Source organism: Ursus arctos, unplaced genomic scaffold (assembly GCF_023065955.2).
Source record: "Ursus arctos isolate Adak ecotype North America unplaced genomic scaffold, UrsArc2.0 scaffold_9, whole genome shotgun sequence".
Classification (NCBI taxonomy): domain Eukaryota; kingdom Metazoa; phylum Chordata; class Mammalia; order Carnivora; family Ursidae; genus Ursus; species Ursus arctos.
Window position 1 is genome coordinate 31,274,479 of NW_026623111.1, and position 121,599 is coordinate 31,396,077.

The 121,599-nt window shown below is 40.0% G+C and overlaps 4 protein-coding genes and 1 pseudogene across 9 annotated transcripts; 3 read left to right on the forward strand and 2 right to left on the reverse strand.

The window, feature by feature from the left end:
• Positions 1-16,939: 16,939 nt before the first annotated feature.
• LOC113262422 (40S ribosomal protein S24-like) lies at positions 16,940-17,386 on the forward strand (annotated as a pseudogene).
• A 1,340-nt stretch (positions 17,387-18,726) lies between these two features.
• On the forward strand, positions 18,727-53,067 carry KLB (klotho beta). Of its 2 annotated transcripts, XM_044387674.3 has the most exons (6): positions 18,759-19,723; positions 37,611-38,121; positions 40,803-41,071; positions 46,206-47,349; positions 48,772-48,849; positions 50,034-50,089. In XM_044387674.3, the coding sequence occupies exons 1-5, from the start codon at positions 18,932-18,934 to the stop codon at positions 48,813-48,815; spliced, it is 2,760 nt and encodes a 919-aa protein (XP_044243609.1). In that variant the 5' UTR covers positions 18,759-18,931; the 3' UTR covers positions 48,816-48,849; positions 50,034-50,089. The 2 variants fall into 2 exon arrangements, with proteins under 2 accessions (XP_026364537.1, XP_044243609.1); XM_026508752.4 differs by lacking the exon at positions 48,772-48,849 and having other exon boundaries at positions 18,727-19,723; positions 50,034-53,067.
• Positions 53,068-55,706: 2,639 nt separating this feature from the next.
• RPL9 (ribosomal protein L9) lies at positions 55,707-59,689 on the reverse strand. Its single transcript, XM_026508755.4, has 8 exons — positions 59,619-59,689; positions 59,135-59,181; positions 58,930-59,045; positions 58,233-58,328; positions 57,083-57,215; positions 56,386-56,466; positions 56,054-56,168; positions 55,707-55,798 (listed from the first exon to the last, which is right to left on the reverse strand). The coding sequence occupies exons 2-7, from the start codon at positions 59,178-59,180 to the stop codon at positions 56,062-56,064; spliced, it is 579 nt and encodes a 192-aa protein (XP_026364540.1). The 5' UTR covers position 59,181; positions 59,619-59,689; the 3' UTR covers positions 55,707-55,798; positions 56,054-56,061.
• Positions 59,690-59,715: 26 nt separating this feature from the next.
• Positions 59,716-74,675, forward strand: LIAS (lipoic acid synthetase). 3 transcript variants are annotated; one of them, XM_026508753.4, is made up of 11 exons: positions 59,716-59,911; positions 61,010-61,182; positions 62,112-62,205; positions 63,341-63,421; positions 65,263-65,419; positions 65,506-65,563; positions 67,048-67,176; positions 68,802-68,947; positions 70,422-70,492; positions 71,254-71,365; positions 74,344-74,675. In XM_026508753.4, the coding sequence occupies exons 1-11, from the start codon at positions 59,867-59,869 to the stop codon at positions 74,397-74,399; spliced, it is 1,122 nt and encodes a 373-aa protein (XP_026364538.2). In that variant the 5' UTR covers positions 59,716-59,866; the 3' UTR covers positions 74,400-74,675. The 3 variants fall into 3 exon arrangements, with proteins under 3 accessions (XP_026364538.2, XP_057165760.1, XP_026364539.2); XM_057309777.1 differs by having other exon boundaries at positions 59,737-59,911; positions 71,254-74,675; XM_026508754.4 differs by lacking the exons at positions 62,112-62,205; positions 65,263-65,419; positions 65,506-65,563 and having other exon boundaries at positions 59,737-59,911.
• Positions 74,676-82,321: 7,646 nt separating this feature from the next.
• UGDH (UDP-glucose 6-dehydrogenase) lies at positions 82,322-112,611 on the reverse strand. Of its 3 annotated transcripts, none has more exons than XM_057309858.1 (12): positions 111,481-112,611; positions 104,159-104,327; positions 95,896-95,997; positions 95,017-95,217; positions 94,468-94,669; positions 93,679-93,822; positions 90,691-90,785; positions 88,060-88,190; positions 87,692-87,825; positions 86,457-86,548; positions 86,232-86,342; positions 82,322-83,691 (listed from the first exon to the last, which is right to left on the reverse strand). In XM_057309858.1, the coding sequence occupies exons 2-12, from the start codon at positions 104,318-104,320 to the stop codon at positions 83,581-83,583; spliced, it is 1,485 nt and encodes a 494-aa protein (XP_057165841.1). In that variant the 5' UTR covers positions 104,321-104,327; positions 111,481-112,611; the 3' UTR covers positions 82,322-83,580. The 3 variants fall into 3 exon arrangements, with proteins under 3 accessions (XP_057165841.1, XP_026364541.1, XP_057165840.1); XM_026508756.4 differs by having other exon boundaries at positions 93,679-93,826; positions 94,472-94,669; positions 111,481-111,771; XM_057309857.1 differs by lacking the exon at positions 82,322-83,691 and having other exon boundaries at positions 85,941-86,342; positions 111,481-111,775.
• Positions 112,612-121,599: the final 8,988 nt, after the last annotated feature.

A 121,599-nucleotide genomic window follows, 5' to 3' on the forward strand; every position in this document is an offset into this window, starting at 1 on the left:
AAAATAACTGACCAGGATACATCAACAGTGTCAAGGTCATGAAAGACAAGGGAAGATTGAGGAGCTGTCACAGATTAGAGAGGACTAAAAATACCTATTAACTAAATGCACCGTGAGATCCTGGACAGAAAAAAGACATTAGAAGGAAAATGAGTAAAACTTGAATAAGGTCCATACTTCAGTAAATAGTAGCATAGCATAGTACCCCGGTTTTGATCATTGTAAATGATTGTGTAAGCTAACATGAAGCAAAACGGAAGGATATGTGTGAACTCTCTGTACTACTTTTACAACTTTTCTATAACTTCTTTTAAGTTAAAAAAAAAAAAAAGATGACCCCAAGGTATATGGTTGTGGTTGAACAAACAGGATTGAAGGTAGAAAGCAAGAATTTGTTTGAGGGCATGTTAACTCTGACTTGTCCGTTAGACTTGAGATGAGTCATGAGCAAAAAAATCGGAAAATTTATATTCATGTCTAAATAATATATAAGATGGCTGTGAAGCGTAATGAAATTGTAAGAAGGACCCTTTGTTTAAAAAAATTGAATATATAATTAATAAATTATAATAACCTGGAACTTACATTTCTATGATTTCAACAAAACATTTATCTAGAAGTATTTCCTTTTTTTTTTTAAGATTTTATTTATTTATTTGACAGAGATAGAGACAGGGAACACAAGCAGCGGGAGTGGGAGAGGAAGAAGCAGGCTCATAGTGGGGGAGCCTGATGTGGGGCTCCATCCCATAATGCCAGGATCATGCCCTGAGCCAAAGGCAGACGCTTAATAACTGCGCCACCCAGGCGCCCCTTTTTAAGATTTATTTATTTACCCTAGGACCCAGCAATTGCACTACTGGGTATTTACCCCAAGGATACAAATGTAGTGATCTGGAGGGGCACCTGCACCCCCATGTTTATAGCAGGAATGTCCACAATAGCCAAACTATGGAAAGAGCCCAGAAGAGCCCAAATGTCCATTGACAGATGAATGGATAAAGATGTGGTAAGTATGTGTATATATGTATAATGGAATACTATCAGCCATCAAAAAAATGAAATCTTGCCATTTGCAACGATGTAGATGGAACTAGAGGGTATTATGCTAAGCAAAATAAGTCAACCAGAGAAAGACAATTATCATATGATTTCACTCATATGTGTAAGTTAAGAAACAAAACAGAGGATCATAGGGGAAGAGAGGAAAAAAATAAAACAAGACAAAATCAGAGAGGGAGACAAACCATAAGAGACTCTTAATCATAGGAAACAAACTGAGGGTTGCTAGAGGGGAGGGGGGTGGGGGGATGGGGTAACTGGGTGATGGACATTAAGAAGGGCACTTGATGTAATGAGCACTGGGTATTATATAAGACTGATGAATCACTGACCTCTACCTCTGAAACCAATAATATATTATATGTTAATTAATTGAATTTAAATAAAAGAAGAAAAGAAAATATTTATTTATTTATTTATTTTGGAGAGAGAGAGAGAGAGAGAGAGTGTGCAGAGGGGAGGAGCACAGGGAGAGAGAGAGAGAGAGTCTCAAACAGACTCCCCACCAAGTGCAGAGCTGATGTGGGGCTCTATCTCATGACCCGGAGGTCAGGACCTCAGCCAAAATCAGTTGAGTGGGACACTCAACTGACTAAGCCACCCAGATGCCCCTCTCTAGAAGTATTTGTTGATGGAATAGTTTCTTCGCTTGGTTTCAAGGACATCTGTAGTATCCCAGTTTTCTTCCTTCTTCAACAGCCACCCCTAGGACTGTTATGTTCATTGCTCCTGATTTTCTTGTCTTCTTTTTTTTTTTTTAAAGATTTTATTTATTTATTCGACAGAGATAGAGACAGCCAGCGAGAGAGGGAACACAAGCAGGGGGAGTGGGAGAGGAAGAAGCAGGCTCATAGCGGAGGAGCCTGATGTGGGGCTCGATCCCAGAACGCCGGGATCACACCCTGAGCCGAAGGCAGACGCTTAACCGCTGTGCCACCCAGGCGCCCCCTGATTTTCTTGTCTTCTTAATACTTGGTTGTCCTAGAGCCCATTTCTCTACTTACTGCCTGGTGACTTCGTCCAATCTCATAGCTTTATATACTATTTGAATACTGGCACTTCCAAATTTCTATCAACTGTTGATTTTCCCTGTAACCTCCGAGTTGTGTATTCATTTCCCAACTTCACATCTCCACTTGGCTGTCTGATACATATATGAAAGTTAGTATGTCCAAAACTAAATTCCTCACCCTCCCTCACAAACCTGCATCTCAATTGATAGCACCTCCATCCTTCTATTTGCTCAGGCCAAAAATTTCAAGTAATCTTCGACTTTCTCTTGTTCTCTCTCTTTCTCTTTCTATCTCTCTTCCCCCACAAGTCCCCCCACCACTGCACACACATTCAAAACCATTAGCAAATTCTGTTGTCTCTACCTTCAAAATCCAACCAGAACCCAACAAATCTCATTACCTCTACCACTACCATGCAGGTCTAAGCTACCATCATGTCTCCCCTGGTTATCTTCTCTTGACTGATCGCCCTGATTCTGCTTTTGTTCCACCTACAGGACAGTCTGTACACGGCATCCAGAGTGATTCTTTTCAAATGTGGTTAGATCATGCACTCTCAGCTGAAAACTTTGCAGTGCTCCTCTTCTTGGTAAGAGTTTAAAACAAATTCCTCCCCATTCCCCTGCACCATCTGGTCCCATTCCCTCTGTAATTACTGCCTCCTACTCTCAATCATTTCACTCCAGCCACAGCTCTTCGTTATTTCTGGAAGGTACCAGACATGATTTTGTTTCAAGGACTTTTCTCTCACTACTCATTATGTACCTAGAGTGCTCTACCCCCTGATAGCTGTATGGATCATCCCTCACCACTACGAAGTCTCTACTCACAATCAAAGATGACTAAGCACCAGCACCATGAGTGAGAGTCAGGTCAGCAGAAACAACATAAAGCAGATTTAAATTTGAGATAATTAGCAATTCAAAATAGAGAAGAGCTGTGTATGGAGTATTTACCGACATAATCACAACAAGTAACATTGTATGTGTTAGATTTCAGTGTAGGAGACAGAAATCATTCTGGATATTTCTTTCAGAAAAGGGTTTTGTTGTTGTTTTAACAGGAAATTAATTTGGTACTTAATATGTTGGAGGGACAGGAGCTGAAGAAATGAAGCCAGACACCATAACTCGACTTTTGGCTTTAAGGTCACACTTGGAAACTGCTGGCGCTGCTGTTTCTATCACTGCCAACGCCACAGCCTCCCACACTTATGAACTTGGAGCCAGTCCAGGGAACACGGAGCTGGCTGCGACAAACACCTGTGGTGCTGAAGGGGGTGCATCAGCTTCTACCACTTCTGTCCCCCTTCAACACTTCACGTGAAAATAATCCCCAACCTAGAATTCTAAACCCAACCAAGCCACCAAACAAATGTGTGGTGGAAAAGACCTGTAATTCCCCCTCCCTCCAAAACGTATTCCCTATGTAAGATTTTTCAGGAAATTGCTGGAAAATGTTTACCCAAAAGCGAGAGAACATAATCATAGTATACTACAATACTCAGCTATGAATAATCTTTATGTAAAGATAATATAAACTCTAAATATCAATTTAACCAAAAAGGTAAATTATTTTTACCAACATGAAATGATAAAATAAGAAACCTAAATCTTTATCTACCATAATAACTAATCAATAGATAGTCTAAAATTAATGAATTGAGACACACCTGGGTGGCTCTGTCGATTAAGCATCTGCCTTCAGCTTAGGTCATGATCCCAGGGTCCTGGGATCCAGTCCTGCATTGGGCTCCTTGCTCAGCAGGGAGCCTGCTTCTCCTTCTGCCTGCTGCTCACCTTGCTTGTGCTCTCTCTCTCTCTCAATCTGGCAAATAAATAAAATCTATTAAAAAAATAAAAAATAAAAATAAAATAAAATCAACGAATTGAAAGATAGCAGTACCTGAATATTAAGTGAAGTATAAATGTGGAGATGTACAAATTCTAGAAGAAGAACTAAAAAGTTGAAAGATGGGAAGGGGACTTGGGGGGAATAAACACCTTAAAAATTAATTTTAAAAAGACCAGACATGGAAAACAAAACTAAAGTCCTAAAAAGAAAATATAAGAGAATATCTTTATAATTTTAGTGTGGGGACTGTGTTCCTAGCCCAGAAACCCTAAAGGAAATGAATAATAAATTTGCACAAAAATGAAAAACTTTTTCACTTGTAAGTACGTTAAAATCGTATTAAATTATGTTCTGAAATTGACGGTATTTTTGGTTGTACAACCCTGACATACTGAAAACCATTGAATTGTATACTTTTAGTGGATTAGTTTTATGGTATGGGAATGTATCTCAATGAAACTGTTTTAAAAGAGTTAAAAGAGGGGGCGCCTGGGTGGCACAGCGGTTAAGCGTCTGCCTTCGGCTCAGGGCGTGATCCCGGTGTTCTGGGATCGAGCCCCACATCAGGCTCTTCCGCTATGAGCCTGACTCTTCCTCTCCCACTCCCCCTGCTTGTGTTCCCTCTCTCGCTGGTTGTCTCTATCTCTGTCGAATAAATAAATAAAATCTTAAAAAAAAAGAGAGAGGAAAGAAAAAAAGAGTTAAAAGACAAAATGTAGAAAGAAAACATTTGCGATGTATATATCAGACAAGAGATTTAATGCTTTATATATAATTAACTCCTCCTAATTCATTAGAAAAAGGCAAAAAATAGGAAAGTTTAAAAAGGAGATGAAAATGCAACCCACAGGAGAGGAAGTACAAAGGACCAATAAGAATATGATAAGATTAGTAATCAGAAAAACCCAAATGAATACAAGAATGAAATGTCTTCTTTACCCTATGGACAAACAAGAGAAGTACTGGTAACAATATTGAGGAGAGTAGGGGAAACTGGCTCTCATGCACTAATGTAGGAGCTCACAAGTATCAACTGACTTTCCAAAGGGCAGTCAGGTAATATCCAGAAACATAAAAAATGTACATACCCCTGGTTCAACAATTCCAGTTTTAGCAATTTCTTGTATCTCTCATATATGCAAAATTATTAATTCCAGGTTGGTAATTGCTGAATTGTTTGTAATAGAAAAAAATGGAAAAACTTAAGTGTTTGGCAGTAGGTAAAGCGTTAAGTAAATAATATACAGTGCACCGATACTATGGAATATTGCACATCTACTCCGAAAGATTGATCTAGATACATGTGTACTGACAGTGAAAGATCTTCACAACAAATTAGTAAGAGGATAAAGCATGTTGTGGAACACTGTGTGTGGTGTGTGATCATGTTTACATTTTTTTAAAGTATGAAAAATGTGTGTGGCATGTGAGGGTAGTATGCGTGTAAGGATACACTCTAAATGTTAACTGGGGGGACCTCAACATTTTGTTCCATAGTCTCTGATTTTTACTCTTTTAAAACCACCTCTTAATAACATCCAAAATATATAAAGAACTTATATTACTCATCACCAAAAAACCCCAAATAATCCAATTAAAATGGACACAAGACATGAAAGACATTTTCCAAAGAAGGCATATAGATGGCCAACAGACATATGAAAAGACGTTCAACAACATTCATCATCAGAGAAATGTAATTAAAAACCACAGTAGGATATCACTTCACACCTGTCAGAATAACTAAAATCAGGGGCGCCTGGGTGGCTCAGTCATTAAGCATCTGCCTTCAGCTCAGGGCGTGATCCCGGAGTCCTGGGATCGAGCCCCACATCAGGCTCCTCTGCTGGGAGTCTGCTTCTTCCTCTCCCACTCCCCCTGCTTGTGTTCCCTCTCTCACTGTCTCTCTCTCTCTGTCAAATAAATAAATAAATAATCTTAAAAAAAAGTGACTAAAATCAAAACCACAAAAAACAACAAGTGTTCATGAGGATGTGGAGAAAAGGGAAAACTCATGCACTGTTGGTGGGAATGCACACTGATGCAGTCACTGTGGAAAACAGCATGAAGCTTCCTCAAAAAGTTAAAAACAGAATCGCTACATGATCCAGTAATTCCACTACTGTGTGTTTACCCAAAGAATACAAAAACACTAATTCAAAAAAATACATGCACCCCTACGTGTATTGCAGCGTTATTTATAATAGCCAAGTGTCCTTGGAATATGGAAGCAGGCCAAGTGTCCTCCGATAGGTGAATGAATAAAGAAGATGTGAGATATATATCTATATCTGTATCTATCTATGTCTATCTATACATCCACACACACACAACAGAATATTGCTCAGTCATAAAAAAAAGAATTGCTTAAAAAATTAAAAATTTTTTAAAAAGAATGAAATCTTGGGGCGCCTGGGTGGCACAGCGGTTAAGCGTCTGCCTTCGGCTCAGGGCGTGATCCCGGCGTTATGGGATCGAGCCCTACATCAGGCTCTTCCGCTATGAGCCTGCTTCTTCCTCTCCCACTCCCCCTGCTTGTGTTCCCTCTCTCGCTGGCTGTCTCTATCTCTGTCGAATAAATAAATAAAATCTTTAAAAAAAAAAAAAAAGAATGAAATCTTGCCATTTGCAGCAACATGAATGAATCTAGAAGGCATAATGCTAAGTGAAAGAAGTCAGAGAAAGACGAATACCATATGATTTCACTCATATGTGGAATTTAAGAAGCAAAATGAATGAACAAAAGAAAAAAGAGACAAATTAAAAAACAGACTCTTAAATATAGAGAACAAACTGGTGGTTGCCAGAGGGGAAGTGGGTGGGAGAATGGGTGAAATAAGTGAAGGGGTTTAAAGGACAATTGTCATAACGAGCACTGAGTAATGTATAGAATTTTGTTTTTGTTTTGTTTTGTTTTGTTTGTAAATTTTATTTTAAGTTATCTCTAAACCCAATGTGGGACTCAAAACTCACAACCCTGAGATCAAGAGTCACATGCTCTACCAACTGAACCAACCAGGTGCCCCTAGAATTGTTGAATCATTATATTGTACACCTGAAACTAATACAACACTGTGCTAATTGTACTTGAATTTTTAAAGTAAATAAAGACATTTTTTTAAAAACCACCTCTTAATAATTTGTTTCTAGTATTTTTAAAATATGAATTCTATAAAGAAACAGAAGTCAGGTTTCTATTTAGATCTACTAATCAGTAGACAATTAAGTAGGCTCCATGCCCAAAGTGGAGCCCAAGTGGGGCCTGAACTCATGACCCTGAGATCAAGACTTGAGCTGAGATCAAAAGTCGGGTGCTTAGCCAACTGAGACACCCAGGCGCCCCTACCATCTTCTTTTCAAAGTCTATTGTGTTCTCGATTTCACCCAGTTGCCCAAGTCAGTGATCTGGGTCATCATTGATTCTTTCCTCTTTAAACTCAATCTCAACATTCAATTGGTCATTGAGGCCAGGTGATAACTTCTTCCAACGAGGTCCTGAACTTTTCTCTTTCTATCTACAATCTACTACCTTTGTTCAAACCACATCATTTTTCACTCAGACTAACGGAAGAGCCACTTAACCACGCTCCTCACCTCCAATAGTACCCACTCCCTGCACTCATTGCCAGAGTGATTCCCCTAAAATGCAGATCTAATCACGTCACTGTCTTGTGGCAGAGAACACCAGCTAAACACTAACCTGTATGCTCCCCTTCCCATAGCATTAACTATAGAATATAGAGTGACTGCCCAGGCAGGGATTCATGTTGCAGCCCACCTGGCATCTAGAGGTGGCCTCATGACTAATGTTCTCCAGTGGCATAGAATTAGAAATTATGTACATCACATCCAGACCAAGGCTTTTCAGAAGATTTCCACTTCTACCTGCTGAGTGCAGGGGGTAAGACTCCTGTGAGGCCTTCGAGGGTAGCAGAACTACAGCCATAAGCACCCTGGGTCTCTGACTCACCGTGGAGATGAGCCATCTGAAAACTAGGAAATCCTTCTTCAGACAAATGTGTGACAAATGACATTATATTTGGGCCTCGACTTCGTATTTTGGAGTCTGTTTGTACAAGAGTACCCTAACTCATGTACTTGCTTAAAATATTTTCAAAGGCTGCCTAACCGTTTCAAGATACAGCCTAAATTCCAGTAACATGGTTCATGAAGTCCTTTATGATCTGGTTTCTGCAAATCTCTGCAGATCATTTCTTGCCATTACCCACTAACTCTTAAGACTTAGGTGTCCTGAACCACTTGTCAACATTTTTTATCTCTGGGACTTCCAATATGCTACTCCATCTGCACGGGATAGCCTCCCTCCCTCTTTCTCCCTTTCTTCTGGCTAACATCTCATCATTCTTCATTTTTTTAGGGCTTAGAGTTTTCAGGCATCTCTACTCCATCTTCCACCTACACACATACGTGCGTGCACACGTGCACACATCCCACTGGATTTATATCCCTCCTATGTTTTTCTATAAAATTTGTGAATATTGTAACATATTCAATTTATTTGTTTATTTATCTGTTTCTATTTTTTAATTGAGGTATAGTTGACACAGAGTAGTTAGAGTAGTTTCAGGTGTACAACCTAGCGATTCAACAAATTTATACATTCTGCTCTGCCCACCACAAGTGTAGCTACCATCTGTCACCACACAACACTATTACACTGACTATATTCTCTATGCTGTACTTTTATCCCCATGACTTATTCATTCCATAACTGAAAGCCAGTATCTCCTACTTCCCTTCACTCATTTTCCCTAGTCCCCACCCTCCTACTCTCTAGCAACCTTTGGTTTGTTCTCTGTATTTATGGGACTATTTCTGTTTTTTGTTTGTTTATTCATTTGTTTTGTCTTTTAGATTCCACTTATAAGTGATGTCATGTGATATTTGTCTTTCTCTGCCTGACATCTTTCACTTAGCATAATACCCTCTAGGTCTGTTCCTGTTGTCACAAATGGCAAGATCTCATCCTTTGTCATACCTGAGTAATATTCCATTGCATATTTTGTGTGTGTGTGTGTGTAGACACATACATATATCTCTCACATCGTTATATATATATACATGTATACATATGTATGCACATATACACACACACACACACACACACACACACACACACATATATATATCACATCTTTAGCCACTCACCTATTGATGGATACCTCGGTTGCATTCATATCTTGGCTATTGTAAATAATGTTGCAATAAACACAGAGGAACATATATCTTTTCAAATTAGCGTTTTTGTTTTCTTTGGGTAAATATCCAATAGTGAAATTACTGGATCATATGGTATTTATACTTTTAATTTTTTGAGGAATCTTCATACTGTTTTCCACAGTGGCTGCACCACTGTACATTCCCAACAGTGCAGGAGGGTTCCCTCTTCTTCACTTTCTCACCAACATCTTCAATTTTAAATCCCAACCTCCAACAAAGTGCTTGACCCATAGGAGATACTCAATAAAGATTTGTGAAATGAATAAATGAATGATGAATTCTGGCCTCTACTATATAGTCTCGAAATTGTTGTCTGTAAAATAAAATGCTAAACTAGATGATTCTAAGGACCCTTCCTGCTGTAAACTTCTGTCATCTGTATGAAGTGTTATGAAGAGATGTTTTGGACACAGAATTCCTAGAGTGCATATGTCTGTTCCACTCACTTGGTACCTGGGAGATACTTTTTTTTTCTTAGACATTTTATGGTTTTTATTATGTTTCTTCTTGGCTCAGCTGTAAACTCTTTTTGGAGGCAGGAACATAGCTATTCTCTCCTAGGACTTAATATGGGCCCTTTTATAGGTAAAATATTCAATAAATATTTGATCATTTTTCAGGAAAAATGAAGCCCCTATTCTGATTCATTAAGTCATGATAAATGTTTCATAAACTCATGACCTATTTTCATAAATATTTGAGAATTCTTTAAGCTTCAGTATTAAGTCATTATCATAAAGGTTTCTTCATATTTTTCCTCATTCATTCTTTCAAAAACAATGTTTTATTGGGGTAAAATATACATACATGAAATTCACCACTGAGCCATTGTTAGGTGTAGACTTCAGTGGCATTAAGTACATTCACATTGTTGTGCAACCAACAACATCCGTCCCCAGAAGTTCCATCTTCCTGAACTGAAACTCCGTATCCATTAAATGATAACTTCTCATTCACCCCACTCCCCAGCCCCTGGCAACCACCATTCTATTTTCTGCGTCTGTATGAATTTGACTATTCCAGGTATCTCAAAGAAGTATAATCGTGTAACACTAGCCTTTTATGTCTGGATTATTTCATACTGTCTTCAAAGTTTCTCCAAATGTTATAACAAATGTTATAGCATTTGTCAGGATTTGATTCCTTTTTAAGACTGAGTAATATTCCACTGTGTATATATACCACATTTTGTTTATCCATTTATCTGTTGATGACCTTTTATATTGTTTGTACCTTTTGGCTATTATGAATAATGCTACCATGAACAGGGATGGGTGTACAAATATCTGTTGGAGTCCCTGCTTTCAATTCTTTGGAGTATACACCCAGAAGTGGAATTGCTGGATCATATGGTAATTCTATTTTTTAATTTTTTGAGGAATTGCCATACTATCTTCCACAATATCTGCACCATTTTACATTCTGTCCAATACACAAAGGCTCCAATTTCTCTACATATTCTCCAATACTTGTTATTTTCTAGTGTCTTTCTTTTTTTCACAGTAGCCATCCTAATGGGTGTGAAGTTATGTTTTTTTATCTAAATGTGTTCTGATTTAACCAGTTTAATGAACTTGCCCTGACAATGATCCAATTCCTTTGTTTTCTCACATGAAATCTGAAATAGTTTAATGATAAATCATTAGCCACTAGCAAACAAATATTCAGTATACATTTCAAAACTTAGCCTTTCTCAAGGCTACTGGGTAACTCAGTCGGTTAAGCCTCCAACTCTTGGTCTCAGCTCAGGTCTTTTTTTTTTTTTTTTAAAGATTTATTTATTTATTTATTTGACAGAGATAGAGACAGCCAGTGAGAGAGGAAGCACAAACAGGGGGAGTGGGAGAGGAAGAAGCAGGCTCATAGCAGAGGAGCCTGATGTGGGGCTCGATCCCATAACGCTGGGATTACGCCCTGAGCCGAAGGCAGACACTTAACCGCTGTGCCACCCAGGCGCCCCTCAGCTCAGGTCTTAATCTCAGGATTATGAGTTCAAGTCCTGCATTGGGCTCCACGCTAGGTGTGGAGCATACTTCAGAAAAAAATTTAGCCTTGAAGCACTTAGCTGGCTCAGTCGGTTGAGTGTTTGACTCCTGATTTCAGCTCAGCTCATGATCTCAGGGTCCTGGGATACAGCCCTGAGTTGGGCTCCACACTCAGCGGGGAGTCTGCTTAAGGATTCTCTCTCCCCCTCTCCCTCTGCCCCTCCTCCCACTTGCTATCTCTCTCTAAAGAAAATAAATAAATCTTAGGAGAAGAAGGAGGAGGAGGAGGAGGAAGAAGGAGGAGGAGAAGGGAGGAGGAGGAGAGCCTGGGTGACTCAGTCGGTTAAGCGTCTGGCTCTTGGTTTCGGCTCAGGTCATGTTCTCATGGTCATGAGATCGAGCTCTACATCTGGCTCCACACTTGGGGGAATCTGCTTGAGATTCTCTCTCCCTCCTTTCTGCCTCTCCCCTTGTTCACTCTCTTTCTCTCTCTTTTTCTCAAATAAATAAATAAAATAATTTTTTAAAAAAAGAAAAAACAGTCTTTGTCAGTAACATTTTTTAAATTAATGGACTTTTTCTTGAGAAATTATAGTTACAGGTATGCCTGGGTGGCTCAGTCTGTTAAGCATCTGCCTTCAGCTTGGGTCATGATCCTGGGGTCCTAGTATCAAGTCCCCCATCTGGCTCCTTGCTCAGCAGGGAGTCTGCTTCTCCCTCTGCCTGCTGCTCCCTCCCCCTGCTTGTGCTCTCTCTCTCTCTGACAAATAAATAAATAAAATCTTAAAAAAAAAAAAAGAAATTATGGTTACAGGCTTCCCATATACCTCTTTACTCCTTCTCCTCAGCCCCAGCTTCCCCTATTTTTAACATCTTGGATCAGTGTGGTACATTTGTTACAATTAATAAGCCAATATTATTAACTAAAGCTCACAGTGTACATTAGGGTTCACTCTTTGTGTTGTACATTCTAAGGGTTTTGATAAATGGATCCACCATTACAGTATCCTACAGAATAATAGTTTCATTGCCCTAAAAATGCCCTGTGTTCCACCTGTTCATTCTTCCCTCAACCCATTCCCAGGCAACCACTGATCTTTTTATAGTTTCCCTTTTACTGTTTACAGATTACCATATAATTGAAATCGTGCAGTATGTAGCCTTCACAGATTGGCCTCTTTCGTTTAATAATATGCATTTAAGTCTTCTCCATGTCTTTTCCTGGCTTGATAGATCATTTCTTTTTATTACTAAATAATATTTCATTGTATGGATGTATCACATTGTTGTTTATCCATTCACCTATTAAAGGACATGTTGGTTGTTTCCAAGTTTTGGCAATTATGAATAAAGGTGCTATAAACATTCATGTTCAAATTTTTGTAAGGACACGGTTTTTAACTCATTTGGGAAAACACCAAAGATTGTAATTGCTGAATGATGTGATAAGAGTATGCTTTGTAAGAAACTTATAAGCAGTTTTGTACAAAACTTCCAACCTGTCTTCCAAAGTGTGTGTAGCAGTTTGCATTCCCACCAACAATAAATAAGAGTTCTTCTTGCTTTACGTTCATGACAGCATTTGGTGTTAAGGCTGAGATTTTTATTGGGATTGCATTGAATTTATAGATCCAATTACAGAGAATTCACACCTTAATAATATTTAATTTTCCTATCCATGTACTTGGAATATCTCTCCATTTATTTAGATTTTCTTTGATGTCTTCCATTAGAATTTTATAGTTTTCCTCATATAGATCTTGTACATATTTTGTTAGATTTATACCTAAGTATTTATTTTTTTTTTTGGTGCTAATGTAAATGGTATTGTCTTTTTAATTTCAAATTCCAGTTGTTCATTTCTGGTAAATAAGAAAACAATTGGCTTTTATATATTAACCTCTACTCAATTATAGAGAACAATCTGGTGGTTACCAGAAGGGAGGTGGTTGGGGGGGATGGGTTAAATAGCTGATAGGGATTAAGGAGTGCATTGTGGGGCATCTGAGTGGCTCAGTCTGTTGGGCATCCAACTCTTGATTTTGGCTCAGGTCATGATCTCAGGGTTGTGGGATCGAGCCCTGTATTGGGCTCCACACTTAGTGCGAGTCTGCTTGTCCCTCTCCCTCTGCTCCTCTCTCCTGACTCTCTCTCAGATAAATAAATAAATAAAATCTTTTATTTTTTTTTTAAAAGACTGCATCTGTGAGGAGCTTAAGGTGATGTATGGAATTGTTGAATCACTGTATTGTACACCTGAAACTAATATAACACTGTATGTTAACTAACTGGATTTAAATAAAAACTTTAAAAAAATAATAGAGTAAAATTTTACATGTATATATTATGTATATATTAATGTATATCCTGCAACCTTGCTATGGTTGGTTCTTATTTCCAGGATTTCTTTTATGGAGGCTTTGGGATTTTCTATATAGACAATCGTTATCATCTATGAACAGACTTTTATTTTTTACTCCCCAATTTTTACACTTTTTATTTCCCTTTCCTGTCTTATTGCATTAGCTAGGATTTCTAGTATGATGTTGAGTAGAAGTGGTAAGAGTAGACTTCCTTGCCTTGTTCCTAATCTTTGCAGAAAAGTATAGTTCTTCATCAATAAACTTTTACTACTAATATTGACTAATTTTTCCTTCTAATTTCTTTTTTTTATTAAAAATAAAAAATTGGGTCACTTGGGTGGCTCAGTCAGTTAAGCATTCGACTCTTGGTTTCACCTCAGGTCATGATCTCATGGGTCATGAAATTGAGCCCTGTATCAGGCTCCATGCTCAGTGTGGAATCTGCTTGAAGATTCTCTTCCTCTCCCTTCCCCCCACTCACATGATCTCTCTCCTTCTTTCCCTCTCTCCCTCTCTTTCTCTCTCTCTCTCAAATAAATAAATAAATCTTTGAGAAAAATTTAAAAATAAAAATAAATAAATAAATAGTTAGAGGCACCTGTCTGGGTTAGTTGGTAGATCATGTGACTCTTAATCTTGGGGTCATGAGTTCAAGCCCCACATTGGGCACAGAGCTTACTTTAAAAAAAGAATTGTTGAGTTAAAAAAAATGTTTTAATTGAAAATTAAAATTGAATATATAAAAGAAGGAGAATAACTATAATTTATTGTTCACCATCCAAACACAATACAGCAAAATGTGGGTATTTTCTTAGAATTCTATATAATGGTTATTGCTTTTATTATATCATTATAATCATACTGATTATCAATTTGTCATCTGGATTTTTTTCCGTTAGTTTTTTCTTTTTTAAAGAATTTATTTAATTCTTTCTTTCTTTCTTTCTTTCTTTCTTTCTTTTAGAGAGAGAGAGATAGAGACAGAGAGAGCATGCATGCATGTGCAGTGGGGCAGAGGGGGACAAGCAGACTCTGGGCTGAGCCTGGAGCTGGACACAGGGCACCACACCAACTGAGCTACCCAGGTGCCCCAGTTAGTTTTTTATCCTAAACATTTTTTAAAGATTTATTTATTTATTTGAGAGAGAGAGAAAGAGCACGAATGGGGGGCAGGAAGAGGAAGAGAGAGGGAGAGAGAAGCAGACCCATGCTGAGTGTGGAGCCCAACACAGGGCTTGATCTCACAATCCTGAGATCATGACCTGAGCCAAAAATCAAGAGTCAGACATTAAATCAACTGAGCCACCCAGCGCCCCTACATTTTCAAAGAATATGTGGTGACATTAAAATGTTTAGGGTAGGGGCACCTGGATGGCTCAGTCAGTTAAGCATCTGACTCAGGTCATGATCTCAAGGACCTGGGATCGAGTCCCCCATTGGGCTCTACTCTCAGCGGGGAGTCTGCCTGATGATTTCTCTCCCTCTCCCTCTGTCTGCTCATGCTGTCTCTCTCTCTATCTCTCAAATAAATAAATAGATAAATCTTTAAAAAGAAAAGAAAATGTTGGGGCGCCTGGGTGGCACAGAGGTTAAGCGACTGCCTTCGGCTCAGGGCGTGATCCCGGCGTTCTGGGATCGAGCCCCACATCAGGCTCCTCCGCTATGAGCCTGCTTCTTCCTCTCCCACTCCCCCTGCTTGTGTTCCCTCTCTTGCTGGCTGTCTCTATCTCTGTCAAATAAATAAATAAAATCTTTAAAAAAAAAAAAAAAGAAAAGAAAATGTTAATGAGTCTATGATGTTTTAGCAAATGGATATTCCATGCCTTAGGTAATTATTCCCCTATGAATGAGTCTTTAAATCGTTTCAAATTTGGGGGCATCTGGGTGGCTCAGTCGGTTAAGCATCTGCCTTTGGCTCAGGTCATGATCCCAGGGTCCTGGGATCGAGCCCTCTGTCAGGCTCTCTGCTCAGCAGGGAGCCTGCTTCTCCCTCTCCCTCTGCCTGTGGCTCCCCCTACGTGTGCTGCACTCTGTCAAATACATAAATAAAATCTAATAAATAAACAAATGATTTCAAATTTTTACTCCGTCATAAATAATACTGCTATAAAATATTTGCACCTACAGCATTTTATGTATTTAGAAGAATTTATTATGATAAATTTCTGATATTATTGCATTAAGACATGAAAAAAATCTAAGGTTAATTATATATTGGAAAATTGCTTGCCTTTAGTATTGTACAGATTCATGTACTAATCAGCAGTGTCTTACAATCTCATTAACAGTAGTTTTCATCACTTATTTTTATTCTTGCTAAATCAATATGAGAAAATATTTGGAGTTTGGGGTTTTTTTTAAGATTTTATTTTTAAGTAATCTCTACACCCAAAGTGGGGCTCAAACCTACAAGTCTCAAATCAAGAGTTGCATACTCTACCAACTGAGCCAGCCAGGCGCTCCCAGGGTTATTTTTACATGTGTTTTTAATTTCTGGTTATTTAAATTTTTTTCTTTAGCTAGCCAGTTGCACTTCCTCTTTTGCATATTTTTTATTCATGTTGTTTGGCCATTTCTCTAATTTAGAGTGTTTTTCTTATTGATTTGCCTGAATTACTTCTATAATAAAAAGTCGGCCATTTGCCTTCTAGATTTGCTCTAATATTTTCCAAGTTTGTTATTTGCCTTTCAATTTTTACATATATTTTAATTCTAGCTAAATTACTTATATAAGCTCATACATAAGTATATAAATATCATTATATAAACTATGTATTTATGTAATTTAATATTTGCTTTCACTTTCTCCTAGCTTTCTGTAGCTACATATTTTTAAATTAAATATATTTGTGAGGGTGTAAATTATCACATTTAAAAATTTTATTTTTAGAAATCGGTTCACAATATATACATATATCAAATCATTATGCTGTACATCTAAACTAATACAATGTTACAGGTCAATTATAGCTCAACGAATCTGGAAAAAATATTTTATAAATAGTGAATTAATTGCATCAACTCCATTCATTCATTTAATGATTAAGCATTTACTCAGATAAGTGATGATAAAAATTTAGATAAAAGACATTCTTACAGGCTGGTGGAGGAGATAAACAATTCCAGGATTATGTGATAAATGCAGTGATAGAGGTCTGCATACTATAGGCACATCCATTCAACTTTAGTGACTGCTTGGCCCCAGATATCCTATAGGGACCGGTCATGGCCCTTGTTTTTGGAAAAGAGAGACCCAGAGAGAAATTTAAGTCGAACAGGGATTATAGATAAATATATTATATGATAAGTGTCATTAACAGAGAAAGTGTGGGCTGCCACGGGAACATGGAACAAGGAGATACATCTATATCAATCAAACTCTCTTATTTCCTCTCTGGCTGCCCGAGGATCAACCACCATCATGAGCGACATGGTTACTATCCAGACCGGGAAGTTCATGACCAACTAACTACTTCATCCAGGGAATACAACAGGACCTAAGACAGGAATTCGGGGAAAAACTAGCTAAAACGTACGAGACTACACCAGATGTCATCTTTGTGTTTGGATCCAGAGCCTATTTTGGTGATGGGAAGACAACTGGCTTTAGCATGATTCACGATTTCTTGGATTACACCTCCAAAAATGAACCCAGATATAGACTGGCCGGTAGAAGAAGAAACAGATGTCAAGGAAACAGTGAAAGGAATGCAAGAACAGAATGAGGAAAGTCAGGGGGACTGCAAAGGCCAATGTCGGTGCTGGTAAAAGTGAGCTGGGGATCAGACGCAGAAGGAGAAAAGATTCTGCCGTGAGTTCATCTATAGTGATTGTGCAGATGTTTCACGAGAGGATTAATAAACTGTAAATGTTTGTAATTTAAATAAATAATTCCAATCAAGTTAGGAAGGCAGAGAGTCTTTCTTGAGGAGGTCCTGCCCTTTTGAAGAACACATGGACGAGAGCTTGATGAAGGGGGGAGCACATCCTACGCAGAGAACACGCACACCAAGACAGAGGGTGTGAGCACTCCACGTGTGTCCAACTTACTCAGCGTGGTTTGTTATGGCTGAAGGGATGCGTTCTACATGTAGTTAACTGAAGAGGGATGAAGTTGAAAATGTGGGCAGGAGCCAGAATATAGCATCTTTTATGCTAAATCTTAGCATCACTTTCTGAATAACCCTTCCTTTTCACATAGAAATAAGAATGTTTATTGAGCACTTATTATGTGGCAGTGTCTCTTCTAAGTGTTTTGCATGTATTAACTCACTTAATTCTCACAATCACCCACGTAGTAGACACCAGGATTGCGCCTTTTCTTACCTAATAGGAAACTGGGGTGCAGAAAGGTTAAATAACTTGTCCCCAGTCACACAGCTATACTTAAACCCATGCAGTCTGATTCCAGAGGCCCAACTATTAACCACTCTGCCTTTCATTAGTGTGGGATACTTCAAATGTGTTCAAGATTACATTTTTAGGAAATTATCTGTAGGTTATGGATTCTGTATAGTATTTTCTTTCTATTTATTCTTATTCCAGAATCATGCTGTTTAAGCTGTGTGTTTTTTGTTTTGGGTTTTTTTTTTTAATGTTTTCATATCAAAAGGTAGTCTGTGCCTTCACTATTTTCTTTTTCAGGGTTTTCTCTTTCCTTTTTTTTTTTTTTTGTAATTATTCCCTATTTATGTGTCAAGTGAACTCTCACAATAATTTCATATTTGGGATTAGAGGATTTAAGTTGAAAGTGCATTTAAATTTACAAATTAAATCGGAAAGTATTTAGTATTTCCACCCAGAAAGTACTATCTAGTTCTTCATCCATTTCTCTCAAATTTATCAATACATTTTTATAATTTTCTTAATGTATGTAGCACTTGATATGATTATTCTTAGATGTGTTATAATTTCTGTGGAAGTATAATACCTTATTGTATTTTCTAATTCTGGATTATTGGCACATAGGAATGCTACTTAATTGTATTGCTTCTCCTGAAACGTGAAATAATAAAATTACCACTCAAAAAACTATGAGCATAGCAAAGGTATATACTTTATGCAGTAATGTTCAAAACATTCAGGGAAGATTTGGGTCCGTAGGAAAGGCTACAAAGAGAATATGGCATTTTTATTCATTGTTCACCTACGTTTTAGTTACACGTTCAAACTACTGTCAGTGATGCATTTTCATATCGTTTTTCCCATAGTGAGAGGGAAGGAAGCGGGGTGGTGAGGATAGTAGAGCCACCTCCCTCAAATTACGTTGCTCTCCATGACCCATCCTAAGCCTCACAGTTCAGGCTAATCATTGACCGGGCTTTACAATCACAAGCTTTTACTGAAGCGTTGATAAGACAGGCGAGCAGTTAGTAGCAAACGCAGCCAGGCTGTGCGGCTGGATCTCCAGGGAATGAATGGATTTTTCCTCAGCACCGATGAAAGAAACATACACTATAGGAAAACAATGTGCAACCGCGGGCTGCAAAGATCTGTCATCCTGTCGGCACTTATTCTCCTACGAGCTGTTACTGGATTGTCTGGAGACGGAAGAGCTGTATGGTCTAAAACGCCTCATTTTAGTCCTGTAAATGAAAGTCAGCTGTTTCTCTATGACACTTTTCCTAAAAACTTTTTTTGGGGCGTTGGGACTGGAGCATTTCAAGTGGAAGGGAATTGGAAGACAGATGGAAAAGGACCCTCTATATGGGATCATTTCATCCAGACACACCTTAAAAATGTCAACAGCACGAATAGTTCCAGTGACAGTTACATTTTTCTGGAAAAAGACTTATCAGCCCTGGATTTTATCGGAGTTTCTTTTTATCAGTTTTCCATTTCCTGGCCAAGGCTTTTTCCCGATGGAATAGCAGCAGTTGCCAATGCAAAAGGTCTCCGGTACTACAACACTCTTCTCGATGCGTTAGTACTTAGAAACATTGAACCTGTAGTTACTTTATACCATTGGGATTTGCCTCTGGCTCTACAAGAAAAATATGGGGGGTGGAAAAATGAAACCATAACAGATATCTTCAATGACTATGCCACCTACTGTTTCCAGAAGTTTGGGGACCGCGTCAAATATTGGATTACAATTCACAATCCATATCTAGTTGCTTGGCATGGGTATGGGACAGGTATGCATGCGCCTGGAGAGAAGGGAAACTTAGCAGCTGTCTACACTGTGGGACACAACCTGATCAAGGTACTGTACGGCTGCCTTCGTGTTCTAGCTTCCAAATGTAAGGAGCAGGAGTTAAAAAGGAAACACTAAGAAATGTATCTTATGCTTAAATGATTCTTTTTATTGACATCACCTCAAGGAATTGCAGTCTCACTCACAAGTTCTATCCTCCGATTTCACATTTAAGGTCCTGTTTTATTTATCTAAGCTCTGAGTAATGTATTAAGCCCATTATTTTCCTTAAATGTTGCACTTTTAAAATGTTTTCACTCTCAAAATCTACAAGTGTACATTAGAGTGTGAGAATATGAGTTTACTTTCATTCTGTGAAAAAACCAGTCCTTTAGAAATCTAATTGCTGAAACCCTTTTCTGACAACGTGCCACCATTTCAGAATTTTTTTGCAACATGACCTTTTCCAATCAGTATTTGTCGTTAGTATTACTATTCTTAGTGATACTTAGCAATAATAAGCTAAATACCTGTTAGCTAACTGATACATATTAAATACAGGAATTGAGATAAATGTACTTCACACTTGGTTTTATCTGTGTTACATAGCAGAAAAGATGAGGCTAACTGTTCTGGGAGTTAAAATTAAACTAGTAATATAAAAACTCAGGAGAATATGCTGTACTCAGTATGTTTTAAGAGCTAGAGTTTATGTTGGGAGATGTTAAAATCACTAAAGCAATGGTGAAAATGTAAGCAAAATAATAGCAAATACTGGTTGGATGCCTACTATGTACCAGAGACTATATTAAGCATTCTGCAGGCATTATCACATTGAACCCTCATGATTAACTTTATGAACTAGGTCCTATTCGTATCCCCGTTTTAAAGATAAGGAAACTGAAGCTTAGTGGGATTAAATGAATTAATTTATAAATGACAGCATAATTACACAGCAAAGGTCTTTATTAAGAATGTTTTTAAAAAGAGCAATCTTTCAGGGATTTTGAAGAGACTTTGCCTCACATTGAGGCTAATATCTAGAATCAGGTTAAACTTTTTGAGTCAAATAGTTTCCTTGGGGAAAATAAATGACTCTGGACACCTGTTACATTTTGAAAATGAAGACACTTTATTGGTAGTGCTTCATAATGTGCTAGGAGGAGTAATCTGATTTTTGATAGTCAAATGTGACATGCGTAGAAGTAGAAAAAATGTATAGGAACATAAAATTACTCCATGTCTAAATTGGCATATACAAAAATGTCTACCCACCCTTCTTCTCTTTTTGAACTTTCTGGGTTATTCTACATGTGTGTCGTGCTATGGTTCAGTCACAGCTGCCTTTGCAGTAAACAGATTGCATTCTGATTTCATGGTCATTTACATATCTTTGATTAGCGTTGTCTATAGAGCATATGATTAATAAGATTAATATAGAGCACCTTAATTAATTGAGGGTGCACTGTGATTTGGCAAGTAGGACCTTAAAGGGGAGAAAACGTATAGCTATTAACTATGAAAATTATGCATATGTAAGTTAGAAAAATATTCCTTTTATCTAGTTCTTTAAATTATTAAAATGTATGCATTCATATATACTGCATGCTTGTGTAGATTGAAAAACATCAGATTGTACCAGAGGGTAAAAAATGAAAAAGTTAAATTCCTCTCTCCCTCTCCACCTATTTCAACCTCGAAGAAGCTACTGTTGGTGGTCTTTTATATAGTCTTTTAAAAGTTAAATAGGCAAATACATGCACATATATGTTTATTTAACCTTCTTATAAAGAAAAACGTTCTCAATCGTTGAAGTTTTCAGTTACCTGGAAAAATGTTAACAACTGGAATTTTCATGAACAATATGTTTTAGTAGTTAAAGCCTTAAATGGCTATCTGATAAAAAAAAATACACAGGAAAAAGTTGTAACTAACAAATAGGCATTGCTTTCAAACTTATAAAATGCTGCATTTTCAGATGTTTTTCACTTTCCCCTAATTCTAGATAAACTGCCTTTTACACAAAATTAGCACTCTCCGATAGTGAAATAAATTTTATTGTTTTAAATTGAGGGATTACATTTTTTAATTATTGCCTTTTCCAAATAATTTCTTCCATCTCTTTGATTTCTGAATCACTAACCTAAATAAGGAGCGTAGGGGTCCCGCGAAATCAGTCAGAAGGTGAAACATGCTTCACAGCCCAGTGACATATAGCTCCAGAGAGAGTTCTTGCAATGGTTTGGTAGCCCGAGGTGAACTCACTTTTCCCACTTGTTCCTTCTCCGTTCTTCCTTTAACATGGAAAAGATTAATTTGATAGTTTATGTTGCAATGATGTATTTCTTCCTTATTCTGCCGCCTGTGACCCAGAAGCAACATTCTTGAGGACGTGTTTTTAGTCCAAGTTCACACATTTTACTGAGTTTAAAAAGCCTAATATAAAACTCACTTCACTTTTCCCTCACTCCTCAGACACCGAGAAGATTTTACAGTGGCTATTGGGTCTTTCTACTTCCAGGATAACTTGAAAAGTCCATTTCGGTCTGCAGTGTCCTGGTTTGGAGGAAACCTGAATGGCCTAGCCAGTCCTGAGACTGACCTAGGACTTAAATCCCAGCTTTATTGCAGACTTGGTGAGTGCCTTAAAGTGAGTCCAAGCCTCAGGTGAAAAAACAAAAAACAAAAACCACCCGCCATAATCATCCTTACTAATGGATGCTCCACTCGGAGTTTTGAACAGTATTTGGAACAGAAAGAGAGTACATTTTTTGACTTGACCATCTCTAAGCATGGTAATCATGGCTTTAAATATTATCTGCAGTTTTGACAACAACCTTGCCAGGTACCTTTTATTATCATTCCTGTGTTACCACAGAGTGATTATTTCTCACATGCATCACGTTCCTGCCCTGCGTAAAATCCATTAAGTGGCTCTCCAAAGCTTTTGGGACTAAAGTCCTGATTTTTTTTCGCCAAGATACTGAACCCACAACCCCTGACCTCCATTCCAGCCTCCTCCTGGCCACTCTCCCGTGTGCATCACTAATGCCAACCCCTTGCACCCCATGGTCTATAATGCACGACCGGCAGTATCTTGGCTTTACCTCACTCTTCCTCCCCACTCAGCCTTTACTAGCATTCTATGCAGTGAGCATGCCCTTTGTACTCCCCACTTTACCCATCTGATGTCCTTCAAGACTCGTTTAGGCGGTCACCACCTCTAGGTTATTCTTGAACTGTTAGGATTAGTGTCGCCCTAAGGGGTCCCATAATAAGATGTGCTTACTTCCACCATAGCACTCACACCATATGGAACTCTTCTGTCCCGCCAAGTAGCCTGAGGCCTCCTTCGAAGGAGAGACTATTCTTTGTCTTTGTGTTTCCAGCACCAACCACAGAATATTAGTTCCATGCTAGGTGGCAATGTTTGTTGAGTGAGTAGTTGAGGATTTCTATCTTAAATCTTGTGATCAAAGAACCAATCTCAAGTTTAAAATTCGTAGTTCATTGCATTATTGCTGATTCTTGAAATAGTGCCTTGTGAATCCACTGGTATATTAGTTAGGACTTTTTGGTTGTGAGTGACAGAAACTTAATTCAAGTTGGCTTAAGCAAAAATGAACGATTTCCTGGCTCAGTAACAGAATCACAAGGGATTTGGACTCAGGGATGAGGACACTGTCGGAAGCCCTTTATCTCCATCTCCCATGTTCTTTTCTTCTTGGGAGTTTGGATCATTCTCTCTTTTGTAGAGGAAAGATTTCTCTCTTTCAAGTTCAGTTTTTAAAATCCCAGAGACAGATTCCAGCCTGTGTGGCCTATTGCTCTCAGCCCCTCAGATCAGCACAGCCCCAAGGTTTCACATTAGTAAAAGCGGTTAAGGTGTCTGTTTTCTTTCTATTTTTAAGTCAATAAATATGCATGATAATTTAAATTTTAGGTCCCCCTCCCCCTTAAAAGGGAACATCTGGGAGCCTCTGAGTAAACACGCACAGAGGTTGGGGAAGATGAGTTTGCTCATAAGAGGGTAAGTCACTCCACAAAACAGCTTCCATGATGGTTTTGACTTCACTGCTTTAAATTTGTATCTTTCGTAGATACGTACTGTTTACATAGTATAAGGATTTCTCAACCTCAGTACTATTGACACTTTGGGCCAAATAATTCTTTTTTGTGGTGGGGTGTCCTGTGCCTTGGAGAATGTTTATCCGTATCCCTGGCCTCTCCCCACTAGATGACAGTAACACCCTGGCCCCCAGGGTTATGACACAAAAACTGTCTCCAGACATTGCCAAATGTCCCCAGCAAGTGGGAAGCAAAATTCCTCTCCTTCCCCTCTCCTGAAAACCGCTGGTGTAAACCTGTAATAGACAACTGGCCGAAGACAGAAGGCATAAAGATTAAGGATGTTGAAATATAATTAGTATGAAGGACATAAAGTTGCCTCAATTTTAGAAAATTGCCTCGAGATTTCCACCAGAACTGTAAGTTGCGTAGATAAACTCGAAATTAGTTCATGTCTGGTTTGTCTTTTCACACACTGAGAATAAAGACTGCCCCTAGGAGCTCGGCATTATTTGGAAATACTTGTAAGAGCTGCCCCAAATCGTTTCTCTCTTAGAGCTATTTGCGAGCAAAATGCTAACCATACTTTTTGAAAGCTGGTACTTTTTAAACAGCAAAATTCAAGGATTCAAACAAATGTAAGCAATTTTTCTCCATTTTTGATGCCACTACATTGTATTTCACCAAGTTGGGTTTTTTTGTGCATCACTTCATGTTGGGTTTTTTTGCTGGGGTTTGTTTTGGTTTTTTTTTTTTTGGTTTGTTTGCATATCCAAGTGCCACGTGTACCATTATTTACTAAAATGTTTTTCTTCAAAATGTTTATTTTGAAAGGAAATTGTATTCCTACAATACATGAGACCAGTATTTTCAAATACCCTTAAAATAAATATGTAACATTTAAAACAAAAAATTTCATCTTTTTACACCTAATGGCATGTCCCATACAAAAAGAGGTGGGTGTATCAGACTTGGAAAACACCACAGTAATACATTTGGTCCTAAAACCAAACACAGTGTGCCATTTTAAAAGGTGTCAAGAAAAATGCTTTTTCTTATGTAATTAAAATAATTTGAATAATGTAAGACTATTAAATGGGAAAACGCCAATATTTATGTATATATATATATGAGTATCTTAATTATTCATAATTTATTTTCTGAATATTTTCAACTTATTTGAACTAAATTTTCAATACAATTTAAAAAAAAACAGGTTTATGTCAAATAAAATATATGTCAACAGTTTTTTGTATATCACACACAAATGATGAAATTATTTTTCAAATTCCTCAGGGGTTCAAGAGATTGCTTAATACCGTGAAAGAGGCTTTCAGGACAAGAAATGTTGGGAAACTCTGCTCGAGGTCGAGGCTTCACCAGCTTGTTCCTGAGCCTGGGATAGGGCTTGATTGATTTCCTATTTTTCTACTTCTTTGAGGAGCAGTGTCTTAACATTTCTTGGCATTGTTCCCTCCGAGAAGTTCACACCAGGCTGGGTACATGTTAAGTATTCAATAAATAATTCAATTGATTATTTTCTATTTAAAGAAGATCTACCTTGTCCTAGAAAGGATTTAAAACTGCAATTGAATAAAATTGGATTTCAGACATACACACACACACACACACACACACACACCAGCCCAGATTCTGGCATAAACACATAGTCTTTTCAAAACATGCAAATCAACTATGTATCCCTGTTTCTATTAAAAATTTTTCTGTAAAAGCCCATCTTGAAACAAGCTGCAGAATATTGATCACACTTCAAGCTGAGTGATGTGTTCATGAGGGTTCACTATATTATTCTTTCAATTTTTGTATGTTAATGGAAATTTTCACAATTAAAAGTAAAAGATTAAGTAAGTAAAGAGATTATTTTATATTTTTAAAAGAAAACAATTGTCTTTATGTAGTGCACTTCTTAAAGGCACCCTTGCAAGTCTTAATCAAAGTTTAGTGTTAAAACTCACCACACAGCTATGATGTGAAAAAACCACCATTCACATGATTAATAGCCAAGCTTTCTTTGCCAACAGGATGCTGCAACTGCTTTCTTGAACAAGAGGGCTGCAGGGTTTCACAGGCACATTTAAGTAGATTAAATGTCATTTCTAAACCTCTTCTGCCCAAACCCCCACTAATAGCTTGAAGACTAAGCGTAATATTTTGAAATGGAAATACTAGCAGGAGCCTTCTTTAGCTTGTGTTGATCAGACAGAGACAAAATCTCCAACGATCATCTGAAATGATTTTTTTTCCCATGAGAAAAATAAAGAAATGTGTTTTTTTTTTTTTAAACTCCCTTGTTAAAGTTGGGTTATAAGACAACAACATACCAAAATTAATTTTTGCTAAATCTGTGGTTAAAAAAACTAGCCCAAGCTTTTTTGCCCATGAAGGACAGAAAAGGGGTTAAAAAGAAAAAAGCCTTATTACTTGCTATCTTCCACCACTTTCCTCTCCCACACAAAACAAACCAAAAAAGGACACAGAAAGGGGAGTGGGGTGGGGAGAAAGGACAGAAGTTGGTCTTCATTCTTACAATAAAATGGAGGATGAGGCAATTATTGTAAATAATTTTTTAACATTCTATCATACTATTCTTAGTAATTATTATTATGAGAAGAATATTGCATACCCACTGTAGTGCCCAAGATGGTACTAGGTACTTTTTCTATATTATCTCATTTAATTTGCACGTTGACTCTGCCAGGCAGGGTACTCTCATAGCCATTTCACACTGACGACGCTGAAGCCCAGAGAAATTTCCCTGAGGTTATGCAGCTGTATGTGTTTGCTTATTTTACTCCATAATCATGTCAGAGCCAAAATTCAAATCTTATCCATCCAAATCCAAGCTAACAAGGTTTAATGACATGAATCAGCTACCCAGCTTCAGTGAAAAAGAGCAATTTACGGTCTTGAAGCCCATGGCAGCCACTCGCTGATGCTGACTCACAGATACTTAACTTCACGTTGCCTGTTTAAAGACCAGAACCAACCATCGACGTGTTTTATTTGTCCACAAAATCTATGAACAATTCATCCCTGACTCATACATTAACCATGAGGTTTCCCATGTGTCCCCAGGATTCAAATGTTTTATTTGCTCACAACTTTAGTGTCCCATTAAAGTAAGGTTCGATCATATGTGTGTGCCCTTGGCAAAACCATCTGAAGTTTAAATAAATGTTAACACAATTATTCACTGAATTAGCCAATCCGTGATACCTATTTTATAATCCCAACTCATCTCCCTTAGGATCTAAGACACCTCTAACAAAATATAGGAAATAATGATCCAACAAGTTAAGACTAGCGTCCTTAGAGGCGTTTCTAATCAAATTTGAATAAAAAGATAAAAACTGCTTGTGGGTAAGAATTGCCAAAGACAGTTTCTATAGCCAAAATACCATTGTTATGGGATGCCTGGGTGGCTCCGTCGTTGAGCGTCTGCCTTCGTCTCAGGTCATGATCCCGGCGTTCTGGGATCGAGCCCCACATCAGGGCTCCCTGCTCAGGGGGAGGCCTGCTTCTCCCTCTCCCACTCCCCCTGCTGATGTTCCCTCTCTCACTGCCTCTCTCTCTATCAAATAAATAAATAAAATCTTTAAAACAAAACAAAACAAAATACCATTGTTAGTTATGAGTCCTGTTAAAAACAACAACAAAAACAAACAAAAAACAACAACCCTATTCATAGAAGACAATTGGTATTCTAAAACCTTCAAGAGAGCAATATTTACTTTTTCTTATCGTTAAGTAGAAAAAGTTATACTTCGGTGAATGATTAACAAGAGCTTAAATACATGTAATTATAAATGTTCAGAGAACAACATTTTGATCATATTTAAACAGCTTGATTTGATACGGACACTCTCATACATGGAAAATTCGGCCCAACTAGAGATCAGAAAATACTGTAGGCCGTGGAAGCAGTGCTAGATATGCTGCAAAAAACAAACTGAGGAAAACTTTACATTTGCTTATAGAGTAAAATAAGCCATTTAATTGTACATAAAAATTGTATATAAAAAATTGCATATGAAAAATCTTACTGCGAAAATTCAAAACTCATTTAGTCTATGCTCAAAGAAGAGGGAGTCATTAAACCATTGAACACGAATGAAGGATTCTGTGGCTGAAAAGTAGCAGGAAGGCCAAGAAAAGATCTGAACCTTCTAACTTACCAGGAAAGAGTGAATCACTGAAGTAATTAAAGTGGTTCCTGGGTATTCTACCTGAAAATGTTTGGGGGACGTCTTGCGGCTGGAGGAAACCAATCTTTTAGTATTGGGGGCAGTATATGGATGGGTCCTATCTTGACCAGAGATTATGTGACTGAGTCTTAAAAAAGGGGTTGGGGTTTATCGCCGTCATTCTTCTTTCATGTTAATCACGTGTGTATTTTATGTCTCCTGCTCTTCCCTTTGAATAACAACATTTATTATGGAGTAAAAAGGCATTTTTTTAAAAGATTTTATTTATGGGGCGCCAGGGTGGCTCAGTTGGTTAAGCATCTGCTTTTGGCTCAGGTCATGATCCCAGGGTCCTGGGATCAAGCCCTGTGTCAGGCTCCTTGCTCAGTGGGGAGTCTGCTTCTCCCTCTGCCTGCTGCCCCCCCCCACTTGTGCTCTCTCTCTCTCTCTCTCTGTCAAATAAATAAATAAAATATTTTTCTAAATAAATAAATAAACAAAACAATGCATTTTTACTGCAAAACATTCAAACAATACAGAAAGTCATAAAGTCCTTTTTCCTTACTCTCTAACCCCATACCCCGGAAGTAACAACTGCTAGCAGCTTATTCAATGTCCAAATACTTTTTTATGTGTATATGAGCACATACATATCGTCACTTTTTTTTTTTTTACAAAATTTGCATCATATTATTAAGTTTCGATTATCATCTCTGATGGACTGAAATGCAAAAGTATTCTGCTTTTATCTACTTATATCTGTACTTCTCTTTCCTATTAGAGGTTATAGTGCGTTGGAAGGCAGGAGCTATCTTGTTAATGTTTTTCTTTCTGAACGCCTACCAAGGTGCCCTGTATTTGTTAAATAAGTATTTGTAGACTTGAATGTAAGCAGTCAATGCGAATGAATGAGAAGTGAAGAAAAGGACGTCATAATAGCTGTGGGTTGAAGGAAAGAGATAAAAATGACTTGTTGAAACTTGCTTTTGCTGATGTGTATATTTTCTATAAGGGAAAAAAAATCAAACAGAAGTAAATGCTGGTAAATTCTCAGTTTGATTGGGAACTGATGTGCTGCCCCCGCTGGTGAGGCTGCGTGAAGGTGTAATCAAAGCCAGGACTCCCAGCTCACCTCTTTCCTGAGAGTGTCGCTGGCACCCAAAAACTGTCACATGGCTTTCACCGCGTGCTGGCCCTTGCTTCTGGGCCTTGTCTGCTACATACCCCTCCTTGTCTCCGCCTGTTCAGTCGCCTCTGGGTCCATGGCATAAAAGCATGTTCAAAGGCATATAAATGAATTAATTAATATAAATTAATGTGCGTAATGTCCTGGAATTGACAGTGACTGAGAAAGCTGAAAGACTTAGTTCTAATTCTAGCTTTGCCACTGAGACCTTGGGCCTCAGCAGCTCATCTATAAATAGAAGATTTTTGAAGACTGGATCAGGTCCATCCTCTACCCCCACTTAGCAGGCGAGAGCACAGAACCTGGAGCGATATAGCACGGGCTTGACTTAGTTTGTGAAACTAGACAAGTTATTTAACCTTTCTACCCCTTGGTCTCCTCTCCTCTAAAGTGGGAATCTAAGAGTACCTACCTTAATTCTCTTAGATGAGGATTAAATGAGCTAGTACATGGGAAGCACTTTAGAACAGTGCCCAGCACTTCTGGCACTAGGTACATGTTAGCTCTTATTACTATTTATATTATTAATTTTCTATGGTTCTGTAATTTAATCACTGTTCTGTTCTATTTGATCATGAAAGGCACTCATCTTTAAGGACCATTTAATCGTGATTTGTTTGAAAATTGTGCGGTGAGGAATGCTATCCAAACACAGCAGATCCTTTCCATCTTGGTTTTTAACATTCACAATGGTGTAAAGATCTGGGTCCTCAGTCAAGACGGTCAAGTGTGGAAGTGGTCTCTAAGGATTCATTTAGCCTCTGACACCAATGGGGACAATATCCAATGCCAACTTTGCTGGTTCTAGGAAAGACGCCCAGGGAATTACACACAAGTGTTCCATGCTGTGTTGGGTACTTGGACAAAGACATGGTTTTCTGAAAACCCCAAATTTCCTGGCAAGTCCTCCTTGACCTTTCTAGGTGATCCTGAATTTCAGACATACATAGATATTTTCTCCTCAGCATGCAAGAGCCGGCTACAATACCCTCATTCTATCACTGTTTAGCTCTTTTAATCGATTATAATCCAGTACAGCAGAAATCAATTTAACATATAACTTTAAAACAGTATGTTGTGGTTCATGTCAAATGGTCTCCAACTGCTTCAAAATTTAGAATTGATGGGACAGGGGGCGCCTGGGTGGCTCAGTCACTTAAGCGTCTGCCTTCGGCTCAGGTCATGATCCCGGGGTGCTGGGATGGAGCCCCGCATCAGGCTCTCTGTTCACTCTCCCTCTGCTCCTCCCCACTGCTCGTTGCTCGCTCTCTCTCTCTCTCTCTCATGCTCTCTCTCACTCTTAGTAAGTACACACAAAAAAAATCTAAAACAAAAACAAAAACTGATCGGACATACAGAAAGGAGGATAGTTTGGTAAAGTGATCAGAGAGGCCTGGGTTCAAATTCTAGCTTTACCAGGTGTTCAGCCTCTGTGAACTTCAGTTGCTTTTCTAAAACGGGGGAAAAAAAAAAGACATCTGTTTTGCAGGGGCTGCTACCCACAGCGTCTGTCAGGTGACCCGCTAACTAGTCCATCCGTAGTGAGCATTCATTCAGCAGGCATTCTACGCCGGGCTCTTCTCCGGGCTTCTGTACATGCAGTTGGGAACAAAATAGATACAGTCTCTGCGCTCGAGAAGCTCGTCGGCCAGGCCTGGTTCTACAAGGCATGAGCCTGAGACATACAGTCTGGGGGGTGCTCTGTGAGAAAAATACCCCCGAAGTCATGGACACAAAAGTTGGTACAAAAGTGAACATTTATTTAGAATGAGAAAAATATTACAACAGGTGACTGCAGCCTTAGAGATTCAGAATCCTTCTTTTCTGGGGTGTCTTTAGGGAATTCATCAGGATTACTTATCTAGCAATGCTTCTAATGGCTCCCAACCCACCTAGAACGTTTTCTAGGGACCCACGCAGGTGAGGGGTCCTGAGTCTTCAGCTTCCTTCGGTTCATGGGAAAGCTGCCTTTCTTGCCTCGCCTAAAACTAATAGGTTTTATTGTTATTGTAATCATTGTATTATGTGTCATTTCCTGTTTCTACATTGACTGTCTTTAACTCTTTATCCCTAAATCCTGAGGAAAGCCTTCAAGTCACTCTCCCAGGCCTTTGTGGCTTCAATTATACTCTGAAATATGGTCTTTTTGCATGGAAAAATTACCAACAGGATCCCAGTGGTTAATGTAATAATAACAGGAAGCTTAAAATATCACTCCAGGCCCTGCACAGTTGGCATGTAAGGGTTCTCCTTGGGCAAGGAGATTGAACTTCAGTTCAGCATCAAGTTGCTACTATTGATTTCTTCTAAGCTCCCTTCCAATATCTGGGGAAGCCCACAGATGCTTTGCTTAATTAATTATGAGCTTTATTCTAGACCCTTTTTCCCCTCTGTGTTGCCAGGTTTAGACTCTGACTCAGGCATTAGTTGAATTTAGTAATATTATCATTGAAATTAGAATTCTATAACAATGTTAAAACTATGTTTTTGAAGGAATAAATATATTAGAGTTTAGTTTTTACATGATTCCTATGGGGAAATCTGGAAACTATACAAACTGATAATAAGCAAAGATTTGGTAGAATCATTTGTAAATATGATGATTGGAAAGAAAATAGGAGGAAGATTCATCAAAACGAATTTTAAGATGATCATTACTGAGCTATTCCAACTATAGAGAACATGAATTTGAGGGGTGGCTCAGTTAAGCATCTGCCTTTGGCTCAGGTCATGATCCTGGGGTCCTGGGACTGAGCCCTGAGAGTCGAGAGTCCCTGCTCAGTGGGGAGCCTGCTTCTCCATCTCCCTCTCCCCCTACCCTCCCCGTCTCCCTTCCCCTCCCCCTGTTCTACTGGCTCACATATGCGCTCACTCTCGCTCTCTCTCAAATAAATAAATAAAATCTTTAAAAAAAAAAAAAGAAAAAGAAAACATGAATTTGAACCATTAAAAATAGCATGGGTAAACATTTTCTTTATGAAAAGTGGGAACTTTTGTTAATATTTAAGATCTCTCCTAAGAATAATGAGGGTAAGATATTGCTTCTGAGAGTTTCAAGATTCAAAAAAAAAAAAATTTAAAGAAATAACAGTCACGTAATTTATTTTATTTTTTTAAAGATTTTATTTTTAAGTAATCTCTACAACCAACGTGGGGCTCAAACTCACAACCCCAACATTAAGAGTCACACGCTCCACCAACTGAGCCAGCCAGGTGCCCCCACATCATATATTTGTAATGAAATAACAAGTCACATATTTTTTAGCAATGAACAGTAAAGTTTGCATACGTTAAGCCCCCAATAAATATTTGTAGAATGCAGAATGAATGTTAAATAATCTGGAAGGGCAGCGATTGCAAATAGCAGAAAACTTGAAACTAATATAAAGAAGTGCTGAATAGATACAACAAATGAATCAATGAATCACACTGGAATTATTATTGTTATTATTTCTGGTTTCAGGTATAAAATTTAGTGATTCCTCACTTCCATAAAACAGCCAGTGCTCATCATAACAAGTGCCCTCCGTAACACCCATCACCCATCTAGCCCATTCCCCCCCACCCCCTCCAACAACCCACAGTTTGTTCTCTTTACTGAAGAGTTTCTTATGGTTTGCGTCTCTCTCTCTTCTTTTCCCCTTCCTGTATGTTCATCTGTTTTGTTTCTTAAATTCTACATATCAGTGAAATCATATGGTATTTGTCTTTCTCTGACTGACTGACTTCGCCCAGCATATTACACAATAGCTCTATCCAATCAAACTGAAATTAATCCCAATTCAAATGGACAATGACTAAAACTCAATCAGCTGCAAAAAATAAATGAGAACACACATATCTAGCCATGAAATTCAAGAGGTAGCAAGAGTTAGCTGCAGAACACTCTTCCTGCCCACACCAACTTCCCACAAGTTAAATTATTTCCAGCTTCGTCTTCTGGGGGACTTCAGTTTTGTACTTGTGTAGTCTTCACAGGATCTTCCCATGTATTACCTCATTCAACCTTCACAACAATTCTCTAGTGTGGGTTTTTTTTTTAGCTAGAATAACAAGAGGGAGAACTGAGGCTACGGGGAGGGGATGATTTATCCAAGATGCTAAAGCCAGTTAGCAACAGGGCCAGTACTAGAGCTTGGGTCTCTTGCTTTCAAGACCCGGGCCCTTTCCCCTATAGTTCCATGGAGTAAGTAGCAGCTTCCTGTCATTCTTGATAAACGTGTGTCCCCAATAGAGCAATCAATGTTTTTGAAGCAGATGGTCAAAGAACACTCACACCGATGGACAAAATGGGTGGAAAGCAATTTAGAAATACATAAAACAATTTTGAAAATAGGTAACCTATTCCTGGGATTAACAGAAGGAAATAATTCAAACAAATTAAAAGCTATATGCCCAAAGTTAGTTATTACAACATTACTTATGATAGGAAAAAAAGAGAGGAAGGAGGAAGGAAGGAAGGAAGGAAGGAAGGAAGGAAGGAAGGAAGGAAGGAAGGAAGGAAGGAAAAATAAGCTAGTTCCTACCAAAAGAGAGAGATGACTAAGTAAACCATATTTCATCAAATTGATGGTTATGAAGACAAGTAAGATGGGAAACGTTTGAAGTGATTTCAGCTGGGAAACATATTTGGAAAAGCTGGAAGGGAACACAGAAATATGAAAACAGTTTGCTGTGGCTGTGGAATTTTAAAATAAATTTTCTTTAACCATTTTTATTTAATATTTTATGAAATAATTTTAACAATAAACAAGTTTAGAGTTCACATGAAGATATTTCCACCACAATGTGACTAAAATCATGCAGATTTGGAAATTGAGCTTTTGACAAACGATGGGGGGTTCCTTAAATACGGAGACGTGTGATGTGCTAGGTTTGCTCAACTGTCTTCAACCCATGTCTTCCACCAGCGTCCCCCCGTGTCTTCCTGACCTCTGACCCCATCTTCATCTTGTTTCTAAAGTTGTGCCCGCTATCTTATTTGCTTCCTATCATTCATAGAACTTATCTGAGTCTGGTCTTCTAGGGGCATCAAAGAAAGCGGCTGCGTTAGACTAGAGGAGGGAACAGAGATATCCAGCCCCTGGCTGTCTCTCAATGACATCAGGCCCTGATAGCTGGTTCGGAAAGAAAAAGCTGCTGACTTCCCCTTTAAGCTACTGAATCTAAAGAACAAAGGTTGAAGCTCCCTTAAATCAATCATTCCAAAGGTAGATGGCCTTGTACAAGATAGAGGGTAACCTTGAAATCGCACAAGGACTGTTGTGCAAGGTTGCAGGGCCCAGCCTGAACTCCCGCGCCCCATTTTAGTTTTCCCATAGACCTCGTTTATGAGTGTCAGACCAAAGGACGCACCTAGATATCTCTGTTTCATCAAGATTTATGTCAAACTCACTATCTTGGAGCAATACTTTTTACCTTTTTACTTGGCAAACAGGATCAAGTTATAACGGTGTCACACAGAGCGCCTCCCCCACATTCCCCACATGAGAGTGGAGGGCAGTCTTCAGTCCAGAGCAAAGATAACCCTAGATGCCTTGATAGCTTATGCAAACAGCAGCAAAGGTGAAAGAGACTCTGTGGAACACCAAGGTCACCTTGGGGCATGACCACATAGATATATGCATCTATATACACATATCCCCGGAAAACTTGCTTGGAAGGGAATTGCAAATGTACGTGTCTGTTGTCTTCTAAGCTGTCCTATTTCTCATTAAAATGCTGATGCAACCAAGATTTTATCAGAGCTTACATCACCTTTCGCGCAGTCCCTGAACTAGGCACAGAACATCTACCTTAAAGAAATTCCCCTCTCCTTTTTTTGTTCCTATGAGGACTGATTTAATAAACACATCCTGATTCCACCTGTCTCTTCGGTGTCTGATGACATCGTATCTGCGAGGCAGCTAGTTTGTGACTTAGGATCCCGCGTGTTCCGTGCTCTACCGCGCACACATCCGAGTGCCCAACAGCCCTGAAGAGACGTACTGATCACTGCGGTTTTTGTGAATGAAATTACTGAGGCTAGCAAGGGATTAAGGGACAGATCAGAATAGAGCAAAGAATGCCGCCTTTGAATTCTAGTCACGCGTGATTGCTTTTGTAACAAATCAGAAAAAAAAAAAGAAGCAGTTTTCAAGTCTTTCTATTGTGATTCCAGCCCCAGAAAAGCCCAGAAAGAGCAACTAAGACCACTTCAGGTGAAGTCTGTCCCAGGCTCCCCTGTGATTCCTTCCAGAAGCTGGAACTCAGGCTCTGGGCTGGGGGGGAGGCCACGGCCTGAATACTTCCCTAGAAGGAGAGCATTTTTAAGTATCCTCGGGAATGTTTGGGTGCTAAATGATTTCGGGATCTTCCAGTGAAAATTGAGCAAGGACAGGTGGAACAGAGGTAACACTTCAAGGCATCAGCTCCTTCAGAAAATCTTTCAGGGAATGATTTAAATGAGCTATTCTTGCATAAAGCAAGGAGGCATCAGTCCTGGAATCCTTACCTCCTAGGTTAACACCTATCTCTCCCCAGACTAACACAATTCATGGCACATTTTCAGTGTCCTCAGGATCTATTAGCTTTGTTAGTTTTTTTTTAAAGATTTTATTTATTTATTTGACAGAGAGAGAGAGAGCACAAGCAGGGTGAGCGGCAGAGGGAGAGGGTTCCCTGCTGAGCAGGGAGCCCAATGCGGGGGGCTCAATCCCAGGACCCCAAGATAATGACCTGAGCTGAAGACAGGTGCTTAACCTACTAAGCCACCCAGGCGCCCCCAAGTTGTTTTCTTTTTTTTTTTTTTAAGATTTATTTGTTTATTAGAGAGAGAGAGAGCACGAGCAGGGCGAGGGGCAGAGGGAGAGGGAGACAAGCAGACTCCTGGAGCGGGAAGCTGGTCGGTCATGGCGCTCAATCCCAGGAGCCCGAGATCACGACCTGAGCCGCAACCAAGCTTCGGACGCTCAAGCAACTGAGCCACCCAGGCGCCCCAGGATCTATTAGGTTTGAACCATTGCTCAGATCTGATTGTTGCTGGCCTACAAAAAGGCATTTCAGATCATTCAACCCAATGTAAAATACCTCTAATGAGCGAGAGACAAGCTAAGGAACAGAACAGAAAGCATGTATTGTGGGTTAAAAATACTAAGGGTTTGTGCGCTTGCTTCAGAAACACCCAAACAGAGGAGAAACTGGGACACCCGGAAAGAGACATCAGGAGGCAAGCAAGTCTGAGGAGAAGAGATGCCGTCACACAGATAAAGGACAATTCTAAGGCTGCCTAGGTCACAAAGTGACCTTGAGCATTACCTGGCCTAGAGTCCTTAATTGTAGGCCTTGATATTTGCTCGCCCTGACACAGCTCATGGCTCTTAGCAAAATTTAATTATTTTTATGCCATTTCATATGTTTTCTTTCAACATTCAATCTTATTTTCGCCATAAGATGATGGGCTTCTGAGGGCACAGTCCCATGCCATTTATTTCAGCCTCTCGGGGCAAGGCAAACCAAGCATTAAGTAAGCACTCAGTGAGTACCTATTGAACAGACTGGAAACCTATCATGAGGCTCTGTAATCAGAAAGCTCAACTGGAAATGTAAATTCTGGGAGTATCAATAGTAATAACGTGAATCTTCGAGCGGTCCCTGCTACATGCCTTACTGTATGCTGCGTATTTAATATATATGTTAGCACCACATCTAACAGCTTTACGAAGGGCGTTATTATTAACTTCATTTTACAACTGAAGATACCAAGAGATTTCAGAAAGGTTAAGTGTAAGTACCTGAACGTCAAGCCCGAGAGTGCTGAACCCAAAACCCACACTCTTTCCTGCTTTGTGTAGTCCCTGCTACCCTTTTATAATGACAGTAATAATAACTGTTATATTAATAATAATCTGGTTATAAAAAATGGTTATAAAAATTAAACTGTTATCTTAATAATAATAATGTTATAAAAATAGTACCAATAGTAGTAATAATAATGGCTTATATAGGGGTTACTCTGTGCCAGGCACTCTTCTAAAGGCCTTTACATATATTAATTCATTCATTCTTCACAAGCCTAGGAGATGGGCTCTGTTATCCATTTATAGGATTTTGAGAGTGCATTATCTTGGACTTCTAAGTTAGGGCTAAAAGGAGATTCTCTAGAACAATGAAAGATCACTGCTCTTTGTCTTTTTATGTAGAGGAAGAAACTCAACAATCCACATAATATCTCACCTGCACCCAGTCCCTAGAGGGTCCATGAAGGGAACCAGGGAGAGGAGAAGTAAGATGGAGCTTGGACCAGGGTTCTCTGCCTGTCCCTTGGCAATCCTATAGGAGAGGCTTTAGGTTGGAGGCACAGGAGAAGCAGACAGAGAACAGACTTTGAGATATCAGGGTTCCCTGACAGCTCTCCCCAGTGCGTCACTAATTTGTCCATGAAAACACCTTCTACCAGTCAAATTACAATCCTTGTGAGTAAGGACAAGAAAGATGAACAATATTTTCTTCTTACTAGGCTCATTCGAAAGTTTGGCATAACTACAACACAAACTTCCGCCCACATCAGAAGGGTTTGGTATCAATCACGTTGGGATCCCATTGGATTGAGCCAAACAGATCAGAAGACATGATGGATATACTCAAGTGTCAACAGTCCATGGTCTCAGTGCTCGGGTGGTTTGCCAACCCTATCCACGGGGACGGAGACTATCCCGAGGTGATGAAAAAGAAGCTGCGCTCCATTCTACCCCTTTTCTCTGAAGCAGAGAAGAAGGAAGTGAGGGGCACCGCTGACTTCTTTGCCTTTTCCTTTGGACCCAACAATTTCAAGCCCCAGAACACCATGGCTAAAATGGGACAAAATGTGTCCCTCAATTTAAGAGAAGTGCTGAATTGGATTAAACTGGAATATGGCAACCCCCGGATCTTGATTGCCGAGAATGGCTGGTTCACAGACAGTCACGTGAAAACAGAAGATACCACAGCCATCTACATGATGAAGAATTTCCTCAACCAGGTTCTTCAAGGTTGGTTGCATATTAGCTCAATTTTTTAAACCTTTGAATACTTATCTTATAGGACACTTAAAGTCATCTTCAAACATATGATTATTGTTGTTGGGCTTTCCCACTGACCAATGCTGATAGAGTTTTTGTGGTACTCTCATGTCCTTTTTTAATAAAAGTTTGAGAACAAAATAATACTAGACTGTAGATACACATCCTTAATTGGCAACAAGGTGCCGTATCATTCTTTTTCTTTTTTTGAAGATCTTTGAAGTTTATTTATTTGACACAGAGAGAGAGAGAGTGGTGGGAGGGGCAGAGGGAGAGGGAGAGACTCTCAAGCAGATTCCGTGCTGAGCACCAAGCCCCATGTGGAGCTCCATCTCACAGCCCTGAGATCACCACCTGAGCCAAAACCAAGAGTCAGGCGCTTAACTGACTGAGCCACCCAGCAGCCCTCATGCTGTATCATTCTTTTTTAAAAGAACACATGCTACAAGAGATATGTCCCAAAGTTTTCTAACAGTAGTCTAAGAAGCTGAAAGCTTTTCTTGAAATTGTGCTCTTTTTAGGGGCACCTGGGTGACTCAGTTGGCTAAGCATCCCACTCTTGATTTCGGCTCAGGTTGTGATCTCAGGGTTGTGGGTTCGAGCCCCGTGTGGGGCTCCGTACTTGGCAGGGAGTCTGGTTCTCTCCTCCTCCCTTCCCCTCTGTCCCTCCCCCACTTGATCTCTCTCTACCTCAAATAAATAAATAAATAAATAAATAAATAAATAAATAAATCTTTTTTTAAAAAAGGAAAAAAGAAATTGTGCTCTTTTTATTCTATTACATGACTAAATGCTGAAAAGCTCTGAAGACAAAGATAATGAGCCATGAATGGCAAAGTTGAGTCATTTCTATTGCTCCTGGATATTTCTCTGACTCGTATTTCTCCCCTCATTCCTTTTGCACTACTCAAGCAGTGACATCTACAGGTGGTTGATTGAAATAATGGAGCAGAAGACAAGCCCAAATTATGGTGGGTCTGTCCCCTACAGAACTGGGCTCCATTTCACCAAATATAAAGAAATTCTCAGCAGATCTTTCTAAAAGTTTGTAGCTCTCTTTAGAAGTCACAAGCCTAGGGGCGACCGGCTGGCTCAGTCAACAGAGCATGCAACTGTTTCTCTTTTTTTAAGAATTTTTTTATGAGAGAGAGAGCAAGAGTGAGACTAAGGTCAGAGCAGAGGGAGAGGAACAAGCAGATTCTGCACTGAGCACACAGTCTGTCTCGGGGCTCGATCTCAGGACCCCGAGCTCATGACCTGGGCCAAAACCAAGAGTTGGACGCTTAACCCTCTGAACCACCCAGGTGCCCCTGAGCATGCAACTCTTGATCTTGGGGTGGTGAGTTCCAGTCCCACATTGGGGAGAGAGTTTACTTAAAAATAAATAAATAAATAAATAAATAAATAAATAAATAAATAAACTAATTAATTAAAATTTAGAAGTCACAAGCCTAGAGGAAAATGTGGGTTCTGTAGGAGAGCTTTCAGGGAGGGTCTTCAGAGAGCAAGATCTTGTTGCCCCACACTGTGCAGCATGGAAAGAGCCACTCCCAGCCACGGCCATGTGCACTTGGGGGCCTCCAGAGCAAAGGACTCTGCTTACAGAGCCTGAACCAAATATGGTGCAGTCGGGCAGAAGGGGTATCCATTCCCTAGATGGTACTTAGAACCAGGGCCTACAGAAACATATTTATCTCACTAGAATCTCTGGGGTGGATTTTCCACCTTTTGGGAAAAGAACATCAGTGACAAAAACCCAAAAATGCAGAAAGGAGGCATTTCTGTGAGAGAAATGAAAGCTTTTAAGAAAAGAAAAATAGTTCGTGGTTGATTTGGGTATTTGTTGCTTCTATTGCTGCCATTGATTTCCAGATTTCATTTTTACCCAATTCCTCAAAGTTACTGAATCAGGGGCGCCTGGCTGGCTCTGTCAGTAGAGCACGAGACTCTTAATCTTGGGGTTGTGAGTTCGAGCCTTATATTGGGTATAGAGGTTACTTGAAAAAAAAAAACAATCTTAAGAAAAAAAAAGTTATCAAATCAGAGTTTTTAATGCTAGAAAGGTCCTGAGAGATCTTTCCCAACCTTTTCTGTTAAGAAACTTGCCCAGTAGCAGCCTCCCAGGAGCATAGCGGCCTCCCGCCTCCTGCCCCTCAGCGGGCTGGTTCCCCCACAGCACTGTACTTGTTTCTCATCCTTATATGTCCATTCACTCATGTTCATTATCAAAGCGGATTTTTCAGTCCTTACAGGGTTGTTTTGTAGAAGAGAGTTTGTCCACAAATGGGACCTAACCCAAGCTTGAGACACTCTTGGTCACGAGCAGATGTCTGCCTTTGGTCCCAAAGGATTCTGAAGATTTCTATGCCTTCCGGCACAGATTTGCCCACTAATATTCTCGGGAATATTTTAAATTTGATCCTTTAATTGTGTCTTTCCCTTGTTGTGGGGAAGGGGAAGGACCATTCCGGATGAAAATAACTACCACTTTTCAAGTATCAACATGAATTTTCTATTGTATAAAATGAGCCTGCAAATGAGGAAAAAAGTTGGTTTCACAATCGGCTCCTGGCAACACGTCCCCCGGCAGATTGTTCACGAATCAGAAACACGAACCAGAGTAACATCTCTGCTTTTCTTCCTCTGTGCAGCAATAAGGTTTGATGGGATACCAGTGTTTGGCTACACCGCCTGGTCCCTCCTGGATGGCTTTGAATGGCAGGATGCTTACAGCACTCGCCGAGGATTATTTTATGTGGATTTGAATAGCAAACAAAAAGAAAGAAAGCCCAAGTCTTCGGCACATTACTATAAACAGATCATCCAAGAAAATGGTTTTACTTTCAAAGAGTCCACCCCAGATGTGCGGGGTCAGTTTCCCTGCGGCTTCTCGTGGGGCGTCACTGAATCCGTCCTGAAGGTGAGTTACAAAGTCACTATACCCAGGTGGACATAGAACACAGTATTTCATATCGTGTGCTCAGTGACAGCTGTCAGACAATACCAAATATGGTTACTTGGAGGTTCTGGAGGGGAGGTGGGCAAAGAGGAAGGAAGATGAGAATTAATGCTTACCGTGAGCCTTTCATGTGCCCGACTTTATTCTTGGCAATGCAGAGGAGAGGCTGCCCTCAGGAAGTATACAGTCTAGAGGGAACAAGACGTATACAGTCATTTTTGAAAGAGGCATTTGGTCAATAGTGTCAAAATTATAAAAAAGTGGCCCTTGGTTTAAATGGTTCCTGTTACTTGATAGATTTGAATAATTTGCCTTAGGAGGTCTCTGTATCCTCATGGAGCCTCCCATGCCCCTTCGTCACCTTCATCACATGACTTCCCGAAGGCCACCTTCTCATTAGGGCTTCCCTCCACTCCAAAAAAACCCACAATCCTCTCATTCCCCTTTCTTCCTTGTTCCCCCATATACCCTATTCATCACTAGCTAACGTACTACTATGTACCGTGCACATTTTCTTTTTTCTCTAGCTTTATTGAGATATAATGGACATACAACATTGTGTAAGTTTAACGTGGACAACATGGTGGCTTGATACAGTTATGTATTGCAAAACGATTACCGCCATAACAAAATTCCCATTTCTCTGCGGTGAGAAAATTTAAGCTTTATTCTCTTAGCGACATTGAAGTATGTAATACAGTAGCATTAGCTATAATCACCATGCTGTACGTCCGATCCTCAGAACTTCATTTTACCACTGGAAGTTTGTACCCTTTGACCAATATCTCCCCATTTGCCCCACCCCCCAGCCCCCGGTCACTGCTTTATGGATTTTTCTTATTTATCGTGTTTTCCCCTGCTAGAATGCAAACTTAGTCTGCATAAGGGTGGAGATGTTCGAGGCTTTTCTCCCTGCTGTGTGCCTTACTAGGGCCGGGTCAGCTCTGTGGCCGGCTGTGCACCGGCCACGTACCATGCAAAGTGAAGTTGTTAAGGTCAACTTTTTAGAGGCAGATGAGCCCTTAGAGACCTCCTATACCAAAACCTTCGTTTTACAGATTAGGAAAGTGAGACCCATCAGTTCATAACTGAGACCTAAGTGACTTGCCCAAGGTAACATAAATAGTGGCATAAATAGCGGTTGTAACAGGCAACCCTCAGGCCCCCATATTTACAGTGCTCCTTTCAAAATAATAGCAACTATTTTTAAGCCCTTATTATGTGCCAAGCATATAACTGTTGTATATATGCACATTCTCTCTCCTCAATCTTAAAACCCTCATTTTACAAGCAAGGAAATTCAGGCTTAAGGAGGTTGCATAACTTGTTCAGGGTACGCAGATCTGTCCGTTTCCTGACACCGTGCTAGAAGACCTCATAAGACCACACTATGGCCTGTATTCCAGAAGCATATGGAAAGACAGCAAGGTCTACAAGGGATGGGACCACACCAAAGGGCTCAAACCATGAGTGAACAAAGTTCACAGGTCATGAATCTCAATCCCTGTTGATACTTAAGCATGATTTAGTAAAGCCTCAGAGATAATAATGGGGGGAAAGATACAGAGTAACCCAAATACAGAACTGACTCACCTTCAGCTTGTGTCCCCTGTAGAGCCAACTCCTTATCCTGCTCCTATTCCTATCTCCTCCACATGGCAAAGGCATGCCATCCTTTCCCTACCACTTCAGATGGGTTTACATTTTCTATAATTCCACACCCAGCAAAGAAAGATCCCAGGAGAAACAAGAGTTCCTGCCTGTATATGACCCAACCTGTAAGTGTCTGCCTCACCTGAAGACCTATTTGTGTCCCCGTGATTGACCCTGCAATTGTCTACCCCATCTGGGAACCCTACCCCTACTCTGAGGAGCAAGAGTGAATCACTTGGGTCAGAGGAAAGCAATTCTGTGATCAACCAGTTCTGAGTTTCATGCTTACCCCTGGAGCCCAGTGAGGCATCAGCTTCCCTTGAACTTGGACTAAGAGTGAGGATGAATTATTTGCCAAGGAGAATTAGAGTGTTTTTTTAAAAATCAGAGGATGTATGGATAGATGCCAAAAACCCAGATGTCCTCCATAGGAAGACTGACAAAATGAAAGTAGCAGTTTAAAAATATTGGTGTGCCTACCTACAAACATCCCTATCTTATTTTCCCCCAGCCTCTCCGTATTCTTTTCTCCTCTAACGTTTTGTTTTGAGAAATTTCAAACTAGTACAATAAACGCCCATATTCCCTTCATCAAGATTGACCAATTGTTAACATTTTGCCACATTTGTTTTATCTCTCTTTTATAAACCAGTGAAAAGTGGCAAACTTTATTACATTTCACCCCAAAGTATTTCTACTCAAATGTGTCTCCTAAAAATAAGGACATTCTCCTATATCATTATAAATTATCATACCCATAATATTTAATATTGATTCAATATCACCTAACATACATTCCATATTCAAATTATCCTAAATGTTCCCCAAATGTCCTTTATAGATTTAGAAAAAAATTTAGATCACGAACACAAACAAGGATGACACATTGGTTGTCCTTCATCTTTAGCCTCCTTTAATTCAGAATAATTCCCCCAAGTCCATGGTATTGGCATATTTGAAGATCCCAGAACAATTGACTGTAGAATGTCTCATGTTCTGGATTTCTTTGTTTCTTTGTTGAATTTGACAAACTTCTGGGAAGATACAACATAGATGAGGTTGTGTATTTCCCAATATATCACATCAGGAAGCACAAGATGCCATTGTTTCATTATGGAAGATGTTAATGTGTTGAAGTAGTAGTTACCACATTTCTTGACTCAGGTAGCATTTGCGAGATCTCTTAACTGAAAGGTACCTTTTCCATGTGTGATTAAGAAGTAATCTGCTGGTGACACTTTGAGACCACATACATATCCTGCTTCCCAACATGTCACTAATGGTCTTAATATTGATTCATAAACTTTACCTGAACTATTACTTTGCAGATGGCAAAATGGTGAATTTCTAATTATTCCTTCTACACGTATTAGGTAATCCTCTTAATTTCAGTGCATTATAATTCATTACTGTTGCTGTTTCATTAGTTCTTCTGATGCTCAGATTATCTCAAAGGTGGCCAGTGGGACTCCTTCAAACTGCTCCCCTGTGTCTTTCTGACATTTCCTTTTCAGTTTTTAAGTACATCCTTATTTTTCAGGTGTAAGATGTACCAGCATCACCTCATTCTTTTCCTGCCCCAGACTGGAAAAAGCCATTTCTCCAAGGAATCCAGGATCCTCTTAAGGAGGAACAGAATTTTAGAGCTAAGCACTTGGGAGCTAGGGTTGAGATCACGGTTCACCATCTCCAACTAGATCTCTTAACAGATGAATCACACCCACTTGCTAAACCAAATGCTTTTTGGAGGTTTTTAAAAGACAGGTTTTCATTTGATCTTGCCTTACCTCATAGCAAGATTGCTCTTTGTAAACACCCTTTCAGTATTATGATGCGCTGAGGTTTCAAAACCCTGAGATTGTCAATCTAAGATAAAAGGATTTTACTCAAATAATTATATGCAGATTTAACTTCATGCTCACATGATCAATGTTCTCTCGGTTTAATGTTCTAGATAACTGGTTGGCAGATGGTAAGTGGGCAGTGATATGGTTTTGTAATTAGACTATGAAGGATGACACATGAGAAAACAATTAGAGGGTAAATATTTACCAAAGGTTAATTATCATTTTTTCCAGGTGCATTTAAATTCAGCCATAGGAGGAAAAAGTACTTTAAAACAAGTACAGAACTTTTATTTTCTCTTATTAATTTTGAGTTTGGAAATGTTTTTCTTACACCCTTTTCTGTTTTAATTTAGACTCAAGGGCCTAGCAGGCAATTTTTGCAACCACGGAAAACTAAACCCAAGTTATGACTACCTTATGTTTATAAACTGCTTTAGAGTTGACAGAGCGCTTTCCCAGAGTCATTGACTCGTCACCAGACACCTGTGAGGAGGGTGAGATTACTCTGTCACTACACAGAGTTGCAAAGCCCGAGTTTCAAAGGGGCAGAGTGAGGACAGGAGTCCAGGATTATCTCCTTAGTGGGGGGGCAGGGTACGACACATCATCAGATCCAAGAGTTGATTTGGGAGTTTCTGGGGTATATTTTACTGTTTTCTCCAGTCACAAGCCAAGTACCTTGCATAAAGAGGGTGTTCAGTATTCTCCTGTTGGATGAATAAATGCTGTGTTCTCACAGGCACATGGATAGGGACAACATAGATGCACTTGCGGTATCACTTGGACTTTTCAAATATAAGGTGTTAGAGAGTTGCATTCAGCAAACGCAAGGGGTCATCTGCTACACCATCCCACTGGCCTCTTGTAGGGACTATGGCTGGGTCAACCAGCCACCTCTAACTCCAAGTCCTGGTCTCGGTGAAATCCTCTACAACTAGAATTTTAACTTTGCTGTCAAGTTATGGCAGGGTTTGGAAGGTCCATCTTTCATGATTCCTTTTAACTGAGGGTACCAAGCCCAATTTCCTGAGGCATTTGAACAGAACCATGTGAGACCCCACTATGTAAGTTCAGTTTTTAGGACAAACGAACTAGAAAACATTTTTTCAGGGTCTTCTGAAAAACAACTTGTCTTCGAAGCCAAGCCCTGGGTGTGGTTCCTTCCCTGTTTTCTGGTCTCCCTGGGAGATTTCGAGAGCCAGGAGGGAGGCTCACCCAGCAGGCCTCTCCTACGGCATCACCAGGACAACTGCAAGAACATGGAGGTCGTTGTGAAGGCTACATGCTTCATTTACTTTCTCTATGGTCAGGAAGAGGCAAAATAGGACGGGGCCCTTCTTTCTCTTAGACGATGCATGCTAAGGGCCTGCCAGGTGTGCTTTCCGCTTGTTTTTCCAGACGCCTGGCTGGCTCAGTCCGTTAAGCATCTGCCTTCAGTGCAGGTCACGATCTCAGGGTCATAGGATCCAGCCCTGTATCTGGCTCCTCAGAGGCACACCTGCTTCTCCCTCTGCCCCTTCCCCTGCTTGTACTCTCTCTCTCTCTCTCTCTGACAAATGAATAAATAAAATCTTGACCGTGCTTGTTTTTCACAGCCCAAGGTGGTGGCTTCCTCCCCACAGTTCAGCGACCCTCACCTGTACGTGTGGAATGTGACAGGCAACAGACTGTTGCACCGAGTGGAAGGGGTGAGGCTGAAAACACGGCCAGCTCAATGCACGGACTTTGTCAGCATCAAAAGACAACTGGAGATGCTGGCCAGAATGAAAGTCACTCACTACAGGTTTGCTCTGGACTGGCCCTCAATCCTTCCCGCTGGCAACCTGTCCATGGTGAACCGACAAGCTCTGAGGTACTACAGGTGTGTGGTCAGTGAGGGGCTGAAGCTCAACATCTCCCCAATGGTCACGTTGTACTATCCGACCCACGCCCACCTGGGCCTCCCCGCGCCCCTGCTGCACGGCGGGGGCTGGCTGAACCCATCCACAGCCCAGGCCTTCCAGGACTACGCTGGGCTGTGCTTCCAGGAGCTGGGGGACCTGGTGAAGCTCTGGATCACCATCAACGAGCCCAACAGGCTGAGTGACATCTACAGCCACACTGGTAACGACACCTACCGGGCGGCCCACAACCTGCTGATCGCCCACGCCCTGGTCTGGCACCTCTACGACAGGCACTACAGGCCTGCGCAGCGCGGCGCCGTGTCTCTGTCTTTGCACTCGGACTGGGCCGAGCCCGCCAACCCCTACGCCGACTCGCACTGGCAGGCGGCCGAGCGCTTCCTCCAGTTCGAAATCGCCTGGTTCGCAGAACCCCTCTTCAAGACCGGGGACTACCCGCCGGCCATGAGGGACTACATCGCGCTCAAGAACAGGCAGGGGCTCTCGCGCTCCGCGCTGCCGCGGTTCACCGAGGAGGAGAGGAGGCTGGTCAAGGGCGCTGCCGACTTCTACGCGCTGAACCACTTCACCACCAGGTTCGTGATGCACGCGCGCCAGAACGGCAGCCGCTACGACGCGGACAGGGACGTCCAGTTCCTGCAGGACATCACCTGCCTGAGCTCCCCCAGCCGCCTGGCCGTCATGCCCTGGGGGGAGCGCAAGGTGCTGAGGTGGATCCGGAAGAACTACGGCGACGTGGATGTTTACATCACGGCCAATGGCATCGACGACCAGTCTCTGGAAAACGATGAACTCAGGAAATACTACTTAGAGAAATACATTCAGGAGGCTCTGAAAGGTGAGATTCGGGGCCTATCAGATACAGTGGAATGACATTCCCAGCTCAGGTGAACGAAAGAATGAGGGGAGAAGGTGCATTCGTGACAGCGCCAGCTGATTGGGGAAAATTTGGCAAGTTTAGAAAAGTGGTTTTAAAAAATCAAAGAAACACAAAACAAAAACAAATCACCTTAAATCTCACTCCCCCAAACAAGCACTGTGGGTATTTTGGATTACTTGCTCCCCCCATATGTGCTAGACAGTTTTAGTACAAGTCAAAGTTTTGTATCCAAATTTTTTCTTAATATCACATTGTAAGTGTTCCATGTCATTAAAATTGCCTTAATATTATTTTAATGGTTGCTTAATCTCAACATGTGGACCTATCTTTACACATTTAAGCATTTCTCTGACGTGGTTTTTTTTTTTTTAATACTAAGAAGAAAGTACCTTTGGATATAAATCGTTGTCTTCATTTCTGATTATCTTCCTAAGAAGGACTGTGCACTATGGAATTATTGGTTCAAATGTTACAAAGAGCAGTTCCCATCCCCCCTCCCCATGCAAGCTATAATTTTTTAATACTTTTTAAAAATTCCTCAATTTTATGTTTTGATGGAAGCAAACATCATTGTTTGAGAGTATTTTACATACTCTTCCCAGTATTGGCTATCATTTTTAAAATATTTTTTAACGTTCGTAATAGACTTGTTGAAGCACCAAAAAGATCCCAGCAATATACTTATTTACTGAGCACCTAATATGGGCAGAAACTGTTCTGGGCATTATATCACCACTGAACAAAATAAAGATTACTGTCCTCATGAAGCCTCTATTTTTGTGGGATGAGAGTCAATAGATAAGATATATAGCATGTCAGAGGCAAGAAGTTCTATGGTGGAAAAACAGCAGGGAAGAGGGTGATCGGGAGTGGGGTATAGGAGTAGTTACAACTCTAAGGCATGGTGGGGGGTGTGTTCAAAGACCTGGAGGAGCAAGACAGCAAACCTGTGCAGTTGTCTGTGAAATGTTCCAGGTGAGAGAACAGCAAACGCAAAAATCCTAGTGTGGGAGCATGCCTGGCCTGTTTGACATTCAGGAAGGAGGTCAAAGTGGTTGAAGCATGAACAACAGGAGAAAGTAATCAGAGATGAGGTCAAGGAAGTAGAAGCGGCAGATCAGACATGGCTTAGTAAGCCGTCATAGGAACTGTGGCTCTTACTCTGAAATCAGCAGGCTATGGAAGTTTTTAAACAGAAGGGGACATGACCTAACTCACACTTTTGAAGAATCACTCTGGCAGCTCTTTTTGGATACATTGTAAAGGAGCAAGAACAGAATCAGGGAGGGTTGGAGTAGTCTAAGCAATAATGGGGGATTGGATTAGGTTATTAAAAGTGGAGATGGTGAGAACTGGCTAGGTTCTTGTTTTATTTTGAAGGTAAATTCGACAGAATTACTTGGGGGGATGTGAGAGAAGAGTGAAGAATGACTGTGTTTTGGTTTAAGCAACTAAAGGGTGAGTGGCCATATACCAGGTCGGAGGAGACTGGCAGAACAGATTTGTGTTGTTTGGTGTTGCATGGGTTAAGTTTGAGATGTCTATTAGACATCCAATTAGAGATGTCAAATAGGCTAATTGGAGTCGGGTTCAGAGAAGTCTAGGACTAAGATACAAATTTGGGAGTTAAGAGCAAAAATGGAGGGACACCTGGGTGGCTCAGTCGGTTTAACTGTCTCCCTTCGGCTCAGGTCATTATCCCGGAATCCTGGGATCGAGTCCCGCATCAGGCTCCCTGCTCTGCGGGGAGCCTGATACTCCCTTTGCTTGTGCTCTCTCTGACGAATAAATAAAGTCTTAAAAAAAAAAAAAGAGCAAGAATGGTATTTAGAAACAGTAAGGCTGGACGATTATCACAAGGGAGCAAGCAGAGAGGCCTGAGCACTGGAACACTTCAATATTCAGAGGTCAGAGAGAGGAGAAACCGGTAAGAGTGAAGAAGCCAGTGCCGTAGAGGTAACTAGAGAGTATGCAATCAAGGGGGACTTTTTTTGCTGAAGATATCAGAAGTTATACCATGCTCATATGGAAATGACCCAATAGTGAGGGGAAATACATGAGAGAAGGAGAGAACAGATGGAGATGTCCTTGAGTAAAAAAAAAAAGAGAATAAACTTAGTGTGTACGTGGAAGAGTCATCCGTAGTAACAGAAGTATGATAGGTGGATAGATGTGATGGTGGGAAATTGAAGAATTCTCTTGAGTACTTCATTTTTAAGTGAAATGGGTAGGAAGGTCATCCCTTCAAAGCACGGATGACAGTTTGAGGGAGAGGTGTGTATCAGTCAGGTGACTAGGGGGAAACCAAGTGTGGTTATTGGGCAGCACGAACAGCACAGCTGAGGTCTGGAATCAGGCCAAATAGGCGAGATTTTTCTGCTTGTGACCAATCGTGGCTCCAGTTCTTAAATTTGTTTTTGAACCCTGCCCATGTATTTTTGTATTATTTATGGATCAAAATTTTATTTCAAAAAATTTTAAGCTTACACATATTTTTATTTTTATCAATCATAAAAGAATGTCAAAAAACCCTTTAATAACAATTGCTACTTTAAGGTTAGCTTATTTCAATGGAAACTAAATTCTTACTCAGATATCTTATAGCTCGTTTGTGATTAATGTTCATTTCTGATATTTTTCAGCACACCTAATTGATAAAGTCAAAATCAAAGGCTATTATGCATTCAAACTAACTGAAGAAAAATCTAAACCCAGATTTGGATTCTTCACATCTGAATTCAAAGCTAAATCCTCAGTTCAGCTTTACAACAAACTGATCGGCAACAGTGGCTTCCCTTCTGAGAACACGAGTCCTAGATGCAGTCAGACAAGAAACACAGACTGCATGGTCTGCTTATTTCTTGTGCAAAAGAAACCACTGATATTCTTTGGTTGTTGCTTCTTCTCCACCCTGGTTCTACTTTTATCAATTACCATTTTTCATAAGCGAAAGAGGAGAAAAATATGGAAAGCAAAGAACTTACAACACATACCATTAAAGTAAGGCCACGAAAGTTCTTAGTGAAACTGATCCTATTTATGTCTGCATGATAGAAAGTCTAAAAATTCACTCCAGTTCCATATACTGGTAACTTACAGAAGACAATTTGAAATACTAGCGGTAACCAAGGTGATGACAATCAAGGTCTCTGTTGTGTGGTCCAAATGAATTTTCTGTTAGGTGTTCACATCGTTGAATTCAGTTCTTGGATCTGAATTTACCCAGACAGTAAACTATGACGATTATCTGACAGACGCTTCATTAAGTTTAATGAGCCGTTATTCATCATTTTTCTCTAGCTTTCTTCTAGAAATACCAATAGCTTCTTATAGTAACAAATTACTTAGAAAAAAGTGCGACTTTGGCTAGACTCCACAGCAGAAATTTAAAACTCTTAATACTGGATAGTAAGTGATTGTTCTGTCACTTCTAACAAGGTGCTTTTCCCCTTTAGAAAATACACAATAGGGTAAGTAATGCTCATTTATCATCAGTTCCAGCATAGCCTCTTAAGCACATTGATCCTAGTTTGTCTCAATAGAAATAAAAATCATCACTTATAAAACAGGGAATTTTGTGAGGTCTCTCCTTATATCAGATCTGATTTAAAAACACATAACTTCCATAACTCATCTCATGGGAAGATCACAGGACTAAGATTAAGGCGAACTAGACCCAATTGCCTGTGGAGACAGCAGTCACTCAACCTCACAGTACAGCTAATTCCTCTTTAACAAATTAACAGCATTCTTCCTCACTTGGATTTTTGTGAGACGAGATCTTACATACTTAGGAAAGCTAAATATTCTAAAATGACGTAAAGGTTTTTTTTTTGTCAAGTCATCAAGGGATATTATTCCATAAGACTTGATCTCCTGAGGAGCTCCACTGTTCTGACACCATGTGTATAGAGGGACCTCTCAAAAAGGTATAGAATGCAGCTCTAGCTTGACCTTGCAACTGTGCCCCTTTGGATGCAATTCAGAATGTTGATGGTCTGAAGGAGTTAAAACTTCTTCCACTGCATCTTTTGAAGCTGGGATTAAATAAATTCTTAAATCTGAACTAGGAGTTTGACTTTATTGAACTCCTCTGCTCAAGATTCATTCAGTGTATTCTATATATTACAGGAAGAAAACCTGAATGTAAACCCATTTATGCCCATTCTTTAGGTTAGTCAACATTTAAATAACCATCCATTTCACATAGTAGCTAATCACTGTCCAAGAATTTACTGAGTCAAAGGAAAGCTTTTTTTGTTCAAAAAACCTTGGTAGGAAACCACCCCGAACTAAGGCAGTTGTGATTGCTTTTCAGGTCTACCTATGTCAGAAGCCAAATTTTGTAGGTAATGGGAGATTCTAATTGATAATGCACAGCAGGAAGTTTCAAAGACACTGTAATGAGATAACACAATTGGTCAAGTAAGTGTAAAAATGGGAAATCAGGTTTTTTGGCTGGCCAAATTTGAACAGTAATTGTGGTTTTCTATTCTCCTTCCCCCACTGTATCCACTCTCCCAGCTTTGGCAGTTTTTATATTATGCTTTTTATGCTTTCAAGTAATTTAACTCATGTAGTTGGCCTAAGGCTATCCACAATTACAACTGGTTGTTTTAATGTTAACTACGTGGACAGACTCTTATTTAAAACAACCATTTGGCTGGGTTTTTTTTTTTCCTTTGAGCTACATGGATTCACTGACCTCAAAGTTCCAGTGAATGTTCCTATAGGAATTATCAGCTGAACAACTTATTACCAACTTTTTAATATCCAACATTTTGAAAAAGGAATGCATATTCAGTCATAGGAATAACAAAGATTTAGAATTAAATCAAGGTTTTGCTTTTCTGGTGTCTACTTTGTGCTCTGATTACAAAGTATCTTGTATTCACGGTTTACCATTAACCTTCAATACTTAATGTCTTTACATTTAGAGCTGAAATTAAAACTTGTGTCCTTTTTCAAATTTGTTACTTTGCCATAAATTCCCCCAAATAGTCAAGTCCCAAACCAATACTTACAGTCCTAACACCTGGGAACTATAAGTTATTAAGCCATCATCATACAAGAACCGTTAGGTACATATTTAATCTAAATCATGATTAGTTATACTTATTATTAAGGTTTATCCCAAACTCATTAAATTTATAAAATATCATTTCAAACTGATCGCTTTTAACAGGGTAAGATTTTCAGAATTTAGGCCTGGGACTTGCTCGGGGGGGAAAAGCCCTCTTAAAATGTAATTAGCTTGTGTTCTATTTTGTGTGTGGTATTAGTTTGTATATTCAGTGTAACAAGCCTGTCTTTCACTAATAAGTCTGGTACATATGAAAAATATTACAACATAACCATGGTGTTGAAAGATCCTTTGTAGGGGCGCCTGGGTGGCTCAGTCGTTGGGATTCTGCCTTCAGCTCAGGGCGTGATCCCAGCATTACGGGATCAAGCCCCACATCAGGCTCCTCGGCTGGTAGCCTGTTTCTTCCTCTCCCACTCCCCCTGCTTGTGTTCCCTCTCTCGCTGGCTGTCTCTATCTCTGTCGAATAAATAAATAAAATCTTAAAAAAAAAAGATCCTCTGTAAAATCAGGTGTCAGTACATTGACTAATTGCTGAATTCTCAATGTAATTTATTCCAAATAAACTGGTTTATGCTGATTATTTATATTCACTAACAATCTGGTCAATTTTAAGAACCATAAAATATGAATAGGTCTGGTGTATAACTGAATTCCGCCCAATACTGCCTCTGCCCATCTTCCCGAGCTATGTGCGTCTTGGATAACTTTCTTTGGAGTATGTTTTCTCATTATAAAATGTGGGTATCTAAACCTCAAGAGTTGGGAAAATAACACACAAATGCTTATTATCCATTGTAGACACAGAAGACATGGGATTCTTCCCAGGGAAAACTGTATTTTCCCTTACCACATCCAACTTCAGTGAAAATCACTCCTTAGCTGCAACACCAGCCTCCAATTGTTATCCTGTGAAGCCTCACCCATCCCATCAATCCACTTCGCTCTGTGAGGACACTCCCACAGCTACCACTGCCTATCCACTAACACTCTCAATTATAACACCTTTATCCCTCTAGAATATTGCCATTTGGAAACTTCTTCCTCAACTCTCAAAATCAGTTTTGAAATCCTCAATACCTTCCAAAACATTTCTTTTCAGGCCTGTTGGTATTACTGAGTCTTTAATACTTTAATCTCCCCGGCAAGCTGGGTACCATTCACTCAGCAAATAGCTATGTGCCATGCATTATTGTTCCAGGTACCTGGAATATCCCAGTGAGAAAAGATCCATCCTCAAAAAGGTTACATTCTAACAGGAAAAAAAGCATACAATCAATACATAACAATGTAAACTATGTTACATTCTAAATGCTATGGACAAAAACAAGTGAAGCAGAGATATGTATGCTAGGATGGGGGGTGAGGGGCGAACACAATAGGCTGATCGAAGCAAGCTTCACTGAAAATGTTTAACAGACCTGAAGGTTAAGTTGCCACTCCAAAGAGAAAGAACTTCTAAAGGAAAGGTTTTAAGGCAGTAGTACTGAGGAACAGCAAGGTCAGTTCAGCCAGTCTATCAGAAAGATTGAGGGAGTGGAATTTGAGAAAAGCATTCTGGCTACCGCTGAAAACAGATGAGAGGAGCACAGCTGACCAGTTAAAAAGCTATTATACTAACCCAAGCAAAATGTTCTTCATTTTCTACATTATAAAAAATTTCAAGACTTATAAGTAGACACAAGGAATCCCCATAGTTTAATCAATTTCCAGGTAATGTTTCACTTAGAACCCCATCCAACGCCCTCTCCAACCCCACTTTCAAACCAAACTATAGTTTTTCACTTATATTTCTTTAAAACTTACCAAGAATTAACTCCTTAAAACTTAGATTAACTCCTTAAAATATCTAGTTAGTTCATTTAAAATCAAGATCTCAGTAAGATCCATACATTCCAAATGGTTGCTCACTTCTTCAAGATTTAGAGAGCAAGAGAGCACAAGCAAGGGGCGGGCAGAGGGAGAAGGAAGCTCCCTGCTGAGCAGGGAGTCTAACATGGGGCTCCAACCCACGACCCTGAGATTATGACCTGAGCGAAGGCAGACGCTTAATTGAGCCACCCAGGCACCCCTTTTCTTCGTAAGTCCTTAAACATACCTTACTTTGAAGGCAGAATCCACCACTTCTCTGATGGATTTAATGTGTAGTGTGCAAGAGAAATCAAGGTTGAATGTTTTGCTTGAGAAATCAGAAGGCTGGAGTTTCCATCAAATGAGATGGGGCAAACAGAAGAGGGTGGGGGCAACCCTCCTAAGTTAGTCTAGTATGATAACACATTTAAAGTGTGACACATAGAATTAAAAGATTCTGGAAGGGTTATCAGTTTCTAAAATATCAAGAACTAGCATGTGGGAGTAATGGCTGAGGTAGGGCAGAGTGAAGATTGAGAGCATCTTGGACACAATGTTTATCATGAACACAAATTCACCTTATCACTGTTCCACCCCTCCACTGCTTTTTTTTTTTTTTTTTTTAAGATTTTATTTCTTAATTTGACAGAGACAGACAGCCAGCAAGAGAGGGAACACAAGCAGGGGTAGTGGGAGAGGAAGAAGCAGGCTCCTAGTGGAGGAGCCTGATGTGGGGCTCAATCCCAGTACATTGGGATCAACCCCTGAGCCGGAGACAAGACGCTTAACGACTGCGCCACCTAGGCGCCCCTCCACTGCTTTTTCTACAAGTTACCAGTATACAGACAAGTGACTCAAGCACACATACCTCACAAATACTCAAATTTATGCCTCTGCAAAATTAGGTACCTTCAGGATCTCCCCCAAAAGCTCTATATCCAATGAACAGTCACACGGTGTTGCCTGTCACCGGTACTGTATTCCTCTTACCTGAAATTCCCTTGTTATTCCTTCAAAGAACTAAATTCAAGCCAATTCTCCCACGAAGTTGTACTAGAAAAAACTGTTTTATTCCTTGTTACTGTTCTTACACGCTACAATCTACTTCTGAATGGTTTAACAGCGAAATAGTTGGAAAGGATTATTGGTTTAAGAAAGAGCCCCAAGGGTGTCTGGGTGGCTCAGTTAAGCTTCTGCCTTTTGACTCAGGTCATAATCCCAGGGTCCTGGGATGGAGCCCTGCATTGACCTCTCCACTCAGTGGGGAGCCTGCTTCTCCCTCCTTCTGCCCTTCGCCCCCACTCATGCTCACTCACGCTCTCACACTGTCTCCCTCAAATACTTAAAAAAAATTTTTTTTAAAAGAAAGAAAAGAAAAAGCCCCAAATCAGTGTAGCTTTTATTGCATCTTTAAAACATCACAAATAATTCTGAAAAATCATCCGGCATCTTGCTGTTTCTGTAGACAGACAACTGTAAAAAGAAAGAAAGACATCTGTCAATTTCCATAAATACCCTCCAAAACAAGTTTTACTCTAAATAATCTAAAACATTAAGATTGTGACTTGCTAGTTCATAGTAAAAATGCATGTCACTTTTTTTATTCTGCCATTTACTATGTTTCAGAATGTAACTCATTTTCTGCCATTACACTTCCAGTTTCAGACTTAGTAGATTAAGACCTCTAAAACTAATGCAGTAAAGAAATTTAAAGACACAAGAACCTACCTCAGATCTTATTCATCAGCCTGCTGAACTGTTCCTTTTTCAGAAACATAGATACCATCCAAAAATTTTCTGATATCCTTGTTTTTAACAGTTGTGGCTTGCTGAATCAAAGCAGCTATTAAAGGTAAAAAGGTAGGAAATTACATTACCAGGCGAACTCATCTTAAAATAAAAGGATTTTCATTATATGCCATACTTAAAATTTATGATCTTTGGGGTAGTTTTTTGCTTAATTCCACAAATAAAAAAACTCATCCAATGAGAATACCATGTATTCAACAAGATTTAAACAAAATTTTGTAGGCATAATTAGGCATAGTAAACATACAAACCTGAGTTTGATACAAGTTCAATGTCATTTCCTTCAAGAATTAACTCATCTTTTTGGGCTTGAGATACAGAACAAGCAACACCTAAAAAGGGAAGAAGGCATTCACACAGTGTAAACATAAAATCAGATCTGTACAATATTTAATTTAAAAACATTTAAAGAAGTAACTTATTCCATTTACAATTCCACACAACAAATGAAGCTTATTGCGATTCTGATTTTACAGGACCTGACTTAAACTGGGCAAAATCTTGTGTTCTTGCTTGAATGAATCTGTTCCAGAGTAGTTCCAACAACTTGGAACAGTTGTTGCAAGTACATTTTCATTTCAACCCATTTCGCCATGAGACATTCCCAATTTTAGATGAGTAAAATGAGCTAGAGTTAGATGATTTGCCCAAGGTTGATAGAACTGAGATTTGAACCTATGCTATTAACCACTATTCAAATTTTTTCTTAGGATTTCAGTTTGCAAAGAGAATTAAAACACAGCTAACACCCTCTGAAACTACTCCAATGCATAGGTCTTCTAAGAATAACAATCAGTACAGCTACGATATAAAACTTTAACTGGCACAAAGAGTTATTACAAGCATAATCAAAATGGACAATTCTGAACTAATGGATTTACAGCCAACCCAAAACACCAGTCTTCACAAGTAAATATTTCTGAACCGTATCTAAAGGTATGCACACACCTGGCCTCATTCGAACCCTGCGGATGTATTTTTCACCCAAGAAATTTCGGATTTCAACAAGAGAACCATTCTCCTGAATAACAACGTTGATGGGGAAATGAGCGTACACAGACCTCATCTTGTAACGGAAGCCCTGTTAAGTAAACAAACTATTAGCAAAGCTGAGCAATCTGAGGCAAATCCAGTTTTTGAATTTTGTACGGTGCTTACATTTATAATTTAAAAATGAAACAGTCCTCACATAGCACTTATTGTCAAGATTTTTTAACAACAGTCACCTGTACCAAACCTTCCAAACTGTATACATAAACATGTTTCTGACTCTTTAATCACTGTAAAGCTCTTTAAGGAAGCATTTATTTTACTCCTCCTATGACCACAGTAAACAATGCCAGCTTTTAAAAATAAGAACCCCAAAGCCCTTCATCTTGGACACTAGACTAAATTTTACTGAGTTACTAAGGTATGCCAGATGACAAGAATTCATACAGGCCCTCTGTCCTCAAGGAAACTTAGCCTGGTAGCAAGGATAAATAGGGGAAACATGACCCAATAGGCTTCTAATGGAGTTGAAGGGTGCCATTATGAGGTGCGCTATCAAAGGACTGAGTTTTAACACAAAAAAAGCTTTTCAGCAAAGACAGCAACATGAACTGTATCTGAAAGGCTGGGAGGGAGAGGGAGTTGTAAAGAGAACAGTGACATCAAATATGCTTTCAGGGAAGTAGGCAGGGAGCACAGAAAGCAGATCCAGCTTTCTCTATCCCTTCAAGGTGCCCCGGTGGTAGGCGGCATGCCAACAAGAAGTCAAAGCCTACTCTATGTGCTACGTTTTCTATTTAAAAAAGCCAACAAAACAAAAAACCAAACAAACCCAACACCACACATCCTGAAGCTGTGAATTTTATTTGTGTGAAAAAAACACCATCAGCCTACTATAAAGACCACCTGGTCTTTAGTCACATTAATCACTTTATCCTAAAGACCCACGGATGCCTATTAAAAAAAACTGCCAAGATCCCCTTTCCCAAATACCTCAGTAAATTACAGGCATAATCTATGTTCCACAGTAGACATTTACATTGCATACATACATTACAGCTATGAAACTTCCCCTTCCAAAACGAAGCGGTCTGATCAATCTACTTACCAGTGTAACGCCCTTGATCATGTTCTGTACGTGACTACAGATAGTGCGAACAGTAGCCAGTTCCTTTCTATTTCCCCACCATTTGTCAACTCGGAGCTGTAACAGAACAAAAACTTTATACGATTCTTTCCAGTAATAAGTAGGCTTGAAAGAAAAATCCACTTATTCACAGAATTACTCTAGATTCGAGTATTAGCCCTAATTAAAGCAACTACATATATACCCCCTCAATTACCTTTTTTACTACTATACATCACTGGACCCATTTCACAAGAGAATGTCAACCCAGAAATACTGATTTTTCATGCTGCATCGTACTTCACTCCTAGAAAGCTAAAATACCACGCTTACAGGACCTGCCCGGTTCCTAAAATATATAATCAACTGCATTTAAAAAGTAAAAGTATTTTGTTCCTAACAAAATAATCATGAGGAAAATACTTGTTAACAGTATGAAGACCTTGACGCTAATCATCGATCACTATGGTACCAATACTGAGCTTTATAATTAGTCAGAATTTGTTTTCCCAACTTCACTAAAGCAGTAACACCAAAAACAAGCTACACTTTCGGACACCCGATTTTAAGCCAAAACACTGACCCTCAATTCTATAATTCTTCGAGCAACCAAATTCGGTGCTAGTACACCACTACCTTCCAAACAAGCAATGGATGCGTCAAAAAAACCGTATCTCACCCTCTTTTTTTTCTTTCCAAGAAGACTGAGTTCTACATTGATGTGATTGAAGTCCCTTCGCAGGGTTCCTCTGGGGCCCTTCACAATAACTGTACGTCCCTTGAGAGTGATGTCGACTATGAGAGAACATATTTGTGAGGCCTCGGAACAAGGTACAAAGCAGGCAATTAAGACCTAAGAAGAACACAAACATCAGGTCTCATACCATTTTCTGGAATGTCGACAGTCTGATTGCTGAGAATGGTCTTCATTCTGAAACACAAACACCTGGGGTTACGAGGCCGGCGCGAGGCCTGTTTGCGGCCACACTACCCTGGGCGGAGCTCACTCCTCCCGGAGACCGGCAAGCAGAAACCCGGGGGTGGACACAGGAGGACCCACCGGGACAGCAGCCCCCGCTGCGTTCCGGCCAGGAACGAGCAGCTCCTAAGCACGTATTATGAGCGCGGCGGGCGAACTCCCGCGCAGCCCTATTACGGCGGCGCCAACCCGGCAGGGCTGAGGGGCGGGGGAAGGCCTACAGGCCCAATGCAGGACTCGAATCCCAGGGCCGCCAGATCCATATGGCGCTCGACGCGCACGGGAACAACCAACATAGGGGTTCGGAGCGCCAGACTCGCGCCCCTGGCTTTTCCCCGAGCGGATGACTTCAGATTCCCAAAACCCACAAAGTTCAGAAACAACCTCACCTCGCAGAAGATGCGGCAAAGAGAGAGCGTCTTTCGTCATCACGTTCTTGTAGCCCGTAAGGGCCCAGCGTATGGCGTCATGAGTGCGCGACGCTCCCAGGCTAAAGCAGCCAATCGCAGAGCAGCTCAAGTCACGCCGGCTCAGTGATGGCTCAGGTTTCTTGTCATAAACCGAGCGACGGTTTGTTCATCTGTCTTATCCGGGAATTAGCGATTCCTCGACCCTGCTAGAAAAAAAAAAGAGAGGGATGTCTCTACGCTGCGGGGGCGCTGCCTACACCGTGGGGCCCCGGGTGAGCGGCGGGGCGAGCAGGGTGCGGGCCCGGGGTGGAGGTGCTCCCATCTCTTCAGAGCACCCAGTAATAAGGCGAGCACTTACTGAGTGTTTACTTTTAGCTAGGCGCTGTTCTGAATTTTTTCATGTAGTATCTCATTTAATCTTCCCGACATACGAGCGGGTAGAGTCTCTGGTGTTGATTTGTAAGTCTCTCTGGCAGGCGATGAGGGCTTTTTTGGCTTTTTCCTGCTATCAGGGTGATCTGAACCCTGTATTAGTTGGAGCATTATAGGAGCACTGAGTTGAGCACGCGAAATTCCTACTTTGTGTTGGGCTTTTACTTTGTACTGGACACCAGTCTGGGCAATGAGATCAAAAACCTGTGCTCTACCTTTAGCGGCAGAGTGATCAAATGCAGTAGCAATCCCGCAGCACCCCAACAGGCACTCTTTTTTCATTGTTGAAGATTCAGTTGCGTTGCATGTACTGACTGGTGAGTTTTAGTGTTTTGGCTGTCTTGTACACGTTTGTGTTCGGATCTAGAAGCCAGTGGCTTCTTACGGTCAACGAATGTATGTCAGTGACTACCTTGTTCAAATATAGAATGTAACCTAGAAAGTTAAAACATTAGGTTTGGTTTCCCTCGTTTCAGTTCTCTGAAACCAACTGAGCATGACCTCTACATTTTAACACCGATGCCTAGCCAAAGCCCAAATAAGAGAGACTTACTGCAAATTCCCTTTTAAACGTCCTTGACTCAGGAGTGGAAAAGTCAAAGCCATGGCATCTCCAGTTATTGTAGTTAAACTTCATGAAAGACAGATTTTCAGTAGTTAAGTGGGTTACATGAAAGTGTGACATATGTTAGCGAGGTCCAAAGGTCTCCAAATTTTTGTACGTCTAGCAGTAAACAGCTCCCATTCTCTTTTAGGTTTCCTTTGTTCTTAAAACTTTAATCCTAGATTCTGAGCTCCTACACAGAGCTTGTAAATTGTTCAGCCTAATTTCTGTATCAGGTCTCTGGTTTTACCCTCTCTTTTAGGTATTTAAATAGGCTAAAACTAAGTTATTTCAAACCCCACTAAATACATGTCATAATGAACTCTCTCTTTAGATCTTTGGAAGATATTTATGCAGTCCAGTCAGAGCAGTAAGTTCCTTGCCAGATAAAAGAAAGGAATTCTTACAAAATGGACCAGACCTTCAAGATTTTGTATCTGGTGATCTTGCAGACAAGAGCAAGTGGGATGATTATAAAGGAAACTTAAAACGCCAGAAAGGAGAAAGGTAATTGAAATTTCGAGATAAATTCCTTCATTGTGCATTATTTTCAGATATAACCAAACCCTAGATTATAATTTTAATCAGCCTCGGTATATTTAGCTAAAAGTCATTAGAAAGAAGTGATAATAGACATAGAACAGGTAAATAGCTGAAATTGTTAGAATCCCTTCTTTTCTCTGTGCCCTTTGACAGTTTTTCTTCAGTCTTCCTAGGACTTGGCCATTCTATACCACCATCTCCCATTGTTCATTCACAGAGCAAACATTATCACCTTGCTACTCGTTGATTTGATCTTGATAAATTTTTCATTGTTACTGGGTATTGATCTAACTGGGTATTGATCTAGCTTCTCCTATTCAATGTACATATGACCAATAGATACCTTGCCTTAATTTAAAAGAATGGTGAGGGAATTTCACACAGAGGGCACATTGTTTTGGGAGATACCTTACCCAACAACTTCTAGTTCACAAGTGGATGTAAGTCAAGGGGAACCTGAGGATACATAATCTTCACTCTAAATTTTAGATTCTTTTTTCTATTTAATAACCATCGCAAGTCCGGAATGTAGAGCAGAAAGTACACTTGTGGGATCTCTCTTTTCTCTGAACAAATATAGAACTTTTTGTCAGTATTATTCAGTGGGGAATGAGATATTCAAAACCTTCCTCGTTCTTTCATTAGGGTGGTGTTACTCTGTGACTTCGCGAAAGGCAGACATGAGCATAGTGCCCTGTTAGACACAATTAATGGGTGTTTGCTGAAGTGATTTGAGCAAGCCTAGATTTCTGGCAGAAATTATAAGAGTTAACCCAGGATTTGGGGGGGAAAAACTCTGCACTAAGAATTGTCATAGAACAAAGTAACTTCAAAGCTGTATGATTATTTGGGAACGTATTTGTTAATGGACAGTTATGTTTGGCTTTCCTCAGGTTAAGACTACCTCCATGGCTAAAGACAGAGATTCCCATGGGGAAAAATTACAATAAACTGAAAAATACGTTGCGGAATTTGAATCTCCATACAGTAAGTTTCAAAGTGTTAAAGGTCCCTCTTAACTAAAAGTCGTAGTGTTTCTGCATATGTGTAACTTAAAATTTAATAAAACATATCAAAAACAGCAAGGAAAGTGAATAAAGATATTTAGGGATACATTATTTTCAGTAATGGAAATACGTTTAAAAATAATTTTCCCCAGGGCACCTGGCTGGCTCAGTCGGTAGAGCATACAGTTCTTGATCTTGAGGTTGTGAGGTCAAACCCCATGTCGGATGTAGAGATTACTTAAAATTTTAAAATAAAATTTTTTTTAGGGATGCCTTGGTGGCTCAGTCAGGTAAGTGTCTCCCTTCAACTCAGGTCATGATTCCAGGGTCCTGGGACTGGGAGTCCCGCATCGGGCTCCTTGCTCAGTGGGGAGCCTGATTCTCCCTCTGCCTGCTGCACCCTTGCTTGTGCTCTCTCTCTCTGACAAATAAATAAATAAAATCTTAAAAAAAAAAATTTCTTTTTTTGGGCCCCTGGGTGGCTCAGTTGGTTAAGCGATGGCCTTTGGCTCAGGTCATGATCCTGGAGTCCCAGGATCGAGTCCCACATTGGGCTCCCTGCTCAGCAGGGAGTCTGTTTCTCCCTCTGACCCTCCCCCATCTCGTGCTCTCTCTTTCATTCTCTCTCAAATAAATTTAAAAAAATTTTTTTTAATAATTTTCCTTGCAAAAGAAACAAAACATAATTGTATTTCTTAATTTCACATTTAATAGTACAAAAAAAAAGATTTTTTTCCCCTGCAACTTAGGAAATGAGGAGGTTTTTTTGTATATTTTATATTACAAATTAAGTACATGCTTATTGGAAAGAATATAATGTTAAATGTGAAGCATCATATATGCAATTCCAAATGTTAAGTACACCACTCTTATTCTTTAGCATATTTCCATCCAGACCTTCTTTGCATGTATAAAATACATACATTCATATTATTTTTAATTTAAAAATGGGATCCTATTATATATACAGTTGGGCAGTTTAAAAGCATTTTTGAATAGTGAGTTTCTTCATAAATACATTGTAAAGAATGGACAGTTTAAAATGCCCGATCATTAATTTACTTAGTTGGTTAATATTTTCAACTTGATTATATTCTGTTCCTTTTTACTCACAGGTGTGTGAGGAAGCCCGATGTCCCAACATTGGAGAGTGCTGGGGAGGTGGAGAATACGCCACCGCCACAGCCACAATCATGGTAAGAACAACCTCAGACTATAAAGCTTTAGTCTAGAAACTGAAAGGAATATTTTATGTCTTTCTCCTAAAAATGTGCATTCTGAATCTCTGACCAGATTTTTTGTTACATATGAATTTATGAGAAATTCCCTGACAGGAAAATGTAGGCTGATATGCTGTCATCCTTCTCTGAATAAATCTATTATTGATTTTTCCATGTATTTGACAGTTAATCGTGTGCTGCCTTGAGATAGCCCTTCTGTTAATTTTTGGAAATGTTATTCTTGATTGCTTAACTTTCCCCCCTAAACAATAATAAGCATTTATTTTTCTCTCTCATAGCCCTTTTGCTCCCTGGGGTACAGCTGACCTTGACTGGGCTAAAACTGGACTGCAGGAAGTAGGTCAAGGTCTCAGGGTTCAGGTCTGCTCCACAGAGCTTTATTCTCCTTAGACCAGCTGGTCTCCAAGCCATATTCTTATCATGAAGAGTGGAAAGAGCACCAGAGGGCAAGCCAACCATCCATGCACATTTGAGGCTTCTGGTCATGCCTGCTATCATTCTATTGGCCAAAGTAAAGCACGTGGCCAAGTCCAGGAGCAATGGAGGTAGAGACATAAACTCCTCCCCAGCAGGAGGGCCCTGCAAGTTAAATGACAAAGAGTGAGATGTATAGTCTTAATATGGTGGAGTCAGAATTGGTATTAACTGTGCACTCTACCACATTTATCCAGAGGGGTTTGGAGATTGAGGTATTGGGGTTAAATCTAAATTGCGTGCAACTGAAAGTGCATACTTGTCTGCAGATGTCTGAGTTGTACTAGCAGGAAGCTATTTACCCGAGGAACCAAGGATTATTATGAAATAGAGCTGGCCATGGAGCTTATCCAAGTTACAGAACGTCAGTTCCTGAAGGAAGGAGTGATTTTGAACACTTCTGGTTTCATCCCTTGCCTGGCCCTTCCCCACTGACTCATGACTGGGTACTGGGAAGAGTTCATTGTTCCAATAAATCCCTGTGGGATGTTGGGACCATAGCTATGAGTCCCCCCCCCTCCCCCCCCCCCGCATCCTGGGTGTGGGGGAGGGGTTAAACATAAAGAGGAGCTTTCTCCTCCAAATCTCAACCCATCACTTTGCAGCTTTGAAACTCCAGTGGCCCCAGAACATTGTGGATGGCAGGGGGCAGAACATGGTAGTGACCTGTAGCAGCAGAAGCAGTGTCCTGAAGAAGAACCCAGAGGAAGCAGATTTTATGTGTTTTCTGTTTCATCTATTTAACAAGAAGGAGCTGTGCCTTCTGTTTAACTCCCACAGAGTCCTATATGTTGATATGTTAATTAAATATTTTATTTCCTTTAAAGTCATTTTTATTAATAGTAAATAGGTACAAAAGAATCTATAAATTATATGCAAGTTTTAAAGAGTAAGAGTGTAGTAGCCTGACACCTCCAGTCTGAGAGTGGAACACCATCTTTGAACCCCCTGTATGTCCTTGCCTGATCCCATCACCTTTTTTTTCCTTTAACAATTTTTTTTTAAGCAGGCTTCACACCCAGCATGGAGCCCAGCATGGGGCTTGAACTCTTGACCCTGAGATCAATACCAGAGCTGAGCTTAAGAGTTGAAGGCTTAACCGACTGAGCTTTTAATTCTGAGCTTATCATTTCCTTTTCTTTCCGGTTTTATTACATATGTTTATATTCCTTAACCGTATTTTGTTTACCTTTGAATGTTTCAAATTTCCTATAACCAGAATCAAACTATATTCACTTTTTTGTAACTTGCTTTATTCTCTCAACATACATTCTTTAGGGTCATCCATCTATGTGATTTAAATTGTAACATCTCTGTTCTAGTTGATGGGTGACACATGTACAAGAGGTTGCAGATTTTGTTCTGTTAAAACTGCGAGAAATCCGCCTCCACTGGATGCCAGTGAGCCCTACAATACTGCAAAGGCGATTGCAGAGTGGGGTCTGGATTATGTTGTCCTGACGTCTGTGGATCGAGATGGTTAGTGCATCATCATTGCCTCTTCCAGAAATCGGCCCTTAATAACTTGTGACATCATCTTGAGCAGTGGACTGTTTTGTTTCTAGATATGCCTGATGGAGGAGCTGAGCATTTTGCAAAGACGGTATCATACTTAAAGGAAAGGTACTTGTTTTTGCATTTGCTTGTGTACTTTGAGGACTTTTTTAAGCCCATATAAATTCAGTTTCTTTAAGGTATTTACCTTAAAGAAGAGGTTATTAACTTTTAGGGGATTATAAACCCTTCTGATAACCTCCTGGAAATTATGTGGTCTTTTCTCCAGAAAAAGTATATTCAAACATACAGATACATATTTGCATAAAATTTTAGGGATTCAGCAACACGGACTTACGGACCGTTAGTCCATAGAACCCCCCCTTCATATTTGAGTCTCAATGTAAACTTTGAGTAATTTTTAAAAGACGTATAAAACTGCAGTCTTCCCAGCACTAATTTTGAATAAATCATCATCTAGAAGTATATAGAATGAGATAAGCTTCCACATTGTTCAAGTATGCAATGCTTGATATAGATTTTATCCATATTCATATGCCCTGGGAAATTTACCCATGATCCACATTTTATTAATATTTAGTCCCATCTGTTTAAAAAGCATTAAAAAAGGAATTATGCTTACTTCCTACAGCTTAGTGCTAGTTGAGCACCTAGCACTTAGTAAATGTTTTTTTAATGATTCCCCCGGTGTTTTCTATTTTTTTAATAGTTTACTTTAAAAAGTTCTGTTTGCAGCCCACTAAATTAATTTCACAAACTACAGATGAGTCTCAACTTTACAATTAACAAACAGTGAGTTATAAGCTATGTTCTTGTAACATCTCTTTTATCTATGAGAGGGTATGTATGTGTTCCTTTCTACATCCGTTCTTTTAGGAAACAGCTCCAGAAACTTTGCCATTGGGTTTGTGAAAAAATTTATCCGCTGTCCTAGTCATTTCTCCTGCTGTCAAAGGGAACAGTACTATGACCTAGTTCACATTTTAATGCTTGAATGCATAGATATAGCCAGAATATAAATAAGAAGATTAATGTTTAACTTGTATTTCATTTAAGCAAAGCTCATGACTCAGCAACTCAGAAAATCGTTTTTAAAACCCACAGCACTTGTGAAATATTTGCCTGAGAAAAAGTGGATGACACTATTTGATGAATTTTTAAAGAAAGCAGAATTAAAGCAATCACATACGATTTGCATTCACATGAGAAATGTCCCAATTTACTTTCCAAAGAATAAAAAGATATTTTATATTTCATGTTTTAATGTTTATATTGTAGTTCTTTTGAGCAACTTTATTAATACCTGCTCAATAAAGTATAAGTCTATTAATTTCAAAATTTATTCCAATTAGTATTTGCAAGCAGATCTATTTTAACTACTATGTACATAATATTTGATGTTCAGGGTTTCTTTTTAAATTTTTTCATATACCAGTCTATATATGAACATTTGTATGTTCATGCTTTCTTTGGCAAGATTGTAAAGATGACTGTGTTGAAACTGATACTGAATGAGTACTGGTAATTTCTGTTTTGAGCAATAGTTATGTCAGTTCTTTGCCTCAGTTTGATACTTATTTTTTCCTCCATAGGAATCCAAAAATTCTTGTGGAATGTCTCACCCCGGATTTCCGAGGAGATCTAAAAGCCATAGAAAAAGTTGCTCTGTCAGGATTAGATGTGTATGCACATAATGTTGAAACAGTTCCAGAATTACAGAGGTGATTACATGTACAGAGTAACATTGGCAAATTTGGAGGGCCAGAATCTGCTGTATTTTCTCACTTTTTGCGGGGGTGAACTTTCTATTTGACTTTTACAAAATGAGCTCTTTTATTTTTTTCTTAACAAAAGCAATATATATGTATTACAGGAAAATCAGAAAATGTAGCCAACAAAAAGAACGTAAGCATCATCCATAATATTTCCACCCAGTAATATCAATTACTATAACCTAAGTGTATATATTTATACACATGTGTGTGTTTTGGTGCACACACATATAGTGAGCGTCTTTTTTTTTTTTTTAAGTAGTATCATATTGCAAGTGCCGATGGGTTATTTTTTTCAAAGAACAGTTTTCAAAAATAAAAAAATATACAAGAGCAACAACTCTGATTGTAATTCTAAAAAGAAAAGACTTTTTTAAAAAATACATTTGGCACTAATATATGCAATAATTGATACAAAAGGAACACTGTTATCATTCAGATGTATTTTCAGTCTCTTTTAAAAAGTCGGTACTATTCTTTCTAATAATGTTAATAGGGAAATTTACAGATTGTTGTGCCACATTAATGACCATATTCATATTTCAAAAAGATGAAAATTAACCTTCAGACAAGATTAATATGTTTATTTAATTTTAGTAACGCATATTTGGCAGTGATCTTAGTAGCTGCTACATGTTATCTGTATTATAGAAGTTGAAAGAAGTATGGTAAACAGTAGCCAGCATTTCCACTAAGTCATAAACATTAGGGAGCATAACTTAAAATCAATGGAGAAATACTTTCAGGAGTAATTATGTTCGGTATTATTGGTTTTGTGGTTATTTTTAAATTCACAAATTGGTTTCCTTTCTTTGAACTGGTCGCTGATTAAAAATAACAGCAAGTCAGTTACACAAAATAAAGGTACATTAGGATTCAAATGGATACTGGATGAACATCAACTAATTAGTAACTGTCCTTTTGGCCTTCTCGCCATTTAGAACGTGGTGGTTTGGCAGCTATTGAAGGCTGTTCCAGCCCTGTCATTTCTCATGATACTACCACCAGTGGGTGCCAATTTCCCTGGTTTCGTTTAAGAAACATTATCCTTTCCAGTGAAAATTCCAGAATCATGCATTTTTACCTAAGAGATGTCGGTGTCGTATACTCACCAGCAGAGGGCAGCTTGGTCTTTAGAAAAGAACTGAATATAAAAGTTTCAGACCTCTGAAATGTGGGTTCATGTTAAACAGTTTTTCCTTTGTTCAGTATTGAGATTTTCTTACTTCCACTCTTTTTCTCTTCTCTCTTGACTATCCCTTACAATCATTCATTCTCAGCTTCGAATTTTGATTTCTCAATGAGTAATTCATAAACTGAATTACTTCCGTTCCAGTTTCTCTGCCCCAGGCTTTAAAGGCCTTAAAAGTAGACAGAACTAGGGGGTCCAGTGAAGCCTGATTTTCTTTACAAAAGTAACAGCTAGATATTTGTGCACAGATGCTAGTATTGAACCACATGATGTAATATGATGTCCAGAATGTCCTTTCCGGGTCTTTTAGATTGCTTGCATAACTACGTACTTAGTGGAGCCTGTGGTTATTCTTGCTGACAACAGCCCTGCTGTTTTCAAGGAAAGTTCGTGATCCCCGGGCCAATTTCAACCAGTCTCTGCGCGTACTGAAACATGCCAAGGAGGTTCGGCCCGATGTGATTTCTAAAACATCTATAATGTTGGGTTTAGGTGAAAATGATGAGCAAGTATATGCAACAATGAAAGGTAAAGAAATTGAAAAATGAAAACTCTCATTTGAGAAATAGCAGGAACCCCATTTTGAAGGCCGTGTTATGCTTCCTCCATAGTCTCGGCGAAAGTGCCAGTAAGAACAAAATTCAGGATATGATTATAACAGCAACATAAAAAGGAAAGGAAGTATGTTTTCTTTTCTTTTCTTTTCAAGATTTTATTTATTTGGGGGGGGAGAGCACAGAAGGAGAGGGAAAGGAAGAAGCAGACTCCCCGCTGAGCAGAGAGTCCGATGCGGACTCCATCCCAGGACCTGAGATCATGATCCGAGCTGAAGGGAGATGCTTAATCGAATAAGGTGCCTGGAAGTATGTTTTCTTAGAACACCATGGAATGATATGCAGAAAGCTCAGGATATGGAATTTGTGTCCCATTTTATTCCATACCCTTTTAATCAAGTGAAAATAAGATTTTATCCACGTTTCTTATTTAGTCATTGCATAGTTTGAAGAGCCAGCCAGGTACGAGGAGTGCTGACAGGCAGTGACAAGATGAGTAAGATGAAGCCAGGCCTTTGAGGAAGAGCTTACTGGTAACATTGTCACATAACGTGATGTGCTTTGGACTTTGCTGAATCTTAGTCTCCTAAGCCCATTTGGTTGTGAGTCTTGGGCTTTATAAATTGAAAAAAAAAAGCTGTTATTTACATGCGGATCCTTTGCCTACTTGCAGTTATTTATTGGTTCTAAGAGTAACAAGTCCAAACAGTAATTAAAAGCACCTCTTTACTGGAGTAAAGTTATAGTTTTACTAGAAAGATTCCCATATGTGAGAGGTCAAATGACATCCTCCAGAGCGTGTCTTGCACAGTTAGTAAAACTGAGCAGCATGTCTATAATATGAGTGATGTCAGGCCTTTCATTTACCGTTCCCTTCACCTTTTCTGCCCGACAGACTCCTGCTTGAAACACCCTTCACCCATATTTTAGCATTTGTTCCATAGTATTAGAGTTATTTGTCCTTTCTGTCAGCCCCTCATGAGTGCCTTACTCGTTCCTGTGTTTCCAGTCCTTTTCATATTCCCTGGCACTTTTGAATGGATAGATGTAGTCTTACTCCCCAACCTCAGGATTTGGGGCCAGTGTAGAATTCACACTGTTCAGAAGTAAAACTATGCTCAGGGAAATTATGCACAAATCTACAATTTCAGCAGCATAAACACATCTGCTAATGGAGCGTGTGGCTTCCTCAGTCTGTGGAGCATATGACTCTTGATCTCAGCCTTCTGAGTTTGAGTCCCACCTTGGGTGTAGAGATTACTTAAAAATAAAAGAATCTTGGGGCGCCTGGCTGGCCCAGTCTATAGAGCATGTGACCCTTGATCTCAGGATTATAAATTCGTGCCCCCTTTTGGGGGTAGAGATTACTTAAAAATAAAGTATTTTTTTAAAAATTAAAAAAATCCTTTTAAAAAATCTGCAGTGTGATGTGTGCGTCTTCTCTGTAGCACTTCGTGAAGCCGACGTGGACTGTTTGACTCTAGGACAATATATGCAGCCAACAAAGCGCCACCTGAAGGTATCACTCTCTTGACTTGCCGAGCGTTCGCTGGTAACGTGAATTAAATCTTTGTCGTCCATAGGTACAGTTAAGAAGCTGCTGACTTTCTAGTGTGATGCTCCCTGTATATTTCCAAGTCCCAGTTTCCGTTTTATTATCTGTATAAAGCCGACAGATAGAGTGGCACTTCTTTGCTGGCCTGAAAATTGTATGACTTAAGTGAATGTACAGAAAAAGAGTTAAGTAGTTGGGAAATTGCATTCGTTCACACTTGGTCGTTTTGTGATTTGTTTTAGAGTTACCTGAGAGCCAGAGCTGAAGTAGAAAAGAAAAGTCAGTCTCCTTATTTCTGTATCGGACATTCATTCATTCAGGAAACTTTTGTCGAGTAGTGACTGTGTGCCAGACACAGTGCCAAGCACAAGGGACGAGACAGGACAAGGAAGTCTGGTCCTCGAGAACTGTATAGGTGTGATTAATTCTTGCTATACCTGCTAGTCAGATAGAGTCTCTATAGATAGTCTCATCTTTTTAATTTTTTGGAATAGTTAATATACTACAAAATTGACGTTTTCCCTCCTCTCTAATTCCCCGTAATCAAGTGCTGATAGGGGGCCCAGTAACCCGTAGACAGGTCATCTGTGAGGAAGGAGAGGAGGAAGGCCTCTGGGCAACTGGATACATTATGAAGTGAAAAGCATCCTGAATGCTTGAGCATAGAATTTCTACAGTATCACAATGATCTAGGGAAATTCTAAAATCTAATTCTTTAAATGTAGGTTGAAGAATACATTACTCCTGAAAAGTTCAAATACTGGGAAAAAGTAGGAAATGAACTTGGATTTCATTATACTGCAAGTGGCCCTCTGGTGCGTTCTTCATATAAAGCAGGTAAGTTAGCCCGCAGGGGATGGTTTTATTTAGACCATAACTTTCCATGTGAAAATTATAATAGCTGTGGTTGCCTTTTGTAGGAAAAATCAGTTTTTTCTGGAACATCCTTAAGAACTTTGCTCCGTAGGGGTCATGTTAAGGAAAAATTTCTCTTAAACTCATTTTTTTCCTTAAATAAAGAATCCCCTCCCTCCTTCTAGCTCAGCTACTATGACGAAAGCAGGAGTAATCAGCTTATTCTTTGTGTGGATTTCAATAGTAGGTTATTCAGAAATGACAAATACCAGTTAAGTATATAACATGGTTTTCTGAAAAATGTATATTCATTCGGCAGTCATGCCAGCTGCATCTCTAAACTCCTAATTTCAGATCAGTTTAAATCCTGAAAAGTATCTGACTGCATTGCTGCTTCTTTGTTAGTATCTTTTCCTCCCACGGGCAACAGAAAAAAATTTGTAAGATTCTTTTCCATGTAGAAATTGTTACTGTTTTTACTAGCTGCACTGCAATTCTTATTGTGATCAGTAGCTTGAGCTGACTTCCGGGGGAAAAAGCCTTTTCCAAGGGATAAAAAGTCATGTGATAATGGCCATCTAAAAGTCTGTGAGAACATATCTGAAGCCCAAATTTCATCCAAAAAATGTTTATCATGTTTTCCTTGTCATTGGACTTAACAATTATAATTTCTTGAAGAATAAACATTTAGTTATTTTTTGGATAGGTCTAAACTACATGATTACTATAAATGATCTTTTTTTTTTTTTTTAAGATTTTATTTATTTATTTATTTGACAGAGAGAGAGACAGCCAGTGAGAGAGGGAACACAAGCAGGGGGAGTGGGAGAGGAAGAAGCAGGCTCATAGCGGAGGAGCCTGATGTGGGGCTCGATCCCATAATGCCGGGATCACGCCCTGAGCCGAAGGCAGACGCTTAACCGCTGTGCCACCCAGGCGCCCCTATAAATGATCTTTTAGATAATTGTGTTATATATTGGGTTTAAATCATAGATATATTTAAATTAAGCACATATTCTTTTGGTAAAAACTAATGTTCATGTATTTTTTTTTAAAGATTTTATTTATTTGAGAGTGAGGGAAAGAGAGAGAGAGTGAGAGAGCACAAGCAGGGCCAGGGGCAGAGGGAGAAGCAGACTCCCCACTGAGCAGGGAGCCAGACATAGGGCTTGATCCCAGGACACTGGGATCATGACCTGAGCTGAAGGCAGACACTTAACTGCTGAGGCACCCAGGTGCCCCTAATGTTCATGTATTAGTAATATTCAGCGTGTTCCTGTAAAGAAATTCAAGACATTTCAATGAACTAACAACAGCTTATCCTAGTTATAAAACCCAAGACTTTGATTCAACACTGACTCACAGGATGTGGGGACTTTGGAAGCCAATAAAATGATTCATTCTTCTTCAAGCAAGAAGAATTCTGCCGGCAAGCTGAAAATCCGTGTGAAGGATAGAACTAACACCAGCTTCCAGAGTGGTTAAAGTAAAATCATTTGGAAGGAGTTTTTATTTTGTTTTTAAAGGAAAATCTTTAACATTTATAAGAAAGTGAATTATGAACTTTTTAATGCTTTTAAAGTTACCAGTAAAAGATCGAATTCTACTATGTAAAGCATTAGACTCTGGTGATGGGCTGGGGTCTGATACTGTTGGTTCTGCTCCTGCCATATTTAAATAAGGTCTGGAGGAGCATGGATAACTCTCCATTACTTGGCCGGGTTGTGAACCTTGGGATTCTTGGTGATCGTGTACAGATACGCTCATTGCAGTTATACCTGTGTATTAAGATGACAAAGCAAAGCTCATCAGACTCTTCATAAAACCAGGCCTGAGGTGCTGGGCTCTGCCAATAAGCACTGAGCCGTGCTGTAACAGTGAGAGATGAAATGGAGCCCTAATGACCTGAAAAGGGAACGTGCCCCCTCTAAGCAGCTAACTTAATGCACAGGCACAACTGAGGGGGTGGAGAGAAAGCCCATTATGAATGAAGAGCTCTTGCTTCCCCAGAGGGGAATAAGCTAAAGGGATTCCATCAGATGAGTCGGCTCAACTGCAGTGAGGTCTGTTTTATAAACATCAGATCCAGGCTAATAATGTGGCAGAATTGCTCTCTGAAATGAATTGTGCCAACAGCAATACTTTGTCAGCGATGAGGGATAGGTAGTGCACATAAAGTGGAATAAATGTTCAAAAGCCGACCCATAGTACAGTAGGGTCACCTTTATAATATGGAGTTACTAGAAAGTAACGGAGCCTGTTAGTGATAAAAAAAAAAATTTTTTTTTAAGATTTTATTTATTTATTTGACAGAGAGAGAGACAGCCAGCAAGAGAGGGAACACAAGCAGGGGGAGTGGGAGAGGAAGAAGCAGGCTCCCAGCGGAGGAGCCTGACGTAGGTAGGGCTCGATCCCAGAATGCTGGGATCACACCCTGAGCCCAAGGCAGACGCTTAACGACTGTGCCACCCAGGCGCCCCTAAAAAAATTTTTTTATAAGCATTGAGGGTAGAGTTTACTTTAAAAAAAAAAAGATAAAGCTGATGGGGCGCCTAGCTGGCTTAGTCAGTAGAACATGAAACTCTTTTTTTTTTTTTTTTTAAAGATTTTATTTATTTATCTGACAGAGATAGAGACAGCCAGCGAGAGGGAGAACACAAGCAGGGGGAGTGGGAGAGGAAGAAGCAGGCTTATAGCGGAGGAGCCTGATGTGGGGCTCGATCCCGTAACGCTAGGATCACGCCCTGAGCTGAAGGCAGACGCTTAACCGCTGTGCCACCCAGGCGCCCCAGAACATGAAACTCTTGATCTCAGGGTTGTGAGTTCAAGCCCCACATTGGGTGTAGAGCTTAACATTTAAAAAGTAAATTAATTTTAAAAAAAAAGAAGGGAAACACTGAAGTGTAATTCTAAAATTTACGTTACATTGAGATTAACCTGTGTTCATTTTTCCTAAATAGGTGAATTTTTCCTGAAAAATCTAGTGGCTAAAAGAAAAAAGTCCTCTCAAACATAACAAGACCTTCAAGATCACAGGAATTGTTAATATCTGATTCCAATTGGTCTTAGAAGTGGTTGCAGAATGCCTGACTTCAGCGGACATACCTCAGTCTTTTTGTTTTAAGAAACACATCAATAGCTGTGCATATTTAATTATGTAATTCACTTGTCTTTTAGCATATCTTCTTTGTTCTATTAAATAATTGCTTGCTGTGATGTAATCATAAAATATCTTTAAAGAGTTTTACTGTTAACAGTATAATTAAAAAATACATGAAAAACTTCCAGAAAAGCTTCCAAACCTGTTACCTGTATATCGTCGTCACATTTTCACTTGTGAAAAATAACAGAAATCTTTAAAAACAAACTAACAACAACAACAAAGTTGCATCACAGATTGTAGCTTCTGGACTTGTTATTTCTTTACTCCTTATTACATAACTGGCCATTATGCCGTGACTAGACCATGTGACTGAATACCTGGGTCTTGCTGGACGTTTGGGTGTGGTTAACGTGTGTAGAGATATACTCCCTTGCACAACTGTACAAGAACGGACAGGCTTGAATCTTAAAAAGCTAGGGCAGAACTTTGACCTTCCTAAACAATGATGCATTACTAAGCACATTTAAATGCACAGACATGACAGGAGGTCTATATAAAAATTCTTGGTCGAGCAGGACAAGTTAACGCATCAGTGGTCTCCAAGATATTTATCTGATCTTTATCTTTCTGTAGCAAACACAAATGGCATTTTTAAGAAAATGAAAGTGATAAATGCACATGGTTTTTAAGATATCAAGTAATACAGGAATCCCAGCCCCTTTCCAACCACTGAATCAGCCAAGCCTGAAAACCACTTCCTGTCTGGTGGGATAATAAATATCTGCATTAATGAAACCAGTTTTGGGGCACGTGGGTGGCTCAGTTGGTTGAGTCTCTGCCTTCCGCTCAGGTCATGACCCCAGGGTCCTGGGATCAGTCCCGCACTGAGCCCCTCATTGAGCTCCAGCCCCGCATGGCACTCCCTGCTTAGCGGAGTCTGCTTCTCCCTCTCCCTCTGCCCCTTCCCCTGCTTGTGCTCACTCTCTCTAATCTTTTTTTAAAAAATGAAACCAGTTTGGGAAGCCTGGGTGGCTCAGTTGGTTAAGCATATGCCTTTCACTCAGGTCATGATCCCAAGGTTCTGGGATCAAGTCCCACGTCAGGCTCCTGTTTGGTGGGGTGTCTGCTTCTCCCTTTGCCTGCCGCTCCCTCTGCTTGTGCTCTCTCATTCTCTCTCTATGACAAAATCTTAAAAAACTGAAACCAGTTTGAATAGGAGTTTCTCCTACTTGAAGCCGAAGGCATCTAACTTCGGAGGTATTGCCAATATTATTACATTAACAAATGTGAGCACCGATGGCTTTGCAGAAAAATGGGAATGACATCCCGAAGAAGGATTCAGAATGTAAGCAGAGCAAAGTAGCAGTAGCAGCAGCAGCCGTGAGACGGGGTGTGAGAACACGCCCTTCACCCCCCTGAGCATCCAGCCACACACGCCTGCACATACATTTGTGCTAATAAAATACCATTTTAATCTACTTTACGCTGGGCGTCCGTGAAAATTTCCTCTGACAATGATTCTCTTGCGAAAATTTTGGCCACCCCATTTTCACTTTCAAGAGTTCTCTGATGATTCCTTTTTCTTCTTTTTTTAAATAGCATCCTGTGCTTGTTTCTTAGCTGCAAGTTCTTCTATTTTTCTCTCTGAGGATAACGAGTCTTTTGAAGTTGTGTTTCTCCACATCGAGCCCGGTCTGTGTTTCCTTCCTTCCCTGTCTGCCTGGCGTGTTGAAGGCTCTCCTCGGCCGTCCGTCTGGTACTGAGTGAGGACCACCCCGGTGCCTCAGCGAAGGACTCCCAGATGTTTGGATGCTTTCTCTAGAGCCATTCAAGTTTCAAAAAATATTTTTTTTTAATAGCCTTGAGGGCTATACACTTGGCTGCTGTCTCAGAACCGGGCGAGGGAAACAAGGAGGACGGAAGGGGAGGGTGGGTCTCTGTTCGGCGGGCAGGCTTTCCATTAGTTCCCGGCTTTCCGGTCCGGCATCTCACTGACACCCTGCCCGAGTCTGAAACTTTCTGACTCTATTTTTCCTCAAAATAAACCTCTAATATCCTATGAGAGGGAAGGGTGGGCAAGGTAGTTTCTTGTGATAAGGTAGGAAGGAGACTGGGTGCAGCTAACTTCCTCACGTGTACCGTCTTCCACAGAAGTCCTGTTTCCAGCGCCACACTTGGCTCCCTCCCCCGTGGTATCTGCTGCTTCCAGTCCTCGAGATGGTCTAAGGAGCCAGTTACCTACACCAAGAAACAGTGCCTTACGTGGGCACTGAAGCTTCTGCTCACTCTTCCTAAGTTAGTCTCCCATTCTTTCCACCTTCTAAGAATTGGTTGACATCTCTCATCCATGCATGCCTCTTTTCTCACTCTTTGTCTTTGTCTGTTTCTAGCTTTCTCATTCCTTTCCTGCCATTTTATCTTATTATTCCTTTACTGCCATGTTGGTAAATAAGCTTGAATAAGGCCTCATTCTCTCATTCAGGAGAGAATGAAAATTTTGCATGTGTTTAACTCAACACATGTAACCAGGGGTCAGACAGTCTTTTGACTTGCTGGCTTTGCTTTAGGGCAGAGGAGCAGGCAGGTGGTGTTGGACTCAGAACGCAGAAAGAAGGCTTAGTTCTGGTGCAAGGCAACACTCGAACTCTAGTTCTCCCCAAACAGTTTAATCAATGTCTTTTGAGAAGAACGCTGTCCCTGGGGCGCTTGGGTGGCTCAGTTGGTTAAGCATCTGCCTTCAGCTCGGGTCATGATCTCAGAGTCCTGGGATTGAGTCCCACATTGGGCTCCTGGCTCAGCGGGGAGCCTGCTTCTCCCTCTGCCTGCTGCTCCCCCCTACTTGTGCTCTCTCTCTGAAAAATATATAAAATCTTAAAAACAAACAAATAAAAACCCTGTCCCTAACCCTACCTAGTTTGTCAGTTTTGGTTTTGGTTTTGGTTTTGATTGGACCCCGGGAGCTGAGAGATGTAGTCACACAGGGCTACATGCGCCAGGCCAGGCTGCCTGCCATTCTGCTTCTGGAGGAGGACTGGGTGAGAAGGTTGGCTGCTGAAGTTTAAGACCCTCAGTTAAGCCCCCGGTGTGTGTCCCTCTCTCTCCTACATCCTTTTGGGTACAGGGTCTGCTGTTCCGCAGGGCAGGGCCTCCGCCTCTGCCGGTATTCCAGGAAGGAGCTCTTAGTCAATATACATCCATCTGCTCAATGCTTTCCAGAAATTTCTTTAAATCTCAGGACCACGGATGGCCCCTTCCTATTCTCTTTGTTTTATTGGATTATGCCCTTTCCCCCTCTTGCTATGATTTTAATGGGGTTCTCAGAAGGAAGAGGATGTAAGTGTGTGCTCAGTATACCATGCCAACAGAGAGCTCTGCTTGCTGTCTTTTTGGTAATAGCTTTGTAGGTGGTTTTACATATAGACTGTAATTATCTATGCGTGTATGTATGTATTTATATTTAAATCAGTCATTTGCTGGATCCCTGAAACACCTCTGTAGAGATGCTTGGGTCACAGTTTGAAAATCATTGCTAGAGAACTATTAACACCTAATTTTCATTTTGCATCTGTATGTTTGCCATTACGTAGGCATGGTCTTTAAGCGTTAGAAAAACTATCATCCCTGGTAGTTTCCCAAGTTTAGTGTTACTAGTTAAAACTACCACTGTGTTTCCTAAACTCTACTCATTCATATACAGCCTTCATAATTTTTGCCCTATCTTAATGGGAAATACAGCATTATTTTTTTTTTACAATTGATTGAATCTTTTTCTTTTCAAAATAAAAAAATGTATTTATTTGCCTGAGAGAGAGAGAGAGAGATCACAAGTGCTCACAAGCTCCCTGCTGAGCAGAGAGCCCGATATGGGGCTCCATTCCAGAACTGGGATCATGACCTGAGCTGAAGGCAGACGCTTAACCGACTGAGCCACCCAGGTGTCCCCAATTGACTGAATTTCTAAACTTAAATCCCTTTAAAATGAAACTTTATACCCCCCACCATAATGGAAAATCATCAATAATAGCAAAAAAAAATGTTGATTTTATGTGTAAGAGTCTCCTAATTGCTCCCAATTTCTGTAACCCTCCTACAATTATAGAATTTTTAGCTGGCACACAGTTGGTCGTCCTGCTAAAAATTAAATTTCCCAGACTTTGTCGCAGCTGGTTGTGAATATGTGGCTAAGCTTTGACCAACAGTATGTGAACAGAAATCATTTGTGCTACTTCTAAGTTCTTAAAGGGCGGGTCATACCTTTCCCTTCTCTCCCCTCCTCCCTGCCGGCTAGAATGAGAACATGAGTTTGGAGCTGGAGCAGCCCTCTTGGACCCTGAGATAGACTTGTGTCGAGGATGGTGGAGCAACCCGGTGAGGAAGCCTAGACCTCTGTGACTATGAAAGTGCTCTACCAGCCTTGGACCACCCACCCGGACTTTTTTTTTTTTTTTTTTTAAAGATTTTATTTATTTATGTGACAGAGAGACAGCCAGCGAGAGAGGGAACACAGCAGGGGGAGTGGGAGAGGAAGAAGCAGGCTCATAGCAGAGGAGCCCGATGTGGGACTCGATCCCGCTACGCCGGGATCACGCCCTGAGCCGAAGGCAGACGCTTTAACGACTGCGCCACCCAGGCGCCCCCACCCGGACTTTTATATGAGAGAGAAACGTATTCCTGCTCTGTTTGAGACAGTATGATTTTGGGTCTCTGTTAGAGCAGCCAAGTATATATACTAATATAATTTGTAAATGATGTTTATTCTAACACCTTTAAAATAAATTCCTAACTATTAAAATTAAGAAAAAATGTATATTCACCTAAAATCAATCTCCCATGGTGTAGGCGTGTCCTGTAAAATGCAGATGTTCAGTGAGTACTCTAATCTGTGTGCATTCAGAAAACAGGAAGGGAAGAAGAAAGCAAGAGGTCACTGCATCCAACTTATTCTTTGAAGTTTAAAGGTAACTTACAGGGGTGCCTGGGTGGCTCAGTCCGTTGAGCATCTATCTGACCCTTGATTTCCACTCAGATCCTGATCTCAGGGTCATGAGATCGAGCCCCATGACGGGCTTCCCGCCACCCGCTTCTCTCCCTCTGCCCCTCCCCTGGTTGCTCGTGCTCTCTCTCTCTCTAAAATAAATAGATGTTTAAAAAAAAAATAAAGGTAATTTATAAATATTATTTTGCAAGGCTGGCACTAATATATTTCTTCTTGTGTTTTGGTCTAAAACTTGAATTCAGTGTCAGAATATGAATAAATTAGATGGTAACATCTAGTTTGGGGCTGCACGCTCTAGTTTTTGCTTGTTTTTAAGAAAGCGACTACATCATGAAAAGAAAACCTTCGGTGTTTCCATCTGACCACTTTAACCATTCTAAAGTGTGCAGTTCAGTGGTGTTAGGTACAGTCACAGTGCTGTGTAGCCGTTGGTGTCACTATTTTGACAACTAAAGGAAGCCCAAACTCAGCTTGGAGTTCAAGGGTTCCTACAATCTGTTCTTAGTGTAAGCTTCCAAATCAGCTATTCTCTTCATTGTCCTTTCAATTCCAGAGAAAAGGCACCTTGCTTTCCCTAAAACCAGTCTGAATCTTCCTGTGTTCATCTTTTTGCTCCCAACACTTCTGCCACTGATTTTCTCATTCTATCCACCCTTTCCTTCCAAATCATGTCTATGAAGACCCACCTCAAATGCCATCCTGCCTCCAGGAAGCCTTCCCGTTTTCCTCAGCTGGAGTGAACATTACCTGTGTGCCCACATAGCATTTTGTTTTTATCATTTATGGCAATTCTCATATTTGATCCATTACTTCTAAATGTGTCTTAGCTCCTCTACAAGTCTGCTCTCATTCACCTGTGCCCGCCATTTTTTAGCCCCTCGCGGCGTCTGCTTGTAGTGGGTACAGACACCTAATTTGAAATAGTTTAAATATTGCTATCCAAAAAATACAGTGAATTTACAGACAGCTAGACCTTAATCCCACTGTCCTGATCGTCTCCCCTTTCAGTCCTCAGCCTTCTGTCGAACCTCAGACCCCTTTCTGGTGGTTGGGAGTCTCCAAGAGGATAAAGGGCAGGGACTCACATCCTTCTCAGCTGCTGCTCCGGCTCTCTTACCTTACCTCCCTTCTGATTCTCTCCTTGGGATGCTAGTCCTTTAGTCTGCCTAAGGCCACAGGTGCTCACTCTTTTCATAATACCTCTAAAATCAGGATGCTTGCAACGTCAAGAAAAGCTCCTATTCAAACTGTCGTGACCTTGAGCAAACTACTTAATCTCTCCAGCCTCCTGCTTTCATCTGAAAATGGGGATAGAACTTATCTCCCAAAGGACTTATGTGAAGAATAGATGAGAAGATGCACCTAAAGGGCTTGGCATAGAGCTTTTGTAAGCTGTGTTACTATACTCTTAGCGATTCCAGAGCCTACACGTGGCTCTGGTTTGGTGGGACCAGCTTGTTACGGTGTCTAATGGCAATGTCTGTCCACACCTGCCAGTCACTGTGCAGTAAGATCTTCGCATGAACATTGATCTCACATGTTTCAACAATTTTGTGTTAGAGGTTAATTACCTCTAGTTTACAGATGAGGGAAATAAGGCTTTCAGGTAACTTAGCCAAGATAACACGTGCTAATAGGTAGTACAGTTAGGATTCAAAGCTTCAGTGGAATGACACATTCTGGAGAACATGTGAGAGAGATTTCACTTTTCTATATAACTTTTGTATCTATTTGAATGTTTTGTTTTGTACCAGGACCCCGTATTATTTTCTTTCTTTCCCTCCCTTCCTCCCTCCCTCCGTTCCTTCCTTCCTTCCTTTTTCATAGAGAGGGAGGAGGAGAGGGGCAGAGGGAAAAAGAGAGAACCCCAACCCAAGCAGGATCCATGCCCAGCGCGGAGCCCGACTAAGGGCTCCATCTCAAAACCCCTAGATCATGAAATGAGCCAAAGCCACCCAGATGCCGCCCCTATATTATTTTCTATTGTAAATCCTAGTTAATAATTTCACCAGTATTCATTGCCCCAATCAAAAACATACCAGCTAATAAAAATAGAAACTTTATGTCATTTAAAACACACACACACAGTCTTTAATTTTCTTAGTAGGGAGAAAAAGGCTAACCACCGTCTTGTAACTTTTCACACAAAGGACTCAAATTGCTGTTAAGTTACTTGCCCAGTTACTGTTTTTTTTTTTTCCTCCCCATTACAAACAGCAAGCATACGTGTTTCTATGAGTTATCTTTTGCTCATTTTCCTTCTTTTCAGTCAACAACAATACTTCATGCATAATTATTTACTATCAATCCTAGGCATCGAAGCATCCTGCAACTTGAAATTAGTGTCTGATCCTATCTGCTTTTGTAAGAAATCTGTGGGTTATAATACCCTTCACGTAATATAAAATTATTAAGCAGAATACAAGATACGACCCTGGAATCATTTTATGTTGAATCGCTCTGGTGCTTTTCTCTTTCTGATGTTTTGTTTTTTTCACTCTAATCTGCAAATGTTTTCTTAAACAGCCAGATAGCAAATATTTCAGGCATTTCAGGCCAAGGGGCAAAATTGGGGACTTACATCAAACATTTAAAACGTAATCATGTAAAAATGTAAAAACCATTCTTAGCTTATAGGTGGCTGGCCAGATTTGGCCCACGAGCTTCCGTTTGCCGATACCTGATCTATTTGCTAAATTCCCACCCTTTCTTACATCATTTGAAAGAATGATGTAATACCCTTTTCTCAAAAGAGTAAGGAGTAATCTTTTTCTGTCTAATGTCAGACTGTCATGACTCATTTGTTACTTGCACTATGACAAAAAATACACCCACGCAATTGTTGATACAGAATATTTTATTTATGCATTTGATATCTGTACAGATGTCTGTCCTCATCTTTATATTTGTCTCTGCATTCTTAGTGAACTGCAAAATTCCTAAAGGATGAGACTTGTATCTGTTTAACTTGATTTGTACATTTTCAGCAGAGCACAAGCATCAAATGGACATCTGACATATTTCAATAATGAGAAAATACAAGAGAAAATCAAATATAAGTCAACAAGAGACATAAGAAAAAAGCACATGGAGACATACAAAAATTCTTATTTAAGAATTACGCTGTTATTTGTAAAATCTACTTCTTTAAGTTCATACATGAGATTATACTGGTTTTCTTATTTAAAGAAAAAGGGGAAACTTCAATGAGTTAAAGAAATAAAAATGCAAAATAAAGGTAACAAATATTTTTGGCTCTTGAATGACAACAAAAAACGATCAGTGAGATAAAACAAGAAGTGAAGAATAAACTAGACCAATACTGATATTCTCTTCATGTTAAAAATAAAATTGCCTTTAGTCTTATTTGGATTGATTGGAAATGAGCACTGATGATCTTCTTGGGCTAAAAAAACAACACAGCTCCTTAAAACAAAAGGGGCAAAGGAACATTACCTAAACCAAACTTATAGGGCCACTGGAAGCGTAGGGAAAATGTTTTAAGCACATCCAAAAAAAAAGAAAAGGAGAAGGAAAGCACAGAAGGCCCCATTCTGTCCGCTGCGTCTTCCTTCCATGTGCAGAGGGACAAGAAATGGCTCGGCGAACACCTTACCCCATGAAGCCAGAGGCCTCTAAGTCTCCAGGACACTTTTTGAAAAGGTTAGCAGGTGTAGCCCAGTTTTTAGGACAGCAATTTCATGGTTTAAAATACATATTTAATGACAAGTAATTAAACCAATGATCCGAAAAACCAAAGAGCGCCTTTTCCTTTACAACGTGATATTAAAGTGCTGCCTATGGACACTTTGTAAAGTAAAAAGTGTTTCAGGTTTAATTTTTCTTTTACAAAAATCGACACCATTAAAACCAACATGATTACCACTCATCCAATCACTGAGGTAACAACATTATAAAAATATGTAAAAAATATTCTAGATTCATAATACCAGATATGCTAATTCCCATACAGCCAGTATAAATTTGATTATTAAAAAAATAGCTTTGTTTCCTTAAAAACACTTGGTTCATTTACTATCAGACAGATATCTGCTATTCTGAAGTACCAAAAAAAATTACAAATAAAAATGGCAATGTCTATACTCTGGGTTTCTTGTTCGGTGGATCTTGAAGACTAAACTTAGGAATTTCCCCAGAAGGAGCGTATGGAATTCTCTTTGAAGATACCTTTTTTCCAATTGTTTCAATCTGGGGGGGAAAAAAAGATTTTAGCAAGAAAATCTAGAGTATTTTTTTCCTTTTAAAAGCAAAAGAAGGTCTCAAGTTGTGTGGGTTGCTATGAAAGATCTTTGGTTCCTTCCATATTTTTTATGTTTCTAGAGTCAGTCTACACTCCACTCTTCTAGTCGTGTCTAGAGACTCTTACTCCTACCACTCCCAACACCAGGCCCCCTCAAACAGACCAGCTCACATGCCACCATTGTCTCAGCACATGGATGAAAGCAACTCGCAGACCAGATTCCAGGGAAATCACATCCTCTCTCAAACTCTATTCTCAGGTCTGCTTCCCTTAGTCTAATAAATTAGCATGAGCTGTCACAGCATAGATTTCAGGAGTTCAGGCTTGAGTCTGAAAGGCCCCAGCTGGATTCCTGACTGATAATTGCGTCCACCTAAGCTCTCTAGGTTTTTCTTCCTCATTTGTAAATGGTGTTCCTACCACTTACTTTAAAGGTTATGGTATAGATTAAATTAGACAAAGTGCTCAGCACTGTGTTTGGCAGACAAGGCAGCCTTCAATAAATAAACGGTAATCAATTTTTATTTTGCATATTACATTTTAAACATTTCCTCACATATCCAAAATCATTAATCTTCTTTTTAAAGACACTGCTTCTTCAATGATCATAAATTTAGCCCCCTCCATAGCAAAAATACACAATTTTCATAAATGTCTTTTGAGTTGAAAATTAATATTTAATTCTGACTCAAAGGGCCTCTGCTTTGTATTCATCGATTGTCTTGGTGACTTATAAATGCCCTTTATTTAGTGAGTCCATTCCTAATTTTTTTTCCATTTTTTTAAATCCCTACTACAAAAAGTTAACTTTTATAAGAACTCAAACTCACATTAAATATATATATATATACATATATGTATATATACACATATACATATATATCTTTACATCTCTTCTCCCTTAGATGAGTCATAAGTAGAAGAGAAAATGTGCCTAATGCCTTAGAAGTCATTTTTAAAAAATAACATTGCTTCAGTTTAAGTCATGACTGGGAGAAGTAGTCATGTTGTTACTCACTAAGGAAGGGCAGGACAGAAGAATCCCCAAGGTCCCTGACGGAGTGTTAACAGACAAGGATGTCATCAGATTCTTGTTGCAAGTGAATCTCTCATGAATGAGAAATGAGCACTGAATGCTAAATAAGAAGGATCTTCCACAAGTCAGTGACAGGTAACGAGAGCCAGATCAGACATTCTGAGCAGTAGATAAGGCCCTATCGGTACCTCTCCAAGGCAGCTGGAGCTGAGCAGACGCACATGGCCCGCTCTAAACCCTGCCCCGCTCTGCTCAAGGGCTCTGCTGACTGCAATCTCCCAGCATATTTCTTTATCCTCCTCAACCTCCCCTCAAGCCTCCCACCCCCACATACACTGCTCTGAGGAAATGGAAAGTACCTCCTTCTTACTAACACTCTTGGGATTCCCGGGGAAAATTGAAATAGATGCAACATAAAATGTACTGTTCGGGTTACTGTCAGCTCTCTAAACATTCCATGATTAACTGACAAACTTGGAATTAAAAAGGGCCAGTCCCACTGAAGCTCCCATACTTCTCACTCACACCTCTCAGGTGCTAGGACAGTGCTGAGCACTCAGAAGGTACAGGAGCCTATACAACATGTGACAACTACACTGCATTTTGCAGTTTGGTTTTTTCTTTAAGATTTTATTTATTTGTCAGAGAGAGATACAGAGAGAGAGAGAGAGTACAAGCCGAGGGAGCAGCAGGCAGAGGGAGAAGCTGGCTCCCCACCGAGCAAGGAGCCTGAAGCGAGACTCGAACCCAGGACCCTGAGATCATGACCTCAACCAAAGACAGACACTTAACCAACTGAGCCACCCAGGCATCCCCAACTGGCAGTTTTCAAAACATTCATATAGGAATAAGAGACCTGGCCTCTGAGGGAGTCAGAGTGCTACAGACGGTTTGACAGAGCCGCCTGGGTACCTCTGGGAAGAAGAAAATTAACTTCTTTTTTTTTAAAGATTTTATTTATTTATTTGACAGAGAAAGAGAGCACAAGCAGGATAAGTGGCAGGCAGATGGAGAGGGAGAAGCAGGCTCCCCACAGAGCAGGGAGAGCCTGATGTGGGTCATGATCCCAGGACCCTGGGAATATGACCTGAACCGAAGACAGTCGCCCAACCAACTGAGCCACCCAGGTGCCCCCAAAAAATTTACTTTTAAGTTTGTACATTTTCGTACTTGATCTTTATATGTGGCAAGGCAAGGTACATTCTATCCCTGTATAATAGACACCCGCTGACTCCTAGATACTACATAAGACCAATATTAAATGACCTTTAGATCACAAATGAGGAGGGAATAAAGTAATTACACAAACTGTACAGAAAATTCCCAGAGAACATGTTGCCCCCAAGTTATGTTATTGCTAAAGAAGGGTATATTAAAAATTCTAAAACTCAAACCCACTAAAAAGCAAATGACCGAACAAACAAAACAAAACCAGTCTGGGATCATAATTACCTGGAAGCCAATGGTTTGTAGTTCATTGTGCAGCCCATCCAGGACACGTCGCCCATCAAAGATAAAGGCTGGCTTCAGCATTTTTTTATGAATGCGTTCGTAATCCAGTTCCTATAAAGACGGAACCAAAAAAACAATTAGAACATATACATGAACACATACTCAACCCCAAATGATATCAGAATACTTCTAAAATTTTCTTTAATATGACTTTTGTCACCTCACCTTAAACATGTCCCACTCTGTGCAAATAACCACAGCATGGGCGCCATCACAGGCTTCGTATGGGTCCTTGGAAATGGTCACGAGCCGGGACACTATAACAACAACAGCCACAAGAAATTGGCCATAAGAAAGGAGTTATTTGAAATTATGCTCTTTAATACTAGGATTGCAGGCAGAGTTGAGGGTCTGACAGAAATGGAATGGTCTGGTTGAAGTAAGAAAGAGAGTCATGGTGGGTGCCTGGAGCACCTGAGCCCCCCCCAGCAGCATCTCCTTGGAACCTCTGGGCTTTTTAGAATACGTTGGAAAAACCATTAGACTAACCCACAGCCAATCAGTTCAACTCAAAGTTGATGGAACAATGTCTAAGAGTTTAATTTTAGAGAAATGAGGCTGAAAAGAGGGCCTACCAATGATAAAAATGGAACAACCATGGAAGCAGCACAAATATCTATCAATAGATGAATGGATAAAGATGTTTTATATATTTATATATATATAAATATTCCATTGTATATGTATATACACAATGGACTATTACTCAGCCATAAAAAAGAATGAAACTTTGCCATTTGCAATGACATGGATGCAGTTAGAGAGTATAATGCTAAGTGAAATAAGTCAGTCAGAGAAACAAATACCATATGATTTCACTCGTGGAATTTAAGAAACAAAACAAACAAACAAAGGAAAATAAAAAAGAGAGAGAGAGAGAAACAAACTTTTTTAAAAAAGATTTATTTATTTATTTATTTATTTGAGAGAGAGAGAGAACAAGCAGTGGGGAGGGGCAGAGGGAGAAGCAGGCTCCCCGACGAGCAGGGAGCCCAACTCGGGGCTTGATCCCAGGACCTGAGCCAAAGACAGATGATTTACCGACTGAGCCACCCAGGTGCCCCCAAGAAACAGACTTAACTATAGAGAACAAACTGATGGTTACCAGAGGGGAGGGGGTGGGGGATGGGTGAAACAGGTAATGGGGATTAAAGAGTACACGTATCATGAGGAGCACTGAGTAACGTATAGAACTGTTGTATCACGATACTGTAAACCAGAAACTAATATAATAAACTAATATAATACTGTATGTTAACTATACTGGTATTAAAACTTTTTTTAAATGCAGCATTTCATTAAAACACACACACACAAAGACAGAACAACCAAAGGTTTCTAGAGAACAAACAGGTTTTAGGGCCTGTACTCAAAGTGATTCATGAGGCTCAAAGCCTTACCTTGGTCATCCTGGGAAACTCCTGGGTGAGAAAGATCCACAACTATTTGTTCCCTTGGTACTTTTGGATCATATATATGGAGATGTGCACCTTCATCCATCAAATATTTGCTGATATATATACTAGAAGATTCTCTGAAGGAAAAAAAAATCAGTATTGCTAAGCTTTGAAATAGCATATATTCTAATACCTAGGAGTTTATAGAGGTAAGATTCTATTTCTTGTGAGGATACAGATGTTCACTTTATTTTTATTCTTTATTCTATTATATGTATATATTTCACATACACACAACCACCATTAAAAATCAAAATGAGATGAGGAGTCAGTACTTGTAAAGGGGTTGAAATATTTTAAAGCACCGATACCTTGTATCACCGGTGTCCTTTTTGAATGCAAATCCCAAAATAGCTATCTTCTTATCCGTTACAGTATTAAACAAACTGTCTATAATCCGCGAAGCAAACCTCCTTCTCTGGTAGTCATTCATATCGATAACCTGAAATCACACATACAATTATGCAATGTTGCAGGTACAGTTGTGCAGTTAAAAGAGGTGCGGCCTGTGCCATATACTGCTCACAGTTCATAGTACAATTGTATGAACACCAGCCTCATAAAGATGCAGCAGGCAAAGACTAACCAACCTCTTTAGTATCTATTGATTAAAAAAAAAAAGAATTAGCACCCCACGACTTAAAGCCATCATGAAAATTTTCATTTGGCTTAACTTTCCATGCACCAATCTGGGATGCAATGGATGTGAAGATGGGGAGCACAGCTAAGTTTCAACCCCATCAGAAATCTAGCTATAAAAACGGCCTAAAAAGGTAAATAGGAAACAAGTGTTCTCCTTAGGCAATTTCTCCAAACCCTGTGGAAGTAAAGCTGTAAGCAATCAAATCCCAAATCACCCCCTCATATGCTTCCCTCTCACCCCTCACCAGTGAGTAGAAAGTGGACAGAAAACAGAACAATGCACAGAGTTTTAGCTGCCTCTGGGTGAACCATTATACCACTTACCCTTGGCAAACTGGTTGTTTTTTGAGAGAGAGAACGTGTGCAGGGAGGGGGAAAGAGAGAGAGAGAGAGAGAGAATCTTAAGCAGGCTCAATGCCATCTTAGGACCTTGAGATCATGGCCTGAGCTGAAATCAAGAGTTGGACGCTTAACCAACTGAGCCACCCAGGTGCCCCTCCCTTGGCAAAGTTTTTAAATAGATATTATAAAAGAGGATTACCTAATCCTTTACTCTCCTAAGAGTTTAGAAACAAGACTTTCTATTGGTGACCAGATGAATATAAGGAAAGAGACTGGTTTTTACTTTTTTTTTTTTTTAAGTCTCTGATTCCTAGGGGCTGTCTCAGAATCTGAGAGTTTGGGAAATGAGCCCAAAATGTTGGAAAATCAAACCTTTATCTGCATTTTTGCCATGATGGACAGGAAGGTAAAGTCATCTTGCTGGATTGAGTGAAACAAACTTTTACATTGTACATTTTTCTTTAAAATGTGGGCTTTCTTATATCCTCACCCACTGCTGAAATCTAAAAAACTATAAACTTGAAGAAAAATTTTTGGCTGAGACCTTGGACAAATTATTTAACATCTCTAAGACTCAGTTTCTTCACCTATAAATGGGGGATAAAATTATTGATGAGAACTAAACGAAATACTACACGCAGAGTACCTAGAACAGAGCCTGGTGCAGAGAAAGCACTCAATTAATGTTAACTCTAGTTTCAGTTTGGGAAGGGTCTCTGATTTTAGCTCTGTGAATCTCAAAAGGACGAAACAGATATCAACACACCCAAGCCACTTGAAAGCATTACAATACAGGTTCTTCTTTATTTTTATTTTCTTTTTTTTAATTTACTTTTTATTTTTTGAAGATTTTATTTTATTTATTTGACAGAGACAGCCAGCGAGAGAGGGAACACAAGCAGGGGGAATGGGAGAGGAAGAAGCAGGCTCCCAGTGGAGGAGCCCGATGCGGGGCTCGATCCCAGAACACCGGAATCATGCCCTGAGCCAAAGGCAGACGCTTAAGGACTACGTCACCCAGGCGCCCCTTGTTTTGATTTTCTGCTGTTCAAGATAGAAAAGAGTTACAATTTTTTCTTTTTTTAAAATATTCTTTTATTTATTTATTTATTTATTTATTTATTTATTTTAAAAGATTTTATTTATTTGAGAGAAAGAGTAAGCAAAAGAGAGAGAATGAGCAGGGGGACAGGGAGAAGCAGGCTCTCTGCTGAACAGGGAACCAGATGCGGGGATCAATCCCAGGATCCTGGGACCATGACCTGAGCTGAAGGCAGATGTCCAACAGACTGAGCCACCAGGCACCCCAGAAAAGAGTTATAATTTTTTAAAATATTTATTCATTTATTTTAAGAGAGAGTGAGCGAGAGTGCAGGGGTGGGGAGGGACAGAGGAAGAGGGAGAGAGAATCTCAAGCAGAATCCATGCTGAGTGTGGAGCCTGAGGTGGGGCTCAGTCCCAAACCAAGAGTTGGATACTTAACCAACTGAACCACCCAAGTGCCCGAAAAGAGTTATAATTAATAATAACAGTTCTCGGGGTGTCTGGGTAGCGCAGTCAGTTAAGCATCTGACTCTTGATTTCAGCTCAGGTCATGATCTCAGAGTCACGAGATCAAGCCCCGTGTGGGGCTCCGGGCTGAGTGTGGAGTTTGCTTAAGATTTTCTCTCCCTCCGCCCCTCCCCCCCCCCAAGAATAATAGCTCTTGCTTTACTCTGGGAGCAAATGTTATAAAACTGGAAGAAACATGGTTTACCAGAAATTTCCATCAGAGTTCATGAACAAAAAAGACAAATTAAAAACACAGAAGCCTAATAAATCAATCTAAAATATTGAATATAATAACAGTTGAGTTCCTGGAATAAACAAATAAATCCTACCAAAAACATTTTACAGACAAAGGGTGACATGTTTTAATTAGAAGTTAATCAAAAGTTGCTGACTATAAAGATTTATACCTGCTGCCAATAACGAGCGACTTCAGGCAAATTCAGAGCCTCACAGAGATAAACCAAGTTCAGAACATCTTTCTGAAAGCAGCTTCCACCAAAACCTGAAGAAAAAAGTGACAATATTTTCATTTAAGAACCACAACTGAATCATGGGACAAATCTGTCATACTAAATTTGAGGTCCTATGGTAGAATTTTTTTCTAAGTAAACTCCATACTACACATGGGGCTTGAACTCACAACCCGGAAATCAAGAGTCACATACTCTACTGAGCGTGCCAGCCAGATGGCCCTGTGCTAGGCGTTTTTTGTTTTGTTTTGTTTTTAAGAGAGAGGAGAAGGGTGGGAGAGTCAGAGGGAGAGGGAGAGAGAGAATCTTAAGCAGGCTCCATGCCCAGTGCGGATCTCACAACCCTGAGATCACAACCTGAGCAGACCAAGGGTCACAACCAACTGAGCCACACAGGCGCACCCCTAGGATTTTTAACAATAAAATTCAGATGTTGGAAATTTAGTGTGTTTAGAGATGGTGTGAAATCTTGAGGTAAATAATAAACTCCATAAATAATTTCCAGACAATCTTCTAGTTAATGTTTTATTATGGCTACATTTTCTATTTTATTTCTCATTCATCTAGTATCACTGCCCCACATCTCTTTCTTTAGCACAGGGCTAGTAAACTTTTACGGGACAAATTGTAAATATTTTAGCCCTCGTGGGCCACACGGTCTCTGGCACAACTATTTAACTCTGCCTTTGTAGCTCAAAAGCAGTCAGACAATATGTAATAAAATAGCCATGGCTAAGTGTAGTCTTTAATTCCTATCACCTATTTCACTCATCCCCCACCCAACTCCCCTCTGGGAACCCTCAGAATGTTCTCTATAGTTAAGAGTCTGTTTCTTGGTTTATCAATTTTCTCCTCCGTTTGTTTCTTAAATTCCACATATGAACGAAATCATATGGTATTTGTCTTTCTCTGACTGACTGCACTTAGCGTTATACTCTCTAGATCCATTCTTGTTGCAAATAGCAACATTTCTTTCTTTTTTATGGCCAAGTAATATCCCACTGTGTACATACACCACATCGTCCTTATCCATTCATTTGTCAGTGGACACTCGGGCTGCCTCCATATCTTGGCTCTTGTAAATGACGCTCAAAAAATAAACACAGGTGTGCGCATATCTTCTCAAATTAGAGTTTTTGTCTTCTTTGGGTAAATACCCAGTAGTGGAACTACTGGATCATATTGTAATTCTATGTTGAATTTTTTTTTTTAAAGATTTATTTATTTATTTATTTATTAGACAGAGACAGCCAGCGAGAGAAGGAACACAAGCAGGGGGAGTGGGAGAGGAAGAAGCAGGCTCCTAGTGGAAGAGCCCGATGTGGGGCTCGATCCCAGAACACCAGGATCACGCCCTGAGCCGAAGGCAGACGCTTAACAACTGCGCCACCCAGGCGCCTCTCTGTGTTGAATTTTTGAGGAACCTCCATACTGTTTTCCACAGTGCACCAGTTTGCATTCCCACCAACACTGCATGAGTTTTCCCTTTTCTCCACATCCTTATGAACACTTGTTGTTTTTTATGTTTTTGATTTTAGCCATTCTGACAGGTGTGGGGTGATATCTTATTGCGGTTTTGATTTGTATTTCCCTGATGATGAGTGATGTTGAGTCTTTTCATGTGTCTGTTGGCCACCTGCATGTCTTCTTTGGAGAAATATTTGTTCTATGTCTTCTACCCCCAACCTTTTTTAAAGCTCCACACCCAAAATGCGGCTTGAACTCATGACCCAGAGATCAGAATTTCATGCTCTACAGACTGAGCCAGGCGGGTGCCCCGTATCCCTTTTTTATTGGGTTATTTAGTTTTTTGAGTGTTGAGTTATATAAGTTCTTTATATATTTTGGATACTGTTTATCAGATATGTCACTTGCAAATACCTTCTCCCATTCAGTAGGTTGTATTTTAGTTTTGTTGATACACAATCATTTTGTGTTGCCTTTTTTTTTTTAAAGTAATCTCTACCCCTAATGTGAGGCTCAAACTCATGACCCCAAGACCAAGAGTTGCATGCTCTACCAGCTGAGCCAGCCAGGAATCCCTGTTCTTATTTTTGTGTGTTTAAAGGCACTTTTATTTAATCTATATTGTTGATTCATTGACATAAAACTCACAGCCAACAGCACTATTACTCGGGCCTGAATAAAGCCTATCTAACCACACGTACTTTGTCTGAGAGGCACACATCCCAGCCTCCTGGCACTTCACAACACCAGGTAGCACTAGCACTTCACACACAATATGCCTGGGGGCCATTTAAAAAAGTGAAATCACCAACGAAAAGTACAAAAATGCAAAAAATGTGACACTAAATAGACCACAAAGAGCCCTTGTTCAAAGAATGGGAGCTGAAACAAGAAAACAAGAGCACTGCCCGATGCAGCTTCAGTGGAGAATGTTGGTGTTGCGTGACTCAAATTTTTTGCTGCTCTGTGTGTGTCTGCAAATGACCGTGAAAGCACTCTGAACATTGATTTGGGGATCACAAATAAATTTTAGCAAGGAGGATAATTCATAGGTATAGAACTGGCAAGTAATGAGGACCAACTGTATTTCACCAAGGCCACATTTCCGAAAAGTATGTTAGTAGGCAAAGCGAGTGATAGGGAATCTTCTTCCTGTTTGCTTCAGGAAGGTATTGAGTTATTACCTACGTGGTCTCCTGAACTTATTCTTCCTAAATGTTCTAACTAAATATTAATCAATCCTCCTAACACAGTGAACTATGTTTATCTTACTAATCCAGTAATTATTAAAACAATGTAAGTTTAACTATTGCTTCACTTGGAAAGTTCTTGATAGGTTGAAGGTTACATGTATCATGGAATCATTACTGTAAGGGCATTAAGTTATACAAAGACTTTCTTAAAGTTAGAGACTTAGCTAAAGGAACCTACTTTATGTACAGAAAAATTTCAATTTACCAACACTGGCTTTCAGAAACTTATTTCCAATTCTCTGGTCCATTCCAATGGCTGTTGCCACTTCTTCTACATCGGCCCCTGTTGCCTCACAGAGGGCGCTTATGGAGTTAATGCTGCTGATCCTCTGGGCCAGAAAAGCATTTGCTGCCTTTGGGGGGGGAAGGAAGGAAAAGTATGGTGAGTTAAAATAGCGATTTTCTATGTCTGGATTATATTTCATTGCGTTGATACAAATTACTGAGGGAGATATAAGTTACCGTTGGGCTCAATTTGAGGAGGCTACGGATGTGTTGGTAAAGGAAAATGTTTTAAATTAGAGAAGAAAGATGATTAAGAATGGGATTAAAAATAGAAAGAGTGATTTTAAAAACTATTTTCTTTTTAAAGATTTATTTACTTGAGAGAGAGAGGAAGCAAGCAAGCACAGTGGTGGGGGAGGGAGAGAGTCTTAAGCAGACTCCCCACTGAGTGCAGAGACTGACGCAGGGCTGGATCCCACGACCCTGAGACCATGACCTGAGCTGAAATCAAGAGTCCGACGCTCAACCAACTGAGCCACTCAGGCACCCCATTAAAAACTACTATTTTAATGCACCCTCCATTTTATGTTACATTTTATTAAAAATTGAGAATTTTCCATATTTGATTTCCCTTGTGAAAATTACTTCATAATGGACAAGAATATGATGTTCTAAATACTAATATTAAGAAAGTACCTGTGTGGCTTATCAGGCTTAAGAGAAAAAAGTTCTTAGTTTTAAATTTAATGGAGGGTTGAATGCTATGTACCAACCAGTTTGGAAAGTTCTGAAGACCAAGTATTAGTGGTGAGGATCTTCTCTCTGGGAACCCAATGCTCGTACACAGCACACAGGGCCTGCACAGCTCTCTGGCCCTCTGGGGTTTCATCCCCTCCAATCAGGACTCTGTCTGGATTCTTTAGGTCCTTGATGGCCGTTCCTTCCGCCAAGAACTCAGGGTTGGACAGCACCTAGAATTCCAATGCAAACCAAAGTTTTATTTTATTTATTTATTTTAAAAAATATTTTATTTATTCATTTGACAGAGATAGAGACAGCCAGCAAGAGCGGGAACACAAGCAGGGGGAGTGGGAGAGGAAGAAACAGGCTTCCATCGGAGGAGCCCAACGTGGGGCTCGATCCCAGAACGCCAGGATCACGCCCTGAGCCTAAGGCAGACGCTTAACGACTGAGCCACCCAGGCGCCCCAAGAATTCCAACGCAAACCAAAGTTTTAAACTTAGAATTAACCGTGGGCAAACTATAAAGTATCAATATTTATATAAGAATCAGGTTCCAACACTTCCTTTGTTTATACCTGTAAATTCAAGTTGGGTTTTGTGTTTGCATCAAATATTCGACGAATACTTTCTGCTGCCCGCACTGGAACTGTGCTTTTCTCAGTCACAATTTTGTACCCGTGTGAGTTTTGCACAATGCGTCTGGCACAAGCCTCGATATACTTCAGATCTGCTGCGCGGCCTTTCCCCATTCCGTAAGTTTTTGTTGGCGTGTTCACCTGATGAAAGCATATGGGGCTATGAACAAATAGCACTGAGAGACTCAGTGATTTCAGGATGAACCCGGAACCGTCAAGTAACTAGTTAAGCAGGAAGTTAACTATCATCATTAGCTTTAATTTAACCCCCTATTAGTTTCATGGAAATAATACATTTTATAAATAAAATCCTCAGACAGAACAGCCAGAAGCATCTGGGGAACTCATTCAACCAATTTTTGTTGAGAAGCTACTGTATAGCGACAGATACCAGGGCAGGCAGGTTCCAAACTAAGCCTTGGAGATACAAAGATGAACGCACTGTTCTTGTCCTAGAGGAGTTCACAGTCTGAAATAAAATGTAAGTTTTCTTTCCTCCTTTTTTATAGACCTGAATCAATAGCTTTTCAAAAATATTTGCAATATCATTCACAAATGCTTTCTCAGCTCATTAAAGCTAGACATCATCTAGCATCTTTAGGACTCATAATAGTATGCAGACGGCTATCAAATAGAAAGAAAAATAAATTCTAAGTTCAGAGTCTAGGCATTACTTTTGTAATAGTAACAACCAAAATTCAACTGGACAGCTCTATACTAATTAATGATGTGGCTTGATACCAACAGATTACTATCCAAATACAATGAAACTTTTATATAGAAAAGAATCCATTAAAACTCACACAGCCAAATACTTACAGAAATAAATACAAGATCGGCTTCTTTAATGGCATCATCAATATTGGTAGAAAAAAACAGATTTTTTCCTCGACAGGATTCTACCACTTCTTTTAGTCCTGGCTAAATAGAAAAAAGAAAAAGAGTTCTATATGCAGTTTACCAGTCATATGAGATAACCTAATAGTATAGAATTACTCTTGTTAAAGGAGAAAGTTACATTACAATTTAAAGGTCTAGACTTGCTCTCAAATAACATCTTTGTAGAAAAATCTAAGATCATACACCAAAGGCCAAAAGTGTACATTATGTAACAATACTAAATAGAGCAAGACTGACTTTGCCACAATAAAAGCACCAGCTTGTTTTAATGTGTCATTATTTACCACGTGCCTGATTGTTTCCTAAGAGTTAACAATTAACTGAGTATCAATACAATTATCAGAAAATTCAAGGTCTTCTGTGATTTCAAGCAACCATTTGATTTTGCATCATCATCATGAATGCAGGTTTTTACCCCCAAGAATTCAAGTCATACAACTGGTTGTCAATCAGTCAACATTTCCCCTATGCAGACATAAATACATATTTTTTCTAAGTCCTAATGTAAGAAACAGTTTTACTGAAAATTTTTTTTACTTTTCCCATACAGTAACAGGAAATAGAGCTATGTTAAGAATACTGAGCTGTACAAAACCACCTAATAAGTATTCTTGCCAAAAAAAGGAAGGAAAGAAGGAAGGAAGGAAGGAAGGAAGGAAGGAAGGAAGGAAGGAAGGAGGGAGGGAGGGAGGGAGGGAGGGAAGGAAGGAAGGAAGGAAGGAAGGAGGGAGGGAGGGAGGGAGGGAGGGAGGGAGGGAGGGAAGGAAGGAAGGAAGGAAGGAAGGAAGGAAGGAAGGAAGGAAGGGAGGAAGGAAGGAGAAAAAAAAAATCAGATCTAAATCTTCTTAGATCAGTCCAATCAGCAAAACCCAGACTGAGAATTTCTATACGATAAACAACCTGGTTTCTTCAACAAATAAACTGAAGAGAAAAACAGAGAGAAAGAGAGATTAAAATACTATGGCCTTAAAAGACACAAGTGATACAAATCTATTGCAGTTTATGGATCTTATTTGGATTCTGATTCAAATAAACTACAGGAAGAAGGACACATAAAAGAATTCTTGATATCAAGAAACTATTCTTAAAATTTGTAGTAATAACAACGGTGACATGCTTACTTTTTTTTTTTTCAGGTTCTATTTATTTAGACAGAGAGAGAGTGCGCAGGAGAGCAAGCAAGCAGGGGGAGGGCCACAGGGAGAGGGAGAGAGAGAATCTCCAGCAGACTCCATGCAGAGCGCACAGCTGGACACGGGGCTCGATCCCACAACCCTGAGCTCATGACCTGAGTGGAAATCAAGAGTTAGCTGCTTAACCAACTGAGCCACCCAGGTGCCCCAGGTGACATGCTTACATTTTAAAAATAATTACTATTTTTTAAAAGATTTTATTTATTTATTTGAAAGAAAGAGAGAGAGCGCGTACAAGGTGGGGGGGGACGGGCAGAGGGAGAAGGAGAAACAGACTCCCTGCCGAGCAGGGTGCCCAACGGTCATAGAAACCATTTCTTTGGTTCTAGAAAATGAGAGTAAAATGTTATAGAGTTGGGATTTTGCAGACAAGACTGAATTTAGTCTTATATATAATTCCCTAATATTTAAATTAAAATAATCTAAAATCAGAGCAATGCAGAATTTATATTAACTAAGCCTTAATAATACCTCAAAACAAACAACTATATTATTCTGTTAAAATCAATAGGATATTTGTAGATCTCCAGAACTGATGCATAAGTAGTTAATAATATAGGTTCTACCTATTATTAAATTCATTATGTAATTATCACAATTAGTACTAAGAATTTATAGGGTACTTTTTATGGAAGAACTCAAATCCTTTCACAGGGTGAAATTATCTTTCATTTTATTCAGAAAAAGTAAAGCAAATTATCCATTTTGCTTTTTAAAAAGTAGCTATTAAATTGTTACAAAGTTAACAAAAAAAAAGCAGTGACTATTCAAAAAATATGGTAATACAAAATAAAATGTTTTCGTTGTTAAATGTTAACACTTTCTACTATACTATTTCCTGAGTAAACACTTAAGTATCTCGTCACCATATTTTGTCTGATGGTCATTACTAGTTCCTTTTCTGGCCGTAAAAACAACTATTTTTTTATTCATATACTTGTGGCCCATAAAATATAAACATATTGAATTAGAAAGAGCCACAATAAACACAAGCTCATGGACCCTAAGTATATGTAGCTGGGTTTCTACTATGACCCGATAATCATTTAACTTTGTCCTCTCTATTCTGAGATTATTGCTCTGAACCTCCACTGTTTCCAAGTCCTTGACCCAACTTTACCCCTCCTATCTTCTTCAAAATATTTTACCTCCTCCTATCAGACAATTCAAACTGCCAATATGTCAGTCACCTTTCTTCCATGTCCTCCGCAACAAAACTGTCTATACCTTTACCCATTCTTGTTTACTGTCCTCCAGTCTCCAAGGAAGAGGCTTTCAAGGCCAATCCCTCCACTTGTGCTTTTGCTATGTTTCTGGACTTTATTCCATCAATTAGCCCTTCCTTTTTATGCTTTGACCTTTCCTTCTCTATATAATTGGTGACCTTAGTTTTGAACATGCTCGATCCTTCATCAATCACAGAAAAAATAAATAAATACATAAAATCACTGCCTTTACCCTGTAACCCTCTCTGGTGCCGCATCTTTTTCTACATCCTCTCACTTCCTTGGTCTCGATCATCTGTAATTTTTCTCACAACAGTTACAATGGTCCCCATAATACCAAATTTAATGAACGTGTCTCAGTCCTGATTTCTTCTGTATCTGGCATAATGGATAGCTCACTCATTCATTCAGCAAATATTTACTGAGTACTTACGTGCTGGTAACTGAGTTACTCATAAGCAAGACATATACAGTTGACCTTTGAACAACACAGATTTGAACTGCATGGGTCTGTTTATACACGAATTTTTTTCCAATAAATACAGTATAGTATTGGTAAATGTATTTTCTCTTATGATTTTCTTAAAAATACTTTCTTTTTTCTGGCTTACTTTATTGTAAGAATACAGTATATAACATAGGGTGAGCAGCCCTCACCCCTACATTGTTCAAGGGTCAACTGTACATCTTTATGGGGCTTGTACTACTAAATCTCTTCTGGTTTTGGTTCACTTCAATGAACTACTCTTCATTGCTTCTCTATGGCATTTCCTCCTCCACCTATCATCAAACATTTGTTTTTCTGGGTTCTGTCCTTGACTCACGCTCTGTTCTCTCGGGAGACTATTCTTGGGAGAGCTCAATTACTCTGATTTCAACTACTACCTGTATAATCCTAACTTTACATCTCCAGCCCTGAATCATTTGCTTACACTTTTGGCAGTACCAACTGCCTCCTGAACGTCTCTGTTTGGATGTCCCAAAGCCTTTATAACTAAATAGGACCAAACAATTTGAAATTTCATCTCCCACTACCCTCCACAACATCCTGCATTCTTTTTCTTTTTAAGATTTTATTTATTTATGTGACAGAGAGACAGCCAGCGAGAGAGGGTACACAGCAGGGGAGTGGGAGAGGAAGAAGCAGGCTCCCAGCAGAGAAGCCCAATGTGGGGCTCGATCCCAGAACTCCGGGATCACGCCCTGAGCCGAAGGCAGACGCGTAACGACTGTGCTACCCAGGTGCCCCAACATCCTGCATTCTTGATCTCAATTCATGGCACAATCACGCACCCATCATACAAACTGGAAACCTAGATATCATTCTAGATTCCTTCCTCTCCATTCTTCTTATATAATCAGCAATCAAGTCCTATTATTTTTCCTTCTAAATATTCTTCCAGGGGCACCTGGGTGGCTCAGCTGCTTAAGCATCTGCCTTCAGCTCAGGTCATGATCCTAGGATCCTGGGATCGAGCCCCACATGGGGCCCCTTGCTCAGTGGGGAGCCTGCTCTCCTCCTCCCTCTGCCTGACACTCCCCCTGCTTGTGTTCTCTCGCTTGCTCTGTCAAATAAATAAATAAAATATTTTTTAAAATAAAATAAACACAACCTTATAGAAATCATCCTTATTTTCTCATTTATAAATTCCTTAAGCAGGCATTTCTTAACAACTGATGTGTGAGAAAGACACAGGAAAATTATAAATCTAAAGTCATTTACTTGCTAAGAGGAAAATCATTCTACTTGCTAAGATGATTCCTTCTAGAATTTTTTTTTTAAAAGATTTTATTTATTTATTCGACAGAGACAGCCAGCGAGAGAGGGAATACAAGCAGGGGGAGTGGGAGAGGAAGAAGCAGGCTCATAGTGGAGGAGCCTGATGTGGGGCTCGATCCCAGAACGCCAGGATCACGCCCTGAGCCGAAGGCAGACGCTTAACCGCTGTGCCACCCAGGCGCCCCTAGAATTTTAAAATACTAGTGCCATGTTTTTAACCTCCAAAGCCAGTGGGTTCTGGAAAAAGATTTCATTTATATTCTTTATAAAGAGATTTAAAGAAGAAAACATTTATTTATGAAATAAAAGTATGAAAAATAATACTTCTGTTTCTTTGTTTATAAAAGATAGGTTATTAAGAATAAACAAGTATGAGCTGGAAAAGAAATTATTTTAGATCTTAGCTCTGGACTCAATGTCAATGTAGAACATACTATTTTAAATTTAAAGCACTGAAGTCTTAGGAGGAAGAGTTTCAGATTTCAATTAATGTAAATAGTAATATCAACAGTAAGAATCTGGCCAGGGAACATGGCTAGCCAACTGATTTTTTTTTGTTTTCTCCAAGAAGAATGTCTAATTTCAATACATTTTAGCTCGTATCTTTTTAAGATTTATTTATTTTATTTTATTTTATTTTATTTTAAGATTTATGTATTTATTTTAGGGCGAGAGAGCGCAAGTGCATATGTGAGTGGGGAGAGGGGCAGAGGGAGAGAATCTTCAAGCAGACTCCCTCTCTCTGGGCTCAGTCTCACGACCCATGAGATCATGACCTGAGCCAAAACCAAGAGTCAGACACTCAACTGACTGACTCACTCAGGTGCCCCTAGTTTTCATTTTCTCCAATTCAGGATATCTTTGTTGTTTGTTTTTAAGTTAATTTTTACTGAAATAAAACAAAAGTACATAAAACTGCAAATACATTAGTATAGAAAAGTGTGTAGCTCAATTTTCAAAAGTGAATACACTTGTGTAACCACTATCATGAGAATTAGAACATTAACTAAATCAGAACCTGCAGTTTGCCCTCTCCGAGTCACTAGTACAGCTCAAATTAACACCACGCTGATTTCAATCATCAGAGATCAATTTGCTTATATTTGAACTTTATACAAATAGAATTGTACAAAATGCACTACTTTGTGTCTGACAGCACATTACTTTGGGGAGAACTTAACCATATTCTTGCACATAGGAGTAGTTTCGTCAATTTTCGATGCAGTATAATATTTTATTGCAGGATTAGGCATATCATTTATGTATCCACTCCAATGCCGATTAACATTTAGGTTGTTTCCCATTTACGTCTCCTATGAATAGCACTGTTAATACCTGTCTTTTGGTGCACATATGTATGCATTTCTGTTGGATATACACCTACAAGTGAATTGCTGGATCAGACTACACAGATTTCCAGCTTCGGTAAATACTGCCAAGCACTCCTGAAAGTGGCTACACCAGACTACGTTCTGACAGCACTGTGTAAAATTCCAATGGCTCTAAATCCTTGTCAACACTTAGTATTGTCAGTAGTAATAATTTTAGCCATTCTGATGAGTGCCCTTTGTTTCTGAAGACTGAAGTACACTGCTGGCAGAATTAATTACTTATTGGATATAAATATGGCTTACAGGGTTTCAGATGACTTGCAGCCCTTTTATAAAACTCTTACTAAGTTATCTTTCCAAAATTTTTTTTTTTTAATTCTCCAAAACCAAATCTAGTAGTAATGTTATAACAGGAAAAGAAATGCTATAGCACTAAAGTAATTTAAAGGACTATTATGGGGTTTGGGGGCGCCTAGGTGGCTCAGTCAGTGAAGTGGTGGACTCTTGGTTTGGGCCAGGTCATGGGATCAGGCCTGGGTTGGACTCCACACTCAGTGCAGAGGCCGCTTGTCCCTCTCCCTCCCTCACTTCCCCTCCCACAGCTCTGTCTCTGTCTCTCCCTCTCTCTCAGATAAATAAATAAATAATCTTTAAAGAACTGTTATGGATGGTTCATCTGGTAGAGAAAGAAAGGGTAAAGCACAAACAGAAGCTTACACACACACAGAGATTTTTGTTTTTACTCCACTTCTGATTTAGATATGAGTAAATCTATGATATTGGGTAGCTACTACTCTGTGGGTGCTTTTTCATGGATTTCTATATTTTATATGCCTATAAAACTGGGTTGAGACTTCCCTTCCAAAGGACTAACACATTTAAAGACTATGATTAAGCAATTGACTCTTGATTTCAGGTCATGATCTCAGTGTAGTGAGATGGAGCCCCAAGTCAGGCTCCTTGCTCAGTGGGGAGTCTGCTTGAGTTTCTCTCCCTCTGTCCCTCCCCTTGCTCATACTCTCTAAAATAAATAAATAAATCTGAAGGAAGGAAGGAAGGAAGGAAGGAAGGAAGGAAGGAAGGAAGGAAGGAAGGGAAAGAGAGAGAGAAAGGATGAAAGAAAGAAAGAATAAAAGAAAGGATGGAAGGAAGGAAGGAAGGAAGAAAAAGAAAGAAAGAAAGAAAGAAAGAAAGAAAGAAAGAAAGAAAGAAAGAAAGAAAGAAAGAAAGAAAGAGGGAAAAAGTGATTGGGGCGCCTGGGTGGCACAGTCGTTAAGTGTCTGCCTTTGGCTCAGGGCGTGATCCCAACGTTATGGGATCGAGCCCCACATCAGGCTCCTCCGCTAGGAGTCTGCTTCTTCCTCTCCCACTCCCCCTGCTTGTGTTCTCTCTCTCACTGGCTGGCTATCTCTGTCAAATAAATAAATAAAATCTTAAAAAAAAAAAGAAAGAAAGAAAATGTCTTAAAAAAAAAAAAGAAAAAGAAAGAAAATGATTGATAACAGTCTTACAAATAACAAAGCTTTCCTGAAAGAAAAAAAAAGGAATATATTAATGGTGGAAAAAAATGCCACCATAAAATTTCCAAATGCTTCTCTGTTGGGTTTCTTTTTCTTTTCTTTTCTTTTTTTTTTTAAAGATTTTATTTATTTATTTGAGAGAGAGAGAGACAGCCAGTGAGAGAGGGAACACAACAAGCAGGGGGAGTGGGAGAGGAAGAAGCAGGCTCCCAGCGGAGAAGCCTGATGTGGGGCTCCATCCCAGAATGCTGGGATCACGCCCTGAGCCGAAGGCAGACGCTTAACGACTGAGCCACCCAGGCGCCCCTCTGTTGGGTTTCAAAAGCATAATATTGTGAACTCATTTTACAGTGAAATTTTTAAAAATGGGATACACATAGCTTAATAAAATCATTGGAAGCATATCTTCCTAACTATACATTATCTAAATTCACAGCAATTTAGGGGCACCGGGTGACTCAGTCAGTTAAGCATCTGCCTCTGGCTCAGGTTATGATCTCAGGGTCCTGGGATCAAGCCCCACGTCGGGCTCTCTACTCAGCAGGGAGTCAGCTTCTCCCTCTCTCTCTATGGTCTCCCTCCCTCCCTCCCTCTCTCTCAAATAAATAAATAAAATCTTTTTAAAAAATTCACAGCAATTTTGAAATTCTAACTAAACAAATTTGTGATACTAAGCACTAGATATAAAAGACATCATTTATCCACTCACAGTTTACCTGATAGAAGTACAGTACAATAACCCCCAAATATCATGGACTTATATGAATTAATATTATAAACACCCACAGTTTTATTATTTTCTTTGTACAGAACACCTTTCTAAAATTTTACTATTACAATATGGTAACCATATTAACAAAATTAGAAAAATAGAGAAGAGAAAAAATTACCCATATTCTCACTGCACTAACACCACCATTATTAATATTCTAATAAATTTTTTCCCAGTCATTTTCCCTGGGCATACTTGACATAATCACAGTTGTAATGTCCATGACATTGTGTATCTAGATTTCTCATTTAATTTCTTTTCAGTTGCAGTCATAGATTTTTACATTAATAGCAATTTATTTATCAAAAACAGTAAGAAAACAAAGAACATAAGAACAAAGAATTATTTAAAATGGTTTACCTCATAAATAGGGAGCGTAGGAGAGTTCCATGCGTTGATTCTTGATTCATTGACGTCAACAACTGTTACCCTGATTTCGGGGCACATATGAGCAATGACACTACACGTAGGTCCTCCAACATAGCCCGCACCAATGCAACAGATCTTCTTAATTTCAAACATGATTAAACTAGAAGGGAAGCAGTAAGATTGTTCTACTATTGAAAACAAAATTTAAAGAAATCGCATTGCACGTTTATCACGCTTTATAAAAACTGTCAAGGTGACAGATAATCTGGAAAGATTTCCTGCATTCATACTCATTAAGAATTATTAAAAGAACGATAATATATAACATTCCAATTGGAATGTCTGCTCTTGGCTGCACTAGCATAAAACATGGGGGAAAAAAAGTAACTGATATTACTGAAAAAGAGCCACAAAGATGATAATGACCTAATATTCAAAAATTCAAAAAGCAAAATAAAACCTTACTTAGGCCTCTAAGGCCACAAGGGTAATTCTGACTGCTGAGGAAAAATTCAAGGGTAAACACACCAGTGCAATTCTTGCTTAAATAAATGCCGGTGTACAAAGGTCAGCCTTATGGCAGGTTTAGACTAACAGGACAGATATCAGGAAACTTGACAGATAATAAGATTAGTTTGAAAGTCCAGAAGCGGCCTCTGTGATTATATTCCCTATACAATTTGGCTTCAGCAGTTTATTTTTAGGTACCTGACGATGATCTTAAACTCCATTTCAACTTTAATCAGAAACTGTGCCATGGTTAAACAAAAGTCATTTGTGTAGTTAGCAAAGCTGTTACACAGATTTTGATGGGTTTTCAAAAGCCATGTAGGTGAACTGATTCACACTTATCCAAATGACAAGGTACTGATTTATGTATAAGAATGTCAGTTTATTCATTATAATGAGAACAAGAACTGTCAAACTGATCCGATTTTTAGAATTTTAGTCTTTGCCAAGACCGACCTCCGACATCATCTAATCTAACCCACTCATGGATTCCAAAGAGAAGGAAAATGCCAATCAGAGAGTTTAAGAACTTGTTAGTATACTCCTGCGTGGGTCAGAGAAGGTGCTGTGGAAGGCGGATCTTATTATAACGCCTGGCAAGTACAACCCTACTCTGAAAAAAGATACCCGAGCCACATAATTAAGATGATCCAGTTCCCTTAAGTCTGAATCTGTATTAATCAAACAATGTTCTAATCACTGGTTTTCTGGGTAGACTTCCCTCCTGGAAGAGAATGAGCTGAACAGCCCATACAAGTATCCTGGTCTGTGTTAGGAAACAACTAAGTCGGCTTATAAATCAATCTTCAGTTCAGGTTATGTTTAGCAGATATCAATTCAAAGTCTAATCTCTAATGACCTTTACTTAAAAAGAACAGAAATTTGGTAAAACAGTAAAGATGAGCAAAATTTGGAATCTACCGATTCTACAAAAGACAGCAATATTCTTAGTGATACACATACAAAGAAATCTTTTAAATTTATTTTTTGTGGGGTGCCTGGGTGGCTCAGTCAGTTAAGCATCTGCCTTTGGCTCAGGTCATGACCCCAGGGTCCTGAGATCAAGCCCCATGTTGGGCTCCCTGCTCATCGGGGAGCCGGCTTCTCCCTCTCCCTCTGCTGCTCCCCCTGCTTGTGCTCTCTCACTCATCTCTGTCAAATGAATAAATAAAATATTTTAAAAAATAATAATAATAAAATAAAAATTTATTCTTTGTTTTGAATAGGTAATAAATTCATATGGTACAAAATTAAATCTGTGTGACAAAGTATACAGTAAGAAGCCTCAAGTCTACCCCATCCCTATCTCTTGGCTACTCACTACTTTGCTTTCACAAGCAAACCTTTTATTAGTTACTTGTGTATCCATCCAGTGTTTCTCATACAGTACAAGTAAATACACATATGTATTTTAATAATCCTGACTTTCTAAATTCAAGAGGTAAAATACTATAATATACTATCAACATGTGGCTTTTTTTCACTTAATGTATTCTTACCTGTCTATTTCCCCCCTCTCGCTCTTTTTATTTTTTATTTTTATTTTTTTCTGTTTCCAGTAAAACTCTTTTTTAGAAACAGTTACACTGTATTCCATTGTGTGGATGTACTTACCAGGAAATATTAAAACCATACTAAATCTGGTAGATCCTCTTTAATTATTTTTTAAGTAGGCCCCAGGCCCAATGTGGGGCTTGAACTCATTGCCCTGAAAGCAAGAGTTCCATGCTCTAAGAGCTGAGCCAGCCAGGTGCCCCTGGTAGATTCTCTCTTTAATAATCTAAATAAATGGGTTAAGAGTTTCCTATTATCACCTGTGAAGCCACACAAACATGATATTTCTATTAAACTTGAAGGGTTCCAAAATTCACCCTAGCAAAAATACTGAGCCTAACAAAATTTACTTTTGGCAACCATTCATCTTTTTCTTCACACTTCTTCTACTCTTCAGTTCTGACTTACTACTCTCCAGGCTTCAAGTGCCCTATACACAAGAAGAAAGAGAAACTGCTAGGAGGAAAGAACTGCATTGGGACTGACAAGCAACTAAAGCTCAGGGGAATGTTCTAAAAAGCTCCCACTTGTGGGACAGTTGAGCCTGGAGCAGGCTTACCACAGACGTGTCTCCAGCATTCACTGCCACTGTCCCCACCTCTACAGTAGAAAGGGCTTGGCATCGGGTTTCAGAAAAATTGTTTCAACTGCTTCAGGCCTAGTCCTTTGGTCTCTTTCACGAAAAATTAATATTCCCAATTTAAGGGTCTACCTGTGGGCACAGAAGAGAATCTGGCCATAGATACAGGTCCTGACACTCAAGAATTTAACAATTTACTTAGGGAAAAATTCAACTGAAAAACATTTATTAAACACCCTATGTACTCTGGATACAACAGTGAACATGACAGGTACAGTTCCTACTCTTTCACGGTTATATTCTAGTGGGAGAGCGCAAAACAAAATAACTGCAGCTGTGATACATTCCATATAAAGGAAATAAACACGTAGGTGGAGAAGGAGAGACTGTCTATGGGGGAAAAAACTACTGTAGATAGGGTAGTTAAAGGAGGACTCTCTGAGAAGGTGACTCTTAAGCTGACTTTAAAGATGAAAAGGAGGGGCGCCTGGGTGGCTCAGTCCGTTAAGTGCCTGACTCTTGATTTTGGCTCAGTTCATGATCTCAGGGTCATGATCTCAGGGTTGTGAGATGGAGCCCCTTGTCGGGCTCCATGCTCACTCAGTGCAGAGTCTGCTTGTGATTCTCCCTCCCCCCCCATCTCAAATAAATAATAAATAAATAAATAGAATCTTAAAAAGATGAAAAGGAGTTAGTCACACCCAAGCAACATATAAGGCAGTATAATCAATTGAATGACTAAATGAGTATTAAAGTCCAGAGGGAAAAAAAAATAAGAAGGTATCTACATCAAGGGAAAGATAGAATCTAAGCTTGGCCTAAAGACTAAGTAGGATATAGAAAGAAAAGACAGGTGGGGGAGAGCACTCCAGTTGGGGGGGGGAGGAATAAATAAGGACTTATAAACAGAACTGAGTCCAAAGAAGTAAGACTAAGGACTAGTTGGATAAACATACGGGTATTAAGAAGTGGTAAGAGGTACTAACTGTCTTGTAGAGCGGAAAGGAATTTAAAGTGGGTCTCAAATGCCCCTTTCAGGGAAGCATGCCCACGGCAGTTCAGGAGGTTATAATTTAATAACTTCAGGCAACAAGGGCGCCTGGGGGGCTCAGTCGGGTAAGTGTCTGCCTTCAGCTCAGGTCATGATCCCGGGGTCCTGGGATGGAGTCAAGCATCGGGCTCCCTGCTCAGCGGGGTCCTGCTTCTCCCTCTGCCCCTCTCCCCTGCTAGTGCTCACTCATGCTCTCTCACAAAAATAAATAAATAAAGTCTTAAAAAAATAAAATAACTTAAGGTAACATAATTAAAAGTAACGATAACAATCAACAGCATTTGTGTAGCTAAAATCTAATAAACTCCACTAAAGGAAAAAAAAGGGGGAGGATCAGCCTGTAGCCTGGAAAGAGGGAGTTAAGAACAAGAATGATGTGTTTATTTCAGCACTGTCTAGAGAAGAATGACACAGAATCTGGAAGTCAGAAGTATTCTGGTTTCAGAGAGGTGGGGTAAGAATAGGCTTTCCCTATGTTTATGGCATGTTCTCCAAAGATTCCTTGCTCTGATTCCACTCTCCCTTATGAATTCAGATTCCCAGGAATCATAATACCAGAAAGGGATGACCCAGATTTGAGATAACAAGCATTCCAGGAACTGCAATAAAATTTCCCTACTGTAATATTAAGGTTTCATTCTAGTGTAACCATTAGTCTCTTATGAGTTTAATCATTTTAAGTTAACATCTAAAGTCTTGGGCCGCCTGGGTGGCTCAGTCGTTAAGCGTCTGCCTTCGGCTCAGGGCGTGATCCCAGAGTCCTGGGATGGAGCCCCACATCAGGCTCCTCCGCTGGGAGCCTGCTTCTTCCTCTCCCACTCCCCCTGCTTGTGTTCCCTCTCTCACTGGCTGTCTCTATCTCTGTCTAATAAATAAATAAAATCTTAAAAAAAAAATCTAAAGTCTCATTAACTCTGGGCCCATGGAGGAAAAAAAAAAAAATCTAACTTCCAGATCTGCAAGGCTGAAGATGAAGTCGTAAACTGCGATGAAGCTGAAGAACTGTCCCGCCAGTGGAATACCCTTACTCGACAGCTAGCCAACCTCTCTAATTACAACCAGTATATTGGGAATACCTAAAAAGTAGAATTTCAAAGTATTTTTGGACCAGAGGATCTTTTGGGATTACCATTTAATCCTAGAGCCAAGAGGTTATAACATTCTTACATAAACATAGATTGAATGTCTACATGATGCAACTCTTAGGTTCAAGGAGTTCACAGTTTAATAAGGCGCTCCCAGGCTAACAGTTCTTATCTGCTGCTGTTACCTCTACACTTAGAACAGTAGGCTCTCAGTAAATACTAACTGAATCAATGAGTAACTCTCCATCGGGGCCTGTTTGAGATGAAGACTGTTATTTGAATATCTTTAGCTCAGATGGCTGATCATTGTATTTTTGCTGAAATTGTCCAGAATACTATCGGCCTCTCTTTTTTATGTAGAACTTTGGCATGTCTTCCCAGAAATACTTCTCATCCACCTTGACTGCTAGGCTGTATTTAGCTTGCCTTACATACGGCACCTGGGGTAGACTACTGATGGATCTATATCATAGAACTGCATGTGTTTTGGGGTGTCCCTGTGGTGCTATTTCACATGAAGCATGGCTTATAGGTGACAGTGGGAAAACTACTGAAGAACTGTGCAAGTCCCAGTAAATCGTCACTTGGAAGTTTCACTACAATCTTCAATCTTTATTATGGAGTTTGATACAGTGTTAGTGTTAGTAATATACTTTGCCTGACACAGATGTCTTCTGATTCCATATTCCATTTCTACTTTTATGTACCTTCAGATCTTCTATTGTGCTGTCAGGGAAATGGGAATGTTTGCTTACTGAGTATGTCAGTTTGAAATGAGTTTCTACCTCTGTATTTTGGGAAAATCTCAACAACCCAGGCTGTTCCAAAACTACTCTTCCTCTAAAATTTTATAAATTCAGATCAATATTTCGACCTAGAAGATGTGGCTAACAAATATCGAAGGTCCTATTACAATCAAAGCTGAGTCTAATCCCTCCATCCCCACCCCTCTTCAGTATACTCTGCGTAATTACCCAGTAATTACGTTGTAGTTGGATACATCAACTTCACACATCACCTTAGTCATTTCCAAAAATTAAATACTAACAGATGCTTGACCTGGGAAAAATATTTAATCAATGAGAAAGGCAGTGATAATGTTCTATCTAAAGGGCATCATATAAAGCTGTGGAAATAAGTGGGAAGATGAAGTCTACTTATTAGTTACAGACTTAATGTTTGAGAAAGGAGTACAGCAATGGGAGATGAAATGAGATCCTTTCAATCAGGGTTGTCTACCACTTACCTTAACTAGATGCTGGGTATTAACAAGCACATCTCAGAGCAGACAGTAAGCTCTTTCATTTCCAGAACCCCCCTGAAGAAACAGACCAGACTACTGTTCTCCATTTCATAGGGGATTTGAAGAAACTCAAAGAGTCACTGTGTCTTTGAGGGCAGTCAATGGACAGCTACTCCTCTGTATATCCATGAAAAAGGTCCTTACCAGTGAATCCCTCTTTTCAGTACACCATAATTTTCAAGCCTACTCAGTTATCTTCCTATATATAAGAAGTATGATTTTTCTTTTTTCTTTTCTTTCTTAAAGATTATTTAATCATTTGAGAGAAAGAAAGCACAAGCAGGGGCAGAGGGAGAAAGGTCTCGATCCCAAGACCCTGAGATCACAACCTGAGCTAAGACAGGCGCTTAACTGACTGAGCCACCCATGCGCCACAAGAAATATGATTTTTCAAGATTTCACACAAACATGATCCCCTGAAGTACCCAAGAAAGGCTTTCCCTGACATGAAATAAAGCAATTATATGGTGTGGCAGCCAATAATGGATTCCAGCATAGCCCGTACAGATGTCACGAATGTCTTAGGATTTCGCCCTCAGGGGCTTTCTGGCTTGTTTCCTCTTTAGTACTTAAGAAGGGAGGCTAGTGGGGCGCCTGGGTGGCACAGCGGTTAAGCGTCTGCCTTCGGCTCAGGGCGTGATCCGGCGTTAAGTGATCGAGCCCCACATCAGGCTCCTCCGCTAGGAGCCTGCTTCTTCCTCTCCCACTCCCCCTGCTTGTGTTCCCTCTCTCGCTGGCTGTCTCTATCTCTGTCAAATAAATAAATAAAATCTTAAAAAAAAAAAAGAAAGAAAGAAAAGAAGGGCGGCTAGTGACAGGAGGTGAACAGACTAAACACAAACAAAAGACCAGGACTCTGAGACCAAAATGGGGTCCCTAACCAGAGGACCGCTTCCTTCGGTGGACGTTCGGCTTCCTGGGAAAATCTCATTTGTTTCAAGTCAGAAAGTGAGAAAAAGCAGAAAGAAGCGTCTGGAAGACTCCCGAGTGTACTCCCGAGTGTAGAATAAAAAGCCCACGCTATCCCCATTCTCAGGGCAGCGGACCAAAAGGCGATTCCCGCCCAGAGCCCAAAGGAGGAGGCCAGGGTCGTGAGACTGGGAGCCCCTGACCCAGCGCAGAGCGCAACCGGGAGCAGCGCGCACTCCCCCGCCCCGCTCCCTGCACATCCCGCGGAGACCGGGGACCTTCCCAACGAGGTGGCAGGGCCAGCCCGAGAAAGGCGCTTACCCACTTCCAGGCACCGAGCGCAGCGGCCGCTCCGATCCGGACTGCTCGGACAGCTCCTCTCTATGGGCCGCGCTGCAGCAGCTCCTGCACACTCGCCCTGCTCCGCCTGACCTCCTCTCACCGCCCGCCCCTCCCTCTGGCTGCCAACCACTGCACCCTGAGTCCCGGGCCCGAGCCCGTATTTAAAGGATTCTGCCCGAGAAGGCGGAGGCTTCATTCCCCCGCAGCCAGGCCCTCCAGGACTCTGCCCTCCACCGCATCCCTGCTCCTCCTCCCGCCACACTAGGCCCGGGCCCGCCCCTATTTCCTGCGGACCCCAGGGGCGGGGAGTCGGGGCGGTGCTAATCGTAGCTGGATGGGGAAGCCCCGCCCCTAGCCGCGCCTGGGCGAATCCGCTAGGGCCAGCTCAGCGATCCCGCCCCTGCCGCTCGCGGCCCTGGGCGGGGCTGAGTGCGTGGCCAGTCTGCTGAGGCCCTTGGGGTGGGGCTCCAGGTGCCGATAGGCCGGGTACTAGTCTTCCCGGCCGCCTGCAGACGAAGTCTCGTCGCCTGGCCTCGCTTCCCTCCCTGTGTCCCGATCCCCGCTGACGGTCGGCGCTGAGGTGGTACCGCGTGCGCGCCAGGTCGGCCATGATCTAGGACTGCGGGGGTACTGGGCCGTCTGCGGCTCGAGGGGACCGGAAGGTCTCGGCCCCCTTTCCGGTCTCCCCAGCAGCCCCGAGGACCGACCTCGTCTTTCGGCCCCTTAGACCCTGTGGGTCAGACCGCCCGGCGGCTTGCTCTCCTCCCACACCCTCCGGGCCGGCGGCCCAAGGTTTAGTCAGATCCCTTCCCTCGCCACTTCTGGGAAGGAGGCGCCTCGCGTCAGTAGGGATGCTGAGTCCCGTCGTGACTGGACCAGTTAGTGCCTCCGCCCTGATCCCTGGGAGGAGAAGCATGACACCCACGCCCTCCAGACATATTTTCCAGAGCTACTCCTGCCAAATTCTGGATCTGGGTTGTCTGTGCTGAGAGTTTGCAACATACAAGTTCCGTGTGTGAGGAAGAGTAAAATTAATGTGTGGACGCTGCCCGTTTTTCATGAGGAGGGCAGTTCTGTTCTCTTTCTCCTCTTCAAAGTCATCTTAAGTCTCAGATCTGTGAAGAGAAAAGCAGTCATGACTTTTTTTGTGTTCCTCATTAAGAATTATATCAGGTTACATCATCTGTACTTGAAGTCAAAGACCAGTTTTATTTTATTTTTAAGATTTTATTTATTTGTCAGAGAGAGAGAAAGTACAAGCCAGGGGAGCAGCAGGCAGGGGGAGAAACAGGCTCCCTGCGGAGCAGAGCACCCAACGCTGGACTCCATCCCAGGATCCTGGGATCGTGACCTGAGCTGAAGACAGATGCTTAATTGACTGAGCCACCTAGGTGTCCCCAAAGACCATTTAAAATACGTCATGAGGAACATGATTAGGAGTTTATAAAGGCACATTAAAATACCTCATAGATGCTGGCTGTTGTTTTTTTAAAATTTTATTTATTTAAGTAATGTCTACACTCAGCATGGGGCTCCAACTCACCACCAGGAGATCAAGAGTCTCATGCTCTTCCTCATGAGCCAGCCAGGCACCCTGAGATGATGGTTTTCTTGACAGGATCATGACAACTTCTAGAAAGCTGTTAAATGTTGATTAAACAGTTTGCTATAGATTGTAGAAAGTATGATATAATATGCAGGTGTTGTACATTCTAAGCAGGTAAATTCATTTATCCAACAAATATTAGTGCCTATTGTGTGTTTAAACAGTACAATCTCAGAAATTAAATAAGAATATCAGTACTAGCTAGAATGGACCTTTGGATACAGGACACAGTTCTCAAAATGTACTGACAATCCCTGAGACCCTTTCAGAGGATCCAGGAAGTCAAAACATTTTCATAATAATACTAACATGTTACTTGTTTTTTTACTCTCATCTTCTCACATGTATACAGTGGAATTTTCCAGAGGCTGTATGACACATGATATCATAACAGACTAATGGAGATTTATAGATTAATAAAAATGTGAAGCAATACCAGTCTTCTTACTAATTTTTAATTTGTAAATACAGTAATTTTTCATAAAAATATGTGGTTAATGTTAACATGTCATGGATTTATTATTGTCAATGTTAAGGAATCTATGTATTTTTCATAATTTGTCAATTTTTATTTCTAATAAGGTAAATACCAGTAGCTACAGTCAACATGAAAAAACTTTTTGGGGCCTTCAAATTTTAAATGTGTTAAGGAGTCCGGAGAACAAAAAGTTTGAGAACTGCTTGATGTAGACCAATTATTTTCAGATTATGTTTCATGGAGCTCTAAGTTTTTCTGGTGGTGTGTCACTCTGTGAGGAAAGAGAATGAGTGGATGAGTAAAAGGTTAAAACAGACAGGGCTCCGGGTCTCCTACATTTATCTCCCCTTTCCTCCACATCAGAGCAGTTCTACTTTTATCTGTTTAATCTGCTTGATATATCAATTTTTCATGTAGGATTTCAATTTATACATGGATTCCTCTTCAAACTTAAAAAACATTGATTCATTCATTGAATAAGTATTTCTCTCCAAGTATTTCCCACATGCTGGTCACCAGGAATACAACTGAGTAAAGAATGATACATTCCCTTCCTTCATAAATTTTACTCTATGGGGAAACATCAATCAATCAATCACACAGATAAATGTAAAATTACAACTTTATTAAGGTGGGATATATATATAGTCTTATGAGAGTATACAGCATGAGTATTTAACATAGTAGTTAGGGATGCTTCCTCAAGTTGTGAAAATTGAGCTCCTAAAGAATATGGGAATTAACTGGGGGAAATGAAGAGGGTAGTTACAGGAATAAAAAGAGTGAATGTGAGGCGAGCAATTCAGAGCTAATTACAGTAATTAAGAATTACAAATAGCATGTCCAGGGTAGTAGCCATGGAGATTCAGAGAAATGAACAGATTCCAGAGATGCTCAGGAAATAAAAGCAGTAAGACTTTGGTAATGTTCTCTCCAGTACCCCTCCAGTACCTCCCCCCAACACACACCAAGGGTGACCCTATCCTGATTTCTGACAATATAATAGTTTTGCCTTGTGCAGATACATTTAAGGAAATCACTTTCCAGCTCCTCAACTTCCACAGGTACCCTTCCCAAAACTGATATGCCTAAGAACAGTCCATTTTATAAAAGAAAGGCTTACCTTTCACCCAAGTAAAACCATACTACCATCCATTACCCAGGGGTAAACTTCTCCTGAGTACCAAAGAAATAAACTGGATTATTGTTTGGGGCAGTCACCTATGTTAATTAGTAAAGAAACCTCAAATCTGTCTTTCTTCATTTTATACTTATTTTTGCTAAGGCTGAAGTCCAGAGTTAGAAACAGGACATGTTGGCCTATGTTGGGATATTCTGAATTCCAAGAAGATGCCACCTTAATTCTTTTAAAAGCAACTTGTGTATTGGGGCGCCTGGGTGGCTCAATCAGCTAAGTGTCTGACTCTTGGTTTCGGCTCAGGTCTTGATCTCAGGGTCAAAAGACAGAGCTTCACATCACGCTAGGCATGGAGTTTGCTTGAGATTCTTTCCCCCTCCCTCTCCCTCTGCTCCTCCCCTGGCTGGAGCACTGACCCAGAGAGTATTGTGGTGAACTATCTTTGACAATGCAGAGAAGGGCCACTTTGGGTAGACAACAGTTGTTTGAGAAACACTGCTCTAGGGGTCAGTGGAGCAACAAGACAGAGTCTGAGTTCTGAATACCTAAAGCAAGCATTTCAGCCTTACACTGCTTATATTCTTGAACTGTTACCTGAAAGAGAACTTAAGTCCATCTGGTTTAAGCCACTAGAGTCTGTCTCCTTATTCCAGCAAGTTAACCTGTATCCTGATTGCTCCCAATCTGCTCCTTCTCACCCGTCATTTTCCTTACCATAAACTTTGCCCAACTCAATTTGTATCATCAACCATCCAGTTGCTCAGGCCCCAAAACCAGACTTAAGTCTCGTTTTCCCTCTTCCCTTCCATTCACTGTCAGGCCATTCGTGTGGCCAATTGGCTTTACCTCCAACATTTATCGCAAATCTCATTTCCTTATAATTCACATTGCCACAACCCTTTGTCAAAGAGATTAGCACCTCTTATCTGGATTCCAAAGGATTACTAGCTTCCTACCTCACTTCCTGATGCATAGCTCATCTTCCACATAGCAGCCAGAATGAGATTTTAAAATCATAAATCATATATCCCTCACCCTCTGTCTCAAGAGCTTTTATACTCATAGTAAAACCCAGAGTACTTATTTTGGATTTCAAGATCCTATAAAATGTAGACCTTACTTCGTTTCAGAGAGCGAGCAAGCTTGCACGAGCGCAGGAGTGGGGGAGGGGCAGAGGGGGAGGGAGAGGGACAGGCAGACTGCATGCTCAGCATGAGCCCAAGGCGGGGCAGGGACCTGAGATCATGACCTGAGCTGAAAGCAAGAGTTGGATGCTTAAGCGCCTGAGCCACCCAGGCACCCCTGTAGACCTTACTTCTGATCTCAACTTGTACAGGTCATTTGGCCTTATTCTGGCCCCTTGAAAATGCCAATTATGCTTCAGTCTCATGTCCTTGCACTTTTTTTCTCTTGGAAAACTGCCCAGATCTTTCCATAGCAGCGTAATTCGTCTCACCCCAAATGTCGTCTCTCTCCCTTTTTTTTTAAAGATTTTATTTATTTATTAGAGAGAGAGTATGAGTGGGATGGGGAGGAACAGGAGAGGGAGAAGCAGACTCCCTGCTAAGCAGAGAGCCAGCCATGCGGGGCTCCATCCCAGACCTGAGCCAAAGGCAGACACTTAACCTACTGAGCCACCCAGGTGCCCCTCCAAATATCATCTCTTCAGAAAGCTCTTTCACCATTATTAACTTCTGTTTAGCAATTAGTTCCTGAACTATTAGCTTATTTGTTAGCTTTTGTATTTGTCCCTTGTAAATACTATATAAACTTCTTGAGGACAGGGACTAAAAACAAATGGCCTTACCACCACAAGAACTCATGTTTTCTGAAGACCATTAAGTCTATTATGTGAAGAATGAATATTTATCCTATTAACAATTGTGATCCAAGTCCTTGCAAAGTAATAATCCCACCTTTATTCCTTATTATGACAGTGGTGTTCTTGTTTCCTTGGCATGTTTTCTTTTTCTTTTTCTTTCTTTCCTTTCTTTCTTTTTCTTCCTTCCTTCCGTCCTTTCCTTTCTTTCTCCTTCTTTCTCTCTCTCTTCTTTCTCTCCTTTGTTTCCTTCCCTCCCTTTTTTTTAGCATAGAGCCTTCTCATGAACTGAACAGCCATCCATGAAGAAGGATTACATCTCCCTTCCTCATCCGCACAAGAAAAAACTGAGAAAATAAAAAATATTTTTAAGCATCAGGAAAAACTGTGAAATATCACTATTAAAAATAACTCTACTGCAGGAGAATTTAAGGTTTCACTTAATTTCCTGACCATATATAGAAATCAGCTAGTATAAAGGAAATTATTAATTTTTGCTTTTATTTGTTTTGTTTTTCATCTCTAGAATTAAACACAAGCTTTAGCATTGTTCTTTAAGATTTATTTATTTTAGAAAGAGAGAGAGTGGGGGGGGGCAGAGGAGGAGAGAGAGAGAATCTTGAGCAGACGGCCCATTGACCTCAGAGCCTGAAGTGGGGCTTGACCTGGGGCTTGATCTCACCACCCAGAGATCATGATCTGAGCAGAAATCAACAGTCAGATGCTTAACCAACTGAGCCACCCAGGTGCCCCAAAGTTTAGCATTCTTAATGCCAGCAGTTCTTACCCTTCGCTGCTACCGGAATCAACCTGTAGATGCTTAGGTCATACCCTATACCAGAATCTCTGAGGTATGGGTCAAAGCAACAGGTTTTTAAAGCTCTCAAAGTGCAGCCAAAGTTGAGAACTATTAGTCTAATAGTTTGCTCTTTAGCTTTTATTGCAATGGATTTATTCACCTATTAGTCAAAATGTATTTGCTTTCTAGTTTACTTGTCAAGGATTTTAAAATCTTGACTGGAAACTGTGACATTCTATTTAATGTTTTCATCCTTAATGTTTTTCTTATGCGAGACTCTGACCTAAAGGTGCCATTGTCCATTCTTAGCAGAGTGAATTCTTTTCAATAGAAATTCAATGGATGGGGCACCTGGGTGGCTCAGTCATTAAGCGTGTGCCTTGGCTCAGGGCGTGATCCCAGCGTTCTGGGATCGAGCCCCACATCAGGCTCCTCTGCTGAGCCTGCTTCTTCCTCTCCCACTCCCCCTGCTTGTGTTCCCTCTCTCGCTGGCTGTCTGTCAAATAAATAAAATCTTAAAAAAAAAAATTCAATGGAAGTGCCCCCTAATAAATATCCAGTTTCTGTACAACTTAAGGTTTTGAAAAAGAGAGTTTGTATGTGTATATGTGTGTGTGTGTACGTGTGTGTGTGTGTGTGTGTATTGGGATGGTGAGGGCCTTTACATAACAGTATTTATTCAGGACTTCACAAAGCGTTTTTGATTTTTACTTCAACTTTCTGTTAAGTGGTACCATATTTGATAAGTAAATGAGGAAACTAATGCTCCAAATTAAGTGGGCTGCCCAAGGGTCACATAACTTGTTTTCCTTAGTATAGGCTGCTCAAAATACCATTAGTCATTTAGTTATCAAAAACTAACATTCACAGTTTCACAAGAAGGCAACGTGTTGTTAACATATCGAATGTGGAAGTACAAAGGATAACCTGGGGCACCTGGATGGCTCAGTCGGTTAAGTGTCTGGCTCTTGGTCATGATCTTGGGGTCATGAGATCAAGCCCCACATGGGGCTCCCAGCTCAGTGTGGGGTCTGCTGGAGATTCTCTCTCTCCCTCTGCCCCTCCCCACCTCAAATAAATAAAATCGTTAAAAAAAAATAACCCAGCCTTCTTTTAAGCCAGCTATTAAAGAGACTTGCAAAAATGTAAAACAGTGCCACTCTTCTCACTAAATTTTCCTTTTGGGAAATGGTTATTTTTCATAAAAACCTTTATATTAACATGTATTGGGTTTACTGTTATTTTAAAATAATGCTTATAAATGTTGTTTAATTTTGGATACAGTATGTATTGCTAGATATAACAAATGCATATAAACAAAAATTCTTTGGGGTCCCCAAGCCAGAAAGTTTGAGAATCACTATAAGCTATATGCTATAAGCTATATGCTATCTTTTAGCTATAAGAAAAGCTAAAACTCTGAATGAATTATTTACCTTAACATTAAGCCCAGCTCACACAAAGCTACTTCAGCACTTTTTCCCCAAGGCTAAACACTACTGGCAATATTTTTATTGCACATGAGGCAATCACGACAATTAAAATAGTAGTTTGAGAATTGGACAAAAATTGCAGAATAACTGATAAAGAACACCAATTGCCAACTATCTTTCTTCAACAAAAACACCCTTTCAATATCACTGGTACTTTTGTAGATTAGCACTGGAATTTATGACAAGATTTTTTTATTACAAGAATACTGCTACAATTATTCAACCTTAACTGTTGCCAGTTTATACCTATTTGTGACTTTCCAGTTCTTAAAATATTGTGACACAATGAAAAGAATTCCTTGGTTGTTGTGAAGAGAGAAAATTACTACCCATTCTTCAATGGAGAAACTATAAATTAATTATACTTTAAGTTTTCTTTAAGCCTTGTATTTTCTGATTTAGCTTTGGCTAATGGAATCATGCTTGAAGCTTGAGAACTCCAGCTTTCAATAGGCTGTTGTTAGTGAAACCCTCTAGGAAAAAGGATGTTGACAGAGCTACAATGCGAGACAGGACAGACTAAAATGCAGTTTTTAAGAAAAGGCTGTTAGATTAAAATTGAAGGCTAAGCGTATTTCCAAGGATGTAAATCTTTATCCATTTGTTGGGAGTGTAGGCTCTGGTGTCAGATTTGTATCTGTTCTGTATGCTGTCACCATGAAATTCTACTTACTTGATCAATTGCAAGGAATCACCTTTAAGACACCCAGACTTTCAAAAGTTTAATGTTTATATACTAATTAGTTATCAGGGAAAGCTGCAATCAGGCCAGGGTCTGTAATGCCTTTTGTATGAGTGACTATATAACAGATTATCTTTTTTAAAAAGGAAGATTATTTTTATTTATTATTTATTTATTTATGAGAGAGCAGGGGGTGGGGGTGCTGTATTTCATAATCCCAAGATCATTACCTCAGCAAGACACTCAACTGACTGAGCCACCCAGGGATCCCAACAGATTCATTTCTTTAAAAACAACATAGGAGGAGCGCCTGGGTGGCTCAGTCATTAAGCATCTGCCTTTGGCCCAGGGCCTGATCCCAGAGTCCTGGGGTCGAGCCCCACATCAGGCTCCTCCACTGGGAGCCTGCTTCTTCCTCTCTCACTCCCCCTGCTTGTGTTCCCTCTCTTGCTGGCTGTCTCTGTCAAATAAATAAAATCTTTAAAAAAAAATAAATAAAATAAATAAAAACAACATAGGAGGGGTGCCTGGGTAGCTCAGTTAAGCATCTGCCTTCGGCTCAGGTCATGATCTAGGGTCCTGGGATCAAGCCCCGCATAGGGCTCTCTGCTCAGCAGGGATTCTGCTTCTCCCTCTGTGGTCTCCTTCTCTCTCTCTCAAATAAATAAATAAAATCTTATTAAAAACAACAACATAGTAGGGGCGCCTGGGTGGCTCAGTCGGTAAGCGTCTGCCTTTGGCTCAGGGCGTTATCCCAGCGTTCTGGGGTCGAGCCCCACATCAGGCTCCTCTGCTGGGAGCCTGCTTCTTCCTCTCCCACTCCCCCTGCTTGTGTTCCCTTTCTCGCTGGCTGTCTATCTCTGTCAAATAAATAAATAAAAAATCTAAAAAAAAAAAAAAACATCATAGTAGACTTACTCCATAATGCTGAATCTGCTATGTAGTACTTGTGCTCTTTGACCCTGCTCAGTTCTTCAAAATGAATAAAAACACTGCAATTCAAGTCCATTAATCATCAAAACACAGCCTGAGTGTCTGAGGTTATGAGCAGTATGAGAACCAAATATTTAAGAGGAAGGCCTCTGATATTGCAGGGATTGTAAATATTTTTTTCTCATTCCTAAATTTCCTGGAAATAAGCAGAGTGTTATACAAGGGAATATGATTTTTTCTTAAGATTGATTTATTTTAGAGGGGACAGGGCAGAGGAAGAGGGAGAGAGAATCCCAAGCAGACTCCCTACTGAGCACGGAGCCCAAAGCATGGCTCAGTCCCACAACGTTAAGATCATGACCTGAATGGAAATCAAGAGCTGGATGCTCAACCGACTGAGCCACCCAGGCACCCCGGGAATATTCTTTTTTTTTTTTTTTAAGATTTTATTTATTTATTTGACAGAGAGAGAGACAGCCAGTGAGAGAGGGAACACAAGCAGGGGGAGTGGGAGAGGAAGAAGCAGGCTCATAGCGGAGGAGCCTGATGTGGGGCTCGATCCCGTAACGCCAGGATCACACCCTGAGCCGAAGGCAGATGATTAACCGCTGTGCCACCCAGGCGCCCCGGGAATATTCTTTTTTGATATGAAAGTTGCTTTATTCTTAAAACTACACATATTATTCTTCATCCCTATCTATTCCCTGCTTCTCAAACATCTCCCTCCACCTCCCTTTCAAAAGACATCTTAATTTGGCATCTGAATGTTTAAAATGTTTTCTGTAACATAGTTCTGAATAACACCCATTTTAGAGCAGAAAGTTAAGCAATAAACAAATATAAACACTGTTGAAATGTTTATTGAACCAACATAGTCCATTTGTTTGAGAAAAGATATGCAAAGTTAAGGTGCGGGGAGGGGGGGAGATCACATTGATAACTCCAGTTTTTAAAAATGTGAGCATGATAGATAATCGCAGTTGGTGTTTTTGGAACTTTCTGGTGGGGAGAAAAATCGACTGTATTAACTGAGATTTGGAACTGAGACAACTATCAGATGAAATGGCAGGAAGCAAAAAAAAACTTATGAGAATTCTACTTTCTGAGAAGAAAACTAATATTACAGAACCATTTTGTGAAAACTTAGTTT

What these genes read in the sequence shown, in the direction of transcription:
- UGDH (XM_057309857.1), bottom strand. Translation starts at nt 104,320, where the DNA reads ATGTTTGAAATTAAGAAGATCTGTTGCATTGGTGCGGGCTATGTTGGA. An exon ending in AACCCAACTTGAATTTACAG is followed by an intron (nt 94,670 to 95,016) that starts GTATAAACAAAG and finishes TTGGAATTCTAG; the next exon opens with GTGCTGTCCAACCCTGAGTT. An exon ending in GTTTCTGAAAGCCAGTGTTG is followed by an intron (nt 90,786 to 93,678) that starts GTAAATTGAAAT and finishes TTTTTTCTTCAG; the next exon opens with GTTTTGGTGGAAGCTGCTTT.
- LIAS (XM_057309777.1), top strand. Translation starts at nt 59,867, where the DNA reads ATGTCTCTACGCTGCGGGGGCGCTGCCTACACCGTGGGGCCCCGG. An exon ending in AAACGCCAGAAAGGAGAAAG is followed by an intron (nt 61,183 to 62,111) that starts GTAATTGAAATT and finishes GGCTTTCCTCAG; the next exon opens with GTTAAGACTACCTCCATGGC. An exon ending in GACGTCTGTGGATCGAGATG is followed by an intron (nt 65,420 to 65,505) that starts GTTAGTGCATCA and finishes TTTTGTTTCTAG; the next exon opens with ATATGCCTGATGGAGGAGCT.
- KLB (XM_026508752.4), top strand. Translation starts at nt 18,932, where the DNA reads ATGAATGGATTTTTCCTCAGCACCGATGAAAGAAACATACACTATAGG. An exon ending in TGGGACACAACCTGATCAAG is followed by an intron (nt 19,724 to 37,610) that starts GTACTGTACGGC and finishes TCTTCTTACTAG; the next exon opens with GCTCATTCGAAAGTTTGGCA. An exon ending in TCACTGAATCCGTCCTGAAG is followed by an intron (nt 41,072 to 46,205) that starts GTGAGTTACAAA and finishes TGTTTTTCACAG; the next exon opens with CCCAAGGTGGTGGCTTCCTC.
- RPL9 (XM_026508755.4), bottom strand. Translation starts at nt 59,180, where the DNA reads ATGAAGACCATTCTCAGCAATCAGACTGTCGACATTCCAGAAAATG. An exon ending in TGTCGACATTCCAGAAAATG is followed by an intron (nt 59,046 to 59,134) that starts GTATGAGACCTG and finishes GTTCTCTCATAG; the next exon opens with TCGACATCACTCTCAAGGGA. An exon ending in CAGGGTTCGAATGAGGCCAG is followed by an intron (nt 56,467 to 57,082) that starts GTGTGTGCATAC and finishes TTCCCTTTTTAG; the next exon opens with GTGTTGCTTGTTCTGTATCT.